At 43.7% G+C, this 144,179-nt stretch overlaps 1 protein-coding gene across 5 annotated transcripts; it reads left to right on the forward strand.

Annotated features, from left to right (window-relative positions):
* The first annotated feature begins 910 nt into the window (after positions 1-910).
* SUSD1 (sushi domain containing 1) lies at positions 911-116,516 on the forward strand. 5 transcript variants are annotated; one of them, XM_066256508.1, is made up of 17 exons: positions 911-1,194; positions 14,425-14,538; positions 17,576-17,731; positions 27,577-27,729; positions 28,375-28,554; positions 42,966-43,145; positions 49,850-49,947; positions 50,707-50,893; positions 58,864-58,973; positions 65,345-65,537; positions 87,464-87,555; positions 88,502-88,688; positions 99,510-99,606; positions 102,735-102,993; positions 107,985-108,024; positions 112,877-112,970; positions 113,314-116,516. In XM_066256508.1, coding segments are annotated over exons 1-17 (2,247 nt in total). In that variant the 5' UTR covers positions 911-1,088; the 3' UTR covers positions 113,315-116,516. The 5 variants fall into 5 exon arrangements, 4 of the variants coding, with proteins under 4 accessions (XP_066112605.1, XP_066112607.1, XP_066112606.1 ...); XR_010729045.1 differs by lacking the exon at positions 102,735-102,993; XM_066256510.1 differs by lacking the exon at positions 42,966-43,145.
* The last annotated feature ends 27,663 nt before the right edge of the window (positions 116,517-144,179 follow it).

Consider the following 144,179-nt stretch of genomic DNA (forward strand, 5'->3'; position numbering starts at 1 on the left):
TAACAAGTCTCTTTGGGCCTCTGAGTGGCTCCCACCAACAACAACCCAGTTGCCCAAACCAGACATTTAGGTGACCCAATACTACTCTCGTTTGCTGTTTCTCTCCATACTCATTGCCAATGCTCTGCCCCTAGACTAGTCCTCTCCTGCCTGAATTCCTGTGGCAGTTCCGAGCTGCTCTCCCTGCCTGCCCGTCCTAATCCCAACCCTACAGAGCAGACTCTTTGAGACTTTCCCTGATGAAGTCACACAGTTTAAGCCTCCGTTACAGCTTCTCGGCAACGCCCTCTACTCTGTTTATGAGGTCTACTTTATCTCTGCATCTTAACGCCTCTTTCCAGCCATCTGGAGTCCACTCTCTTGTCACCTTCTGTCTGCATATGCCTTTCTCACCTGATTTGTCTCCTCCCATGTTTTTCATCCCCGGGTTTAGTTTACTTCCTCGGAAGGAGCAGCAGGAACTCCTGCCAGCCTCTGCCCCACCACAACTCTGTCGCCATTTAAGATCTTGTCACCTGGTCAAGACTGTCGCCCCTGGGTGGCCTGGGCCGGCGGCTTCTCGGCCTCATCTGGCCCTTGGAGCTCCAGCCACCTCACCCCAGGTCTCTTCCACCTCCTGGAAGATTCTCTCTCCTTCTGCCTCTCACCACACTTCCTTTGCCATTCAGGGGTGCCTGTCCGAGCCCCCGACCGGCTTGGACGCCACGTTCGTTTCACGCGCTTAGGAAACGGTGGACGTTTCCTCCTAGCACAGTCTAGGATCCTCTGTACAGCTGTGTCACTATCTTCCGGGTGACTGTCCCCATTTTTGGAACGTATGCGCCTTGTGGGACGGACCCCGTCCCTTGGCCCGCCGTGTGTCCCCAGGGCCACCGCGCGCCTGGCAGGTGCACCGTGAGTGCAGGACCGAGTGAATGAAGTAGCGTCTGCGGGGCGCGCCCCCACCCTGTTCCCCGCAGTGCCCTCCGCTCCCCAGCGCGGAGCCGGAAGCGGCGGGCGGCCCCCTCCCCGCGGCGCGGTGGCCTTATCTCCCCGCCTTTGAGCCCCAGACGGAGAAGCGGGCGCGCCGGGAGGGACGCGGCGGCGGCATGGGCCCGGCGCCCCGGCACGCGGGCCGCCCGCCTCACCGCCTGCTGCCGCTCTTGCTGTTGTTCGGCCTGGCCCGCGGCGCGGCGGGAGCGCAGGGCGCCGACGGTGAGTGCAGGCGAGACGGGGCGCGGCTCCAGGGCCCCGCGGGTTCCCAGCGGGGCCCCGGCGGGACTTGGCGCGCCCGGGACGCTTCCCCGCCCCTGCGCCGGAGCCGCGCGGGGCCTGGGCGTGGAGCGCAGGTGGGCGCCTCCGGCCGTCGCGGATCGGGAGGGCGGGGCTCGAAGAAGAAGCAGGAGGGGCTCCCGTCCAGGCTTCCTTGTCCCCGCCCTTGGGCCGCGGGGGAGACCTGTTTCGAGGTGGCCTAGCCGGCGCCCCCGAGGGACTTGAGGCGAGGTGGGGGCGGGGGCCAGCGGTGCCTGGGAGAGCCGCGCCCCTCGTGAAAGGGCGTTCCGATTGCACTGGCATGCTTGTGGCCCTGCTGTGGCTTTTGCACGACAAATTCTAGACCCGAATTTCTCCTTTTTATTTTTATTTTTTTACGTTGATGAAGAACTAGATGCTAATATGGTGAGAAATAAAGTGTAAGGAAGAAAGTATGTATTAATTCGTTCAACATATGGTCTTTGTTTTCCTGTGCAGAATGTGATGAGGTCTTGATGCTGGACCTCACTGAGTTCATATTCTGAAGGACACAGGCAAGCAAATAATCCATTTCCAGGCAATTGGAGTAGTCCCCCCCCCATCACCATATTCAAACACAGTGTTGAATGTAGTAGTATTCAGATATGTAGGGGAGGTGGCATTTACCTAAATTACTTTAAGAGAAGGCAGAATACCATATGTTCTTTGAGAAGGTGTGAGTAGTCAGCGGAGGGAAAGATTACTTCTAGCTGGGGGAATCTGGTGGCGTCAAGGATGAGGTGATCCTTTAACCAGATCATCAAGGATTTGGACATGGGAAGATGAGGAAGAGGCATAGCTGAGGGCGCAGTGAGCTCTCCACAACTATGTGTAGAATGAATGGATTCCAGATGGCGGGCAGGGACAGGAAGCACACTGGGGCAGGAAAGCAGAAGGTCGCAGTTCGGACTGACTTGTATGTAGGAGAGAGTGGAGAAACAAGAGTGGACAAGCAGGTTAGATTTAACCAGAAGGTAGAGTGCCTTAACTGGCAGACCAAGACGTTTAGACTTAGTTGTCCCTGCACATCAGGAAGCCATTGGAAGTCATTGCAGGTTTTTGTACAGAGAGTGATACAAAAATTGGCTGTAGCTGCCCTGTGGTGGCTCAGTGGATAAAGCATCGACCTGGAAATGCTGAGGTTGCCGGTTCAAAATCCTGGGCTTGCCTGGTCAAGGCACATATGGGAGTTGATGCTTCCAGCTCCTCCCCCCTTCTCTCTCTCTCTGTCTCTCCCTCTCCTCCCTAAAAATGAATAATAATAATAATAAATTGGCTGTAGCTGCCCTGTGGTGGCTCAGTGGATAAAGTGTCGGCCTGGAACACTGAGGTCGCCAGTTCAAATCCCTGGGCTTGCCTGGTGAAGGCACATACAGGAAGCAACTACTACTTGTAGATGCTTCCTGCTTCTCCCCCATCTTTCTCACTCTCCTCTCTCTCTGTCTCTCTCTCTCTCCCTCCTCTGTCCAAAAATCAATAAATAAAATCTTTTTTAAAAAATTGGCTGTAAGGAAACCCTCAGACTTCCTTAATCAAACTAAACACAGATTCTGAAGTGGAAGGAAAAGTTGGGGGTAATTTGCAGCTCAGACTGTTGTCCCCCCCAAATTTTCTTCATCTTGGGGCTTTTACCATCACTGATAGGTGTTTTCCTTGATGGCTCAACCTTCTGAAGTAGCCATTTTTGTACATCAGATGCTCTGCTAGGCTTTCTAACTTCTTTCTGTAACTTGGTCTTCCATGGCAGAAAAAGCTTATAGATGCTTGGAGACTATTTCAGAATCTTTTCTTTCTTTCTTTCTTTCTTTCTTTCTTTCTTTCTTTCTTTCTTTCTTTCTTTCTTTCTTTCTAATGCTCTGCTCTTTCTTTTTTTTTAACATATAATTTTTAATTGAATTTATTGGGGTGACATTTGTTAATAAAATTGTATAGGCTTAAAGTCTATAATACACCATCTGTATATTGTATAGTATGTTCAACCCAAATCAAGTCTTCTTTCATCATCCTTTATTTCCCCCTTTACCCTCTTCTAGCTCCCTCCTTCCAAATCTTTGTGTAGTTTCCTGGCCTAGGAAACTGTCTGATGCAGTCTCATTAGATTGTTGGGCTAAGATAGTTGAACAGAGTAACTCCCTCACGTCACATCTGCAACTACCTAACAGCTGTGGGATGAATTTTAGGACATGGAAGTCAGGGTTGCCTGGTTGAGCCTTCCTCCTTATGTAGGCATTCTTCATTTACAACCTTGGAGACCCCAATGATTATTAGGGGCATGTTTCCTTACAGTGGACCAGGTGGAGGAATGACTGGAGGCTTAGAGCTATTGAGGAAGTTGTTGCAACAGCTGGTGGAGAATTTCTGAGGACTGGCTCCCTAGTATGACAGCAGGAGAAGAGGACCAAATGCAAATGATAAGGAAGACGTGATACTGGAAGGACTTAATACCAGATGTGAAGGTGCCAGGGAACAGAAGATGAAAGATGGCAGTAAGGGTTGGAGACCAGGGGACCTGGATCTCTGGTTCTGTAGGAGGAGCAAAAAGATTTGAGAAGAAAGATGACTAGTTGTTTGAGCTCTCCTGAATTGGAGGTGATGTTAGGGCTTTTGGATGAACTCAGTAGGGAGTTAAGACTGTGGGTAGTAGATATGTGCCAATGATGTAGACTTGGAACCTATGGTTAGTCAGACAGTAAGAGGACCCAAAACAGATTCTTGGGGAAGATCAAGTTCAGATGGTAGATGCGGGTAGAGGAGAAAGAGCAGCAGCCACAAAGGTAGGAAGGAGACTGGGTTGGCAGAATGTGAAGGAAACCAAGGGAGGAGAAGCTGAGGGGGTGGAGACAGAAGGCTTTGGGTTTGGTGACTCAGGTCAGTGTGAACCAGCACCAGCCAAGCAGGTAGGGTGAGACTCAGATGCAGGGGGATCTAGACAGAACAGAGATTTGGAGGGTAGAGTAGATGCTCTTTAAAGAAATTATTAATAGAAGGAAATGGAAGGTAGCATTCAGTTGGGCTGGTCAGGTCAGCACAAGAATTTTTTTGTGGGGTGGGGTTAGAGGTGGGGCAAAGCAGACTTAGAATATTTTAGAATCAGTAGAAACAGAGAAAATAAAGATGCAAAAATAAATGAGGCCCTGGCCAGTGGCTAAGTGGATGGAGCAGCTGCCCGGTGTATATACATCCAGGGTTTGATTCCTATTCAGGGCACACAGGAGAAGTGACCATCTGCTTCTCCCCTCCTCCTTTTCTCCCTCTTTCCCTCCTGCAGCCAGTGGATCGATTGGTTGGAGTGTGGCCCCAGGCTCCATTGGAGCTTGTTAGCCTCAGGTGCTAAAAATTGCTTAGTACTTGAGCATTTGCCCCAGATGGGGTTGCCGGGTGGATCCTGGTCAGGGTACATGCGGGAGTCTGCCTCACTATCTCCACTCTTCTCACCTAAAAAAAAAAAAGATGATAATAATAATGATGATGATAATAACAAGTGAGGTATCTCATGGAGCAGGTCAAAAGACAAAGTTGGTCTACTAGTGGGAAAGCTTAGATGGAAGGAGGGGAATGGAGAGCTGCTCTTCCCTTTGCCCACAGCTGTCTCCTTAGTGAGATACTCATATTTCCAAGCCAGCCCAGTTGTCCTCCCTCCCTGGAAGCCCCGCGGAGTTCTCTCTTCCCTTTGGCAGCACCAGCAATACCGTGCCGTGCCCTCTTAACATATTTGTGTGGGACACTTACACACTTACTATTTATATACACATTTCTATGGTAACTCTATACACTTATGCCAGTGGAATTGCAAACTGGACTCAGAGCTTCAACGTGAGTAGGGACTGTGGCTTGTATTAGGGATCTGGTAGGGGAATAAATGAAGACCACAGAAATGAGAACAGGCACAATGATTTATTCAGAGTTTACTATAGCAAGGCAGTCAGCCAGCCACCATCACTTATACGTCAGAGATGCAAAGATAGGCAGGGAGTGCAAAAGCTGTATAAGGTAACAAAGGGGAAAGCCCCAAGTGTGCCCTACTTGGAGGATGTTGGCAAGGGGAAGCTGGAGGCAGTCCTGTATGATTGGTTAGGGGAGCATATTTGGCTTTCTCTGATTGGTTCTAAATTGGAATGCTGGGGTGGGGTGAGGGAGCAAGAATTAGGGAAGCTGGCTGTTAGTAAAGTCCTGACCATTTGGGACCCATTGCCACAGAGGTTGTGGTTTGACTTCCTGGACCCATTGCTATAGATTGTGGGTCAGAGTTTATTTTTATATATGGCCTGGCCAGCGTCCATTTGTGTGTTCAGTCTCTTACATTTAATTGTTATCAAAGACGTTTCAGGGAGGAGAGAGTGGGAGAGCCACAGTCAGATGGCCTGAGAGTGAGGAAAGTGAGAGCACAGTTGGTTGAGCAGGAAGGTGTTGGTGGGTGGGTGGGGTGTCCAGCCGGAGGGGAATAGATAGGTTAGGAATGGGAAGGAGGGGTAAAACCCGTCAGTCCTGTTTCTTAGCCTTTGCCTGGCATTGCTCTCAGTGTGGGTGTGGCAGGGGGACTTGTTGGCTCAGGCCTGGCTGGGGTTTGGAAGGGCCAGAGGGAGGATGGTCAAAGGCCTTGAAACTCTTGGGGAGTAATGGTGGAGCCTGTTGGGGAAGATGGTCTGTGTAAAGTGCACCTGATTTGACTAATCCTGCATTTCATCGGCTTGGTCTCACTCTGTTATCACGAATCCCAGCAGCATAGTCACTCTTTAGAGCGGGGAGGAGGAGGAACAATGGAGGGACTGGATTGATTTTGGAGGGACTTAACAGTTGATCAAAGTAAGAGAGCAGGATTAGGACCCAGGAAGGTTGCCACTGTGGCCTGTCTTGCACCTCCAGGGACTCGGTCCTGGGCAGATACTCAGTGTTCCGATCAAATCCGAAAATGGGTGCCTGAGGCCTCCGCAGCTTGATAGAGCAAGTGACCTCAGCTCTGCAGAAGAGACAGAGGGAATGAGTTTCCAGATTAAAAAAAAAAAGTAGATGGCCTCACCTGTGGATAAAGTGTTGACCTGGAACGCTGAGGTCACCAGTTCAAAACCCTGGGCTTACCCGGTCAAGGCACATATGGGAGTTGATGCTTCCTGCTCCTAACCCCCCCTTTTCTCTCTCTCTCTCTCTCTCTTCTCTAAGATGAATAAATAAACTATTTAAAATATTTAAAAAGTGGACAGCCTGCTCAAGAGTGGGACAGCTTTGTTAGTGGGTGACATGTGGGACAAGAACCGAGGGTGTGGCCTAAATATAGGGCTGCTTAACTCAAAACCCAAAAGCATTGACATGGGGGCATTTAGTCAGGGGTTGGTTCCTGGTCTGGTGGTCAGGGTTGGGGGCCCTGTTACGGGACTAAAGGTATCCATTTGCCTCATGCATCAAGCCCAGTCAAATGTGAACAGGAATTTGCAGCCAAGAAAGTAAGGGTTTATTAGTTTGAAAACAGCAGCAAGCCCAGAGTCATGGGGAAGCTGGGGCTCAAACACCTGGCTCCCTGAAGAGTTATATAGTGGAAAAATCATTAATCACTGTGGCTGAAGGAATTGGGGTCGTAGTCTCTACTCATTGGTTGGGGCCAGGGTAGTGAGTTGTTATTTGATCATTGTATCAGGTCCTATGTCAGCCATGGCGTTGTTCTCTCTGGTTTCATGAGGGTGTGGCCCGCTTCGTGGGCCTGGGGTCTGAAACACCACTGAAGTCAAGATAGTATCTTTAATTTGACAGAGCTCTGTTTTCTGTGGTTAACAGACTTGAGGCTTTGTTATTAAGACATTTTGATACCTGAGTCTGACGTCCTACATCCTACGGGCTTAATGAGTAAGAAAGGGTGTGGATGGACAGAAAGGAGAAAGGATCGTGTTAAAGAATAGAGTTGCTGTGCAGTTACAGCCCCGCTGCCAGTTGACCTTGGTCAAATGGGAAAGTAGACAGAGCAAGAAGGCAAAGGAAGCTGAGGGCTCTATAAATGTTTTATGGGAGGAAAGGTTATGGGTTCCTGATAGGCGACATCAGTCCTGGGTTGGGCTGGGAAGGGAAATACAGTGTGAGTCACAGTGCTCTACAAGGATTCCATTGCTAGGAAGAGGAGAGTGCTGTCTATCTTGGAGGATTTTAAAGCAGAGGCTGTGTTTTTGTTTCTTTCTATTAGGGACGCTGGAGAGGAGGGTCTATGAGGTTTCTTGCGTTCCTTTCCTCTCTGGGATCTGACGAAGTCTCTTAAGAACAATGCAATTTTACACCACGTTGTAGAACACCGGAGATGCTTTCTCCTCCTGAGTTTGGTGCCCCCTTAGCGTATTTCCTCGGGTCATTTCATCTGTTTTCACATGTCTCCAGCAGTTGGAGGTTCGGGATCTCGTGAAGGTTGTGCTAAGTGTGGATTTGTTGGTCTAACTGTGAATGGCTGGGGATTAGATTAAGATTCAAATTCAAGCACTCCATTTGTGCTTTTAAACTACTTCCTTCCCTTGGCAATGGACAAAGTTCCTTCACTGCATTGTCAAAGTCCACCTGCTGTTCTCTCAGAAATGCCTTTAAGTTGTTGCTTGGTATGGACATGCGGAGCGAGAGGAGCTTGCTCAGGCTGGCGGGTGCCATCCCAGCCGTGGTGTGGGTTTACTTGGTGGGTGGTGGAGAGGGCCAAGGGGGGAGCAGTGCAGAAAACCAGAGGAAGCTGAGCTTCCAACTTCTAAGTATTACCCAGGAGGCTGGAGGATATTGGGAAGGCAGGGAGTGATTATATAAAATAAGATATTATGATTCATAGGGTATCAGCCTCATGAACAGGTAGGCATCTGTTCACACAAAAATGTTGCTATTTGGCATTTTTGCATCAATGCAACTTTAAAAACATTTTTCCCCATTGATTTGAGAGAGAAGCACCAACTTATTGTTCTACTTAGTTATTCCATTTCAGTTTGCACCCATTCGTTGCTTTTCCTATCTGCCCTCACTGGGGATTAAACCTGCGACCTTGGTGTGCTGGACAATGCTATATCCACTGGGCCACGCGGCCAAGGGTTCAATGTAGTTCCTTATCACTCTCTTCATTAGTATAATTGGCTAGCTGTCATTTATTCATTAATAAAGAGTTGTTGAGTGGTTGTTCTAATAATGTCTAACATGTTATATATGCTTTACGTGTATTAACTCATTTACTCTGATTCTCACGACAACCACGTGAAGTAGGTTTGTTATTATCCTCATCTTACAAATTTATAGGAAACTGAGGCATGGGGATTATCAACGATTATACAGCTAGCAAGTAGCAGGGCTACAACTGTAGCCCAAGGAATCTCTTAACCCTGCTCTTAACCACCATGACCAACACCAGGCACTGCCTCTTGCATGACTTGTTTCTAACCATAATAACAGTATCTGCAGAAAGAGATATAAATATTCATGCAAATGACCTCAGTTGAGGGCGTTAGAGCTCATATAGCATTTATATTTCTCATTTAAGTCTCACAACACGATCTCCATCTCAGACTAAACTGGAGGGCTGACAGTTTAAGATCACAGAACCAGGGAAGAAGAGAGCAGATGCCAACCTAGTCCTCATCTTTTCTTTGTTGGTTGTGGCTAAAACTGGCCTGGTCCCTGCAGAGTGGAGCGGGGGAGTGAATCTAGGCGGATAGCCCCAGCTGGGGATAATAACAATAAAATACTCAGCAGGCCCTTCCTTCTAGATTTTGGAATCCCCACTCTCCTGTCTCTCTTCCAGGCATCTGCGAGGTGGGGGGCCATTCCCTCGGCACTAGTTCCTGGGGGCCCTCCCCTCTGTAGTAGTCCCCCCACTTACACATGGTAGCCACCCCCTGCTTTCCTGAGCAGAGTCTGCTGGTGACAGAACTAAAGTTGTCCTTGACGTGAATGTGAAACAGTCAGGACACAAGTCCCCTCGAGTTATAGCAAATGTATAGTGATCTTTCTGTTGGTCCGGAGAGTTCCTGTCCCTGAGGGATTCTTGCTGCCGTATTGGTCCCAGTGCTATGCTTTTGCATCAGTCTAGACTTGGTGAAAGCCTCCCTTGGTATTGCTTTTTCTTCTGTAGGATTCTGACCCAAGTCCTGAGGCTGAGCTAGACTTGCAGCATGACTCATAGTGGGGTCCACCTGGGAGCTTGTTAGAAATGAGATTCTCAGACCCCGCCCGCCACTGAATCAGAATCTCTGGGGATTGGTTCTGTTTTAACAAGTTCTCCAGGTAGAGTGACCGACTGTCTTGATTTGCACCAAATTGAGGGGTTTCCCGGGACACAGGGCTTTTAGAATTAAAACTGAGATGGATTGGTCACCCTATCTCCAGGTGATTCTTAACTGAGCTGTGGGCTGTTGAACAATGGACACTGTGTGTGGTCAGCAGCACCCCCCACCCCCACCCCCACCCCCATCATCTATCTTTGGATTGGGATTGTGCTCCCTGCCCTTTTCTTTAGGACAAGATTTTCCCCAAGAGGCTACTTGGTCTTTCAAGCATTTAGAACTGAGAGGGCCACCTGACAAGGCCCTGCAGACTACGCTCATTAGGGTTGAATGGGAAGCTTCAGCCGGGGCGCCTCTTCCTCTGGAAACCACTTTCTCTTCTGCAGGTGGTCTGAGAAGTCTCTGGTAGCTTGGTATACATCTTGTCATTTTTGCTGGTATGGGGAACACACTTTTATTGAGCCAAACATGCCAGGTACTGTCCCTGGGGTTACACTTCTGCTAAATTATCCTTAATGAGTCAATAAAACAGGTACCCTAAGGATGAAATGTCAGAACATTAGAGCGAGAGGACTTCAGGGGCCATTTAACCTGGCTACTCAAATGTGGTCCAGTTGGAAGCTTGGCAGAAACGCACTATGTAGGGCTCCACCCCAGACCCATGGAATCAGAGCCTGCAGTTTAACCAGATCTTGCATTTTAAAATCTGAGAAGCCCCAAGCCCTTGTTTTACAGATGAAAAAACTGAGACCCAGGGTGATGAAGTGATTTACTAAAGGTCACACATGAATTGGACTCAGCTAGATTGAGGACCCAGTTCTGACTCTCAAGTCCAGCGCTTTCCTCTGTCCCAGGCGGCCCGCCTTCCTACAGGGCCATATTTTCTTTGTCTGGTTCTATCTCTTGAATGAACTTGAACTTAACTAAATTTATTTTTAAAAAAAAAACCCTTTATATTCTGTCCTTCACTAATTCAAATGGGACTTTCTTTAATTATCTGAGTGGGTGGTAATACTGCACTTTGCTTCTTAATATCTTGGGTGTGTTTGTTAGATTTACTCAAAGGTTATACGAAGCAATCATTTTCCACATCATACAAGTTTCTGGAACTTGATCTATATAAATGCTGCCATCTTGACCTGGAACCCATTATTTTAAAGGTATTTCCAGCTCTGGCTGGATAGCTTGGTTAGTTAGAGCATTGTCTCAATACACAAAGGTTGTGGATTCAATCCTTGGTCAGGGCACATATAGGAATACATAGATGTTTCTGTCTTTCTCTCTCTCTCTTTGTCTATTTCTAATAAATAAATAAATAAATAAAATTTAAAAACAAACAAAAAAATAAAAGTACTTCCAGAACTTTGGCGGAATGTGATAATGAATTTACAGCGTCCCCATGGAACTATTTTGAAATATTATGTGTTAAAATGTCAAAATGGTTTCAGCCTGACCAGGTGGTGGCGCAGTGGATAGAGTGGACTGGGATGTGGAGGACCCTGGTTTGAGACCCCAAGGTCGCCAGCTTGAGCGTGGGCTCATCTGGTTGGAGCAGGGCTCACCAGCTTGAGCCCAAGGTCGCTGGCTGGAGCAAGGGGTCTCTCGGTCTGCTGTGCTACCCCCCTCCCCCCCCCCCCCAATTAAGGTACATATGAGAAATCAATCAATGAACAGCTGGGGAACTACAACAAAGAATTGATGTTTCTCATCTCTCTCCCTTCCTGTCTGCCTGTCCCTATCTGTCCCTCTCTCTGACTCTCTGTCTCTGACACACACACACACACAAAGTCAAAATGATTTCGTATAGTTAACCCATGTTGCTGGACATTTGGGTGGAAGCTCTTCTCACTTCAGCTTTGTCTGTTGTCCCTACTAACAGGAGCTTTTCTGGTCCATTTTCTCCATGTTGTAAAACTCCATCGTATGCTGGGGTTAGTGAGGGGATCCGGGCATCGAACTACCTCTTAGACATATTTTGAAGCAGATCCTTGAACTTTCAGGCCTACCCCTTATGCTTGGCTTCTGAGGTACTCAGTGACCCCAGTTTCTGAGTTTTTCAGGGTTGGCTTTTCGTTCTTCCTCTGTCTCAGGCAATTCCCACATGTCCATTTCTTCCACCTTCTGAACTATTGTTCACATCTTTTCTCTGCTATTTTCTTCCTCCCCAAGTTTATACATTTCTAGTTCTTGGTGGCGTGGGGTTGAGAGTATATTAAATCTGTAGTATTTAAGCCTTGGCCGGTTGACTCAGTGGTAGAGTGTTGGCCTGGCAGATGAGCACACATAAGAAGTGGCCATCTGCTTCTCTTCCCCATCCTCTCCCCCTTCTCTCTCTCTCTCTCCTCCCACAGCCAGTGGCTTGATTGGTTCGAGTGTCGGCCCCGGGCATTGAGGATAGCTTGGTTGATTTGAGCATGGGCCTCAGATGGGGGTTACCGGGTGGATTCCGGTCAGGGCACATGCAGGAGTCCATCTCTCTAGCTCCCTTCCTCTCGCTTAAAAACAAGCAAACAAACAAAAACCTGTGATATTGAACTGGAAGTCTTTTTTTTTTTTTAATTTATTTTTTACAGAGACAGAGAGTGAGTCAGAGAGAGGGATAGACAGGGACAGACAGACAGGAATGGAGAGAGATGAGAAGCATCGATCATTAGTTTTTCATTGCGCGTTGCAACACCTTAGTTGTTCATTGATTGCTTTCTCATATGTGCCTTGACCGCAGGCCTTCAGAAGACCGAGTAACCCCTTGCTGGAGCCAGCGACCTTGGGATCAAGCTGGTGGAATTTTGCTCAAACCAGATGAGCCCGTGCTCAAGCTGGCGACCTCAGGGTCTCGAACCTGGGTCCTCTGCATCCCAGTCCGACGCTCTATCCACTGTGCCACTGCCTGGTCAGGCTGGAAGTCTTCCATTTGTAATTTAAAAAAATGTTTTATATATTTTTGGTTATAAGCTCTTTCTTACTCCTAAGTTTGTACTGCTCTTTTTTTTACCCCCTCACCAGTCTTACTTGAATTTTAACTATTTTACTGCTCTTTATGATGTACTGACTTTGGGGAAAGTTTTTTTTTTTAATAATTTGAATATATTTTCTGATTTTTAACAACTTTTTTATTTTTTCTAATTCCTGATCTCCCCTATACCTCTACTTTATTTTTTTATTTTAATTTTTAAAGATTCTTGCATTACATTTCTAGGTGTTTCCCACCCCCAACCCCACCCCCGGCTGCCTGCTTTTCTTTCTCTCTTTTAAAGCATAAAGATATGTAAAACTCAAAATTTCTAGAGTAGATATGTTTTTATATCTGGTAATAAACATTTCAACTCTGATATCCTCTTTGTCCCAAGAATAATTTGGGAAAGTGTTCTATAGTTTCAAGTAGGTTTTCCTTTGGGGGTGCTGTTCTTATGTTTTATTTTGTAGTTTTATTACATGGTGACCAGAGAGTATGGCTCCTACAATTTCTACTTTAAAAGATTTGTTGTATTTTTGTTTTTGGTATGGGTATAATAAATATTTTAAATATTCCATGGTTAATTTGGTGTTAGTAATAAGTAGTGGTTTGTCTCATTTCTGTTTTATTTTTTTTAAAAAGTGAGCATGCCTAAGAGTATTTAGAACTCTCCCCGTCTCAGTTGGTCTTATGCCTGGAGCAGTCTGAGGGCTAAGCCTTTATTACCAGGGGAGAAATGGGGCCAAGTCTGAGATGAAATTTCATGCCAAAAGGTTCTATTTACTGGGCCACTCCTGAAATTACAGACTCGGACAGAGCAACACAATATCTCACTAGCCTCCGGCAGAAACACTTGTTTGATCTTGGGCCGCGTATCACTACTTGGTAGATCTGGATGTTTCAGGAGATTTAGTTTTAAACATTTTTGCTGCTTATCTAAGTAACTGGGATCTGGTCATCCTGCTGGGATCTGGCTGTTATCTCACTGATTGTAAACACATTACTTTTTCCCTAAAAGGAAAATGGTTCAAGTAATAGAGAAGTTTTTTCTCCCTTCCATTTGTAGTAAGTAGAATTACAGGTTCTTTTAACCATTTGGTCAATAGAAGTAGATTGAATGTTTGCATTGTATAAATAATGACATAGCCTGACCTGCGGTGGCACAGTGGGCAAAGTGCCTACCTGGAACATGAGGTGGCTAGTTCAAAGCCCTGGGCTTGCCCAGTCAAGGCTATCTGAGAAGCAACTACTATGAGTTGATGCTTCCTGCCCCTCCCCCATTCCTTCTCTTACTCTCTATCTCCTTTTTCTAAAATCAATAAATAAAACCTTAGGAAAAATGATGACATATAGGCAAATGACATAATCCCGGTCCTTAAGAAGTTCATAGTTCATTCCTAATACCAAGCTGGGAATACAGAGCTGGAATTGAATATAATGACAAATTAACATGGTTGATAGGGGAATATACAGGTGTTAGGGGAGCACAGAGAAAGATGCATTTAATTTTCTTCAGGAATGAAGGAATGAGGAAGATGTCAGGGAGAATATGATGTTTAAGTTGGGTCTTAAAATAGGAATAGTTGCTAGCTGGACAGAGATGGAGGGATAAGCATTCTAATTAAAGGGAACATCATGACTATGGCAGGGAGTATGAGTAGATAGCCTGTAGGGAAAGACTAGTTGGCCTCCTGCCCAGAGAATACCATGTTTGGTTAGGGTTTTGGAAGAGTGAAGCTGGAGGAGTCAACCTAGAGTCAGACTGTTAAGAACCTTGATTGGTAGGTAGAGGAATTTGCACTTTACTCTCTGGGCAATGAGCTGTCCTTGTAGTTTTTTAAGGATGGAATCAGATCCTTTTTTAAAGTTTGGTATTCAAATTTTGGTTCTTCATTATAACTGTTTACTACCCAAAATAAGATTCGTCTAGAGTAGATGGTGGAATTTTTCTTTATCTGAAATATACGATTTATGATTCAGGTTTAGACATCTGTGCCACTTGCCATGAACATGCCACCTGCAAACAAAGAGAAGGAAAGAAGATGTGCATTTGTAAATATGGATTTGTGGGCAATGGGAGGACTCAATGTGTTGGTAAGTTTGGTATCCTGCGTTGAGTTAAAAAGTTGAACGAATGAAGAACCAAGGTTCTATAATGTGAAAGAGTTAATGTTCTCAGGGGGAAAACATTGTTATTTTTTCTCACTGTTTTTATTACAACAATTTTGTCAACTGTATAATAAGTCTTTGTTTTAGTGTTTGGATATATCCTGTCTCTAGTGTTTCCAAGGATGTATCCTTCATGTTAGAGATCACTGAACTTGAATCTCTGAAAACTCTCTGGCCTAACACAAATTTGAAATCTGTTTCAAGTCTTGAGTTTAACTTAGCAACTCAAGTCGACATTGAGTTTCTTTATTTCTCTGGTTGTTTTGATATAAAACTACTTATATTGGTATCGTGGGGAAAAACCAAACATAATTTCCTGTTAGACTTTTTGGCTAATTGATGAAAGAAATACTGTTGCTTTGAGTCTTATGTCTACCAGACTCCATCCTCCTCATTTTTTGTGGTTATGACCTTTTGGCGTCTTGGGTGAATTAAAAGAATATAAAGACCTTTAGGCTAGAAGCATCTGAGATTCTTTTTTGCCATGAAAGTCAGACAATATCCAGGTTCAAGCCCAATTCAGAGAGAGGGCGGGTTTCACAGCAACTTGATAATAGTGAATGTTACTATAATCATAGTTTCTTCACAGCAACTTTGTTACATGCAGTAAAAAGGTTGATAGTTTTATTTATTTATTTTTTTTGAGGCTGTGGACTGACAGTGTACACAACTTTGTTGTGATTATTTTTGTGTGCTTTTTTTTCTTACTAAAAAAACACAACAACTCAGTTTTGAGTTCAAAAAGTTACAATCCTACTTCACAGATACAAGCTTCCACCATCGCACACCATTGCCGATGCTCGCGGGCTGGAGTGGTGCCTTGTTTGACTCCCTGTCTCTAGGATTCTGCCCACAGGAAGTGTGCTGCCCTGCAGTCCACGGTTCCCGAGGGAATTTGCATCACCCTTCTCCCCCTCACCAATTGCTTGCAGGGGCTTGGCAATGAAGTTGGAGTTGAGGACCATGGATAATCCTTAATCCTTTTCTGCTCCCTCCCCTAATGAGGGCCTCCTCCCAGGAAAGCTCTTACTACTCTTTGACTTCTGAAGAATACAGATTTCTCTAGATAGAAGGAGGGGGCTTTATTAATTTATTTGCTACTTACTCCTAAACACCAAACACTGCATGCACCAACACTTGGCCTGCTGAGACCACCACCCCACAGGTTACAAGTGAGGTTATACCTGTGCCAGAGGTGCTATAACATGGTGTAACATGGTTATGCCACAAGACCTAAAAATCCCAGAAGGACCTACAAACCCAGATGTCCCTTCTGGTGAAGTCTGTAGGGGAGAGACATGCCTCAAAGACAATGGCAGAAACGTTGAAGAACAGGAATGTCCCATTTTATGGTGGCTGGACTTGGGTCTGAAACCCCAAGCAGTACGTGGTCAGCCGGGCTGGATGCGGCTGGGCTCTAGCTGGTGGGCCCTCTGTGTCTGTCTGTATGTGCTCTTGCACATCTTACCACAGACAGTCTAACAGTGAGTCATGTGCCAGCTTCAATTACATTTTAACAACGGTAATACAAAAAAGAAAAAAATAAAAGGATATAAAAACCAACACCAGATTTTGGGAAGGGGACTTTTTTTTTTTTTTGTATTTTTCTGAAGTAAAAAGCAGGGAGGCAGAGACAGACTCCCGCATGCACCCGACCGGGATCCACCCGGCATGCCCTCTAAGGAGCAATGCTCTGCCCATCTGAGGTGTTGTTCCATTGCAACCAGAGCCATTCCAGTGCCTGAGGCAGAGGCCATGGAGCCATCCTCAGCGCCTGGCCCAACTTTGCTCCAATGGAGCCTTGGCTGTGGGAGGGGAAGAGAGAGACAGAGAGGAAGGAGAGGGGGAGGGGTGGAGAAGCAGATGGGCGCTTGGGAGGGGGACTTTTGAATTAGCAGGAATTGAGTGCTATTGTGAGAGGCAGTGGAACTACTTTGAGGGAACCAATGCTGTCATAAATCATCATTAAAGAACAAACAAAAACTGCAGTTCCAACCTTCTCCCTCCAACCCCCTCCCCCAAATATCTTCAAACCATCAGCTGGATAGATCAGCTCTAAGAAGATACATAAGAAATTGATCACAGGAGCTTCCCCTGATGTCGAGGTGAGGGCAGAGTTGGCAGCTATGGCCTGAGGGCCACTTTTGGCCACTGCCTGTTTTTGTAAGTAGGGTTTTATTAGAACACAACTTGCTCATATTTTTACTATTGCCCATGGCTGTTTCCAGACTCACAGAGCATGCTGAGCAGTTGTAACCACAGACTTGGATTGGCCCTTTGCAGTCAAGTTTGCTGATTCCTGGGCTGGAGGGCAGAGACAGAGGGAGATCAACATCCATTTTGTGTCTGCGGCATATCATTGAATTAAACATGCTCAGAGCAGGCTTCTGCAGACTCACTGAGCATCCCCTATCCCGGCTCCACCTCACTGGGTGACTAATATTATCCACTTGGGTCACTGACAATTAGCAGGAGCTGTTCCTGCCACAATATTAGCCCTGCTTCCCGGATGAGGCTTAAGCACTGATGCCATTGTGTTTCCTGGGTACTCAGAAGTAACAACTGTTCCAGTTAATCATTGCATGTAAAATCCTCCTCCCCTGGCTTTCATGAAAAAACAAACCAACAAACAACCCAAGAAGAATGGCTAAGCTAGGAGTCTGTTGGATATGTTCCCCCGGGCCTATGGCAAGATCTTTTCAAGAGTGGAAAAGTTTAAAAAAACAAAAAAAATCCCCTCCTCCTCAACCTCCAGGTCAGATGGATTTCCAGATGGAGATGTTGGATTCCCTTGTGGTTTCATACACACCCAGTGCGTGCCTCCGAGGGGCCCGTGTCCTATTGTCTGAGGAGTCTGGGGAAATACGTCAGAGAATGTGGACGTAGGGCAGGAGAACAGCGGGGTGTCGAGCATGGTGTGGACTGATAGCCTTTCCTGGGTGTTGTCTCAATGTATCAACAGATAAAGACGAATGCCAGTTTGGGGCCACTGTGGTCTGCGGGAACCACACATCTTGCCACAACATGCTCGGAGGCTTTTACTGCGTTTGCCTGGAAGGATACCGGGCTACAAACAACAACAAAACGTTCATTCCCAACGACGGCACCTTCTGCACAGGTACTCAAGGAGGGCTTGCAGGAATGGCAACTCGCTGACGGCAGGGCAGGGTCAGGGGTGCGGAGGAGGGAGAGGGCAGGGCCCAGACACGGTGTGATTTAAGGGAGGGACGTGCCCAGAATAATATCTGAGGGAGATTTGGACTTGGCCTGAGTATTAATTAATATTAGAGAATTATTGTTAATTGTGTCAGATGGGATAACAGTACTGTGTCATTTAGGATAATATTCTTTTTTTTTTTTGTATTTTTCCGAAGCTGGAAACGGGGAGGCAGTCAGACAGACTCCCGCATGCGCCCGACCGGGATCCACCCGGCACGCCCACCAGGGGGCGACGCTCTGCCCACCAGGGGGCGATGCTCTGCCGCAATCAGAGCCATTCTAGCGCCTGAGGCAGAGGCCACAGAACCATCCTCAGCACCCGGGCAAACTTTGCTCCAGTGGAGCCTCAGCTGCGGGAGGGGAAGAGAGAGACAGAGAGGAAGGAGAGGGGGAGGGGTGGAGAAGCAGATGGGCGCCTCTCCTGTGTGCCCTGGCCGGGAATCGAACCCGGGACTCCTACACGCCAGGCCGACACTCTACCACTGAGCCAACCGGCCAGGGCCTACGATAATATTCTTGTTTTGGGAGATGCATGCTGAAGTAACTAGGGGTGTTATGATGGCATATCTAGTGTTATTTTGTCTGTAAAGTACTATAAATGCCAATATGTGTGCAGTCACGGAAGCTTGGAGGTATGGGACTGTGGGAATTCACTGGAGTATTCTTTTTCTTGTTTGAACATTTTTATAACAACAAGGAGGGGCTGTCAGAGATGGTATGCCATCTGCAGGTTCCTGTGACTCCAAGTGGGGTGTTTGTTCTTGGGGTGACTCTGGCACTCACCAGCTCTATGGTGGTGGTATTGGCTCCAGGGGCTGGGCACTGTGGTGTTGGCTCCTGGGAGGTCAGAGTGCTGCCCCTGCAAGAGAAGGGGGCCCACCTCCCCCAGGAACAAGCTGAGCGAGGAGTGTAACTTTTCGGACCTCAGTAGCTTTGATAGTCAGGTTTCTGGGCATGCGCTGATCGAAGACAAGGAGAGCGGCAGAACCCTCCTCATTTTCAGTGGCCCCTGTGTTATCTGAGCTCTACTTATAGCATGTCATAATATCGTTCTTTGGTTTTCTTAGAAAATCTTTGAACATTAATGAAGAGGGAAGGCAGGAAGAGACTGCTGGTTCTCAGATGGGCTTGTGCAGACTTAATGACTTTGCTTAAAAGCTTTGCTGCATTTAAAGGTTTTCAGGGAAAAGAAAGGGAGAGGAGAACATGGTTTACTTTCTTACCCACCAAGAACCACGGGTTCTGATGCTGATTCATTCCCCCTCTTGACCTGTATACCAAGTAAAGCGCCCTCGGAGGCTCCATGTGATTTATTCTTGGCAAGAATGAGAACATGCCTTCAGAGAAGACATTTTATAATACCCTGTTGTTTTAGGTAACAAATTATTTACCACATGATTGCAGAAGTACAGTGTTGCAGGATTAAATTAGATGAATTTTAAAAAGAGGGTACCAATTTAAAAAAAAGCCTGACAAGATGATGGCCTGGTATTCAGCTCACTCAGTACCCATTTCTCCTGCTCTTCGGTGTGCCAAGGCTGTGCTAGGGGAAGGGGACACAGACTGACTTCAGACTGGAGTGTTCATGATAAGCAAGCTAAGGGTGCTCCCTGGAATCCAGAATCCACAGGGGCACTCATTTTGGAGGTGGGGAAGGGATTGGGGGAACTTTCTGGAGGATGTGATACCTGAAATTATCTTTTCAAGTTTGTGGGAGTTTGCCAGGAAAGACTTCTATAACTATGTCACTATAGTTTTCAAGGACGCATTCTACTTTTATAAAACTTAGAAGAACAAAAAAAATTTTATGCAAGGGTTAAATCGTTGTCAGCCTGAAAAGAAAAGAATCAATCTCCCTGGAATAAATTCCTGATCTGGACCCCGCTTCTATTTATTCCACTTCTTATAATTTTTTAGTAAGCTTTTCTTTAAAAAAAAAAGATATTATTGACATACCATAAAATTCACTCTTTTGAAATATATAGTTCAGTAGTTTTTAGTCTATTCACAAAGTTGTGCAATAATCACCATTATCACATTTTTTAAAATTTATTTATTCATTTTTAGAGAGGAGAGAGAGAGAGAGGGAGAGACAGAGACAGAGAGAGAGAGAAGGGAAGAGGAGCTGGAAGCATCAACTCTCATATGTGCCTTGACCAGGCAAGCCCAGGGTTTTGAACCGGCAACCTCAGCATTTCCAGGTCGACACTTTATCCACTGCGCCACCACAGGTCAGGCCATTATCACATTTTATAGCATCTCCATCTCCCCCTCAAAAAATAAAAAGAAGCCCCAGACCCATTGGCAATCATTCATTCACATGACTTTCCTCTTGAGAGCTGATGGATCAGTCTTCTCAATGATACTGAATTTCTTTCACAGTCATGGTTCCACAGAAACATCAGTGGCCTTTAGCTGGGGCAGAGGCTTAGCAAGTTTTGGGGTATCAGCAGTTAGCCAGTGTTTGCCTGGAACCACAGGATGTGATTCATAGTTCTTGAATTTCGAGGAATCCTGTGACCAGATGTTTCTCATACTTTGCAGAGTTCAAGTCAAGTTCAGGTTGCAGGTTGTCCCCTTGGGATGCCCCTAAGGATAGATGGGGAGTGACAGCAGGGGTCCTAGGGTAGGGGTTCCCGGTCTGGAGAACCTGCAGGTGTTCTGGCCCCCAGGGATGCCCCGAGTGAGTCCTGGCGATCACTGAAACTTTGCTATGTGCCACAACCCAGAGGAAGAAGCTCTGTGCCATTTCCAGGGTGAGGCCAAGAGTAAGTGCAGAGAAATGAGACTTTTCTGGAAAAAAGGCATGTGGCTGTCATCTCTCAATCAGCAGGGCTTTGGGAAAGAATCTGGGATGTCCATATCTTGGTGCTTGAGTAAGTAAGCAGCCATAGAAAAGTGTGGGGGATTTTAGCCTGCAGGACGACTCAGGGACACCCCTCTCACTCCCAAAGATGGGTAATGGTGCCTTAGTCAAGGCCTCTGACATTTTGGGGGTGCAGCTTTGGTAGCCATTTTTTGATTTAACATTCATGACCTGATGATCATTTCGGACCAGTACATTGTATTGCATGAAAATTATAAATCTCTTAAAACATAATATAGGTAGATATATAATACCTTTCAAATTAACTATGCAGACTTTATTATATCAATATATCTATATTGTGCTACTTAACTGACTTTTTCCCTTATCGTGTTTTTTTGCTATTGTAAGAAATGCTATAACATGCACCCTTGTACTTATATCCCTACAAATAATTATCTCCTTATTGTATATAAGGAAAATGGTTTCTGTGTCAAAGGAACACATTTTACAGTTTGATACATAGTACCAGACTGCCTTCCACAAGGTTCATAGCAATACTCTCTCTGACTATTCACTTCATGAAGGTGCTCAATTCTTCACATCCTTGCCATCTCTGGATAGTATTAATAAATGATGTAAATTCATCAGTCCTGATTTTAAATGAGTGTGTGTTTTTCTCTAATATGGCCTCATACAATCTAGACTTCTTAGCTGATTTGGGCATCTGAGGAGGGAAGGTGGCAGGAAAAAAAATAGTAAATTTACTTAACAAACTGTGAGGCAATAATTTTGGTCTCATCTTACTTTGTGGCATTAGGAGGATCTGGTTCTTAGGTGGCAATATGGAGAAAAGTTGGTGTTGAGGGCATTTTCATGAACGTGGAAGTTCCTGAATGCATTTTTCTTGTTGGGTTTATTCTTGGTCTTCACATTTTAAAGGCTTCTCAAGACAAGGGCCTATGTTTAATGGGGTATTCCATAGTAGCTTCTTTTTAAACTTTTGCCTCTTGGGACCTCTTGTTCCAGCTAAGGGTCCTCCAGATGGGTTGTTGCTTCTGTCTTGGAGCAGTCAAATCCAGTGGAACAAGCCATGTGGCCACTCTCAGGCCCCAGGGAGCATTGCTCAAGGTCTCAGTCGGGCTCAGATAGGAAGGAGTGGCTCGTGCTCCAGGGAGGTCTGAGTCAGCAGAGCAGCAAGACTCACTCCTGTGTTAGCTACCGTGCCTTGGGGACCTCCGGTCTGCCAGGCCCCGTGCTAACTGCTTTCCGTACAGTTTATTCAGTCCCCACAAAAAACTGCTATCATTAGCTTCATTTTGCAGAAGTGGTTTAGAAAGGATGAGGAACAGACATCAGTATATCTAGTAAGTAGTAGAATCAGTTCTCAGACCTGAGTCTTTTTGACTTTTAAACCCATGCTCTTAGTTGAAAGGGCTGAATACAGAACACTAGGGCCCTGGGACCAGGTCACAGGGTCCTGCTCAGTTTTGTTGCTGTCTAGTGCAACATTGTTTTGACTGCAGATAAAGTTAAATAATCCCATATATTGAATAGGACACAGGGAATTTCCCCCTTCATTAATTATGTTAATCAGGTTGCTTATGTTTTTTCTTCACAACCAAATATATATAACTTAGGAGACCCCCTGGAATTTACTAGTATGTGGAGAAGTTGTTCTGATGACCTTAGCAGGTGTGTCCAACCAAGATTCTAGAATGGGTTAAAAAAGGGATGGTTTGTGAACTTAAGATGTAACAGGGGGTTAAAAGTCAAAATCAAGTCATAACCATCTCAGTGACACCTAGTAGATATATCTACGCTTCATTAAGGCAACTGATGATATCTTTGACAGTCTCTGTGGACGGGAATTATTGATTGGATATTTATACAATTAGATTGTAATAGGAGAGACAGTGTGCCATAGTGGTTAGGCATATGGTCTCTGGAGCCAGATACCCAGCTTCCAATCCTGGCTTTCCACTACTTACCTTTGTGACTTCCGTCCAGTTAGTTACTCAGCCACTCCATGTTTCAGTTGCTTTATCTGTAAAATGTGGGTAATAATAGCATCTGCCTCATGGGGTTATTTTGAGAACTTAAATAAGATGGAAATAATCGTAATAAATAACGAGTGTTTAGAACAGTGCCTGGTATGTGCGAGGTGACGTGTAGGAATCGTTATCAACAATCCTTATTACAATGATTGTTATTGGGTAGTTGAATACACAGAGCAAACTGATTAATGACTGTGGTGACTCATACAGAGCTGGTCAGTATCTAGAAAGTCCACGTCTTTTCCATACCACCGCTGCTTAGCCACATTTTTGCCCTATCGTTATTTATGCTGCTTATTTTTAGAACGTTACTGAAAAAAACAAGCAAACCACTGACTACCCACTACCTTTTGAGGAGTCTGGAGCAGGTGGACAGGGTAGAAGATGATTTCTGTATCAAAGCTATACCTACACAGTTTACAAATTCCTCAATGGAGTAAAAAAAGTCTCAATAAGCTAAAATGATGGATCAAATCTACGGTGTTGAAATCATTTCTAAAGTCTGTCCTAGCTTGAGATTGAATTTATTTTGTTATTTTTATTCTAAGAATCCTTTCTTAACAATTGCCAACAGCATCACAATTTTATTATCAACAATTGTTTAACTCCAGGTCTCACCGGTTTCATTTCTCAACATTCTTTGTTGGGTTTTATTATGTCTTCCTCTGCCTTGACATTATTTAGTCTGATGTTTTTCACTGGCTTTGGTATTTTCTCGAAATCTTTTTCAGAAAAGAAATGTCAGTGGTATGATTTCTGAAATCATTCATGTTCTAAAAGGTCATTTCTTTGTTTAAATATAGCACGATGTTTTTCTCCATTTTCCTTAGAACTCTAAGTATTACTCCATTGCTGTCTAGCATTGAGTGTTTCAGACAAGAAGTCCTAGGTCATATGGGTTCTCTTATTTTATTTTTATTTTTTGGCAGAGACAGAGAGAGTCAGAGAGAGGGACAGATAGGGACAGAAAGACAGGAAGGGAGAGAGATGGGAAACATCAATTCTTCATTGCGGCTCCTTAGTTGTTCATTGATTGATTTCTCATATGTGCCTTGATGGGGGGGGGGGCAACAGCAGAGCGAGTGACCCCTTGCTCGAGCCAGTGACCTTGGGCTCAAGCTGGTGAGCCTTGCTCAAACCAGATGAGCGCGCACTCAAGCTGGTGACCTCGGGGTCTTGAACCTGGGTCCTTTACATCCCAGTCCAACGCTCTATCCACTGCGCCACCGCCTGGTCAGGCTCAGATGGATTCTCTAAGATTACCATTTTTCATAGATGAGTTCTCATAGATTACCATTTCTTTCTCCTGGGAGGTTTATACATTCAGAATGGGTTTCATTTTTCAATATTCATGTCTACCAGTTATAAAGGCTGTTTGGATTTGAACATATAAGCTGAGTTTTTAAAAAATATTAATTCTTATGCATTTACTCCATTCTTTTCTGCAATTCCTCTTAAACTAATACTGATGGTTGTCAAGTGGAGTGGAGGGGAGGGGATGGGATGGGAAAAAAGAATACAGAATAGTATAAAAAATATAATCTAAAAAATTAAATGGATATTACATATTTTGAATTGGTCCTCATATCATTTTTAATCTTATGTTCTATTTCATGTAATTTTTTCTATGTATTTTTGAAAATTTTGGCCCTGGCCGGTTGGCTCAGCAGTAGAGCATTGGCCTGGCGTGCGGGGGACCTGGGTTCGATTCCCAGCCAGGGCACATAGGAGAAGCGCCCATTTGCTTCTCTATGCCCCCCCTCCTTCCTCTCTGTCTCTCTCTTCCCCTCCCGCAGCCAAGGCTCCATTGGAGCAAAAGATGGCCCAGGCTCTGGGGATGGCTCCTTGGCCTCTGCCCCAGGCGCTAGAGTGGCTCTGGGCGCGGCAGAGCGACGCCCCAGAGGGGCAGAGCATCGCCCCCTGGTGGGCAGAGCGTCGCCCCTGGTGGGCGTGCTGGGTGGATCCTGGTTGGGCGCATGCGGGAGTCTGTCTGACTGTCTCTCCCCATTTCCAGCTTCAGAAAAATACAAAAAAAAACAAAAGAAAAAAAGAAAATTTTCTCAAGTTAGAATTTGCACACTTATTTTTTAGCATTGATCGACCTATTATTCAGTTCCTCTATTGATTGAGTTTTATTTTTGGCATTCATATTCTGTTTTTAATTTCTAAGATCTCACTGTTCTTCTTTTTTTTTTTCTTGATAGTTTCTTCTTAATCTTGTTGGGACTTCCAGGTCTCTTCATATGTCAAGAGTGTCTAAATGATCTATTACTATGTAACTCTACTTCCTCCCCCCAGAATTTAGTGGCTTAAGACAACGGTTTATTATTTCTCACAATTTCATGGAGAAGTAATTTTGTCACTTGTGTAGAACCACTCAGCTGGTAGCTGGGCTGTGCTGGTGGGTAAGAGAAGGCCTCTCTCATGTCAAGGCCATCAGCGGGGGCACTGTTTCTCCCCTCTGTGTTATCTCTCATCACGTGGTATCTGGATTCTGAGAGAGGGAAAGAGGAAACTGCCAGGTGTCTTCAAAGTTAGGTCCCGAGCAGGCACAGTGTTACTTCTCTCGCACTTTGTTGGCCAAAGGCGGTCCCAAAGCCAGCCCAAGGGGAGTGGAAATGGATTCCACTCTTGATGGGAGGAGTGGCATGTAAGAAAGGGAGAAGAAGGCCTATTGCCAGTCCCTTCTGAAGACAGTCTCCCACAGGGAGTTCTCAAAACTAGCTGCACTACAAGTGTAGGTTGGTCAGAGTTGATAGCTTGTGTGGGCTCCTTCAGCAGTTGCATGAATTACTGGTTCCCAAAGTACGATCAGTGAGTGATGAGGTATTCATTGGTCCAGACCAAAAAAAAAAAGAAAGAAAGAAAAAAAAAAACAAAGAAGAAGGAGAACATAGTCAATTTCAATAAAAATTTTTTTTTTATTAAGTGAGAGAAGGGGAGGCAGAGACAGACTCCTGCATGCACCTGGTCCAGGATCCACCTGGCAAGCCCACTAGGGGGCAATACTCTGCCTGTCTGGTCTGAGCAATGGAGCCATTTTTTTTAGCGCCTGAGGGGAGGCCATGGAACCATCCTCAGTGCCCCTGGGCCAACTTTTGCTGGAATCATTCAGCCATGGCTGTGGGGGTACAGCTGGGGGGGGGGAGTGGAGAAGCAGATGGTCGCCTCTCCTGTGTGCCCTAACTGGCACTCGAACCCGGGATTTCCACATGCTGGCCTGACGCTCTACCACTGAGCCACCCGGCCAGGCCCTAAAAAGATTCTGAGATTATTTCCCTCACTCTCTTATGAAAGTATGGTGTTAGTAGTTATTTTGGGGGGAAAAAGTTTTTATCTGGCAAAATAGAGCATTAGCTACCTTTTACCAGTTCTTCCAAATTAACTGGTCTTTGAAATCCCAACTCTGAAAGCAACCAGACTTTCTTCTGTCATTCTCTCCTCCATCCCCCACCCCCTCCCCCGCCATGGCTCCTGCACAAGTCCTGGGAAACATCCCACTTCACTTATGGTACTTTTTTCCTCCAAGTGAAATTGGTGTGTGTGGCTCTGATGGAATTTCGAAAGTTTGCAGTTTTGTTCTCTAAGCCAGTTTGGGGCGGCTAAGTGGCAGAGAGAATATTTTTGCGAACCCTGAATTATGTGTGTTTTCTTTTGTATCTGCTCTTGTATTTCCCCATTTATAAAATGCACCTTTTTTCGAAGAATTTGGGGTCTAAAAACTGGGTGGGTCTTCTACTACAGTGGTTGGAGATTTTTATTTTTATTTTTTATAGAAACAGAGAGTCAGAGAGAGGGATAGATAGGGACAGACAGGAACAGAGAGAGATGAGAAGCATCAATCATTAGTTTTTTCATTGTGACACCTTAGTTGTTCATTGATTGCTTTCTCATATGCCTTGACCATGGGGCTACAGCAGACTGAGTGACCCCTTGCCCGAGCCAGCGACCTTGGGTCCAAGCTGGTGAGCTTTGCTCAAACCAGATGAGCCCGCGCTCAAATTGGCGACTTTGGGGTCTCGAACCTGGGTCCTCTACATCCCAGCCTGATGCTCTATCTACTGCGCCATCGCCTGGTCAGGCTGGTTGTAGATTTTTTTTAGTTGCATTTCCCACTTTTTCTCGCTTGTTTTTGTGTTCATCGTTGAAGACAGTTGACTTGTCATTAGACACAGATGAAGACAAGCTAATGGATGGGAGTTTTGACAGTGATGAGGAGTTGCATGAATTTTATGATGAATAAAACTTGAGTTTAATAACTTTATGCAATACTTTTTTTCAAATTTCGGGCCCCAAAATTAAGGTGCGTCTTATACATGGGAGCATCTTATACATGAGGAAATATGGTACTTCTCATAATCCTCAGTCCAGGGTAAAAGTCTGCCAAGAAACATGTCTTTTCCTTCTTGAAGCCAGTGTTAAGCCCTTGTTATCTTGGTAAAATTAGTGAGACCCTTCTGAATGATCCTCTTACTACCTGTCTTACTAGCCTATGTTCATTTTTGAAAATATTTTCTTACTCTTGTCTAAATTGTTTTGTGAGTTCTTCAGGTATTTTTAGTATGAGGTTGAGGCTATCAGTCTATTTTATAGTAATTGAATTTATTTTTTTGGTTCATTGTATTTGGTGTCCAAGAGTTGGTGATAGTTATTGGTTTTTATAAATTCCTAGAAAAAGGTCACAAGTACTTACTGAGGACCTCTTAGTGAAGGATATATGGGAAGACCCCTTAAGGACTAAAATAAATACAATTATAAACAAATGCATTTGTTTGTAAGTGCAGACTGAGAAGATGAAAAATGGTTGTCACAATGTTGCCGCCCACCTTTTCCTCTTTTTTTCCCTTTTGTCTCCCTCTTGTATTTGGGATGGATCTCAAGACATAGATGAGTGTGAGGATTCTGGCCTGTGTGGGCAAGGAGGACGGTGTGTGAACACTCACGGGAGCTTTGAGTGCTACTGTATGGATGGACACATGCCAAAGAGTGGGCCCGAGCCTTTCCACCCGACCAGAGATGCTACGTCATGCACAGGTGGGTTCCTGCCGAAGACGCAGCGTCGGAAAGTGAGTTTCTGTTGGTGGTAACCTTCCCCGGTTCTGAGCCCGAGTCTGTGGGTCTGTGTTGGGGATGTAGGGGGAGATTATCCATTCCTTTGCATATTTCTACAATCTGTGTATAAGCAAATAACAACATAATCAAGATAGAAGGGGTTATATTAAAAAGATAAAATTAGTGAACTTTGAGGATTTCTAACAGTTAATAGACATTCTAATGTTAACCATTATGTTAGCTTGTAAATACACCTGATCTGGTAAGGACCAGCATCTCAAAAGTGCCTTTGAAAATTATAAAGGCATATATATCTTAAGGTATTTTGAAGTTCGAATTTTTCACTCCATTGGACTAGGCTTCATATAGTATAAGTTAGTGAGGATGGATTGCCAAATTCTTTCAGCTTTGTGTATATATAGATGCTGTTACCTATGGAAGGTCAGAAGATGGACTAGAAATAATCATTGGATATGTGCCCAAAAGTCATGTGGAAATGAACCAGCTTATTTAAAATACAGCTGGCATCTTCATGTAAAGGGAAGGGGAATGAGGTAGAGATAGAGATTATGAATTTTGAAAATTCATTTTCTCATAGTAATGCATTTGACATTCATTTATTTTCAGAAATAGACTGTGGCACCCCTCCTGAAGTCCCAGATGCCTATGTCATGGGAAACTATACCTCCAGGCTTGGCAGCCAGGTTCGTTATGCATGCAAAGAAGGATTTTTCAGTGGCCCAGAAGATACAGTTTCAAGTTGCACAACCTTGGGCACATGGGAGTCCCCAAAATTCAGTTGTCAAGGTGAGTTTTCATAAGGTTCTGGTTCACAGCTTATCCCGTGTTGAGATTTTCATATTTCCCTCTTAAATTTCTCTTTGATGTGGTACATGAATTAAATAAACCCAATAAAACCCCATATTTTTTCTTACAGGTTTCAGTTGATTCTTTTGGGGTTTTTTTTAGGAATAACACTGTAGCCTCTGCAAATAATGATAATTCCATCTTTAATTCTTCTACATTTATAAAAGTTATTCTTTCTCTCGATTGACAACTTGGCTAGTGTTTGCAGAACAATATTTTATTTTATTTTAAGACAAAATTTTACACAGCAGTGGCCCTGGCTCAGCGGTAGAGCGTCGGCCTGGCGTGCAGGGGACCCGGGTTTGATTCTGGCCAGGGCACATAGGAGAAGTGCCCATTTGCTTCTCCACCCCCACCCCCTCCTTCCTCTCTGTCTCTCTCTTCCCCTCCTGCAGCCAAGGCTCCATTGGAGCAAAGATGGCCCGGGCGCTGGGGATGGCTCCTTGGCCTCTGCCCCAGGCGCTAGAGTGGCTCTGGGCGCGGCAGAGCGACGCCCTGGAGGGGCAGAGCATCGCCCCCTGGTGGGCAGAGTGTTGCCCCTGGTGGGCGTGCCTGGTGGATCCCGGTTGGGCGCATGCGGGAGTCTGTCTGACTGTCTCTCCCCGTTTCCAGCTTCAGAGAAAAAAAAAAAAATTTACACAGCAGTGTGGACTTTGAATAGTCTTTTCTTATCCCTGACTCTCATGGTGATAGGTTCAGTGTTTTATTATTCATTCATGATCTTGGCTTTTGATGTGTTATGTTTCTACTCTATTCTTATGTTCACTGAAATAGCCCTGGGTGCCAGGGGCTGTTCTAAGCACTTTATCTACATATTGACTTATTCAGTCCTTACAGTATTCTCATGAGTATGTCCTATTATCACAATTTTACAGATGAGAGACCTGAGGCACACAGAAGTTAAGTTGTTCAGGTCATACAAATAGCGGTTCAGGTGAAATTTGAAACCAGGAAGTATATAGGTTCCAAGTGTATTTTTTTATGATACATGATCTTTATTACATTGCATGCCTACCACCCAAAGTCAGATCATCTTCTGTTACCATAGATTTGGTCCCCTTTGCCCTTTGCTACTGGTCCCTTCCCTCTGGTACCCACCATACTGTTGTCTGTGCTTATGAATTTCAATTTTATATCCCACATATGCATGAAATCATATGGTTCTTAGTTTTTTCTGACTGATTTGTTATGCTTAGGATAATATTCTCCAGATCCATTCACACTGTGGCGAATGGCAGTATTTCATCTTTTATAGCTGAGTAGTATTCCACTGCATATATGTACCACATCCTCTTTATCCAGTCCTCCATTGAAGGACATTTTGGATGTCTCCATGTCTTGGCCATTTGGTTTGTTTTCTACTTTCATCTTTCACTTCATCTGTTACCATATTTACTAGTTTTTGGCTATATACACATAAACTTAAGGACGCAGCCTATTTTACTAGGATTTTTTAAAATCAGAAATGTTAATTTTTTACGTGTCTTTTAGGCATGTACTAAGATGATTCCATGTATTTTTTTCTCCTTTTAACCAGTCATATGGTGGGTTATATTATTAGATTTCTTGATAATGATCAAGAATAACTTCTGGAATGGATTTTTCTGTTTTTTGGGGGAGGGTGTTTTTTTTTTAATGCAGATTATATTTGCTAAATTTTACTTAGAATTTTCGCATTAATATTTATCCTTTTTTTAAAAAAATTATTTATTTATTTTGTGACAGAGACAGAGTGGAAGGGAGAGAGATAAGAAGCATCAATTCTTTGTTGTGGCACCTTAGTTTCTCAGTGATCACTTCCTCATATGTGCCTTGACTGGGGGGCTACAGCAGACCGAGTGACCCATTGCTCAAGCGGGGGGGGGGGGCTATAGCAGACCGAGTGACCCCTTGCTCAAGCGGGGGGGGGGGCTATAGCAGACCGAGTGACCCCTTGCTCAAGCCAGCAACCTTGGGTTCAAGCTGGTGAGCCTTGCTCAAATCAGATGAGCCCGCACTCAAACTGGCAACATCGGGGTCTTGAACCAGGATCCTCTGCATCCCAGTCCAATGCTCTATCCACTGCACTACCGCCTGGTCAGGCCGCATTGATATTTATAAACGAGTTTGGTTTATTTTATTTTCTTTGCCATTTTTATGGGCTTGGTATCAGTGTTATTCTGAATTAAAAAAAAAGAATGTTAAAGAATTTATTTCTCTCTTTTTTTTGGAATACTGTAAATAGAATTTTAAAAGGTTTGAGAGATTTCATCTGGAAAACTACTTGGATGTGGCACTTTTGGAGATGTAGCCAAATTTTTTTCTAATTGAAAAAATTTATACTTATGGTCTATTCAAGTTTTTTTAATCCTTTTTGGTATCCATTTTGACAATTTACATATTCCTAGAAAATCATCTATTTTATCCAAATTTCCAAATTTATTAGAAGTATAAAGCATTCATGCTTTTAAGTTCTCTGTAGTTATATTTGTTTATAATTGTTTATAATAGGGAAATATTGACAATACCAGATGCCTATCAATAGATTATTAGTTAAATAAATCATGGCATTTACATAAAATAGAATAGTATATCACCAATGAAAATTATGTTGGAAAAGAATATTTATCGACATAGGTAAGTATTAATAGTATATTGCTCAGTTGCAGACTGTATGAATAGTGTCATTTTTTTGAAAGAGTTCATATATGCTTATGAAAAAGTTTAAAAGGCTATACAGCGAAAGGTTAACAATAGTCATTGCCACTGGGGTGATGATTTTTATGTTTTATATACTTCTGTATTGAAGGAATTTTTAACATATAACAAACCTGTTTCCATTTTGAAAAAAGGAAAAAAAAAAGCTCAGTTTTCTTTGACTTCATCACGTAACTAAGGAGCCTCCGTGCTGTGCTTGGCTGAGTTAATCCGTTTGCTATTCTGATTGGTGATTTCAGGCTCTAAACACATTTTAATAATTATCATCCTGGGGGATAAGAAATTCTAAAAGTGTATTTTAGTTCTAACAATGGATCAATTAAAATGCAGAAATTATATTAAATTCTATCATAATGCATATCAAAGAACTCCCTAAGGATTTATATAGGAAATCCTATATAAAACAATTTATATTACTTTGAAAATTGGATTTCCATCTGGATTATTGGACTGAGAATGGAGAAGGTTAGAGAATGCCTGTTACATTCCCGAGAGAACTGTTATTTAGAAGACTTACTTCTTTTTCCCCTCCTCTAATAACTGCTCTCTGCCTGCTGGTACCCTCCTCCTCCTCCCCGTGCCACCACATGGCCACTGCTTCTGAGGGCTGTGCTCGCTCCTTTCTGAGCACACCCCTTCTTACTTATCCTGCAGTCTTCTTTGGGCCTCCACAATCTGGGCCCTGTGCCAGCCCGCACTGTATTTTTAGCTCAGAGCTATAAAGCCACAGGAACTGGGGATTCCACTAAGAAGGCGAGCAGACTGAAGGCAGAAGCCGTGGAGAAGTGGGTACTTATGAAGGGCCTGGCTGTGAGTTTCAGATGGCAGCTTTAGTGTCTGAGAATGAATTTCCCCATCAGAGCAGCGGGTGGATCTGTTGTTCGTGTTCTTCCAATTCCTGTGTCCCTGGTGGCTCTGCTGCCTTGGCAGGGGGGCCTGTGACATGGGTCCTTCATCCAGGTGGGCCTCAAAGCTGGAAGGGATGTAAGACCCCACTTCTGATATAGGTCGGACTTTATAGAAATGTCAATCACCCATTTCCATCAACCCTCTGGAAAAGATGTATCTCTACCTTATATCTCCTATTATTTTGTTATTGTTGCATTTGTTTAAATTTTCAAAAAAGATGGCCCTGGCTGGTTTGCTCAGTGGTAGCGTTGGCCCAGTGTGTGGATGTCACGGGTTCAATTCCCAGTCAGGGAACACAGGGGAAGCGACCATCTGCTTCTCTCCCCCTCCCCCCCTCTCTTCTCTTTCTCTTCCACTCTTCCCCTCCCCTTCTGTAGCCATGGCTCGATTCGAGTGAGTTGGCCCTGGACGCTGAGGATGGCTCTATGGCCTCCAACTCAGGAGCTAAGAAAAGCTCAGTGGTGAGCAACAGAGCAATGTCCCAGATGGATTGAGCATCTTCCCCAAGTGGGCTTGCTGGGTGGATCCTGGTCTGAGCTCATGTGGGAGTCTGTCTCTCTGCCTCCCTTCCTCTCACTGAATAACAACAAAATTTATTTTCAGAAAAGATGTACAATTCAGTGGCATTAAGTATATTACTAGTGCTGTACAACCATCACCAGTATGCATTTCCAGAATGGTTTCGCCATCCTCAACAGAAACTCTGTGCCCGTTAAGTAATAACTCACAATTCCTGCCTCTCTCTGGCCCCTGGTAACTTCTATTCTACTTCCTGTCTCCATGAATTGGTATTCTCGGTATCTCATATAAGTGGGCTCATATAATATATGTCTTTTCTATGTCTGGTTTATTTGACTTAACATAATGTCTTCAAGGTTCATCCATGGTGTAGCATGTGTCAGAACTTCATTCCTTTTTAAGGCTGAATAATATCCTATTATGTGTATAGACCACAGTCTCCCTACTCTTGGTGTCCTTCTCATCTTTCAGTTTTCAGCTTAAATGTCACCTCTGGCCTGACCAGGTGTGACACCTTTATCCTGCACCAGGTGCAGTGGATAAAGCGTCGTACTGGGATGCAGAGGACCCAGCTTCGAAACCCGGATGTCGCCAGCTTGAGCACAGGCTCATCTGATTTGAGCACAACTCACCAGCTTAAACCCAAGGTTGCTGGCTTGAGCAAGGGGTCCCTCAGTCTGCTGTAGCCCCCTGGTTAAGGCACATATGAGAAAGCAATCAATGAACAACTAAGGTGCAGCAACGAAGAACTGATGCTTCTCATCTCTCTCCTTTTTCTTTTAAAAAAAATTAATTTTAATGGGGTGACATTAACAAATCAGGGTACATATGTTCAAAGAAAACATCTCCAAGTTATTTTGTCATTTAATTATGTTGCATACTCATCTCCCTTCCTTTCTGTCTGTCCCCATCTATCCCTCTCTCTGTCTCTGTGTCACACACACACACACACACACACACACACACACACACACACACACAAATGCCACCTCTGACATTATTCTCTTTCTTAGTACCCGATATGTAAGTATATTATAATTGTTTTTGTGGTTTATATCAGTCTCCCGTGCGGGACTGCACATCTGGGAGCTCAGTGACCATGCAGTCCTTCCAGCATGATCTGTCCAGCCTGACACAGAGCCTGGCACACCTAAGGCCTGTGGATGCGTCCTGCCCCCCTGCCCCAAGATGATGCAGATAGAGGCACACATTGTGGTATTGGCTCTTGAAACGCTGCGCATGAGCTACTGCCCCAGCTTATCCCGTGGTTGAGCTTGCTGAAACCCTGGCCCCTCTTTTGTTTCATGTCTCAGGTTTCGTGTCTTTTGTGATTCCACACCTTACTTTGTCCCTGAACCTTCATGCTTGCGTCTCACTTGGCATTGACAAACCTTGAACAGAGCCTTGGGGCTGACCCCTGGTTTCCCCCACATTTATGCCTGTGGCCCTCCCTGGGGAGGCAGAGTCCCTCCTTCGATCTAGTGAGCAAGAGTGGGACATGGTTTCTAAGACCACTCCTAGCACAGCCTGATTCTCCAGAGGTGTCCAGCACTTTAATGTTTATAAGATTTTCATAAATATTGTCTCATTTGACCTTTAGAAATGCCTCCTGAGCTAGTTAATAGGTTTGTATTATTTCCTGTTTCACAAATATTCTGTTTACAACTAATAATGAATATTATTTCCCATTAAGAACCAGGGTAAGGATGTGACTTACCTTATGTCACTAGTTTGGGTATCAAGATGAGAACCCAAAGCACTTTCCTGGAAGGCAAACTGCATGTGGAAGCAGCCCCGGTGAGCCCTGGAGATGGAGGCAATGATGAAAGCTGGAGGGCCTGGGAGGAGGGGGCCGATGTGGCTTCCTGCACCGTGTGCTCTGGGCCCTCCCAGAAAGGTGTTTGCCACAACAGAGTCAACTCTTCGTTTTCAGATTTTCTTACTGGAGCCCAGTGTCATCTCTACAAAGTTGAGAAGAGTTTTAAAAAATTTTGACACAATTTGGAACACAAATTAGTGCATTCGGGGGAGCGGCGGCAGGTTGGTTCCTTGCACTGCTCTCTCCAAGTGTAGTGAGGTGGAGAGGATTCTGAGACCGTGTCTGGGCTGCGGCCCACTCACGATGCCCACCGTGGGTGAGGCCCGACGGAGTGGCGGCGCACTGATCTTAGGTTTTACTTATCTGGGGTTTTTCTTCTGTGTTCCAAGTACAGTAATGGGAAGTTTTCCTCATTTGAAATACACTGCTCACAAAAATTAGGGGATTATTTTGAAATTACTATAAAGCGATAAAAATATTCCCTAATTTTTGTGAGCAGTATAGATTTTCCTGGCACCGTACTATATCGCGATCTTTTAAAACAAAACAAAAAACCCCCCACAAATCTGTATTGATTTACTTGTTATATGCAACAAGTCTCGTGGGTTACACTTTTGCCAAGTAAATGCCATTAAAATATGTCATTTGCAAATGGTTAGAGTCACTTGAATGTACAAAATGAACGATGATGTTGGTTATAAGACGATGAGAAAGACTTGCGTGAATTTGGGCTGAGCCAGTTACTAGTTATGTACCTACCTCTAAACTTCTCTAAACTCCAGCTTCCTTTTGCAGAAGGGGGTAAAATTGTTTTCATCTCACGAAGGTTTATATGCACGGCACCTATGTTGCCTGATGCCAAGCAGTTGCTGAATTAGTGCTTGCTATCATAGTAAGGGGTCCTCATCAAGCGGGGAGTGGCAGGCAGGTCCTGTTTCTATCAAAAATTTAAGATCTTTCTGAAATTTCCTCCCATAAAGGGGGAAGGTAAAAAATTCTTCAACTTTCACTTTTCCTAATATATTGAGTTTTGGTTTAAATATTCTATTTACAACTAGAAGATGAAAATGAAGAATTTTAATGCTTTTACTATTTTTTAAAAAAAGGAGATTTGTATGCAGCTCACATGTCAAAACTCATTATCACCTCTAAGATGCAAGATCCTCACAAGCTATGTGCTGATAAGCTTTTTTTTTTTCTTTCTAGCACTTATGTGGTTTTTTTTTTACCTACCCTATCACCTTCTTAGCGGTTACTGAACTGTTTCATTCTAGTTGTTTCCATACTAGATACTATTTGTTGACAATAAATGTTATGTGTAATGAAAATTTTTCTTTTTTCTCCAAAGAGCTTTCTCTATCTGAAGGAAATGTCCTGTTAGTTGAGGTTGGAACCTGTGGCAGAGTTTAGAATACAAAGTACATCGAAAAATACTTTTTTTCCTTTCACTGCCTAAGGCAAGTGGACTTTTAGACACTAATGAGCTCATTAGCTTAGTTTCAGCAGTTAATAAGCTACTCTTGAGGATGTGCTGTGTGACATACTAAAGTCTCTCCATTTTCCTTTGATGGTTATGATAATATTTTCTAAATTCAAGTTGCCACAGATTGAGATGTGAGATTCCAGCCCCCAACATTGATGGTAATGATGATGTAATTCAGTGCCCAAGTGATCCCGGAACGAAGGTCAAACTATATTCAACTAAATTTGGAACATGCCATAAAATGCATGAGACTTTGTCATAAAGTCACATTTGGACACTGTTCCTTAGGCCATATTTTTGCATATAGACATCACAAAGGTTCATAATAATATTAATTACTCACATGATTACGGGGGATATTTAAAAAATATCAGATACAGACACAGCCTACACAGAGTTTACCATTAAGGGGGAATAGAACATTTTTACAAATGAAATGAAGGAAGCAAGTATAAGTGTAATTGTGAATTATCTGATCCAGAAGACAAGTCTAGTATAGATCCTGGTGTTAATTGGCCTAGACTATCTGGGCTCTCACAACCTGACGCTAATTTACAGGTGATGCATCAAGCTTCTGATTTGAGAAGGTTAGAGACTTTTTTCTATTATTGTCGGGTAAAGATGAACACTGACTTGAATGTGATTTTCTTCAGTTTTTCATACTTGTTTCTGTTCTTTTTTTTTTTTTTTTTTTTGTATTTTTCTGAAGTTGGAAACGGGGAGGCAGTCAGACAGACTTCCGCATGCGCCTGACCGGGATCTACCCAGCATGCCCACCAGGGGGCAATGCTCTGCCCATCCGGGGCGTTGCTCTGTTGCAACCAGAGCCATTCTAGCACCTGAGACAGAGGCCACAGAGCCATCTTCAGCACCCTGGCTTTGCTCCAATGGAGCCTTGGCTGCAGGAGGGGAAGAGAGAGACAGAGAGGAAGGAGAGGGGGAGGGGTGGAGAAGCAGATGGGCACTTCTCCTGTGTGCTGTGGCCGGGGATCGAACCTAGGACTCCTGTACACCAGGCCGACGCTCTACCACTGAGCCAACCGGCCGGGGCCTGTTTCTGTTCTTTTGCCAGAGATTTTCATCCAGCAGTTTATTTTTCTAGGAAGGATTTTGTTTTGGTTTTGGTTAATATCAATATGTGGAGTAGCCCTATCATTCATTCCCCCTGCAGTGGGCAAAGTTTCTGCTGCGATTTATTTATCTGATCGGCTTTTTTTTTTTTCTTTTTCTTTCTCGGCTTGGTGTTTATTGGTCTCTAAGGCAGCCTTAGTATTACTACGTTAGTTCTGTCATCAATCACGTTGTTGTGCTGATGTTTATGATAAGTAGCAGCCAACATGAATGACATTGAGGACACACAGTGGATTGTTGGTTAGATGCCATACATTTCAACCAGCCGATTTCCTTTTCGGATATTTTTTTGGGTAGAATAGCAAAGCTAGCAGGTGGATAAACATTTTTATCTTCAAGATATGAAATAGCCTGACCAGGCAGTGGCGCAGTGGATAGAGCGTTGGACTGGGATGCGGAAGACCCAGGTTCGAGACCCCAAGGTCACCAGCTTGAGCGTGGGCTCATCTGATTTGAGCAAAGCTCACCATCTTGGACCCAAGGTCGCTGGCTCAAGCAAGGGGTTACTCGGTCTGCTGAAGGCCCATGGTCAAGGCACATATAAGAAAGTAATCAATGAACAACTAAGGTGTCACAACAAAAAACTAATGATTGATGCTTCTCATCTCTCTTTGTTCCTGTCTGTCTGTCCCTATCTATCCCTTTCTCTGACTCTCTCTCTGTCTCTGTAAAAAAAAAAAAAAAAAAAAGATATGAAATAAAGTTACAATATAAATGTGGTTCTTGAAGCTGCCGGCACAGCCCCCCCCCCCCCGTCCCGGGAGACCTGTTTTGAAGTTGATTACTTGAATAAAATCATAGATAATAGGATAGTAAGGAAAAATTCCCAGCCATGTTCATAATTAGCGGACTGTATTCCTGATGCAGATCCAAACGTTGTTACTTAATAATATAATTAGCCAGAGAAACGTGTGCTTTAATGAACACTCCTATGCATGTGCAGTACAAAATTTGTGCTGCCTAGTTTTGTTTTCTTCTTTCCTGTGGATAGAAACTTTTTAAATGGTCTATTTCCTTGTGGTAGTGAGAGCTTTGGGTTTTCTAGTAGAACTATACTTTCATTTCCTATTGCAACCTCTGTTGGGTTGATTTTTGAGTATTTCTTACTAGGGGCCACCTGCTTTCTTTGATCTGAGTAGAAGTGGCAGTGTCTGCCATCACTCTTTAGGGTGGCAGTATCGATTCCAGGGCAGACGGAGGCCGCACCCCCACGTTATGGGGTTAGACATCAGTACCAAGGAAGCTTTGGGGGGTCACACACTGCAAGGGGAAGTCTAGTATGAGCAGCTCTCTTGCTCTGGGCAAGTTCTTAGAGACAAGATTAGGCAGAGAGAGTTGTCATAGAACCCTTCCAGATGATTCGAATGTTCCTTCATGCAACGTTTTCTCCCAAGATATCAGCTCGGCTGTAAGGTCAGTCCCAGTCAGGGCCGAGAGTGGGCCCCTTCATTAAGCATCTGCCCAGATGTGGACTTTGGGGTCATGTGAACCCTGGTTTGGATACTGGCTCTGTCTTTTATTAGTGGTGTCACTTTTGAATATGCTGTAAGCTCTTAGGATCTTTTTTTCATCTCTATAAACTACATGGAAGAAAACAAAACAAAAACCCATCTACCTTGCAGGGGTTTCTGTGAGTAGTAAATAAGGTCGTGTATATCTAATAAAGTACCTTTGATTAGTAGGATTCCAATGAATGCTACTATGCTTTAAATTATTGAGGTTTGAATAACTTTTTCAAAAGTCCCTGGTATAAGACGGGTATTAGTTTTTGTGGGATTTTTTGTTTGTCTATTTTTTTAGTTTTGATGTACTTGGTGTTCGATCGGTGTGAGTTACCTCTGTTGGATAACAAATATAGAGGTAATAATGTATTTGTGTCTTGTTTATTATACTTACAAATTACTGATGTCCGTTTTATTCCTCGGTGGCTGGATGCTGTCATGTCAAAGAAACATTTATTGCATTTTGAACAATGATAAACTAGCAGCAAGCTGTCAATGAACATCTATTTATTGAGTATTTACTATATAAAATACCATTTTAGATAGGCATTATGGGCTGCAAGAGGTTATAAATCTTTTTTCTAAAATTTATATATATTGATTTTAGTGAAAGAGGAAAGGAAAGAGAGAGAGAGAGAGAGAGAGAGGAACAGGTACATCGAGCTGTTCCTGTATGTGCCCTGATCGGGAGTCGAACCTACAACCTCTGTGCTTCAGGACCATGTTCGAATCAACCGAGCTAACTAGCCAGGGCAAGAGGTTATAAGCTATACAGTTCTGTCCTTTACAAACTGTCCATATATCTGGGAAAACATAATTATTTATAAAAAGACACTAAATCCTCAAGCAGGAAATAAAGGTCAGATGAATAGGATGGGTAATTATTCTTGATTCTCCCTCATCTCCCGCCCTCACATCCGGTCCATCACCAGGAACGCTGTGCTGCTTCTAGACCAGCCTCTTTCCATCTCCACCGTCACTCTCAAGTCCGCCCCAGGCCCCATCCTCTCTCTGTTGGACTACTGCTGCAGCCCCTCACTGCTCTCTCTCCTTCTAGCCCTTCTAGCCCATCAGTCAAAGTGGCCTTTTTAAAACCTACATCAGATTATTTTATTCCCTTGCTTAAAACCATCCAAGGGCATTCAAGGATTTTAAAATAAAACCCAAGTTCTTTGGTAATGCTCACAAGTCCACGTGGGATCTGGCTCCACTCTCCTCCCCACCCTCATCCTGCTGTAGCCTGCAGGTCGCCCTTCCCTTTCCAGAGCACGGCGAGAGCCTTCTCACCCAGGGGGCTTTGCGCTGCCTGTTTCATTTGCTTGAGATGTTTTTCCTTTGCCCCTAAACATGACTGGCTCGTTCTCATCCTTCAGGTCCTTAGTTCAGATGTTACCTCCTCAGAGACATCAGACCATTCTTGACCACCCTATTTAAAAGGTCTTTCCCATCTGCTTATATATCATTTACCACAATCTATAATTATCCTGATTTTATTTATATCAATTTATTCTCTCCCTAAGTTGTATGAGGGCCATGATCATGTCCATCTCCTTCATTGCAGTCATGACTAGCGTACTGTCTGACATGTACTAGGTGCGCAATAAATGCATGAATAAATGAACAAATGAATGTAGGCCACAAAGAAGTTCGGAGAAAGAAGGCACCCCTCTGTTAGTCGTAAAGCAGATTAGTCATTGGGAAGGGTTTTGTTGGGTATGAGGAGAAAGAGGGTGAGTGAGGCAGAGGGGAGCGAGCTGAGGTGAGAGGGGCAGATACTGCGGGATTTCAAAGATAGAGCAGCTCTTTACAGGCCGTGGGTGTAGAAGGGAATCTGACAGATGTGGATTCAATTCCTGGCCATCACATAACTGCCAAAGTGATGTTGGATGTGTTATTGAGCCACATTGAACCATTTCACCTGTGAAATGGGGACAGTTTTCCCCAGCATGGAGGGTTACTGTGATTATACTTAGGGCCCCATTGGAATGTATGCAATGAGAAATAGTAGTCATTCATCCCGGTATTTCATTATGATTCTCAAAGGTGGGGTTTTGTAGAATGTGAATGCTAAGAACTTAACTCAGTACCACTGATTCAGAAGTTGTGTATGTGTGTGTGTGTGTGTGTGTGTGTGGAGGGGGGGGACTGGGTCTCCAGCGTGTGTTTCTAAAACCTCCCCAGGTGATTCAGATGCACAGTGATTGTTAGAACCACGTGGTTAATCCAAGCCATACTGGAATCCTCTCTAAATCTACCCTGCCAAGGGACTGTCCAATTTGAAAAGGTCTCTGATAAAACTTACAGAGTCACTGGTCCAGGTTGCTTCCCACTGGGCATCTAATTGAGTCTCTGAACTTTAGTCTTCAGAGATCAGACTATTGATCTCTTGTCAACTCCCAACTTAAGATTGCTGGTATTAATTCAAAAATCTTGTAGTCCAAACTAAAGCCACCCTGGCTTCCATTACTCTTGGTCATGGCCAAGATAGAAGTCAAATTAGTTATCTCCTGCACTCTTATCCCTTTAGTATATGTGCTTCTACTTTAATCCAATTGCCACCAAGTCCCCCCACCCCAAACATCTTCAGTGTGCTGTTCAGAACTCCAGCTTCAAGGTCCGTAAATGTGCTTAAACCTATACCCTCATTCTTTTCACGGATGCTCCATCTACTTCCTGCTGAAACTGAACCCTGGCTTACACTAGAAGATGTGTTAGGTGTCAACAATGACTGGGCAGTCTTATGAAACATTAACCACCTGTTCTATTGGTTGCTCATTTACACACAAATATGCTCATGTATTAGAATATTTTGAGCCAGTACATGTCTAAAGGTTTAATGCTGGGACAACATGATAAGAGCCACGGGGTCCTGGTGTTTGGTAAACATCTATGAAAAGGAAACAAATCCCTGTGAGCAGACAGGGGACTTGACAGGCAGACAGGGTTGGAGAATTTATGAAATGACTACCTCATGCTGGTGCCATAACGCCTGATGATTTCAATCTTCACTGACCAGAGATTCTTTTTTAAAAATCTCAGAGCCAAGCAACAGGGCAGGTGGGTTGAGCTGTTGTATTGAGGGTCTTACGCTAACTCCAATGACAATAGATGAAACCCTGCTTGGGGAGGCCTCCCTCAGGGGAATAACCCTGGGGTTCTGCAACAGACCGAGCATCCAGACGGGATGGAGGAGAGTGCAGTTCCATTGCGTACACCAGTTCTGTAGCAGAAGCTCATTTAAGGAAGCCACGGATTTCTGGGGGTATGAGTGGTTGCTGAGGAGTTGGAAACATCATATAGTTCCCTCTGTTTCGAATGCTTTATTTCAATAAATGGACTTACATTTTAAAAACCTACCTGTTAGCAGTGCTACATTTTCATGGCTTTCCACAGATGGGGGAGAAAACTAAAAATCAGATTGATTTCTGTATTTAGGTGTAACTGGGACCTTTGGAATTATTAAGACCATCTTATTTTGTATTTTATATTTATTATACTTTCTTAGTATATGTGCTGCCAAGATGAGCGCTTTATTATGCTTTCTTGAATAAACTTGTATCTATGAGCTGCCCACTACTGCATGAGAAATAGAAGATGGTTTATTTCTTCCCTCTACCTCACTGCCCAGATTTTGTTGAAATACTTTGGAATTTTATTTTCAAATTTTATTATTTTTTCATTGTTAGCTTTGAATTTTTTTTTTCCAGAAAACATACACATTGATTTTTTTTTCCATTGTAAAATATCTGAAAATGACTTTTTTTTTACTTATATGTTAGGTCACATGTGGCTGGGTCTAAAATGGTAATGTCCTTTTCCTGTAAATACTTTCCCTATTAATTTGCTTTGAAAGGTTCAGAGATTTTTGTATGTATATCATTGAATATTCATTTTTCAATCAAACGCCTACAACTGCTTATTGTCTACTCAGGAGTTAATGATCTGAATGTGCGTGGCAAAAGGTACCAGAAGCTCTTAATATTTAAAAGAAACATGAGATGGATTATTTCATTGACCAGGGAATTCTTTATGACATAAATAATCTCATCCTTGGAATTTTTTTCTGTATGTGTGTTTATGAATCTCATTCAAGTCAGACATACCTGTTTTCCCTACTTCTGAACTATAAATCTTACTTTATATACCTGCACTTGGATTATTTAATGAGATTAGTATTTTCTCTGTTTCCGTATGAGTGGCCTCTACCTTTAGCCAATGTTTATCTCCACAATATGAATTATAGGGGTAGAACTCAGGTTCCTAACAAGTGCTGGGCTACCTCCCATTGCAGAGATCAACTGTGGCCGCCCTCTGGAAGTGCAGCATGCGTTCCTGGTGGGGAATCCCAGCTCCAGACTGGGCAGTGTGGCTCACTACGTCTGTCAAGAGGGCTTTGAGAGCCCTGGAGGAAAGATCACTTCCGTCTGCACAGAGAAAGGCACCTGGACAGAAAGTACTTTGACATGCACAGGTAGAGATTTTATTCTGCAGGGCTCCTGTTTTCTAGAAGCAGATGACCAGCGGGAGCGTGGGACCTAATGCTATTCAATTGCTGCCTCACTCTGTGCACCGTGCCTGGCTGTGCCACTTGCCTGGGTGGGCACCTGGCTTTAAGTTTCTCTACTGAATCCTGAGAAATTTAGAGGGTGGACTGGGAAAATAAATTGGATAGATAATTTTATGCTGCTATTTTTTTTGAAGCTCAGCTTAAATCAAGTGCTTCCTGTCTCTTCTGCTTGGCTGGTTGAGGAGTTTTTCCTCTGTGAACCATTTTCTCAGGAAGCCATACTTACAAGTCCTAACTTAGCACCTGTTGATAGCTTTTCCGAGAAAAGGTGGCATAATGAAACATAGGTGTTTTAATGTTTATTTTTTTTAATTGTGGTAAAGTACAACATAATGTACCATTCAAACCATTTTTAAGTGTTAAGTATATTCACATTATTATGCAACCAGTCTCCAGAATTTTTTCATCTTCCCAAACTGAAACTCTGCACGACAGTAACTCCCCACGTCCCCCTCCCACAGCCCCTGGCACTGCTGTTCTACTTTCTCTTGCTCTGAGTTCCACTCATTTAGTTACCTCCTATAAGTGGGACCAGGTAATCTTTGTTCTGTTGTGACTGGCTTATTTCACTTAGCGTAATGTACTCCAAGTTTGTCTGTGTTGTTTTAAATGGTGGGACTTCCTTCTTTTTAAAGGCCGAATAATATTCCATCTATGTACATACAACATTGTGTTTATCCATTCAACTGATGGACACTTGTGTTGCTTCCACCTCTTCGCTATTGTAGATAATGCTGCTATGCCCATGGGTGTGCAGATATCTCTTTGAGACCCTTCTTTCAATCCTTTTGGATATATACCCCCAAATAGAATTACTGGTGACAAGGAGTTTTGAGACTTCAGTTCAAATTCTAGCAGTGCCATGTAGTAAGTGCTGTGTGTCATGTGATAAGGCATTATTTTCTCTAAATGTCAGTTTTCTCATCTTTACAAGTGGGAAAATAAAGTCTGCTTTTCCTGCCTTAAAGAGTTACTGAGAGGAGATTCAGTGAGATGATCGATGGAGAGCATTTTGAAACGTGAAAGCATAGTGTACATGCTGGGTCTTAATGGAATTATGTGCCTTGCTTAAAGACAATCTCATGCGTGAGAAATGTGCATTTCCACGTGCTTTGTTTCCTAGCCGTGCCTCCAAGAAACAAGGTGAGGAAAGGCAAAGATTTTTAACATTTGTGATGACGGGTCTGAGGGTGTGAAAAACGGTTGATTGGCTCTGCGAATGTATTTTTAGATGTTGACATTCTTGGCTCCAAAGACAGAGCTCTAAAAGTGAAATATCAGGGTAGCTTTTGTCTAGGTCTCTGGTTTGACTTGCAGCAGAATTAGGCTATTTGTCCATAGAGCAATGATTCATGACTATTTGGGGGATACAAATTTGATGAAATCTATCAGTTCATTCCGTAGATATCTATGTAGCATACACTCTCTAGGAGGTACTTTGCTAGACGTGACCTTCTTGGAATTTACAGGGTGGTTGGGTAAACAGGCTTTTCTCCGAAGAAACGTACATACACATGTGCATATAATGCTTTACAAAGTCAAGGTGTTCACAGATCTCTGGAAGTCCTTGGGTAAGGCAGCCCTGGTGTAGATGGAGAACTCAGCTCCACTGCTGAGGTCCAGGCTGGGGCAGGCAGTTCTCCCATTCAGTCATCCCTACCACAAATACAAGAGGATGGGGGCTAGAGACTGCCACCATAGAAACCACAAGCGGCAGACATGGATACTAACTAACCCAGAGATCTCCAGAGAGGGGTCATTGACGTGCCCAACCTGCGCAGAAAAGCAAAGACAAACCTGTAACTAACGATGAGGACGCCAGGTTCCCAGTCTTTTTTTTTTAATTTTTAATTCCTATTTATTGATTTCAGTGAGAGGGGAAGGGAGAGAAAGAGACAGGAACATCAATCTGTTCCTCTATGTGCCCTCACCGGGAATTGAACCAGCAACCTCTACACTTTGAGATGATGCTCTAACCAACCGAGATATCTGGCCAGGGCTTGCAGTCTTAATAATTGCGGGAATTGAGAAAAACTAATGTCATATTGGACCAGACCGATGGTCATTCCAACCTATTATTGCATCTCTAACAGTACCTTTAACTCTTATTTTATTTTTAAAAAGATTTTGTTGATTTATTTTAGAGAGAAGAGAGAGGGGGGGGGGAGAGGAGCAGGAACCATCAATTCCCATATGTGCCTTGACCAGGCAAGCCCAGGGTTTTGAACTGGTGACCTCAGCGTTCCAGGTCAACTCTTTATCTACTGCGCCACCACAGGTCAGGCTCTAACAGTACCTCTAAGAGCTACTTGGAGGAAGGGAGGCAGCTGCCTCGCAGGATGCACAGTTCTACATGGGGTGGGGTGGGGGGAAGGGACGCGCTCCTGGCCCAGAGCGTTCTGTGGAGTCACTTGGGTAAGAGAGCCGGGCAGACCTCCTTGCCTCAGCCATTTGCTTTATTGCCCAAGCTGCTCTGCCTCCACCATTCAGAATTCAGTGGGGGCACAAAGATTAGTCACTACACGAAAAACCAGTGGATCCGCATGGGGCATCCTAAGCTATTAATTAGCTGATGCTTGTAGAGCACTTTGAAGAACAAACATGTTATGTAACTGCTAATTATAATTACCGTCCTCAGCCTGCCACCTTTCACAGAGTCCTTGGCTCCAGCGGCAGCGATTTGCATGGGTTTCTGCAGGCTTTGATTTAAGGAGAGAAAAGACGTTCTCCCTGAGAGCTGTTATCTTTCTGTGAGGAGGCCTGGACGCCTTCAATCAAGATTGGCAGCCAAATTCAATTTCCGCAGATAAAGGGGGGGGGGGGGGGTGATTTACATGCTGATTAATTCGCAGTGCCCTGCTCCTGAGCGCCGGGTGGGCAGGTGGGAGAGGCTTCTGGAAACCCCGTAGGGACAGATGCCGATTACGGGGCTCTTGCTCAGCTGCCCCCATTTCTTTTTTCTTTTTTCTTACTTCTCACCCACTTCTTCGCACCTTCCGGCCTGTCCCTTTTGTGCCTAACCTCTGGGTGTTGACTCCTCTTTTTATACGTGAATTAGTTCCAAATTGGGTGGAAGAATAGATCTTCATTTTAACCTAGGTTGTTTTTCGTCGAAAATATCTTGGAGCCCCTATGCCTCTGGCTTAGTGGCCTGCATCTGTATCTGTTTTTAATGGAGTGTGAACCCCAGCAAGGTGGTGGGACTTTTTTTTTTTTTTCTTTCAAAGGCCGGTTTGGACTGGAAACTCCAGACGGCTGCAAATTAGGTAACTACGTTAGTGTCTGGAAAAACCCCAGGTGGAAGCTTGATGTTCAGTGAGTTGGTTTACCTCAAGATCAAAGAGGTTGATTTATTCTTGATAAGACTGTGTCCCTGGCTTTTCATTCTGCACAGGTCATTTGGCTTTTTATGTTTAGAGTCGGTCGAAGTTAATAATTATAAGGTTGATGCTCACTCCTTCCCTGCTCTCAGAAGGGGAATATCTCGATTGGAACACAGCCTGTTGATCTCCTGGGATCCTGGCTGAGCCCCCTAACCTGACACCAGGTCCAACCACCTCCAGGCTTCCTGCTAGGCGCCCCCCCCTCCTTGATTTTTTTTTTGGCGACCCTCCTCTTCAACCCAGGATTGCCCACCCACAGCTCTACACATTTCAGATGGAAAAGAAAGGTCACCTGGGATAAATGGACTCATTTATACAGGTAGCCGCACGGCTGGCATTTGTTTGAACACATGCGTAGTGTTTGGACCATTGAGCATGATAGCCACCATTGATTGCACAGCGACTTACCAGCCCAGAGCTCTGCTAGAGGCCTTACTGCTTGATTTCATTTTGTCCACAGAAAAACCCTGTTAACTATTGTTATTTTCATTTCCTAGGTGAGTAATCTGAGACTCATGGAAGTTAAGCTGCTTTCCTAGGGTCATTCAGTAACTAACAGATGGCAGGGTTAGGATTGGAACTCAGGTCTCTTAGCCTCGAAAGCCCATGGTCTCTCTCCTGTGCTGGTGTTTCCCAAGCTTTGATTGTTTCTTTACCACCCGGACAGTGTTTGCTGTAACAGAAGTTTTATTTGTTTAGTAATTTTCTTAAAATAATTTATATTTAAAACAAACTTGTAATTTAAATTTGTTGGTCAAGGACACTGTAAAGCCTCTCTTATCATCAGTCTGAGCTAGGTGTATTTTTTTTTCTAATATACACAAAAATTAATACAAAGCAAGCATAAGAATTTATTTAAGTACAACCAAAAGTCATCCTAAAGTATATAATGCATTTTAGGAACTAACTACTCCAAGCTGTGAGACTTGTGGTGGGAAAGAAGGGAGATGACTTTCAAGGAAACACATATACCCTTTTTAAAAATTGATTTTTTGAGGGGGGCGAGAGAAAGAGACAGAGAGATCTGACCAAGGATCAAACTGGCCATGTCTGCGCATCAGGGCGATGGTCTAACCAACCAAGCCATCCAGTCAGGGCAACACACACTTCTCTGAATCTTCTCTTTCCTTGACTTCCTAGCTGCCGTGCTCTCAGCCAGCCTCTTACCTCTCTTCCGCACTGTTCTTTCTCCTCCGGTTTCCATTTGCTTTCGGTGTTTCCTGGTGCTCTGTTATTGGGCTACATTATGTCCTACCTGGATTTCTCATTTGTACCTGGGGCTGCAGTTGCTGCCTGTACAGTTTACATTCAGTGTTATTTTGTATTAGTTTCAGGTGTACAGCATAGTGAGATGGAGAATTATCTTTCTCACTCTTCTTGATGGGAGTCTTTCCTTGGGTTTCCCAGAAAAGAGAGCTGGAGGCAGAGGGCTTCTATTTATATGTTATACAATAGGGAAGGATGTCTCAAGAAGCAGGTGATGAGAAGGGAAAGAGAGCAGGGACGGAAGAAGAGCCAAGATAAGGCTGCCTTGTTGCATTGGGTTCATGCAGTGCAAGTGATCTTTCCGCTTGTGCACCAGTGCCCCGAGAGGTCTTTCTTTGTAGGACTGCTCTTCAGAGAAAAGAAAGACAAGGGAAGATTTACTCACTGTCTGCTGTCCCTATAGGGCGTTAATTCCCCTGCCCTTCCAAGTTGCACAGGCTTGGGTGTGGGTGGCCCAGCAGGGAAGCCCCTGAGTGGTCAGACAAGAGACAGCCATATTGTCAAAGCCCATGTAGGGCTGGACCAGGAAACAGGTGAGGCTGGGAGATTCTGATGACTCCGTAAAGGATATCCGATTCAGTGGGAAAGCCTGAATTTGGGCTGTGGAATGTTATTGTCTGGATAAATGAGGATTTACCCCCTTCAGGGATGATAGTATGGGAGCTTCTATCTTTAGGGGATTTTATTCTTTTTGATGCTATTGTAAATAAAATTGTTTTCTTGATGTAATTTTTTTTTCAAAATTAATTTTATTTATTTATTCATTTTAGAGGGGGGAGAGAGAGAGAGAGAAAGAGAGAGAGAGAGAAGGGGGGGAGGAGCAGGAAGCTTCAACTCCCATATGTGCCTTGCCTGGGCAAGTGCAGGGTTTTGAACCGGCGACCTCAGCATTCCAGGCAGGTCGACACTTTATCCACTGCGCCACCACAGGTCAGGCTCTTGATTTAATTTTTAAATTGTTCCTTGCTTGTGTACAGAGATACAATTGAGTTTTATACATTGACCTTGAATCTTGCAACCTTACTGAATTCCTTTCTTAGCTCTGGTTCTGTTTGTATGTGAATACCTTAGGATTATTATATCAATATATATAATATCATTATAATATATTATATATATTATAATATATATATATACAAGATCATGTCATCTACTAATAGAGGTAGTTTTACTTATTTGCAGGGAATTTGGTTTTAAATAGGTAAAAAGCTAAATCCTTGCCCTCTTCCCATCTGAACAACTTCCTTCATGATTAACTGTCCTTTGGAAACGGTGTTACCTCAGGGAACAAAGACCCTAATACAGTTTCCCACGCTGCCAAGCTCACTACATGGAATACATACAGAATACAGAATATTTTAAAAAGCAGAGCAATGTGAAGAAATCTAGTGGCTTCCTGGATAGATCAGGATTAAATAGCTCCAGTTCAAGGAGTCCCACAAGTATCCAGGGACCTTGTGAGAATTCATTTTAGTTTACCCCAACCTGCTCCTGAGGGATGGTCCTGAGTGGTCATACATATCATTTCCCTCTTGGGAACAGCAGTGCCCTGAAAATAAGAGTGCTCCATCAGCCGGTGGCACCTGCGCAGCTGGTTCAGGGCTCAGCTCTGGGCCTCTCTCCACCCCGCACGAGCAGAACACCAGTGGCATCCAGTGGCCTGCCAGACCAACCACAGGTTGGAATTTTTCCTCATACTTACCCAAGCAGGAATACTTCCTTTTCCTCCAAGTCAGGTAGCGGGGCCAGGCTCATTCATGATGAAGATAAATGGGGTGATTGGCCTGGGATATTTGAGTTGCCTGATTTGGTTTCTGAATGAGAGCATGAATGGTGAGCAGCAGAGAGATTGGCTGGGCAGATACACTAAGTCATGCCCTCCCATGTGGTCGCTGTTTAAGATTTTTTCAGACCTCACTGATGCATGTTGTGAGTGGATTATCTCTTTTTCTGTTTTAGAAATAATTACAGAAATTAATGAGGTATCGGTATTTAATAACACCTGTGTGAGGTGGCAGACAAACCCAAGAAGAGTCAACTCCAGGACTGAATATGTGGTAAGTAAAGCGATCAACTTTTTCCTGCTAGAGCAGAAATGTAACGAGGGACTTGCTTCTGGAAGAGCCTCTCAATCTAGGTTTTTGCTAATCTCATTATCCTTTAAAAAAACTGAACCGAATTTTAAAGCTGTCTGGATTATTTTTTTTTTAATTTTTTATATTCATTTTAGAGAGGAGAGAGAGAGAGAGAGAGAGAGAGAGAGAAGGGGGGGAGGAGCTGGAAGCATCAACTCCCATATGTGCCTTGACCAGGCAAGCCCAGGGTTTCGAACCGGCGACCTCAGCATTAAAGCTGTCTGGATTATTTTATTGTACATTTTGTGTTTCATATATTTGTCATTGGACAGGGTGTCTGCGGGGCTGTATTTATATGTGGTATCAAAGCTTGTTTCCAAGCACTTGCGTGCCACGCCCCCAGAGTCAGCCTGGAAGCATCTGCTGACTTGGTAACAGGAAGCAGTGAGTGGGTCTCAGGCTGTGACTGTCTCCATTGATCGATGGTCATTTGTGCACAGGGTAGCACTCCCTAGATGGATTCCTCATTTTATATCACTTCTTAGGGTTTATTGATCATTGGGCTGATCAGATGTCATCATTCGATACCTGATAGCAAGGTTTACCTTGTTTATCTCCCCCAGGTGAGCAGTGCAGGGTAAAAGGGAATAATAGGAGAAAAGGACCCAGTACCACAAAGTCTTTCTTGGTTGTTTGAACTGGTGTCATGGTGGATAATCTTTGTCTTTTCCCCTCGCAAAGATACACATAAAAGGACACCGGGTGGAGCCTGTGGATTCAGTTCATGAGGAAACAGTCAACCTGACCACAGACAGCAGGACCCCAGAAGTGTGCCTGGACCTGTACCAAGGCACCAACTACACCGTGAGCATTTCCACTGCCCCTCCCAGACGCTCTGTGCCAGCCATCATTTGGTTCCAGACAGCAGGTAGGTAGAAGCAAAGTCCTGTTTCCTCCTTGAAAATGCTAAGTGCAGGATGTGGGGAAAATGGGCTTCAGAATCTACAGGGCAGGAGAGTTCATGGTTGCTTTATGAGCTCTATAGCCAGGAGACTTTCTAGTAGAAAGGAGTCCTGTCTTATTGATGCCAGGCTGAGTGGGTTGTTGCTCATCCGGGGTGTCTGTTGAAGTGGACAGTAATTAGAAGGCATTTAAAAAGAGGACAACATTAAGAGGTGATGCAGTCAATTCTCAATTATCTGAGGCAATAGAGGGTAGCCACAGGGCTTATTTTTGATAGGAAATGCAAAAGCCATTTCTTACCGTTGCCTGTGAGAGGAGGAGCCAGGGACACTGACCCAGTGGCTTTACCTCTAGAGTGGGGGAGGGAACTGCCCACAGGTCTGATCTGGGCTGGGTAATAAAGTGACTGTGTGAGCTGGGCGAGTGCATAGGGATGGGCAGTCCCTAGATGCAGGAGGGTAAAGGTCAGGTGAATAGAGAAACTGGCAGAAGGAGCTTGGAGAAGTAGTAATAAACCTCATTGTACATAGCTACCACATGGATTTTTGTAATCACATTGTAACAATTATAACAAGTTTCTAAAAATTTTGGTTATAGGGTGTTAGGACTAATTAAATACTTTATAAACAAACCTTATGAATTCATTGGGGTCATCTTTTATTTGGGGGGAGTTGAGATAGTTCTGATTTGAGAAAATGTACCTCAACCTTCAATTATTGCTGCCACTAGGAACAGGAAGGGACACAAATTTGGTAGAAATAATAAAAAAGACTGAAAATCTTAATATAAAGCCAACTATGAAATTATACAAATTAGGTCCCCGGGTACTTGTCTATGAATAAAACAAAATGATTTTTTCTAAGTAAATAATATGCCAGAAAAGATATTATAAAATTAACATGGTAACTAACTAGAGAAGCTTGAATAAAAATGATAATGAACTGGTATGGATTTATTAGGAATATGTCTTTTTGAAAAGATCATCCCAGGACTTCAAAGTCATCTTTCATTGTTTGGTCAGAATGACAGTTAGCTATTCAGGGTCAGCTCTTTTTTTTTATTCTTTTAAATTTTTAGAAGATTTTATTATTAGAAGAGAGAGAGAGAAAAGGTGGGGGAGGAACAGGAAGCATCACCTCCCATATGTGCCTGAACCAGGCAAACCCAGGGTTTCCAACTGGCGACCTCAGCATTCTAGGTTGATGTTTTATCCACTGCGCCAGCACAGCTCTGGCCAGGGTCAGCTCTTTTTACCAATGTCTCATTACTTCAAGTTCATTTCCACTCGGAAAGCATGGTCTCTGGGGTCAGATAGACTTGGTTTTGCATCTTACCTCTGCCGTGAAAAGTTGGGTGACCATGGCTGAGATGTTTAATGTCTCCAGACTGTGTTCCTCTGTCTGATATTTTAAGTAGAATTGGATTAAATTTGCAAATTAATCTAGAGAGGGTTGAGGTTTAAACTGCATGATCCCTAATGGGAAACAAGGTACATTTCCACATTTACTCAATATATACTTAGGTTTTGTCTTCCCTGTTTATTTACATATTTTTGTAAAGATGTATCATTTTCTTCCTCTCCTGCATATTTAATTTAATTTAATTTTCAGGGTTCTGCTAGTTCTCATAAAGTAAATTTGGATGTTTTCTTTAATTTTTATGCTCTGGAAAAGTTTATATAAATCTTAAATTATTCCCTTCCTTTCAATTGGACACATTTGCTCATGAGATCATCAAAGTCCCACCCCTTTTGGGAGACAATTCTTTGATAAGTTTGTCAATTTCTTCTATGATTAATTTTGGTCTGTTTATGTTTCTTACATTTTCTTGAGTCAATTTTTATAATTTATGTTTTCCTTAAAAAGTGTCTATTTTGTTGAGATAAAAAATATATCAGCCGATTGTCATATGGAATATTTGTTTACAACTCCTCTGGGGTTATAGGTTATATAACCACAGGTTATTCTTACTCCTAATGTTGTTCTCTCTCTCTTTTAAAATTGATTAATTTAGTGTGGCTTGTCTATTTTATTATTGTTCTTTTCCCCAAAGAATAAACTCTTGGGTTTTAAATTATTTTTCTTTTTTCCATCTCATTAATATCTCCCTTATTTTTATTTTATTCTTCTTGGTGGTTATATTGTTTTATTACTAAGTTCTTGAGTAAATGCATAATTCAACTTATTTCCATTCTTTTTCTGTTCGATGATAAAAGTCTTGAATACTTCTTTCTCCCTTCTGTTCTGAATTTGAGCTGGGCCCAAATTTCTTAGGCATGATGGATACCTGTTCTCTTTATTCTTACTTTTAATTGCTGTTCTTATTTTCCCTTTGATTGAGGAATTATTTACGAGTGTGTTAATATATGTTCTCTTTATCTTTACTTTCAAAGCATTATAAAATTGCTATTTTGATTTCCCCTTTGTTTGAAGAGTTAATTATATGTTATACAAGCAATGTTTTTTGACATTTACACTTTATTGTTATTTCTAGTTTAGTTACATTTTGGTATTCTTTCGGTAGATTTATTGACATTTTGAGGGACTTATTCTTGGCCATTTTTTGTAATTTTGTGGTTGGTGCTGGATAGTTTTTGTAGGCAGAGTAGATCTAGTCTTCAGTTAACTCTATTAATAAGATTATTAATAAAATTTTGCTGGACTTCTGGTTTTTAAGTTTATTTCTTGTTGTTCTTTGCTTACTTGGATTGCCATTTTTCTCAATTTCTTTTAGAAATTCTAACTATTTTGTTTCACACGTTTTGATGCCATAATATTTATGTCCATGACTGATATCTCTTTTTTTTTTTTCATGACTGATATCTTAATTGTAGATTCTAACTTTTACCAGGAACAACACATGGCTCTTTTGCCTTAAATTACACTTCGATTAGTAATATTGCTTTGCTTGTTTTCTTTTGTTTGTACAATATGCCTTCACCCACTTTTTAAAAAAAATATTTTTATGAAGTTAGAAGCGAGGAGGCAGTCAGACAGACTCCTGCATGTGCCAGAACGGGATCCACCCGGCATGCCCACCAGAGGGCGATGCTCTGCCCATCTGGGGCATTGCTTCGTTTCCACTGGAGCCATTCTAGTGTCTGAGATTCTAGGAGCCATTCTAGGAGGCATCCTCAGCACCCGGGCCAACTTTGCGCCAATAGAGCCTTGGCTGGGGTGGGGCTGTGGGAGGGGAAGAGAGAGATAGAGAGAAAGGGGAGGGGGAAGGGTGGAGAAGCAGATGGGCACTTCTCCTGTGTGCCCTGCCTGGGAATTGAACCCGGGACTTCCATACGCCGAGCCAACGCTCTGCCGCTGAGCCAGCCAGCCAGGGCACCTTCACCCACTTTTGTTCTTCTTAAAAGCTCCCTGGGTACCATTGTTAGAGATGTACACTAGGGGACTGTATATATTGAGAAACGTATTTGAGAAAAATGTTACTGTTTTGCAGGTAAGTTAAGCAATTTACATTAGTGGTTTGTGATACAGTTCTTTCTTGTCATTGTATTTTCTTTTACTCTTTTTTATGCTACTTTGTTATATCCATTGTTTTCTTTTTGCTTCACAGTTTCTTTTTCTATTCTACAATCCATATTAAAAAAATAAAAAGAATCCTATCTGAATATGTATTTCCCTGATTACCAGGGTTAAGTCTGAATTAATGTTACCTTCTCCTTGAAAAAGATGTGGAAGTTAGTATTCTTTACTTCCTTTTGTTTCTTCTCCTCTTGCTTCCCTTTTGTTATTGTTTTAACACGACATTTTATTGCCAGCTCATTTCTAGTTACTTTTAGCATGTATTACATACTTAGATTTCTATTTTATATTAATTTATAGCAATATTTATAACAAGTGAATAAGACAGAAATCCCTTCTGTTGTGAAACTTCAGAGTTGGCTGATATAAATGTTAATTTTATTATTATTATTTTTTCACTAAGTCTTCTTAGTGTCCTGTGAATTTTTGGATCTTTAGAATTTGGTCTATCTAAATATCTTTTTCCATTAAATCTCTGACTTTTTTTTTTTTTAATTTGCTCTTTTGGTTCTGCAGGTGCTCCCCTGTGGAATTGGTCTTTCATTTTCTCTCATTTTCTATCCATGTCTTTCCCCTCTGTCTACTATGAGGATGTAGCATGTTTGTTCTCGGTATGCGTTCATGCATCTGTGCAGTGACATTTCTGATCTGTCATTTCCAATGCACTTTAAATTCTGTTCTTGCACTTTTGTTTCTTTATCTCATCGAGTTCCCTTTTTATTTCTGTCTCTTTCAACCAGTGTCCTCTCTGCTATTTCATTTCCTTTATTTTTTTTTTTAAAGATTTTGTTTATTGATGTTAGAGAGAGTAGAGAGAGGGAGAGAAAGGGCAGGGAGGAGCAGGAAGCATCCACTTATAGTGGTTGTTTCCCCTGTGTGCCTTGACTGGGGAAATCCGGGGTTTTGAACTGGCGACCTCAGCATTCCAGGGCAACATGCTCTATCCACTGCTCCACCACAGGTCAGGCAGTTATTGCATTCTCTCATTATCTCATCCTTTATCTATTTGAATCCATTTAAAAAAATGTTTTTACGGAAAGTTTATAACACATGTTATAACTTTATTCTTTAAAGTTTAATTTTGCTCTTATTTTGTTCATATTTTCCCCCAAAAGTATGTTCCCTCTTTGCCTCCTAAGCACAGTTTCCCTCTTGTTCTTTGCAGGATATTTTATAGGCTCCTCCCCCCTTCTAGATTATTTACTCTTAGAAAATAAAGTTCTATTTAGGTATGATTTTTTAAAAATAATACAATAGATGCCATTACCTTTGATCTCACTTTTTATTGGATAATATTAGTATGCTGGTCTCAGACCTCATCTTGAAGGATTTACTGTATGTTGGATATTCTACCAGGGGCCTCAAACTCAACTCAGCATGTGGGCCTCAGAGCAAGATCACAGCCGTTCTGCGGGCCGCACTAGGTCTACAAAAGGCAACTGTTACGCAACACTTTTCAGTGTCACAAAACGACCAGAAACTGTAGTTCGTGGATTAGTCTGCGGGCCGCACAAAATTGTTCGGCGGGCCGCATGCGGCCCGTGGGCCGCGAGTTTGAGACCCATGTTCTAATCTAGTGTCCTTTGGGGGACAGCTGTGAGAAAGCCCACTGCCCTGCGCTTTATTTCTGAGCACTTTGCTATCTTGATTGGTGACATTGTCACCCTTGGGCCTGCTCCGCATTGCTCGGCCTCATTACGGTGTTATCGCCTGTGAAGGCGGGAAAGAACCAAATCTCTCCTTTTGCCAATCCAGGCTGATGGGACCTCTTGGTCCCTAGGCCTCCCCTTAGAAGATTTCCAGTGTGCTAACGAGTATTAGTAATAATGGTAGTACATATACTTTTTACCCTGATGACATATTAGATTGCTTGGTGAGTTAAAAAAAAAATACAGATGTCCAAGCGTTACTTTAGATCTGCTGTGTCTGGGTGGTTCTGATGTGCGGTTGGGATTGGGAATTACTGGGATAAAGGGCTACTGATGGGGTGTTCATCACTTTATTGTTCTGTGGCCTGTCTTTGCCTCTGCCCCCACCTCTGGGGACACCAGTCCTCCTTCAGTTCCACCCTTTGCGACTTTGAGACCGTGCTCCTTTGCTTGGAAAGTAGGCTGCACAGCAGTTGTCGAAGTCCGTCTTTCTCTCCTGCTGCCTTCCACACTGTGCTGAGCTGAAACGGCTTCATGTTTCTGCCTTGTGTGTGGCAACCGGCCCTTCTTTCCAACCCAGATGCAAATTTTGACCCATTTTCACTATTTCCAGTCACTTCTTTCTGGATTGGGGGTGGGAAGTGGGAATCAGATGCCTTTCTGCGCATGGCTGTCAATCCCCTGAATTCGGATCATATGGGCTGTATGTGAAAAATCATACGGAGATGGAACTATGCAGACAGTAGTTCTGCTTCATGTTCCTTGTGCGTACGTGCACCATGTGTGGCATTTCTTATACGTATATTTGACGTGCCTCAAAACCATTTGCATACATGTGGCAAATTTTGTTGCTGTTAGCCTTATGAAATTTTTTTTTTTTTTTAACAGAGGCAGAGATAGACAGGGACAGACAGACAGGAACAGAGAGAGATGAGAAGCATCAATCATCAGTTTCTCGTTGCGCGTTGTGACTTCTTTCTCACATGTGCCTTGACCGCGGGTCTTCAGCAGACCAAGTAACCCCCTGCTGGAGCCAGCGACCTTGGGTCTAAGCTGGTGAGCTCTTTGCTCAAACCAGATGAGCCCGTGCTCAAGCTGGCGACCTCGGGTTCTCGAACCTGGGTCCTTCCGCATCCCAGTCCGACGCTCTATCCACTGCGCCACCACCTGGTCAGGTAGCCTTATGAAATCTTTAAAATAAAAGTGTGGAGCCTGACTAGGTGGTGCACAGTGGACAGAGTGTCAGACTGGGACATGGAGGGCCCAGGTTTGAAACCTCGAGGTCGCTGGCTTGAGCGTGGGAAAATAAACATGACTCCATGGTCACTGGCTTGAGCTCAAAGATCACTGGCTTAAAGCCCAAGGTGGCTGGCTTGAGCCTAAGATCACTGGCTTGAGCAAGGGGTCACTTGCTCTGCTCCAGTCCCTGGAGCAAGGCACATATGAGAAATCAATCAATGAACAACTAAGGAGACTAAGGAGCCGCAATGAAGAACTGATGCTTCTCATCTCCTTTCCTGTCTGCTGTCCCTATCTGTCCCTCTCTCTATTCTGTCTCTGTCTCTGTCACACACAAAAAATTGTTGTGGAGATGAAGGAGAGTACACGTGATCGGCCTTCAGATTCTCTCTCAAAGCCATATTTTTACATTTCCATTTATAGCCAAGAATATTTTCTCCCTGCTAATTGCCTTGTGCTGCATATGTCAACGATAGTGACAATTCTGTGGACAGTTCTGATTTTGAATAGAATAATTTATTGTTATCATTATTACTTCTCTAGTAGCAGAGACTCCTGTGGGAGAAATATTACATAAAAGGTAGTTATAACAGGCTTCCCTCTGATAGGCATTTAAACTTCCTCAGTTGTGCAGAGCACACAGGCCTGTCTGTTAGGAAGTCTGCTTTTCCTTGAACATCAGCCACAGCACTCCTGGGCCCTCTGTGAGTTCTTTGTTCGCTACCAACAAACCTCTACTTTTTGATTACCAGAAAATGGAACATTGATGGAATGAATTAGACTACAGGAGGCATGAAATTACTTTTTTCTATACAGTGGTTGAAATAAGCCTGTTTCTGATGATTTTACTGCCATAGTTCTCATTTGAGTAGCTCTCTTGAAATACCGTCTGCTGTGAGGCCAAACATTCTGCCTGGTCACCTACTTTCTGGTCATCTTCCAGGTTGGAAATACTCCGAGAGATCTGTTCTGTGGCCTTGGCCTATTTGCCTTTTTCCTATTATCTGATTTTTCTGGTTATTTATATGCTTAGGACTTGGCATTTTACTTATGGACTATCCAACTGATAGGATTACCGTTCTAAAAATACCACAGCTTTATTAGTTTATAGCAATTTTTAAATAGGCATTGTTTCATTTGATACTCTCAACAGCCTATGATGTAAGGAAAGCAAACTGGATGACTCGGTTTCCCAAAGTAGGACACAGGTTCAGAGTGTTGAGTGACTGAGCTAAGGCCATGCAATTAAGAAGTTGTAGACTGGTCAAGGCACATATGGGAGTTGATGCTTCCTGCTCCTCCCCCCTTCTCTCTCTTTCCCTCTCTCTCTCCTTTCTAAAAATGAATAAAAAAAAAAAAAAAAAAAAAAGAAGAAGAAGAAGAAGTTGTAGAGCCAGGGCTTGAAGCCAAAGGTAATGCTCTTGCTGTTACACACCCTATTGTAATTAGCCATGAATGTTTCACTGAGATGATGCAGCCCTTCCTTCCATGTGTTCTCTCTTATCTTTTAGAAGATGATCTCTTAGAAGATGATGGAATTTTCAATATCTCGATATTTAATGAAGCTTGTTTGAAACTGAACAGGCATTCTAGGAAAGTTGGAGCAGAACAAATGTACCAAGTAAGATGATCTCTTATGTTATTTGTTAAAGAATTGTGCCACTTAAAAGTTTGGGTGTTCTCCAAGCAAGGAATCAAAGTATCTAAAAACACTCATGAAATGGACCTCTATCAGGGGTCTCCAATCTTTTTACACAGGGGGCCAGTTCACTGTCCCTCAGACCATTGGAGGGCTGCCAAATACAGTGGTCCTCTCACTGACCACCAATGAAAGAGGTGCCCCTTCCAGAAGTGCAGTGGGGGCCGGATAAATGGCCTCAGGGGGCTGCATTGCGGCCCGCGGGCCGTAGTTTGGGGACGCCTGATGGTTTGATTTTTGTTTCTAGAGATGGATATGAAATGTGAGATGGATGCAAGTGAGGGACTAAACTTAAGGAAGATACTATATTTGGTGACTTGTTGTCATTTTTGCTGCCTGATATTTTACATGTATTATAACTTAGTGCATTCAATAATTGCCGCTTGCCTGACCAGGCAGTGGCGCAGTGGATAGAGCATCGGACTGGGATGCAAGGACCCAGGTTCGAGACCCCAAGGTCGCCAGCTTGAGTGCGGGCTCATCTGGTTTGAGCAAAGCTCACCAGCTTGGACCCAAGGTCGCTGGCTTGAGCAAGGGGTTACTCGGTCTGCTGTAGCCCCTCAGTCAAGGCACATATGAGAAAGCAATTAATGAACAACTAAGGTGTAGCAACAAAAAACTGATGATTGATGCTTCTCATCTCTCTCCGTTCCTGTCTGTCTGTCCCTATATATCCCTCTCTCTGTCCCTGTAAAAAAATAAATTAAAAAAAATTGCCACTTTTTTATTATCAAATTCACAGTTGGGTGTGGGTTTTTGAGAAACTTGCTGAATGGCTATTGGTTCTCATTTGACTTGATTTTCTAAGTATCACAAATCTCAAGTAAAATTATGAGTACGTTCAGGTAGGAAGTGAGATTTAGTTTTGTGTCGTATTTCCAGTGCCTAACAAATCGTCTGGCAGAGAGTAGACTGTATATTAAATTAAAATTAAGTAGTTAATAAGTTCCAATTCAAAATAATATAATTCTACAATTAAACAGACAGTTGCTGTATAATATGATATAGTGAGAGCTTTTAGAACAAGTCAATCAATAGAATGGGATATTGTGTGTATGTGTGCATGTCCAGGTGCAATGTTTTTCTCAAACAAGAAGTAAAGATGGAGTTGAATCATAGAGAATGAGTAGGAATCAACTAGAAAGAAGAGGTGGGTGAAGGTGAAGAAGGGCTCAGTGGGCAGGTAGAGTTGCAAATTGAGTAACAGAGCCTGTGGCTCTCGGGGAAGGGTATAAGGGGAAGTAGGGAGAGATGGGGCAAAAATCTAAGCCGTGGCCAGATCTTGAAAAACCCTGTGTCCTGTGCTTTAGAGTTTTGATCTTACTTTGATGTCTATGTGGAGGCACCGAAGGACTTTATTTTACTTTTTATTTTTTATTTATTTTTTTGTATTTTTCTGAAGCCAGAAATGGGAAGGCAGTCAGACTCCCGTATGCACCTGACTGGGGTCCACCCGGCACGCCCACTAGGGGGCGAGCTCTGTTGCAACCAGAGCTACTCTAGTGCCTGAGGCAGAGGCCACAGAGCCATCCCCAGCGCCCGGGCCAACTTTGTTCCAATGGAGCCTCAGCTGTGGGAGGGGAAGAGAGAGAGAGGAAGGAGAGGGGGAGGGTTGGAGAAGCAGATGGGCGCTTCTCCTGTGTGCCCTGGCCAGGAATCGAACCCGGGACTCCTGCACGCCAGGCTGACGCTCTACCACTGAGCCAACCAGCCAGGGCCGACACTGAAGGACTTTAAGCAGGTGAATGAACTGTTCAGTTTTTCATATTAGAGAGAACACTGAGCCTAGAAACATATTCAAGCACTCTAATAATTTAATATATGATAAAATATGATTTTTCAAATGAGTGCAGAAATAAATAGTTCTGAAACAATTGGTTGACTACTTGGTTACAACAATAAATTATTTAAGTAGAAGTAGAAGTTGTATATACTCTAAGACACAGCAATTCTACTTTTTTAGTATATATGCTAGAGAAATTTTTGCCCTAGTATTTAAGGAGTTATATAATTGGATTTTCATTACATCATTACTTACATAATAAAAATATTAAAATAACTTTAATGTTCATCAGTTGGAAAATAGATAATTGTGATATTTGGTTAGACCACATGAAATTGCTGCTATTCTGCCATTTTGATATGGTTCAACCTGATAAATCTACAAAACTGTATATTATGTAGGAGCTTAACATAAACGAACTAGATCAAAATAATTCACCATGAATAAGTCTCAAAAAACAAAATAGTGAGTGAAAGACCCATGCTGTTATCTATATTATGAACACAAACATATTCAGGGAAAAATCAGCTCCTTTAAGATAGAGCATCTATACATGACAATAACTAAAAAGGTTTTAAATTTAGAACATTTTTAAAGATGACAGAAGTATTTGTTGGGAACCACATGCTTTCATGCTCAAACTGGAAGTGGTGGTTTCCCAAAAGGAAACTGTGGTGCTCTGAGAACAGGCGGCTGGACCCTGGGCTGCCGACAGTTACAACGTCCACTTCACCGTCTCAGTTCCTTACTTTTATTTCAATTCATTTCTTCCTTACTAGGTGACCCATTACTGGCTATTAATCCCAAGAGAAGACAGTAAATACTTTTATGCAGAACAATAAAGCCCCAGAGCCAGAACAGAAGATAGATGTTATTAACTGAAAATTTTATTCCAACATTCTCTAGTTATTTCTTTAAATTCCCCTGTATATAATATGAGTATTAAATTCATCTTAAGTAAAAAAAAGGAAGAAAATGAATGATATTTCATGCATACACTAAAATGATTAAAGAGTTAAATTGAAAAATTGCTTTTGTATCACAATCAATAAAGCATTATAAAGAAAACATTGCTTTGATTGATATTATAGATAAAGAATAATTTAAATAACGTGTGAAACTCTCTTAACAAATCCAGAAAAAACTGAACGTTCAAAGGCAGTTTGCAAAAGGGAATTTACCTATTGCTACAATATATGTGAACACGTTAAGTCTCACTAGTTTGAAAAAAAAAAATGTAAACCATGAGATACCATGACTCTTTTATAAACTTGGAGAGAGTAATGTTACACACAGCTGTTGGGCACTTGAATTGGCATAACTTCTCTGGCACAGTTATTTGTTATTGTTAGGATCTATCTATAAACATTTTGAAGTGTACCGTAATGAATTGTTCGTTCATGTACAGAAAAATTAAGCTGTTCTCTGAGTCATTGTTTATAATAGAGGAAATTGGAAACAAATGTTCTTCATCAATAGGAATTGGGTTAAGTAAATAATCATACCTTCATCTGATAGGACACTACGCAGATGTGAAATAATGGTCTGCTTCACACTGGACAGCATTTGCTGCTGTTGCCCAGTACTCCTCTCTTCTTCTCTTGTTGGTTTGACTCCGCTCCATCTGCTTCATAAGATCCCTTTCTTCTGCCTGTCCCTTAAATCTAATTTCCCTCAGGTTGTGCTTTGCTTGTTCTCTTTACATCCTATACACCTCTTTGGGCATCTAACCCCAATCTCTTGATTTCCTTAACTGTCTCCACACTGAGACGCCTAATCTGTTTCTTCAGGCCTCATCTATTCTGTAATCTCTGGGCTCCCTGATAAACTACTTGCACTCTCTTTCACATGTGTCTTCACCTCTGTGACCCTCCTTCCTGCAATTCTCGACCCTCCCTCCCAGACCCCACCTGGCTAGCTCCTGCCCACCCCAGGGCCATTCCAGGACAATCCCGCAGAGAATTACCAGCAATGCTCATGTGATTGGGTGCCTTCTGGCATCTTCATTGTGGGACATAAAAATGTGCACGTCTTTTTAGAAATAAAGCAATTTTAGGAATAAAGGTGCTCAAAAGGCTTATTATTAATGTACTGAAAATCATTCTATTTCATCCCCTAAAAAAGAGAAAAAGTCTTTGTGTGTGTGTGTGTATACTTGTCATATGCTTCACAACCCAAAGCCAAATAGTAAGAGTTGACATGAAGCCAAAGGAAAAAAAAAAAAAGAAGGCTGTTTCTGCTATCCGAATAGTTTTTCCTACTCTTACCTTTTTCATCCACAACCCTCCAGGTTAATGCTAATTTCTCCTTCAGTCTGCAATTAAGATGGAGAATTCTTCCCCGATCCCTGAAGAGGAGGGTGAGGTATCCCTTTGGGATGCTCCTCACGTAATATCACACTTCTCTCTGGGTGTTTCATTTGCCTATGTACTTATTTGTGAGTTTCTTAAGTTAGGACCTTATTTGACATTTTATACCCACCACTGTATACTCTGGCTGGCAAGTAACAGGAGCTCTACTTGTAGAACGAATTGATGACTATATTGTAAAATAGGGCACACAGTGTGATTCAAAGTGTATAACTAGAAAGCATTTTTGTTGTTGTTGTTTATAGACTAAACTACATGAAGTTCAGGATGAGACTGACTGTAGTAACACAGCCTACATCGTGGTGAGATTTTCTCCAGCAGGTGCCAGCGGCCTGAATGTAGAAGTGGGGAAGTCAACCATTTGGCTTGACCCAGTGTTCTGAGTTTTGTTAGACTAAGTGGAATCGAGAACAAAGGGTCAAGGGCATTGAGGGTATTGTAGAAGAGAATGGTTGATGTCATAGAAAATGGTATCTGAGGATGGAGGCGGGAGAATATTGGTAGAAAATCTTGAGTGAGGAAATCTTGAGGAGTTTCTTTCTTTTTTTTTCTTTTTTGTATTTTTCTGTAGTGAGAAGTGGTGAGGCACAGAGACAGACTCCGGTTTGTGCTGGACCAGGATCCACCCAGCATGCCCACCAGGGGGCGGTGCTCTGCCCATCTGGGGCGTTGCTCTGTTGCAGCCTGATCCATTCTAGCACCTGAGGTGGAGGTCATGGAGCCATCCTCAGTGCCCGGGCCAACTTTGCTCCAACGGAGCTTTGGCTGCAGGAGGGGGAGAGAGAGAGAGAGAGAGAGAGAGAGAGAGAGAGAGAGAGAGAAAAGAGAGGGGAAAGGGTGGAGAAGGAGATGGGCACTTCTCCCGTGTGCCCTGGCTGGGAATCGAACCCTGGACTTCCATGTGCCAGGCCGACACTCCACCACTGAGCCAGCCAGGGCCTTTTGGGGGGTTTCTTGAGAGTGATCGTATCTATCTGGAGTGAGCAGTTTAGAAAAATAGGGGATTGCGAGATCTTGGTGGAGCAACTCTGAGGTTGACACAGTCTAGGATGTGGCTGTGGATCTGAGTCACTATGGTTAAGTGGAAGAACTTCATAGCATTGAGCTGTAGGTACTGAGGCCAGGCTTTGATGGCTTGTGTCTAAGGACCTTTACATTACCCAAGAGAATGCTAGGAATTGAGGGAGATAGGAATCTCCCAGCGAGTCCTGTGTCAGGGTCTTCGATGACTGGAATAATGGCAGTGATGAAGAGAGATAGGGGGTGGGATAGCCAATGACATGAGCATCAAAAGAAACAGTAAACACATGGACATCCAGGTAAGCACACTGATCGATCAAGGGCTGATCATATGGCTTCTAGGACCTTCACATCTATTTCCCCATATAAATCCCTATCTCATATCTGTAACAGGCATTGGCAGTGGATAGAGCGTGACTGAGTTAACAGGGAATGTGATGAACTCCACAGACTGAAAGCTCTGTAGCAGTGCTCACCTAGAAAAGAATTAGTGAGGTGCCATCGCACGGTTGCTTGCTTTGAATGCATAATTTGGAGTAATTCTCATAAAGTTTTGTTTTTAATTTATTCCTTTTTAGAGAAGGGAGTGAGAGGTAGGGGGAGGAGCAGGAAGCATCAACTCCAATATGTGCCTTGACCAGGCAAGCCCAGGGTTTCGAACCAGTGACCTCAGTGTTCCAGGTCAACGCTTTATCCACTGCGCCACCACAGGTCAGGCAATTCTCATAAAGTTAAAAACACTTCTATGAAGCTTATCTGTGGATTCCTTAGAAATGACAATAATTTAAAGTAAGTTTTCCCAGTAGCTCCAGTATAATCTCCTTCCCTGGGTGGGCATTGAGGGATTACCTTAGAATCGCCCAACATTTTGTTCATCTGAGATGAAGTTCTGCCTGGGAAGCTTAGTCTGCAGCTGTTTGAGGAGGAAGTTGCAGGGAGTAAGTAGGCTAGCTTGGTCAAGTCCTTCCCCGGTGTAGCTTGCTATTGTATTAAACATAATTCTAAGTAGGTGAGGACAAATTGGAGGACCCTTCTTGCCTTCACTGTATTTTGCTTATAGTCTAGATATCTTTAAGCCCACAGAAAATTTAATATAACACTTTCTTTTGATCTCATGACAGTTTAAAATTCTGGGTCGAAGGTGGTATCAGACGGATTTTTACCATGCAGTATCATTTAACTTTACAACGGGGCAACGAGCTTCGGTAGTGTGCTTAGACCTGCACCCGGCTACTGATTACACAGTGAACATCACCCTGCTGGGATGTCGTGAGCAGTGCTCCGTGCAAATCATGATAACAACTGCACCGGCAGGTGGGTGTGCATGCCGTTCTGTTTTGTATCTCAGGACCGTGAGTGAAATGTGAGAACTGTACAATGTGGGGGCATAAAGAATGCTAGTCTGGGAGTCAAGAGACGTGAGTTCTAGTTCTAACTTTGACTGGAGTTCAGGGTGCCTGAAACTTACCACCTCTCTCCTTTTCCACGGGGGGTCCTGGCTCATAAAGATGCAGACCGAGAACGGACTGCTTTACTCAGAGGCCTCAGTAGAGATGGATTAAGAGAACTGTCAAGCCTCTTATCTCTCACCCCAAACTTAAGACAGCTGAGCCCTCGGGGTGGTCTTTATGGACAACGGGGACCTACTTCCAGGCAATCAGAAATGTGAGTGCGTTGTGTCAGCACCGGTAGGATGGAGAGCCCACTGGGCAGACCACGTGTGAGCACATTAACCCGACAGAGTGCAGAGGCCCCATGAAGCTCGGGTTCCTTAGAAAGGCCCTGTGGCCTTGCGAGGAAGACACGGAGAGGCCAGCTCTATCCACTCCACAGCCCGCCCTAGTGGGAAGGGACACAGACGTCTCTACAGTTTCTTTAGTTCTTTAATCCAGTGGATTCCATGGGTCAATTTGTAGCCAAGCAGATGGAGAAGCTGCTCCCTTGGAAGGCAAACAGCAGAAGAGGGCGGGCCCTGCTCCTGCCTTCCTGCGGCCTCTCTCTCTCCTCACCGTTGCTCTCAGAAGAAAAAGCAGAATCATGTGGTGCTTGCTCAACACCGTCAATGTCCTGAATGTAACTGCCTCGCACAGGGCGGGGAGGAAGTCGGCTTACTGTTGTCAGAACACAAAACACAGAGTTTAGTCTTATGCTATTTATTAATCATTATATTATGTTCCATACAAACAACTGTATACCTACTTTTGCCTCACCCTGTACACTTGAAAGTGTAAATTTCACCTCAATTTTTAGAAACAGCCAATGGATTACATATGTCCTTGCTCCTGGGCCTCAGTTAGCTTCTGATTAGTCATTCCATGCCATAATACAAGTGAAACATTTAGAACAGTTCCCAGCACGTAACAGTGACAATGACAATCACAGCTATGTTTATTGAGAACTAAATAGTGCCAGGCCCTTTTCAAAGTGCAGTCCTTGGGTCTGTTCAAATCTACCAAACCTGCCGGAGGCCTTGCCACTCCTGTCATTTTACAGAGCAGGATCATGAGGCTCAGAGAAGTTAAGCAACCAGCCCGGGGTCACATGCTTAGTGAGATGTGCAAGTAGGATTTGAACACAGGCAGTCTGGCTCCAAGGCCCTCCGTCTTTCTCTTTCTCTCTTTTTCTTTCTTTCTTTCTTTCTTTCTTTCTTTCTTTCTTTCTTTCTTTCTTTCTTTCTTTTTCTTTCTTTCAATTGACTCCTGAGACAGAAGAAGGGAGAGAGAAAGAGAAACATTGATTTGTTATTCCACCTAGTCATGCATTCATTGGTTGATTCTTCTATGTGCCCTGACTGGGGACCGAACCCACAACCTTGACATACGGAGACAACACTCTAACTAGCTGAGCTACCCGGGCAGGGCCCAGGGCCTTCATTCTTAATCAGCACATCTATTGCTTCTCCCTAAATATTCAGTTATTAAAAAGAAAAGTCAAAATTGTCTCCAGAACCTAGTGCATAGTCAGTCCAGACCCGCCTTGCTTTTGTCAACCTTGGACCATGAGCAAAAACTTCAAATGCCACAGATATATAAATGTGTTCATTTAATAAGCGTTTATTTCTTGCCTACTGTGTGTCAGGCAAGTTCTAAGAGCTCCCAGTGGAGCAGCACTAAAAGGGTCCCAGCTATCATGGGGTTGCAGTCAGGGGGTCCGGGAAGAGATACACGCGTAAGGAAATACAGGTTCAGTGGGACTTAGAGTTAAGATGAATTGCAAAACACGGCAAAGGGAATGACAGTTGATGGTCAGGAAAGACCTCTATAATAAAGTGAATTTAAGCATAGGTCTGAAGGAAGTGAGAGAGTAGGCCTCGTACAGGGGTTCGGGGACTCGCCAAGCAACAAGGTCTGGGGACAGGCATGTCCTGGGCCTGTTTTAGGAACACCAGTGAAGCCAGTGTGGCTGGAGCAGATGGAGCTGGGAAGAGTGGTAGGAGATGAGGTCTAAACTCTAGCTTGAGTATAACCAGGGGCCCATGGTATCAAGTTCAGAAAGTAAGTCCATTGTTACCTTCACCTTTGCCCTGTGGACCCCAAATTACCAGTAGTGAGGGTAACAATGTAGCATTGTGGTATTTCAGTCTCTGTAAGTTACCAGCCCACCACCTGTGAATTTAAACCCCAGTCAGGAAATAATCTCTTCTAGTGAGGCTTTTTGGATTCAGTCTGACGCTTGACTTCCCATATATTTTGGGAGGAGGGAAATTCACTTCCCTTGGAAATTTTTGAACTTTGCAAGGGTGGCCCCAGATCTTTCTTGGTGCCCATCCGAAGTCTTTAGAACCTTTTCATTTTCTTTTCTCCTTTGAGCCCTGTTTCTACTCACCCTCTGCCATTGCTAAAGACTCTATCTCTTTAAGTGACAGAACCTCCTTTCTCTGTGGGCAGGGTACCCACAATATAGCAGCAGCAATAGTGGGAAGCTCTTCACGGGACATGGGTCATCTCACATGCTCCTGTCACAATCCCAGCTTTCCGCTCTTTCCTCTGAGTTTCTTTATTCCCAGAAGGATCCCGGGGATTATTCTAGCTCTGAACAGACGTCTTGGGCTCCTGTCATTGACTGTCTTGCCTCTGAGTCCTGCTTCCTGGTTAGGAGGTTTCATGTTTGTCTCCCCTGGAGAATTACTCTCAGCTGATCCTTGAGCTGCTGTTAAGTTTCACTGGTCTAATGAGGTCCAGGAAGTGTCCTAGGTTAGTGGTTTCTTTCACCCAAGCCCCACCTTTCCTTAGAACTGCATTTCTAAGACTTGAAGCGCCCCTGCTTCTTGATGGGAACTGGAGCATCCCTTCCTGCCACTGTTTCCTTTTCTGCTCAGAGAGATAAGACACCCTCGGTGCACTTCCTTCGAGTGTTCCTGCTGATCCGGTGGGCCCAGCTGAGCTTGCAGCTTGCAAAGTCCGTCCCCTTTGTTTCTGTTTTTCCTCTATTCCCAGGTCTGGCTCATACCTTTTGCTAGATCTTAGTCCTTTCCTTCCCTAGCTTTGCTTTTCGTTTTTACACTTAGATTTTTGTTCTCTTAACATATTACTTTGAATTCTGCTGGTGAGCTCTCCAGAGGGAAAGGATGATGCCAGAGAGTTCTCAACCTGCCACCGCCATCCAGTGTTCAGATAAATCCTGCCCACTTTCACTCTTGTTAGGAGAGATTTATTTCTATTCCACTCAACCTATAACCCACACCTGGGCTGGATCAATTGTTATATTCCCCGGATCCTCCTTCATATGCCATATTTCCCCGTGTATAAGATGCACCCTTTGTTTTCTTTTTCTTTTAAAGATTTTATTTATTCATCTTAGAGAGGAAGGAGAGAGAGAAAGGAGGAAGGAGCAGGAAGCATCAACTCCCTTATGTGCCTTGACCAGGCAAGCCCGAGATTTCAAACCAGTGACCTCAGCATTCTAGGTCAACACTTCGTCCACTACATCGCCACAGGTCACTCTGTCATGTTTTCTTGATCTGGGCCAATATGCTATTTTCCCATAAAATGATAAATATAACTATTCTGTGGTGGAAGAGTTGTGTCTGAAATCTGCCTGCTTCTCTTACAAGTCATTAGCTTGCTGCATTTTCTGTGCCTCTCTATCTGATGTCTTTTCATTGCTGTTTTATTAATTAATTTATTGATTTATTGGCATGTTTACATATATATTTTTCTAATGATTACCTTTGTACCTTTTTTAAGTGCCCTGTCTCCTGTTTTCTTTTATAACTTTTCACCGCCTGGGTTGTCAGTTTTCAAAGGCATAGTTTACCTTCCATTTACAGTATTGACTATATAACAGTCAAATTGGTCTATTCTGTTTTCCTTTTTTTTCTATCCCTTCCCCTCCCATTTTTTAGTTGCTTTATTTTTATTTTATTAGAACACATGCCGTTTATATTTTTTTATTCTAACTTGCCCTACCTTTATTTTAGTGTTAAATTTATGATTTACTATATCAGATAGTTACTGCTTGGTTCCCTTGTTAGCTCTTGGATAAAGGTCATCTTCCAATATACTCCTTAAGGGTCCAGTGTTCCTTGAGCTCTTGCATGTTTAAAACTCCTCTGTGGCCTTGAAACTTGAAAGATGGCTGGGCCCAGTATAAAAATCTTGGTTCATACTGTTGTTTTTTTTACATTTTTTTTATTATTAATTTTAATACAGTGACATTGATAAATCAGGGTACATATGTTCAGAGAAGACATCTCCAGATTATTTTGACATTTGATTATGTTGATACCCCTCACCCAAGGTCAAATTGTCTTCCGTCACCTTCTATCTGGTTTTCTTTGGGCCCCTCCCCTCCCCCAACCCCGTTCATACTATCTTGATTTGAGTTTCCTTAAAATTCATTTCTATTATTACCTTGCTTTTACTTAGCTTTTGAGAAGTCTGATGTAGCCTAATTTTTTTTTTCACCTTTGGCTCTTATTTATTCGAGTAGAGATGCTGAGGATTTTTCTTTATCTTTAAAGTCTAATATTTTTATTTGGATTAATTATTCTGGTGAGCTTCCTCAAGTGTCTGACTAGGCCTTCTCAGTATTTATATTTCTAGTTCTTGTAAAGTTATCTTGGATAGCCCCTCACCAGTTGGCTTCACATAGAGCAGGGGCCGTCAGCCTTTCTATCCCTACCGCCCACTTCTGTATCTCTGTTAGTAGTAACATTTTCTAACTGCCCACCGGTTCCCCAGTAATGGTGGTTTATAAAAGTAGGGAAGTAACTTTACTTTATAAAATTTATAAAGCAGAGTTACAGCAAGTTAAAGCATATAATAATAATCACTTACCAAGTACTTTATGTTGGATTTTTGCTAAGTTTGGCAGAATAAATCTTTATAAAACAACTTACTATAGTTAAATCCAGCTTTTTATTTATACTTTGGTTGCTCTGCTACCGCCCACCGTGAAAGCTAGAATGCCCACTAGTGGGCGGTAGGGACCAGGTTGACTACCACTGGCATAGAGCATCGGCCTGGTGTGTGGAAGTCCTGAGTTCAATTCCCGGTCAGGGCACACAGGAGAAGTGACCATCTGCTTCTCCGCTCCTCCCCCTCTTCCTTCTCTCTCTCTCTCTTTCTCTCTCTGTCTCTCGTCCCCTCCTGCAGCCATGGCTCAAATGGTTCAAGCGAGTTGGCCTCGGATACTGAGGATGGCACCATGGCCTTGCCTCAGGTGCAAAAATAGCTCGGTTGCTGAGCAACAGAGCAGCAGCCCCACATGGGCAGCATCACCTGTTAGGGAGCTTGCCAGATGGATCCTGGTCAGGGCGCATGTGGGAGTCTTTCTCTCTGTCTCCCCACCTCTCACTTAATAATAATAATTTTTTAAAAAGCTATCTTGGGTTATAGGTTTAAATGTTAACTGTTTCAATGCTTTTCTTCTTTGGAGACTTAAATTACACACATTAAATTTTTGTCTACATTTCATTTCAACTACTATTTAATTTTTTTGTTTTTACTACTTCTTAGTCTCATTTTAATTCTTTTTTGGTTGTTTTTCTGTATTTCTTCAGTGCCTTTATTATGTTTTCATTCTAATCTGTCCTTCTTTGGGCACCATGACATTTTTACTTTATTTCTGATAGGAATTTACCTTTTCCTTTTGTTTCTTTCTTGAATTCAATCACTTTTTTTTTCCTTCCTGATTTTTTGTCCATTTCTGTTCTTAGTTATTGAGTTTCTGACTCAAGGTGTTTTTTTTCATACCTCCAATGCTTTTGGGGGGATATTTACTTTTGATTTATTGGGTTACACATTTTTCTAGTTTGTGGGTTTTTTTCCTTAAACAATGTGGAGTTTCTCACAAGCTGAAATGTTTTGATTATAATTTTTTCTTTTAATGTTTATTAATTTCATAGACAGAATTGGTAATTTAGGAGGATTCATAAGATTTCTAGATTAACAGACAACAGTGTGGTGAGAGCCAGAGGGAACAGGGTGGGGGAGGGGTAGTGGAATGGGCAGAGGGGGATGGGGACAGACAGAGACTTTGCTTGGGGTGCTGGGTGCACAGTGCAGTGTGCAGATGATGTTTTGTTGAGTTGCACACTTGAAACTCTTAACCCAGTCAATTCAATAAATAAATAAAGATTTTTAGGTGAAGAGTGCCCTCTTCTGTCGTTGAATGAAGTGCAGTTTCTTTAGAGAATATTTTTGTTTTTTGGTGAGGGTGGGGATGAATTGTGTGTTCTTCTATTTGGGGGTTCTCTTTTGCCTTGTTGGATCTTGCACTCCCCCCTTGCTCCTTTTTTCTGTCACCACTGAGTCTCCCAAAGAAGCCAAGTCCTTCCTTTTAGCCCTCTTTCCCAGAAGCAGCATCTTTGTCACACCGCCACCTGGAGCCCCGTGGACTTTGCCTCCTTTACTTGTCATCAGCACTCTGATAGACCAGGTCTCTTTCAGTCCTTCAACAGTGAGGGCAGAATTTCTCTCTGGGAGCGAAGCGTCCAGTTCACTCCGGCTCCTTTGTTTCTCTCCTCTCTTCTGCACGGCTCTTCTAGAACCCTCTTGCTCTCTAGAATGAGTGAGGGAGAGCTGTACTGGAATTTAGTGTATTTTACTAACAAAAAGTAATTTAAAGTTTGTCATATTCTTTGTCTTCCATTTATGATGACAGCATTGTGTTTTGTTTTTTTTTGTTTTTGTGTGACAGAGAGAGAGACAGATAGGGACAGACAGATAGGAAGAGAGAGATGAGAAGCATCAATTCTTCATTGTAGCTCCTTAATTGTTCATCGATTGCTTTCTCATATGTGCCTTGACTGGGGGGGCTACAGCAGAATGAGTGACCCCTTGCTCAAGGCAGCAACCATGGGGTTATGTTTATGATCCCACACTCAAGCCAGGGACCTCATTTTGGGGTTTTGAACCTGGGTCCTCTGCATCCCAGTGCGATGCTCTATTCACTGTGCCACCGCCTGGTCAGGTGATGACAGCATTGGTTTTATGTTGTTTTATTTGCTCTCCTTGTGGATCTGAAGAATATGTCAGAGATTCTGTGGAGAGATTTGGATTTAAGGGTCCACCATTATTCTAAAAAAATTAGAACTCTATAATAAATTCTTAAGTGCTAACTTCACCACCTCCGTATTTTTGCTCATGCTACTTATTCCACTTGGAGTCCCTTCTCTTTTCTGCAGTTTCTATATTTTCTTTGTCTCTTCCTGCACAGTCTCCCCAGCTAAAAGTAACTTTCTATTTGAGTTCCCGTATTCTATTTCAGGAGAAAGTACAGATAGTTTGGCATACTTAACTTGGAATCAGGGTTATCTAAATTCAAATCTCAGATCTGTATGTGCTTTCTCGGTGCCTTTGGCAAGTTAGTTCCTGTGTTATAAATTGCCTTAACTGGAAAAGTGGGAATTACAACACCTACATTATGGGGTTTGTTGGGAGACTAAACAGGTTATGGAGGACTAGCACAATACTTAGCACACAATAAGCGTCTATTAAATGTTAACTATGACCTAAATTCACCTTACGGCATTTGTTATGTACTCTCTTGTATTTTTGTTATCCTGACACAGGGTGTAAGTCCTGTCCTAGATTAAATACATATTAAGAGCAGAAACCATGTCTTACTCAGAGCACATGTACTCTGTTGAGTTAATATGATATCCATTGCTTAGCCTTCCCCTCATTGCTAATTGTTTACATTTAAGTGACCAGGAATGCTGTGCTTGCCACTGTCCTGGACTCTAGGAGTACAAAGATGAAGATCTACTGTCTCCCCTCAAGGAGCTCTCAGTTCAGTGGGGTGTTAGACCAGGACCAACAGTAATACAATGTGTACAAGGTAATTGAGGTAGTTTCAGGGCACGAGGGAGCACAGAGGCAGTAATGGCTGACTTCCCGGGACTGGCTCGTCCACATTCATGAAGCAGAAATCAAGTTTCAAAGAATTTGATGCACGAAGAGCCTCATTTTCTCTTCTGTGAGGCATTCTTGCAGGTCTATTTTTGCAACTCCAGGATTCTGGATTAGATTGGCCTTCTGGGTGGAGAAAGAAGAGACAGAGAAGGCAGAGTGACCATCAGGAATGAACCAGAGAAGAAATATGTGTATAAGAGACTGGGCATGGACTTTCTGTAACAAAGGATCAGAGAGCAGGGCAGGGAGAGACTCAGGATGAGCTGTCCTTTGTTGGGACCCTTTTCTCCCCAGTGAACTCATTCACTGTGCTTGTGGTTCAAACTGTAAGCCCCTTGAATGGATACAAGGGGACCTAGTGTGAGAGTCAGTGTCTGACCGAAGTGAATATAACCAGTGAGCAGAAGGAATTGCAGACCCACCACTACTGTAATGTTATGTGTGCATACATGACACCATGTAGGAGTCTAATATTAGCTTATCTCTATGGAGAACTATTTCCTGATGCAATTTATTTTCCACTGATTTGAAATTTCACTGTGTAAAAATTTCCATGCGTAGATGGATTGATTCTGGTTCTACTCTGTTTCATCCATCTATTTATTTTGTTTATTCCTTTTGCTAGTTTCAAACTGTTTAATTACTCTAGCATTCTTCATGAGGGGTGATAGTATTCCTAGGGTGGCAAAAATGACCCCCAAGGGGGCAAATATTTGTTGAGGGGCAAAAAAATGGTATTATTCTTTTTAGATGTGAAACACAGCGTACACATAATACATAAGAAACATAATTTTCAGACATCTTTGCCCCCTAATTTTTATCCTTTATAAAATTTTAATACCACAGAAAGGCTGTTTAAAAAAGACTCCTCGTGGGGCTATAATGAAAAAAGTTGAGAAACACCATGTAGCTTTAGACATAGGTACTGATACCTGGTTTTGTCCTCCTCCAATGTTTTAATTTTAATTTTTTCCCCTTGCTGCTCTCTTGTATTGTCCCAAAGGAATTTAGCAGTAATGGCTTTTGAATGTGCTGAGCTGATTCCAGCTTCAGGGACTTTGACCTTGGAGCCTTCTGTGTGGCCCTTCCTTTTCCATTCATGGCGGCTCGCTCACTCACTTACTCACCTGCTTCAGGTCTCTGCTCACCTATCACCTCCACAAAGGGCCTTCCCTGGCCTTTCTTCCCATCCTAGTATGGTGCTTTTCTTCCTAGTCTTTCCCAGCACACAAGATGATATATTTATTTATTTTTGTTTACTTTCTGCCTTTCTCACTAGAATGAATTCGATTAGGTACAGGGACTTTGTTCACCACATTATTCTTAGCCCCTAAAGCATGCCTGGTACATGGTTAAGAACTTTCTAAAGAGTCATCAAATAAATGTGTAAACTTACCACATTTCAAGAAGGTTCATTGGAAGTACCTTCCATTTGTAGATTAATTGGGGAGAATTGATGTCTTTACTTGTGAGTCTTCTCATTCATGGGTGTGGCGTTTCTCTATTGTTCTCTTTTATAAATATATCCTTCAGGGGGAAAAAAATGTTTTTTAAATCTTCATGTAGCCTGACCAAGTGATGATACAGCAGATAGAGCATCGGCCTGGGATGCTGGGGAAAAACCTTGAGGTCACCTGCTTGAGTGTGGGCTCATCAGGCTTGAGCGCAGGCTCACCAGCTTGAGCACTGGGTTGCTGGCTTGAGTGTGGGATCGTAGACATGACCCCATGGTCGCTGGCTTGAGCAAGGGGTCATTTGCTTGGCTGGACCCCCCGCCCCTCAGTCAAGGCACATATGAGAAAGCAATCTATGGACAAGACAACTAAAATGCCACAACTACGAGTTGATGCTTCTCATCTCTTTCTCTTCCTGTCTCTCAGTCTCTTTCTCTCAAAAAATAAAATAAAAATAAAAAATCTTCATGTAAGTTGTGGACATTCCTAGTTAGATTTATTTCTAGGTATTGGACATTTGTTCATGGTGTCTTCTCTTGTGAATAGAAATCTTACAATTTTTCTATTGCCTTTTACTTGGTGTTTTACTTTCTGATTGCTGGTATGACAGATTACTGCAAATGTAGTGGCTTAAAACAACATGAATTTACTATCTGATAGTTCTGGAGGTCAGAAGCCTGAGTCAGTTTTCCTGGGTTAAAATCAAGGTGTCAGCGGGTCTGTGTTCCTTCTGGGAATTTGAGGGGAGAGCCTGTTCCTTCCCCCTTTCCAGTTTCTAGAGCCTGCCTACATTTCTTGGCTGGTGGTCCCATTCTCCACCTTCAAAGCTCATTAGTTTAACCTCTTTTTTTTTTTTTGTCCTTATATCTCTCTCTAACCTTGATTTTCTTGTCTTCCTCTTATAAGGGTGCTTGTCACTACATGGGGCTCATCTGGCTAATCCAGGATAATCTACCTATCTTAATCACAGTTACAAAGCCCTTTTGCCATGTGATGTAGTGTGGTCACAGATTCCAGGGACAAGGCTGTGGGGAGGGGCCCTTGTTCAGCCTACCAGCCTTGTTCTTGCAGCTATGCAGACCATTACTGTTTCTCTCTGTTCTTGTGTATGGGTGCACTTTGCCAAACTCCTATATTACTTGTATTCGTTTTTCTATTTTCAAGCAATTTTATACTTGTTTTTCAGTTGATCCTCTTAGATTTACTGGCAGTTGCATCATTTGTTCTTCTTGTTGGTATTTATAGCTCATTTCTTCCCTTGCCTCTTTCTGATTGTCTAGGATCTTCTGACTAATGCTAAGTAATAGCTAGGAGACCATGCATCCTTGTATTGTTCTTCACTTTACTAGAAATTGTTCCATTGTTTTACCGAGTATGTTTTATGAGCATGGTGGTTTCTAATAAACACTCCCTTAAATTAAGGAGTTTCTATCAAATTAAATCCTAGTGTACTGAGATTTTTTTTAAGTCAGGAATGTCCATTAAATATATTAATCATTGTTGTCTGACCTGTGGTGACGCAGTGGATAGGGCGTCGACCTGGAATGCTGAGGTTACCGGTTTAAGACCCCAGGCTTGCTCAGTCAAGGCACATAGGAGTTGATGCTTCCTGCTCCTCCCTTCCTCCTGCCTTTCTCTCTCTCGCCTCTCTCTAAAATCAATAAATATTTAATATACAGTGTGTCCGTAGAGTCATGGTGCACTTTTGACCTGTCACAGGAAAGCAACAAAGGATGATAGAAATATGAAATCTGCACCAAATAGAAGGCCAATCTAATCCTCCCAGTTTCATACCTATTCAGTGCAGTTCGATGTGGGCTCACGCACAGATTTTTTAGGGCTCCTTAGGTAGCTATCCCGTATAACATCTACAGACTCGTCACTGACTCATGGCCTACCAGAACAGGGTTTCTCCACCAAATTGCCAGTTTCCTTCAACTGCTTATCCTACCAAGTAATGTTATTCCTATGTGGTAGTGCTTCGTTATAAACGCGCCGATATTCACGGTGCACTTCGGTCACGGATTCAAATTTAGTGAGCCACAGAACACACTGAACTTGCCTCTGTACCGTCCACATCTTGACTGGCATGGCCGTGGGCTGCTCCGCTGTATACACGGTATTACATCATCATCTGCACATGCGCACATGCTGCCACATCATCCTACAGAAACTGGGAGGGTTTTCCTTTTATTTGGTGCAGATTTCACATTTCTATCATCTTTTGTTGCTTTCCTGTGACTGGTCAAAAGTGCACCATGACTTTATGGACACACTGTATATATTAATCACGTAAAATAAAAATAACTATATATTGTTCTCTTTTAATCCATTAATAGCTTTACCAATAATGATCATCTCTGTATTTCTGGAATAAATATCACTTGATCAAAATGTATTGTTCTTTGAATGTACTACTGACTTCTATTTGCTGACATTTTACTTTGGAATTTTGTATTTATATTGTAAGTGAGTTTGGCATAGTGTGTTTAGTGATTGGTTGTGCTATCCCTGTACAGTTTGGGCATGTAATTAGCTAGTCGGATTAAATGGACTGGGAAACTTCCTACCTCTTTGTATGGTCTGAAACTATTTAAATAGTATTGAAGTCATTTCACTCCTGAAAGTTTCATCCATACCCGTGTGAGGTTTCCTTGGACCACTACCACTTATCTCTAAAACCATCTTCTATACCCAGAAGTGAAGTTATGTTATCTTGAATCATCTAGACCAGTGGTTGGCAAATCGCAGCTTGCAAGCCACATGCGGCTCTTTGGCCCCTTGAGTGAGGCTCTTCCACAAAATACCACATGCGGGCGCAAAGGCTAGCTTAGGAGTACCCTAATTAAATTAATAACAATGTACCTACCTATATAGTTTAAGTTTAAAAAATTTGGCTCTCAAAAGAAATTTCAGTCGTTGTACTGTTGATATTTGGCTGTGTTGACTAATGAGTTTGCCGACCTGAAACCTAGACGTTCATCCTTACTCTGTCTTACAACATCGGGAGTATAGCCTGACCTGTGAAGCAGGTTCCCTCTGGGCAGAGCCTCCAGAGCTGTAAAGAATTCTCACGTAGACTTCATTCCTAGAAACCTGTCAGGCCCTGGGCCGACACAAGAAAGGCTTGGCTTCCAGGAGACTGTCTTTTTTTTTGCAGATGCTTTGGGAGTTGCCTTTACTATTTTTTTTTTTTTTTCTGAAGCTGGAAACGGGGAGAGACAGTCAGACAGACTCCCGCACGCGCCTGACCGGGATCCACCCGGCACGCCCACCAGGGGCGAAGCTCTGCCCCTCCGGGGGGTCGCTCTTTTGTGACCAGAGCCACTCTAGCGCCTGGGGCAGAGGCCAAGGAGCCATCCCCAGCGCCCGGGCCATCTTTGCTCCAATGGAGCCTTGGCTGTGGGAGGGGAAGAGAGAGACAGAGAGGAAGGAGGGGGGGTGGAGAAGCAAATGGGCGCTTCTCCTATGTGCTCTGGCCAGGAATCGAACCCGGGTCCCCCGCACGCCAGGCCGACGCTCTACTGCTGAGCCAACCGGCCAGGGCCTGCCTTTACTATTTATTAATCATCACAGCGTTTCTCTGAAACTTCTTAGCAAATCTGCTCTATTTTTTCCAGGGATAATTGTTGAAGGCAGTAAACCTCTCTCATATCAGAGTTTTGAAAAGTAGTCTTTATTTTAAAAGGCGGGGAGAGGGTATGCCTCTATATTACACTGTACTGATCTGAACTGACTTTTGGGTTGATTACCATGTAGGGGGCAGAGGCCAAAAAGTGCTTTGATCATAAGAGATGAGAAAGCCCAGATGAAGAGCTACCCCTCCCCCCTTTCCAGCATGAAAAGCCCAACTGTTTGAGACAGGGAGGTCCCGTTTCTCATGGAGTGGTTCTCAATCATGTGCTGAAATGTTTCCTTCAGCTCAGGATTTCAAACTGATGCTTAATTGTGTTAGCATCAAGGTTGGTACAATGAATTGCTGTTTTAACATAGTAAACCAAGGGAGTTTGCAGTAAATAAATTTAAATCATTTTTAAGAGGGACCCTCGGACGTCACGGAAATGGCACCGTGAGAAGCGCGTCCGACAGCTCTCCCCTAAATCACAACAAATTTATCAACTAGAAACAGAAAAAATTTATCCTCGGAGCATTCCGGAGTTCCACACAAACTGAAAGCAAAAGGACTGTTATCACTTGAATCTGAGAGACGAGGGTGTGGAGGAAGCTACCGCAGCAGCGAAGCTCATTCAAGCCGCGAGGGAGTGCACCTGCGGTGAGTCAGCCCATATACTTGGGAACCGCGAGCCGCTGTGAGCGGCCGACGCAAGCCGCTACCGCGAGCCCCCGCAAGCCGCCGCCGCGGAGAGCGGCCGCCGCGAACTGCCACCGCGAGCGGCCGCCACGAGCCGCCGCGCGCGCGCCCGGTCGGGTTGAGCACCGCTGACGTTCCCAGCGGCCCGCACACTGCGAGTGGGGGTCGCCGGCCACCGGTGCCCGGAGCGCCCCATTCGCGCGCGTGCCTTGGGCATTCCACGCGCCCAGGGCGCCCTGCTGGCCCGCACACCCAGGGGGCTCCATTATCCTGCGCCTGGTGCGGTCCAGCCGCCAGCGGCGAGCGGAAGAGGCTTGGGAGATTCTCTCCGTGGGCGGGGCACCTCACCCAGCCATTCAAGCTAACAATCAAGCGTTGGGGGAGGGGCGCGCGCAGGCAGCCTAAAATACCTTCGGAAGCACAGCTGCGACCCAATCACTGAAATTAGCTTAACCCATAAAATCTGCGCACCCTCGGTTCTAATTGATAAGATCTCTCTCAGTTCAGCGATCCAAGACAAGAGGCGTGATATTTTTTAGTGCCTCTCGCTAAAGGGGCGGGGGCAACTTCTGATTGATGGAGCCTCCATATTAAGGGATAAACGCTAACAAGAAGGACTTGGCAGATAATAAGGTCTATACTACACTAGTCATAAGCAGAGACTAGTGCCTCTTCTTCCCTGCAAAAACAGGCTACAAAGTGTGGAAAGCCTGGGTTGAGAGGTCCAACTAAATGATAGGCGCTGAACAGTCACCTTGACAACAATTGACTCCCACCCCCGCCTGATTACACTGGAGGCCCTGACTCTCAGAGCCTTTCCCAAAGCCTTGCACTGAGTGGAGATAGAGTGGGGATTTCCCAGCTCTTTGAGCCTCTTACTCCCCAGGCAGAAGCAGTTGCAGCCTTATAGCTGGATCACCAGGCTGCTAATTCAGAAAGGGGGGACTAGGAGAGAGAATCCAGGAAAGCAAACTCTCTCATCGTTGGACCCTGCAAACGCCAACAAGCCTTTACTTCCAGCAAGACTAAAGCCAATTATATGACATTGCCATAGAATCCCATCAACTGCAAATCCCTACCTAAGAGTGACACAGGGGCAGAGCCTGGGGTACAGAGTCACCGACTAGGAAGAGGGAGAGAAAAGAAAAAGGAAGAAGTTAACCTCTCAAAATCAAGAAAAACCCACAGACTTTACAACTTGATCCACTAATTTTTTTGTTGTTGTTGTTGTTGTTTGTTTCTTCTATCTTTTTGCCTTTATTTCCTCCACCTCGGTCCTTCTATTCTCTGCCCATCTTATTCACCATCCTTTAAGGTTATACTCCAAAACACTTAACTCTCACTCTCTCCTCTTTTGTTGTTTTTTTTTTGTCTTGCTTTATTTTGTTTTTTTCTCCTCCTATTTTATTTCTTCCTTCGTTTTTCTCTTTTTCTTATTTTTTCCTTTCTATTCGTTTTTTCTTTTCTCATTTTACTTTCCTCCCATATAATCCTCAATCACAAACAAATTAGTCAATTTGGGACTCAAGGCTTTTTTTTGGCTTTATTTCTCTTTTTTTGCTTTTGTTTTTATTTTTTTTTCTCTTGTTTGTTTATTTTTGTGACATTTTGGGTCCTCCCAACCCAAGGTCTCCATTGTATTTAGTCTTCACTCCACTTAATACAACAGATTTTTACTTATTATTTTTATTTTTTCTTCTTTATTATTCTTTTTTGGTCCTTTTTTCTGATTCCCTCTTATCCCTCTCATTATATCTCTTAGTTGACCATCACTTACAAGCAAATCATCTTATGCTTGTCTAAGATTTTCTTCCTTTTTTTTTTTTTTTTGCATTTAGTAGGTCCCTACTCCCTTTTTTTTGCCCCTTGAACTCTTCACCCCAAATCAGGCCCTCCATTATAGGCACGATATTTCCCTGAGGAGGGGAGAGGAGGGAAAGAGAAGAGAGAAAAAAAGGGGGAAATAATAAATTATTACTGTTTTTTTTTGTGGGGTGTTTTACCCTTTTCTTTTTACTCTTTATTAATTCTAATTAGTGCTATCAATAAGACCACCCTCAGATGCCGATAAGAAAGAGGAAATCGAATATTATGGATACAAAAGAAAGAGAGGTGCCCTGGCCGGTTGGCTCAGCGGTAGAGCATCGACCTAGCGTGCGGAGGACCCGGGTTCGATTCCCGGCCAGGGCACATAGGAGAAGTGCCCATTTGCTTCTCCACCCCTCCGCCGCGCTTTCCTCTCTGTCTCTCTCTTCCCCTCCCGCAGCCAAGGCTCCATTGGAGCAAAGATGGCCCGGGCGCTGGGCATGGCTCTGTGGCCTCTGCCTCAGGCGCTAGAGTGGCTCTGGTTGCAATATGGCGATGCCCAGGATGGGCAGAGCATCGCCCCCTGGGGGGCAGAGCACCGCCCCTGGTGGGCGTGCCGGGTGGATCCCGGTCGGGCGCATGCGGGAGTCTGTCTGACTGTCTCTCCCTGTTTCCAGCTTCAGAAAAAAATAAAAAAAAAAAAAAAAAAAAAAAAAAAAGAAAGAGAGGTAACACAAATAGATGTGGAAAAATCTATGGAGAAAAGACTTAACATATTGGAAGCCTTGGAGCTAAATGACAGAGAATTTAAACTAGAAATCTTAAAAATACTCAGAGATATACAAGAAAACACAGAAAGGCAATATAGGGAGATCAGAAAACAACTCAAAGAATATATTACCAAGGAAATTGAAACTATAAAAACAAATCAAACAGAAATGAAAAACTCAATTCACGAGCTGAAAAACGAGGTAACAAGCTTAGCTAACAGAACAGCCCAGATTGAAGATAGGATTAGTGAAATAGAAGACAAACAACTTGAGGCACAACAGAGAGAAGAAGAAAGAGACTCAAAAATAATAAAAAATGAGAAAGCCCTACAGGAATTGTCTGACTCCATCAGAAAGAATAACATAAGAATAATAGGTATATCAGAGGGAGAAGAGAAAGAAAATGGAATGGAGAATATAAACAAATAATAGACGAGAACTTCCCAAGCCTGTGGAAGGAACTAAAGCCTCAAATTCAAGAAGCAAACAGAACACCAAGTTTTCTTAACCCCAACAAACCCACTCCAAGGCACATCATAATAAAGATGACACAAACCAATGACAAAGAAAAAATTCTCAAGGCAGCCAAGGAAAAGAAGAGTACAACATATAAAGGAAGGCCTATTAGATTATCATCAGATTTCTCAGCAGAAACTCTACAAGCTAGAAGAGAGTGGACCCCAATATTTAAAGCCCTGAAAGAGAGGAACTTTCAGCCAAGAATACTATACCCATCAAAGCTATCCTTCAAGTATGAAGGAGATATAAAAACATTCACAAATACAGAAAAGATGAGAGAATTTATCAACAGAAAGCCCCCACTCCAGGAAATACTAAGGGGGGTTTTCCAACCAGATTCAAAGAACAAAAGAAAACAACACCACAAGTAACAGCTCCACCAAGAACACAATAAAACCAAACTTAAACTGTGACAACAAAGGAAAAAAAGGGGGGAGAGGATGGAGATTAACAGTAGCAAAGGATGATGAAGTGCAGAAATACTTATAAGATAGGGTACTACAATGAATATGGTAGGTACCCTTTTCATTACTTAATGGTAACCACCCTTAAAAAAACCACCACAAAAACACTTGACTTAAAAAAGGTAGCAACAGAGGAAAGAAGTATGGAACACAAACAAACAAAAACAAATGATAGAAAAACAAAAGAGAAGAATCAAACTAGATACAAAACTAACAGAAAGCAATTTATAAAATGGCAGTAGGGAACCCACAAGTGTCAATAATTACACTAAATGTAAATGGATTAAACTTACCAATAAAAAGACACAGAGTAGCAGAATGGATTAAAAAAGAAAATCCAACTATATGCTGCCTACAAGAAACACATCTAAGCAACAAGGATAAAAACAAATTCAAAGTGAAAGGCTGGAAAACAATACTCCAAGCAAACAACACCCAAAAAAAAGCAGGTGTAGCAATACTCATATCTAATAATGCTGACTACAAGACAGAAAAAGTACTCAGAGACAAAAATGGTCATTTCATAATGATTAAGGGGAAGTTGAATCAAGAAGACATAACAATCCTTAATATATATGCACCAAACCAAGGAGCACCAAAATATATAAGACAGCTACTTATTGACCTTAAAACAAAAACTAACAAAAATACAATCATACTTGGAGACCGCAATACACCGCTGACGGCTCTAGATCGGTCATCCAAACAGAGAATCAATAAAGATATAGTGGCCTTAAACGAAATACTAGAACACCTGGATATGATAGACATCTACAGGACACTCCATCCCAAAGCGACAGAGTATACATTTTTCTCTAGTGTACATGGAACATTCTCAAGAATTGACCATATGTTGGGCCACAAAGACAATATCAGCAAATTTAGAAAAATTGAAATTGTACCAAGCATATTTTCTGATCATAAAGCCTTGAAACTAGAATTCAACTGCAAAAAAGAGGGGGAAAAACCCACAAAAATGTGGAAACTAAACAACATACTTCTAAAAAATGAATGGGTCAAAGAAGAAATAAGTGCAGAGATCAAAAGATATATACAGACAAATGAAAATGAAAATACGACATATCAGAATCTCTGGGATGCAGCAAAAGCAGTAATAAGAGGAAAGTTCATATCACTTCAGGCCTATATGAACAAACAAGAGAGAGCCGAAGTAAACCACTTAACTTCACACCTTAAGGAACTAGAAAAAGAAGAACAAAGACAACCCAAAACCAGCCGAAGAAAGGAGATAATAAAAATCAGAGCAGAAATAAATGAAATAGAGAACAGAAAAACTATAGAAAAAATCAATAAAACAAGGAGCTGGTTCTTTGAAAAGATCAACAAAATTGACAAACCCTTGGCAAGACTCACCAAGGAAAAAAGACACAGGACTCAAATAAATAAAATCCAAAATGAAAGAGGAGAGATCACCACAGACATCATAGAAATACAAAGAATTATTGTAGAATACTATGAAAAATTATATGCCACCAAATACAACCATCTAGAAGAAATGGATAAATTCCTAATCAATACAACCTTCCTAGACTGAGTCATGAAAAAGCAGGAAGCCTAAACTCACCAATTAGCAGGGAGGAAATAGAAATAAATTATTAAAAACCTCCCCAAAAATAAAAGTCCAGGCCCAGACGGTTATACTAGTGAATTCTATCAAACATTCAAAGAAGACTTGGTTCCTATTCTACTCAAAGTCTTCCAAAAAATTGAAGAAGAAGCAATACTTCCAAACACATTTTATTAGGCCAACATAACCCTCATACCAAAACCTGGCAAGGATGGCACAAAGAAAGAAAACTACAGACCAATATCTCTAATGAATACAGATGCTAAAATACTAAACAAAATACTGGCAAACCGAATACAACAACATATTAAAAAAATAATACATCATGATCAAGTGGGATTCATCCCAGAATCTCAAGGATGGTTCAACATACGCAAAACGGTTAACGTAATACACCATATCAACAAAACAAAGAACAAAAACCACATGATCTTATCAATAGATGCAGAAAAGGCTTTTGATAAAATACAAAACAATTTTATGTTTAAGACTCTCAACAAAATGGGTATAGAAGGAAAATATCTCAACATGATAAAGGCCATATATGATAAACCATCAGCCAACATCCTATTAAACGGCATAAAACTGAGGACTTTCTACCTTAAAGCAGGAACAAGACAGGGTTGTCCACTCTCTCCACTCTTATTCAACGTGGTGCTAGAAGTTCTGGCCAGAGCAATCAGACAAGACAAAGAAATAAAAGGCATCCATATCGGAAAAGAAGAAGTAAAGCTATCACTTTTTGCTGATGATATGATCCTATACATCGAAAACCCGAAGGACTCCACAAAAAGATTATTAGAAACAATAAACCAATACAGTAAGGTCGCAGGATACAAAATTAACATACAAAAGTCCATAGCCTTTCTATATGCCAACAATGAAATATTAGAAAACGAACTCAAACAAATAATCCCCTTCACGATTGCAACAAAAAAAATAAAATACCTAGGAATAAACATAACAAAGAACGTAAAGGACCTATATAATGAAAATTACAAAGCATTGTTAAGGGAAATCGAAAAAGATACAATGAGATGGAAAAATATTCCCTGTTCTTGGATAGGAAGAATAAATATAATCAAAATGGCCATATTACCCAAAGCAATATACAAATTTAATGCAATTCCCATCAAAATCCCTATGAGATTTTTTAAAGAAATGGAACAAAAAATCATCAGATTTATATGGAACTATAAAAAACCCCGAATAGCCAAAACAATCCTAAGGAAAAAGAATGAAGCTGGGGGCATTACAATACCTGACTTTAAACTATATTATAGGGCCACGATAATCAAAACAGCATGGTATTGGCAAAAAAATAGACACTCAGACCAATGGAACAGAATAGAAAGCCCAGAAATAAAACCACATATATATGGTCAAATAATCTTTGATAAAGGGGCCAACAACACACAATGGAGAAAAGAAAGCCTCTTCAACAAATGGTGTTGGGAAAACTGGAAAGCCACATGCAAAAGAATGAAACTCGACTACAGCCTGTCCCCGTGTACTAAAATTAATTCAAAATGGATCAAAGACCTAAATATAAGACCTGAAACAATAAAGTACATAGAAGAAGACATAGGTACTAAAATCATGGACCTGGGTTTTAAAGAACATTTTATGAACTTGACTCCAATGGCAAGAGAAGTGAAGGCAAAGATAAATGAATGGGACTACATCAGAATTAAAAGTTTTTGCTCAGCAAGAGAAACTGATATCAAAATAAACAGACAGCCAACTATATGGGAACTGATATTTTCAAACGACAGCTCAGATAAGGGCCTAATATCCAAAATTTACAAAGAACTCATAAAACTCAACAACAAACAAACAAACAATCCAATAAAAAAATGGGAAGAGGACATGAACAGACACTTCTCCCAGGAAGAGATACAAATGGCCAACAGATATATGAAAAGATGCTCAGCTTCATTAGTTATTAGAGAATGCAAATCAAAACTACAATGAGATACCACCTCACTCCTGTTAGATTAGCTATTATCAACAAGACGGGTAATAGCAAATGTTGGAGAGGCTGTGGAGAAAAAGGAACCCTCATTCACTGTTGTTGGGACTGTAAAGTAGTACAACCATTATGGAGGAAAGTATGGTGGTTCCTCAAAAAACTGCAAATAGAACTACCTTATGACCCAGCAATCCCTCTACTGGGTATATACCCCAAAACCTCAGAAACATTGATACGTGAAGACACATGTAGCCCCATGTTCATTGCAGCACTGTTCACAGTGGCCAAGACATGGAAACAACCAAAAAGCCCTTCAATAGAAGACTGGATAAAGAAGATGTGGCACATATACACTATGGAATACTACTCAGCCATAAGAAATGATGACATCAGATCATTTACAGCAAAATGGTGGGATCTTGATAACATTATAAGGAGTGAAATAAGCAAATCAGAAAAAAACAAGAACTACATGATTCCATACATTGGTGGAACATAAAAATGAGACTAAGAGACATGGACAAGAGTGTGGTGGTTACCATGGGTGGGGGGGGAGGGAGGACATGGGAGGGAGGGAGGAAGAGAGTTAGGGGGAGGGGGAGGGGCACAGAGAACTAGATAGAGGGTGACGGAGGACAATCTGACTTTGGGCGAGGGGTTTGCAACATAATTTGATGACAAAATAACCTAGACATGTTTTCTTTGAATATATGTACCCTGATTTATTAATGTCATCCCATTCCCATTACCATTAATAAAAATTTATTAAAAAAAAAAAAAAAAAGAGGGACCCTCTGATTGAGTATCTTATAATCTTAAATCTATCATTAGAACTGAGTTTACAGAAACTTGACAGTGTAGCACGACCACTAATTTGTAAATTAAAATACTGCTGAAATCACCCCAAGTAAATGTTTCCACCCTTGGAAAATGTTTCAATGAAAAGGTAGTATTTTTGTAGAGGGTATCAACAGACTTATTCTTTTTTCCCTGCAGTTAAACAGACCATCAGTAACATTTCAATATTTAATGAAACCTGCTTGAGATGGAAGACTCTGAAGAGAACTGGTATAGAGGAAATGTATTTTGTAAGTTATTGAAAGTTACTCTATTTATGGGTGTTTGTGTTGTGTGAAAGGTTTAAGAAGTATCAACACCTAAAAATCTAATCTGGTATAGCTGCCATTATCGATAGAAGAATTATAGTGACAGTTACAATCCGAAGCAATAAAACGGGCACTTCTGCATTTTTGACGACTGAGACCTTGGAGACTGATGAGAAAGGCAGCGGAGTTGTGTGCACACAGCCTGGTACAGACTGATGTTCAGGCAGGATCCATGGAAGAATCCAAAGGTGGCATGGCGTGTGTGTGTCTCTCCACGTCCACCCCGGGGTCCCTGACAAGGCCCTGCGTGTGTTGCCTGGAGTGTCCAGGAGAACTTGTGAAGTTAGATGTGGATTGTCAGTCAGAAAGGGAAAGACCAGGGGCTTAGCTGTAAGTAGAGGCATTAAGTAGGAAGAAGCATGTGTCTATGGGCCCAGGTACTGGGTTGTTACAGGAAAGTGGGGAGAACGTCAGGAGCGGGCGGGCAGAGGACAAATACCCTCTCCAGGTTTCACCAGACCAGCTGAGAGCATCCTAATTCATGCCCGGCTTTGGAGAAACCTGACTTCAGATTCCCAGTTTTCTTTCTAGGAAGCTGTTCTTATGCCTTGCTCCTAAAGTTTCGCCAATGGACTTGTACATTGGGCCTGTGCATTGTATGTGTGAGAATGAGAAAGAGGAAGTTGCCCGTATTGGGCCCTTGACCTTTTGTGCATTTTAATATAAAAATACATTTATCAGACAGACTGATAATATCATAACTACAATGTTTATGGTATTACAACTCTAATCTTTACTTTCTCTTGTATGTCACTTTTGAAGGAACTTAAGAGTGGAGACCAGGAGAGTTCATGAGAAAGGGTAAGGATCTGGGCATTCAGAACTTTTCCAGCTAGTGATTCACCCGGGGAACTTTTCTCTGTTTAAGCTCCACATTCAGGGCCAGAGATGGTATCAGAAGGAATTTGCCCAGGAAATCATCTTTAATGTTACTACCAGCAGCCAGGCTCCTGAGATGTGCTTGGACCTGCGTCCGGGTACCAACTACAGCGTCAGTGTTCGGGCCTCGTCTTCCGCACTTCCTGTGGTCATCTCCCTGACAACCCAGATAACAGGTAAATCTCAAACAAAGGCGTTTGGGTGAACAAAGTCACCACGGAGCCGCATAGACATAGAGAGCAACACTATTCCTTTGGATCATTGTGTAGTGAACTTTAAGAGAGAGAAAGAAGGACATGGAATTGGAGAGGGTTGCTAAAGGGCTTGCAGCGGTGACTGTTTTATCTCTTACAAAGATACCCGAAACAAAACGCTACCATTGGTTACATCTTGGGTAGTGCGTACCTGGGTGTTGGTTCAATTCCTCTGGATATTGGAAATATTTAAAATATTTCACACTTAAAAGTAATTTTTGCTATCGCTGTTTCTTTCTCAGCAACATATTTAATTGTGATTCTCTTGCAAGTACCTTAAGAATAGGTTTATCTTGGGGAAAAATGATTGGCAGTCCCAGTCCGGTCCCTAGCAGATTCACGTTCCACTCCTTTTCTTGACTCTCCTCAAACCTGTGACACCCCTCCCCCCACACATGCTGAGCTAACCGTCAGAACATTAGCCTCTTATTTTTTATTTCACTGAGAAATCAGAAAGAGATGGTGAGGACTTGTCCCCGCCAGGTCTCCCGTCATTCCCGGCATGCAGAACTGTGTACTGTCTTCCCTCTTGTCCCCACTCCTCAGGCGGCACCCCACCCCAGGAGGGTGCACTGGAGCTCACCCTTTCTTGCCGAATCATCACCTTGCCCAGTCTAGAATTATTCTCAGCATTGCCCAGGCATGGTGTAATATCTCCTGTTTTTTTTAATTTTTTATTTTTCTGAAGCTGGAAACAGGGAGGCAGTCAGACTCCCGCATGCGCCCAACCGGGATCGACCCGGCACGCCCACCAGGGGGCGACACTCTGCCCCTCTGGGGCGTCGCTCCGTTGCATCCAGAGCCATTCAATATCTCCTGTTTTAATGAAAACCAAATAAATAAATAAATAAACACACTTCCTTTGATCCCATGTTCTTTCTAGTTACTTGGTCTTCCCTCAGCCCTGCTTTCCAGAGAGAAATGTCTGTTGTGCAAGCTCCACAGCCTGATTTCCTCTTCCTTTAAATGGTTATAGTCTGGAAGCTCTGCTTTACTGAAAGGCTTGTAAAATCCACTGGCCAGCTATTTATTTATTTACTTATTTATTTAGAGACAGTCAGGAAGAGAGAGAGATGAGAAGCATCAACTCATAGTTGCAGCACCTTAGTTGTTCATTGATTGCTTTCTCATACGTGCCTTGACCAGGGGGGCTTTAGCTGATCCAGTGTCCCCTTGCTCAAGCCAGCGACCTTGAGATCATTTCGATGACCTCCATGCTCAAGCTGGCTAACCTGCGCTCAATCTGGTGAGCTTATGCCGGCAACCTCAGGGTTTTGAACCTGGGAACTTGGATCCCAAGTCGACACTCTATCCACTATGCCACCACCAGTCAGGCCAAGTTCGTTCTTATCTGACTTATTTGTACAGTGTTTGACATTCCTTCCTTCTTAGAACACCTTTTATCTCGGCTTTTGATCCCTCCTACCTTTCTGGCTATTCTTCTTCTCAGTCTTCTTTGCTAGCTCCATCTACTTAAAAATTTTTAAACATTACATTTATTGGAGTGACAGTGGTTAATAAAATTATATAGGGTTTTCAAGTGTTCAATTCTATAATATATCATTTGTATAGTATATTGTGTATTTACCACCCAAAGTCAAAATTCCTTCAGTTCATGTATTTGGCCCTCTTTACTCCTTACTACCTCCCCCACCCCCTTTCCCTCTGGTCACCACCATCCTATTGTCCGTGTCTATGAGTTTTTGTTTGTTTGTCTAGTTTGTTCATATATTGTTTTCAGTTTTATATCCCACATATGAGTGAAACCATAGTTCTTAACTTTTTCCATTGGATTTGTTTGCTTAGCATGATATTCTCAAGATCTATCTGTGAGGATAGCTCTGTTGGAATGCATCAGCCTCAGGTACTAAAAATAGCTTGGTACTCGAGCATCAGCTCCCATTGCTGAGTGAGTTCTGGTCGGGGCACATGTGGGAGTCTGTCTCACTGTCTCTCTTACTCTCACCTAAAAAAGAAAAAAGGTACATAGAGGCAAATGAGAATGACCATACAACATAGCAAAACTCTTGGGATGCAGCAAAAGCTGAAATAAGAGGGAAGTTTATATCATCACAGGCTTATCTCAGGAAACAAGAAAAATCCGAAGTAAATGACCTATTATTGCATTTTAAAGAACTAGGAGAAGATCAGTGTAGTCCAATGTCAGCAGAAGGAAGGAAATAGCTCCATCTACTGTATTGGTGTACCTCTTCATACCCCCACCCTCCTGCTCTGCAACCCTCAGCTTCCTCTCTTCCTTTTTCTTCATTATCTACGCTTTTTGCCTAGGTGATCTCGACCAGTTTCATGGCTGTAACTATTACTTATATGCCAGGGATTCTCAAATCTGTATCCTAGTCCTTATCTGTCCTCTGAGTTCCCGAATCGTATACCCATGCCTCTCTTAAACATGTCCTATAGAGCATCTAATAGGCAAATCCAACAGAACTTTTGATTGCTCACTTCTTTTCTCTTCTCCAGATCGATTTTCTACCTAGGATTCTCTGTCTTAGTTATTGGCATTCTTACTCACCAGTTGCTTGGGCCAAAGCAGTCATGATTGATTCTGTCCCTCCCATTAATTTCTTTCTTTGTTTTTCCTGTATTTTTCTGAAGCCGGAAACGGGGAGAGACAGTCAGACAGACTCCCACATGTGCCCGACCAGGATCCACCCGGCACGCCCACCAGGGGGCGACGCTCTGCCCACCAGGGGGCGATGCTCTGCCCCTCCGGGGCGTCGCTCTGCAGCGACCAGAGCCACTCTAGCGCCTGGGGCAGAGGCCAAGGAGCCATCCCCAGCGCCCGGACCATCTTTGCTCCAGTGGAGCCTTGGCTGCGGGAGGGGAAGAGAGAGGCAGAGAGGAAGGAGAGGGGGAGGGGTGGAGAAGCAGATGGGTGTTTCTCCTGTGTGCCCTGGCCGGGAATCAAACCCGGGACTTCTGCACGCCAGGCCGACGCTCTACCACTGAGCCAACCGGCCAGGGCCCCTCCCATTAATTTCTAACTCAGCAGCAAGCCCCAGTGGTTTGTTTCCAAAATGTATTCTGAATCCAACCACTTCTCACTTTTGCCTTCACCACTAGCAACCTAATGCAAGCCAGCAACCCCTTGCTTGGACTGCTGCAGTAGCTTTCTAGCTGGTCTCTCTGCTTTCACAGTTGCCTGTTGCTGCCCACCCCCAGTCTTAAACTTCACCATAGTCAGAGCGATCTTTTTAAAATGTGTATGAGAACACCTCATTGGACAGTTCAAAACTATCCAGTGAGTTTCTGTTAGTACAGAATAGAATCCAAGTCTGCTTACCCTTCCTGGACACTTTCTTTTTCTTTTCCTTCCTGGACACTTTCTATACATGGCTTCTTTAAATGATGATCATTCAGATCTCTGCTAAAATGCTGTAACCTTAGAAAGGCTCCCTGCCCATCCTTTCATAAATAACCTCCCCATTTCCATGCCATCACTTGATCCATTTACTCTGCTTGAATTTCTTCATAGAATGTGTTTTCAGAAATTGCGTTTTTAAAATATGCTTGTTTATCTTCTTCATCCCCTGCTAAAATAGGAGCTCTTCAAACCAGAGGTTTTTGTCCGTGTGTGTTCTACATCGAATCCTCAATACACAAGGGCAGTGCTAGCACATAGCACAGCAAGGAGATATTTCTGTAGTGAATGAATGAGGGCCAATCCAAAAGTAGTGGCCAGCAAGTATTGGTCCTGAGGAGATGCATGGTTAGTTAAGAAATGTTTTAGACCAAAAAAAAAAAAAGTTCACATTTTGGGCTTGGAAAGAAAAGTTATGTTCAAGTTGGGCATTTCTTCCCATGTGACTTATTAAAATGATTAGCTATGCAGTGTCCTACTCTTTGGTCCTTGTCATGTTTGGATACTTTTCATTGCTGACTCAAATGAGCGTTTCATATTTTTTGAGTTGGAGGGAGAGAGCTTCTTCTCCGTGAGACACTTGTCGTCTTTGTTTTGTAGGTTAAATATGTATAGCCCTGCTAGTTGAAGCATTGTGTCTGTGCTTATGGACACCAGGGGGCACTGTTGAGCTGCCTGAATTCGTTGTGACCGAGAGAGCATATTCTACAATTCTACCCTACTTGAATTTGCAATTTTTAAAAAGTGTAAACATTCAAATTGTTAAGATCTCATGAAAAGATTTCTTTAAAACCCTCCCTTTTATAAAAGGAGAAAAGGGAACCTTATATGTTGACATGACGAGGTACGCCTAGCTGCCGAGGGTGTGGCTTTATCTTAGTAAAATAGTAAACTTTTGAACTGTAACCAGAAATGTGAGGCAAGGCGTTTGGGCTGGGAAAAGGCAGCAGCTGATTTCCCAGAAAAAGAGTGAATGGCTTTTTCTTCCGAGTGTCTTACATTAAACTAAATTACTGGTGGGATGAAAACAAGCACTTTAAACATTATAGTGCAGGCTTCCCAGGAGACTGGAAGTTCTAGGAACATTGAAGGAGGGAGGCAAGTGTTGTGTGCGTGAAACCGGAAGAGGGTGCTGGTGAGCCGGGCGGGTCAGATGGAAGTCGGTCCGTGGCTTTTACAACGCCTGATCGGGCGGGCCGTTTCTTTACGTCGGCGGAATGTATGTTGTGAATAGGTACACCTGGTTGTCTAAGAAGTGGCTTTGTTCCGGAAAAATCGTGAACGTATGAATTTTATTAGACATGTTAGGCGAGGGAGGGGTTTGGCCCTGGGAAATGTGGCAGCTGGTTTCCCAGAAGAAAAGTGAGTGGAATTTTCCTTCCGAGTATCTCACATTGAACTAAATCTTACTGACGGGAACTCTTGGAACCCAGAACCAGGGTTTCTGTGTGGCATAGGTGTGGGGGAGGGGCACGTACAACTCAGTAGTTTAATTCAGCAAATATGTATTGATTGGTTGTGTACAGAGAGAGTGCCAGGTTTAGTGCTGACAGAGGTATAAAGATGAAAAGAAGATTATCCCCCCACCAACCCTGGAGGCCACATCTCATAACTTTGTTGACAGGGAAAATGTAGCTAGCCTGTGATAGTTGTTGACTTATGGTGTAAGTGACCAGTTTTTCTATTGCCTTCAATTTCAGTTGGTTCTGCTCTGATCTGGGATGGTGCCCAGGATTAGAAAAGAACCATCATGGTGTCTTTATTTATGTGTATTAATGCCTTACATTTACTTGAAGTCTGTAGTATGAAGTTGGGACTTTTGTTTGATTTTGATGCAAATTTTTCTTTCAGTTCATTTTGTCAGGTTTAAGAGGAATTGTAACACATTGGCACTTAACATCACCTCCCTTCTCTTACTGATTTTAATAGGTTGCCTACATTAATGATATTAATCATCTGTTCTACTGACCACACCCCAGGTTATTTACACGTTCATTTTCTTTTCAATATCCTTTTTGAGATTTAGACATTCAAAATTCTCATGTAATCACGTCCGTTGATTCTTTTATGGTTTGTGCCTCTGGTCATGCCAAGGAAAGCCTCCCTGCTCTGAAGTGAGATAGATTCTTATTTTCTTATTTTCTAATGCTTCTTCATTGTTTTGCTTTTCGCATTTAAACTTAGATCCATTTGTAATTTGTTTGGATGTATGGTCTAAGGCTCAATTTACACAGTAAAAATATTTTCCCCCAAATGATAAGCCAGTCTTCTGTCACCTTGGGGAAGACTATTCATGTCACACAATGTTTTCATTCATTTATTTGGACCTCTTTATTTTTCATTTAATAGAACTTTTTTCAATGATTTTGGTCTCTTTCTAGACTATCCTAGCGCCTTCCATTCCTTTGCATGTGCTGTGCTTATACTTTACTATTTCAATTATTGTGATTTCAGAATATATTTAACATTTTTTGGGACAAGTTGTTTTTTCGTCTGTTGCTTTTCTCCACACTCTATAAAGTTTTCTCAAATGGCAGCTCCCATATTTTGCTTTGCTTCTAGGAGAGGATGGATGTTGTCAACGCCTAGAGATGGTATTGAGGGTCTCCCTTCTGGGTCCTCCCATTGTACATATCCAGGATGAAAGAATCATATCCAGCAGACATGACCCATTTCTTGCCTTGAATCTGATCTATTTTTTTGTTTGTTTGTTTGTTTGTTTTTTTTGCATTTTTCTGATGCTGGAAACAGGGAGAGACAGTCAGACAGACTCCCGCATGCGCCCGACCGGGATCCACCCGGCACGCCCACCATGGGGCGATGCTCTGCCCACCAGGGGACGATGCTCTGCCCATCCTGGGCGTCGCCATGTTGCGACCAGAGCCACTCTAGCGCCTGAGGCAGAGGCCACAGAGCCATCCCCAGCGCCCGGGCCATCTTTGCTCCAATGGAGCCTTGGCTGCGGGAGGGGAAGAGAGAGACAGAGAGGAAAGCGCAGCGGAGGGGTTTCCCGCAAATGGGCGCTTCTCCTGTGTGCCCTGGCCGGGAATCGAACCCGGGTCCTCCGCACGCTAGGCCGAAGCTCTACTGCTGAGCCAACTGGCCAGGGCCAAATCTGATCTATTTTAAATCAGTCATGAGGCTGGTGGAGAGGAGAACAGGCCTGCCAAGGACTGCAGTTTGGGGGATGAGAAAATATGGCTAGAAGTTGAGGTTATTTAACCTCGAAATGTGGCTAAGAACAAGACTAATGAAGTTTTTGCTTTTACATTAGAGAGATAAAGTAGACTCTTTAAAATCTAAGGTGGGGAAGGCTTTGATCAGGCAGAGCTGAATACAGTGTAGAGGCCACATGGTGATTGATGGATGGTAGTGGCACTTTCAGAACTAAAGAGAAAGGGCCACACAGCATGGACCGAGCAGCGATGGCTTCCTGCTCTGACTGTGGGTCTGCCTTCCTTCCAGGAGCTGAGTGAGCGCTTAGTTCTGGTGTTACCCAGGGCAAGGGCGGTGAGAAATGCAATGGTTTTAAAAGGTTAACCAAGAGAACAGAGGAACTAGAGGTGTTAATCTCAGAGAAGAGGAAACAGGGAAATACCGTATTTTCCCATGTATAAGACTCTCCCGTGTATAAGATGCACCTTAATTTTGGGGTCCAAAATTTGAAAAAAAAAGTATTACATAAAGTTATTATTATTTTTTTTTGTATTTTTTTTTTTTGTATTTTTCTGAAGCTGGAAATGGGGAGAGACAGCCAGACAGACTCCCGCATGCGCCCGACCGGGATCCACCCGGTACGCTCACCAGGGGGCGATGCTCTGCCCCTCCGGGGCGTTGCTCTGCCACGACCAGAGCCACTCTAGCGCCTGGGGCAGAGGCCAAGGAGCCATCCCCAGCGCCCAGGCCATCCCTGCTCCAATGGAGCCCTGGCTGCGGGAGGGGAAGAGAGAGACAGAGAGGAAGGAGTGGGGGGGGGGGGAGTGGAGAAGCAAATGGGCGCCTCTTCTGTGTGCCCTGGCCGGGAATCGAACCCGGGTCCCCCGCACGCCAGGCCGACGCTCCACCACTGAGCCAACCGTCCAGGGCCTACATAAAGTTATTGAACTCAAGTTTTATTCATCACAAAATTCATACAACTCGTCATCACTGTCAAAACTCCCATACATTAGCTTGTCCTCATCTGTGTCCGATGATGATCACTGTCTTCATTTATTGCCTTGTCCTCAGTTCCATCTATGGCATTTGAAATGCCACAACCACTGTATAAGACACACCCAGTTTTAGACCCCAAATTTTTTTGAGAAACTGTGCATCTTATACATGAGGGAAAACGGTAATTTAAAAGAGCCTGATGGTTCTCACACAGAAAAGAGTGAACAGTTAATCTCCCTCTGTGCTGAAAACAGGAAATGTGGGATAAAACCACCTACTTTACTGTGGCAACAAAATGCCACAAAGGAAAGGGCATTGCAGTGATGGCATGAAGGGCAGGGGCCCAAATTCTCAAGCAGGAAGGAGCACCTTCCTGTGGGGTGTGGAGTAGGGGCTTTCCAAACTACCTGCCCTCTCCTCGTCGTTACTGCAGCAACCTAACCATGGTCTTCCTTGGGTGTGCCCATTGTGGACTCTTTCTGGACACCTCTTGGAAATTGTGTGAGGCTTTGCTATAAGTGGGGGCTGTTCCTGGTGACCTCGTAAAGTCCCTGGCAATCCTACAGGATTTTTTTTTTTTTTTTAGCAAGAGAGAGTGGTGGGGACAGACAGACAGGAAGGGAGATGAGATTCTCTAACAACCTTAGTTGTTCATTGATTGCTTTCTCATATATGCCTTGATGGGGAGAGGAGCCCCAGCTGAGCCAGTAACCCCTTGCTCAGGCCAGCAACCTTGGGCTTCAAGCCAGTGACCATGGGGTCATATCTATGATCCCACACTTAAGCTGGTGAGCCCACGCTCAAGCCAGCAACCTTGGGGTTTTGAACCGGGATCTTCAACATCCCAGGTTGATGCTCTATCCAATGTGCCACCGTCTGGTCAGACATATCCTACAGGTTTAATACATAATCTGTGTGACCATACCCAGGTGACTTTGGAAGAAATTCCAGATTTAGCACATATAATAAAAGCTACAGGGAGCTCTCACTTGGTCTTTTTTGTTTTTAATTGATTTGATAGAGTGAGGGAGAGAGAGATCGAGATCAGTTTGTTCCATTTTTTATGCATTCACTGGTTGATTCTTGTACATACCCTGACTGGGGAGCAAACCGGCAACCTCTGTGTATTGGGATGACTCTCTAACCAACCGAGCTACCTGGCCAGCACTCTCCCTCTTGGCCTTAGATGCCCGATTGCTCAGTGGTTGGCTCTGGGCCCTTGTCTTTTCTTAGCTGCATTTATCCTATCCCCCTGAGTAACCATAGCCTGTCCTACTGAAGACTGTCTCCATGTTACCACCACAGTGTGCTCATAAGCTCTAGCCCTGTATTTCTTCACTTGATCATAGTAAAAAACTGAGAAGCGGTCTCGTCTATTTCCAAAGGCCTGCTGGACAATTCCACGAGCGCTTCAAACTTTCCATGTCTAGGAATGAGCTGCTTCTGAACTTTCCCCTGAGACCTCGAGGAAAGGCATGACCACTGACTCAGCTGCCGAAACCCAAGGCCAGACTCCTTCCCCTCCCTTCTCTCCCGCCACATCCTGCTGCACCTCTGCCCCGAGGGCCTCTCCCACCTGCCCCTCTTCTCCTTTCTCAGTGCACCCCTTGCCTCAGATCTCAGATGCTTCTCACCTGGTTCTGGATGGCATGTACTCATGCTCTTTTCCAATTCAAATTCCAGTGGGCTGTCGAAATTGTATTTCTAAAATACACCTCTGTTAAGCATCTTTAAATGACTTCTCTTCATTTCTACTAAGCAATAACTCCGCAGTCCTCAGATCTGACCTCTGTGCACGCCTTTCCCTTGATGGCTGGCCGCTACCCGGCTGGACTCACCTTCCTGCCACACTGACCTCCTGCCCGCTCTCTCACCTCCTGCCCTGCTCATCTCTCTCTGTGTGTTTGATAGGCTCGCCCTCCTGCCCGCCGTCGGGGGTTCTTCCTGCGCACGCCCACAGCAACTGTATAACTGTATCATAGAGCTAAGCATCGCATGTTTACAAAGCTGTCAGCACTCTAGACTCTGAGCTCCTGGAAAGCAGAAAGCAGGCCTTCCATAGCTGTTTCTCACAACCTCGCACAGTGCCTGGTGCACGGAGGTGGCTAGTTAGTGCGTATTGAATGGCGATGTATAAATAACTTATTCAATAGAGCTTTAAAACTTTTTTAAACTATCTAGGAAGGTCCACGTTTTTATTTATTCAAATTTGGACTGAGAATTTCTACCTCAAGGCTATATTCTAATTGGGTAAATAGAATCTCTTTTGGCCTCCTCATCCTTGATATCACCGTGGCAGGGTTCAGGGCCAGAATGGGGCGATGTTCATATTCCTTCACCTTCTCTCTTTCTCTGTCTGTAAATCTCATCTACTTGATAGCATTGTTGAGAAGATTAAATGAGATTAAGCAGATACAGGACACATCGAGTACATTTGGTTAGTGCCCAGTACTTCTTAGCTGTGTCGCTCATAAGGCAAACAGCAGCTTGGTGCGTGAACGTAACTTGCGGTTAGATGCTAGAATGTCGGTGTCCGACAATTAGTGTATTCTCCTCCCAGCGGAAAAATCTATCTGGGGAATCTGATTGCTGGGGAGAGCAAAATAAGGACCGAGAGCTGTGTGATTATAAAGATCTAGAAGGCTAATGTGCTGGTCTTCCCCACCAAGTGGGAACCTCACGACCAAGTTAACCATAATGCCCCCAGCACCCACCCTCTGTCAGTGCTGGGGCGTCACTTCCTTTTTTTCTTCTAGTGAAATATATCTAATATAAAATGTACCATTTTAACCATTGTTCAGGACACAATTTATTGGCATTAGGTACATTTACAATGTGAGTACCATTATCTATTTCTAAGATGTCTTCATCACTCCCATCAGAAACTCTGCTGACCATGAAGCAGTAACTCCACATTCTGTACCTATCCCCTCCATCCTTGGCGAGCTCTACTCTACTTTCTGTCTCTATGCATTTGCCTGGTATAGATTTTTTCATATAAGTGGAATCATACACTGTTTGTCCTTTTGTGTCTGGCTTAATTCGCTGAGCATAGTGTTTTCAAGATCCATCCGTGTTGTAGCCTGTATCGGAACACGCTCCTCACTTCTTACATGAGACCTTTCCTTTGGATGGCCCCTGGGGACCACTCCCTTTGTGCTTCTCCTTATTCTGATCATACGCCTTTCTTCTTTTCAACATGTGTTCAGAGCCTCCCCTGCCGGAAGTAGATTTTTTCACAGTGCGTGGAGGGCCTCTCCCACGCCTGAAGCTGAGGAAAGCCGCGGAGAAGAATGGACCGATCAGGTCAGTAGTTGCCCAGTCATCCTCAGGGAGAGTTTTGGAATCTTTGGGTGGCAGCACTTGAATAATTAGGCACAGACTGGACCCTTAATTTCAACCAACACCCTTCCAAACAAACAGAGAGACTTCTAGAGGATGAGGACCAGCATTGGGGCAGCTTAGCTGAAGAAATTAAGTCCGTTCCTTTGATCATTAGACAAGCATTGGGTGGGTGTCTGCGACATGCCGGGCATTATCCTTTGTGCTCGCATCTCCGAGTATACCTGTTAGTGATGGTGGGTCAGGACCATCGTTCCGTTTACCAGAAGCAGACTCTGTTTCCTTCATTTAATCATGAGTGGCTTCTGAAAGGGTCGTTTGGATTATTCCTTTAATTCACTCATGTATGGAGTTATGGGCAAAGTACCACATAGTTAACAGCTGCTTCTGGGATCCCAGGTAGTAGCAGGTTAGAATTAATTTACCTCAGGCGGAGGACTATGTTGTGCTCAATTACGCACTTTATTTACAAAGGTCATGGCAGGATTCCGGAAGCAGAATTATTCCTTTGTTTTAGAGAGGAAGGTAGAGATGTGCCTGGAGAGATGAGCAGCTTGCTCACAGGACTAAGTCAGAGCGAGAGCAACAAGCTCGCCATCCTTGACCTAATTTCTCGATCGAGTCAGTCTACTGACCCTTCAGTACAATCCAGATAGAGTGGAGTGTGAGGCACTATAACGAAAGAACATCCGGAGATAAAACTGTGTGTCCATTCACAATGAAACTTTGGCTTTATCTGTCTTTCCATTAGTTCAAGTTCAGTAAATGCTGAAAGGTCTTTCCAGGGATGGGCATTGCCTCACTTGTTCTGTTTCTCAACTCCTGACAAGTGTCTGGAATGCACTACGATTCTGTTGCTATAAAGGGAACAGGAGCTGTGATAGCATTGCCTGACAGAGCTTGTAAGAGCGAATGGGATTTTTGGGCCAAATAATTGCATAATGCAAAAAGAAAGGCCAAATGACAGTCTACCCTTGTGGCTTGTGCAGGCCAGTGCCTCCAAAACAGGAAGTGATGATCTGTGAGTCATTCAAGGGGCGGGGGCGGGGGGGGGCGCAGTAATGAGAAAGAGGGGGAAGGTCCTCACAGAACAGTCATGTTCCAAACAGCCACAACTACTTTCCTAACATCATCAAGGCTAATTACCAGCAGGCAAGGGGGTAGCTTCCTGGGCCTGACTACTGGATCTGATTTGAGCTGGGGGGCAGCAGCTTTGCCCATGTGTGAGCCAGGCGTGAGTCTGCTCTGTGTACTGTTGATAAGGGGCAGTGGTTCGGGGCACGTGGTGGAGCAGGGGCTCCGAGAGCGTGGTGATCTTGGGTGGATGCCACAGCCTGTTTCTGGGCTTTCTTGGTAGTGATGTCTCTCACACGCCCCAGATTTCAGGACTCTCCCAGGCTACTGTGTCAGCAAGGCAAATTCTGAGTCAACTGCCGGAGGTTTGGATTCAGTAAGGTCTGGGACAGGGGCTAGAGATTCATATAATTATCAAGGAGCTCAGGTGACTATGATCATGCTAACTGGGGAGACTGCTTTCTGACATGTGAAAAGTGCCTTTAAATAGGCAGTGTTCAGAATCATAGTTCAAGTAAGCCTTGACTTTGCACTTGAACCAGCTGCATGGACAGAAGAGGGATTTGAAGACACACTTATGGACAGGGTGGAGCTGCTGCAGCATTCACTTCCTTCCCTGCAGCCGTGATTCGTAGGATATCTTCAAGTCCCCAGGAAAGCATGTTGTTACAGGTGTTCCCCTGTGGGCCGTGGGTGCTTAGGAAATGTTTACTGGAGGTGACAGTGACAATTCACTGCCCTGCAGGCTTTACTCTGTCCCTTTCATAGGAAACACTTTGCTGAAAGTGAACCCAGACTTTGTGGAAATCAGGGCCCTGAGGACACCTGTGATGTTTGGAATGCAGACCTTCCTAATCCAGCACCTTCTGTAGGGGAGGGCACCCTATTTTGTAACCTAGTGACTCACAGGCCTTTGGAAGCAGGAGATGGGGCACTAGGAATGTGGAGCAGGAAGTGAAGTGTGCATTTACTGGTGAACAGAATTATGTGGCTTGGTGAGTTTTGGAAATTACACTAGTCATATCCAATGCATATTTTTCCTTTTTACTGAAAATTTAACTCAGGAAACATTAGCGGGGAGTCAATCACAGCCAAAGACCTGTGTAAGGACTTGCAAAGATACAAGAGTAAATCGTTCAAATCCCTGCGACCAAGCCTGATAGAGAAATCAGATGTTCAAGCAATTACTGTACCAGAGGCAGGGGATATGTATTAAGTCAGATGGTAACAAAAAGGAAGGCATGATTCATTCTCAGTGAATTTTTATTCTTAGACTTCCTTTCACTGACAGGTTTTCTATTTGGTGGCAATAAATAAGAAAACACATGACAAAATGACACCTGATTTGCTAATGTGTTTCTGTATCACAGTGAGGAAATAGTTTCACAATACACATGTGACATTTTGCCATTCTGACTGTGTCAGGATATTGTCAGAGTAGATTAAGCCATGATGACTTTGCACTCCCTGCTTCTCATTGATTTCACATGAACTCTGGTATCAGCGTGTGAACGGCAGGGAAGGCAAATCACATGGGTTCCTCCTTGGGTTGCCATATGACCTCCTGGAGTCTTTTTGTAGACTTAGTACATTAATGCTTGTGGGCAGTCAGCCTCCATGTGACTGCTAAGCCCTTTCCATAACTAGGCTTTACTCACCCGCATGCAAATTACTGATTAGATCTACTTTATGGCATGTATGCCCCGGGCAGCAATGCATACAACAGCTTCTCTCAGCTCAAGAGAATGCCTTTGGCATTGACGGGCAGCCAGAACTAGAAGATATCCCTCTTCTAGCGTCATCTAGCAGTAACACTGTGGGTTAAACCTGGAGTTCTTGACTGTTGACTCTGTGAGACAATCCAGCGGGGGGCAAGGGCTTTTTTTAGGGGGTCCAGTGTTGTGTCTCCAGTGCTTAGAAAAGTGCTTATCTTATTGCAACTGCTTAATGGATATGAATAAATGAATGAATGAATCCCCCAAGCAAGAGTCTGATGGACATTTTCTTTTTCCTTCCAGTTCATATCAGGTGTTAGTGGTTCCCCTGGTCCTCCAGAGCGCATTCTCTTGTGATTCTGAAGGGGCTGCCTTATTCTTTAGCAATGCTTCTGACGCTGATGGATATGTGGCTGCAGAACTGCTGGCCAGCGATGTTCCAGATGATGCCATGGAGATATCTGTCGGAGACAGGCTGTATTACGGGAAATACTATAACGCACCCTTGAAAATAGGGAATGATTATTGCATTATATTACGAATCACAAGTGAATGGAATAAGGTATATTTCTTTCAAAGCTCTTATGAACTCTGTTTTCTTCTTCATATGAATTTTGAATGTTTGAATTTGTTGTTCTTCCAGTATTTGAGATGGACCCTGCATGTAATAACCCTAAGAATGTGTTGACTACTTTGCCTTTATAAAGGATGGGCAGGTGAAACCTTTATGGAGGGTGACAGTCTGAGCTTCTGGGGGGACCTGGTTGGATCTGCATTTGGACTGACCTGGTTTTGGTTCTTAAAATTCACAGATGCCCCTCATTCTACTGCATCAAGGAAGCTCGAGGTGGAGAGGAGTTTCTAGATCTCTCTGTCATTTCCCTGTGCTCCTTCTTTCCAGGCTGCTGCCCTCCTCATTCTCCCAGAAGCAGGAGGGTAGCAGATTCAGCTCAGTACTGGCCTGTTTTTCATCACTTCTGTGGCTACTGCATGGTCCCCACCCTCCTCTCCCCTGTCCTTAGAAAGGTACTAGTTCTTTCATGAGACAAAGGACTGAATATTCATCACATAAAAAATAAACATAACGAGCTGGACAAACAGAATAGCAAGAGCTGGATCAGTTGGTCAGGGAAGGAAGATCTTCTGCAATAAACATTTTGATGGTTGCCCTTGGAGAACTCGATACATTTTGTGTAAATTTGTGTGGGTTGGTCATTGAAACTGAAAGTCATAGTAATAGGAACATTTTTTTTAAATTTTTTTTAATTTTATTTTTATTTATTCATTTTAGAGAGGAGAGAGACAGAGACAGAGAGGAGAGAGAGAGACAGGGGGGAGGAGCTGGAAGCATCAACTCCCATATGTGCCTTGACCAGGCAAGCCCAGGGTTTCGAACCGGCGACCTCAGCATTTCCAGGTCGACGCTTTATCCACTGCGCCACCACAGGTCAGGCAATAGGAACATCTCTTGATTGATGAATTTGAGCCCTTTTGAGTGTAAGTTTTATCACATTTAAAACTGAGACACTCTTTTTTTTTTGGTTTGTTTGTTTTTGGCTTCATCCAGTTTTTATTCTGAAAGTAAAGCTCTTTTTCATTAAAGCATAGTTGACATACAATATTGTATTAGTTTCAGGTGTATAGCACAGTGAGATTTCACATTTATTCGCCTTACACAGCGATCACCAAAAAAGTCCATTACCCATCTATCATCATACAAAGTTACCGTGGAATTATTGACTGTGTTCCCAATGCGGCACTCGACATCCCTTTGATTTATTTGTAACTATAAGTTTGTACCTCTTAATCCTCTTCACCCTGTTGCTCCTGAGGGTGCTAATCCCATCACAGGGACCCCACCCTCATGCCCTGATCTAAGTTTAATTATTTCTCAAAGGCCCTGCCCCCAAATATCATCACATTGGGGTTGGGGTTCCACATACGAATTTAGGGGGACATAAACATGCAGTCTGTGACAGAGGGAATACAGTGGGAAGCTATGATAAAAATTGTAGTTTTGGGGAAACTTCCCTGTGGGGTCATTGTTGCCTCTTTTTCGTGCAGCTGAGTAAAACGTGTGTTTGTTTTTTGGGATGCAAAGGAGAGGACGGGGCTTGGAAAAAATGTACATATATGTGGACTGGCACGTGTGAATTGCAAGCCTTCCCCCATGGGTTTCAAATACATTAGTGTTACAGTCATGTTACAATCAGTAGTGATTTATTTATTTTTCTTTTTTAAACAGCTTTATTGAGATACAATTCATGTCCCATATAATGTTCCCATTTGAAGTATACTATCTTGTGGTTTTTAGTGTATTCACAGGTTTTGCAACCACTACCACCATCTAATTCCAGAACATTGTAGTAGTGGTTTATGTTTAATATTTATAATTGTGGCACATGCAAATCACCATCTTAATAAAATTTATGGGTACAGTATAGTAGTATTAAGGTACATTTACATTGCTAAGCAACCAATCTCCAGGACTCTCTTTATCTTGCAAAACGGAAACTCTACAGCCTTTAAAAAACAACCTCCTCTCACCAACAACACCTAGCAATTACCCCTCTGTTGACTTCTCTAGGTGCCTCATAGAAGTGGACTCCTACAGGATTTGTCCTTTTGTGATTGTTATATTTCACTTAGCATAATGTCCTCAAGGTTCGTCCATGTTGTAGCATGCGTCAGAATTCCCCTCCGATTTAAGGTTGAATAATATTTCATCATATGTGTACACCACATTTTGTTTGTTCATTCATCTGCGGATGGATGCTTGGGCTGCTCCCATTTTTGGCTCTGACAAATAATGCTGCTATGAACAGGGGTGTACAAATAGCTCTTTGAGCTCCTGCTTTCAAAATATTGTGGTATAAACCCACAAGCGGAATGATTGCCTCATGTGATAATCCCATTTTTAATTTTTTTTTTTTTAAGAACTGCCATGCTGTGTACCGGAACAGCTGCATCATTTTACGGTCCAGGCATTCACAGGGCTTTCATTTCCTCCACATCCTCTCTAACACTTGCTGTGTTCTGTTTTGGTTCTGGCCACCCTAATGGATGCGAGGTGGTTCCTCGCTGTGGCTTTGGTTTGCGTTTCCCTAATGATTAGTGATGTTAAGCATCTTTAAATGTGCTTTTCACAATGTGTATGTCTTCTTTGGAACAATGGTTTTTTAAGTCCTTTGCCTGTTTTTTAATTAAGTTACTAATTGTTGTTGAATTTAGGAGTTCTATTCTGGATATGAATCCCTTATGAGATACATGACTTGCAGACATTTTTCTTCTATTCTGTAGATTGGATTATTTCTGTGTTAATAGTGTCTCTTGGTACACAGAAATTCTTAATTTTGATGAAGTACAATTTGTCTGTTTTTTTCTTTTGTTGTCTGTGGCTTTGGTGTCATAGCCAAGAAATCACAGCCAAATTCAATTTCATAAAGTTTTTCTTCTGTGTTTTCTTCTGGCAAAATCCCAATGTTTTGATTACTGTAGCTTTATAAGTAAAATTTGAAATTAGGAAGTGTGAGTTTGCCAATTCGTTTATTCCCCCCCTCCCCCCCGCCCTGCATATCTATCCCAATAAATAGTATCATCATGTTCCTAGTTGCTAGGACAGAAATCTGGGAATAATTCTTGTCTTCTTCCTTTTTCTTCTTGTCCAGTCCATCATCAAATTAGATCAAGTCTAGCACCTTAATACTGTTTAAAATTATCCTTTCCTTTCTTTTTTTTTATTTTTATTTTTATTTTTTTCAAACAGAGAGAGGGAAAGATAGAGACAGACAGACAGGAAAGGAGAGAGATGAGAAACATCAATTCTTCGTTGCGGTTCCTTAGTTCATTGATTGATTTCTCATATGTGCCTTGACCAGAGGGCGATACAGCAGACTGAGTGACCCCTTGCTCAAGCCAGTGACCTTGGGCTCAAGCTGGTGAGCCTTGCCCAAACCCAATGAGCCCATGCTCAAGCTGGCGAACTCGGGTCTCGAACCTGAGTCCTTCCGCATCCCAGTCCGACGCTCTATCCGCTGTGCCACCGCCTGGTCAGGCTTTCCTTTCTTCATTAGCATTGTTTAGCCTTCGACATCTCTTACCTGAAACCAGTTTCCCATCTCATCTTCCTGTGTCGGATTCTGCCTGTCTCCTTTCTCCACCCTACTGCCAGAATGAGTTTTATAAAATAAAACTTCATTTTATTTTATCAAGGCACTTCATTTTAATGAGCTCCCTTCTTCACCTGGCCCTGCCAATTTCTCTTTTAATACACTCAGTTCCTTAGTAACTGCCTTGCTACTTGCAATCTTTTTTAATTCTCCAGTGTTTTGAAATATGTCCTTCACTGGTTATCTTGCATGCTATCTTTCATGAGCTGGACTTAGCATCAGGCAACATTTAGTCACGTTCAAAACCTTACGGCCATTTGAAGCTTTTCCCAGAATTTTTCAATGTAAATATTTTTTTTTGTCAATTTTTAATAAAATAAAAACCAGAATGCCCAAGGTTGTCTCTTGAAAGAGAATCTCCAATGAAGTCGGAGGGATCTTTCTCTAACCCAGGGGTCCCCAAACTTTTTACACAGGGGGCCAGTTCACTGTCCCTCAGACCATTGGAGGGCCGGACTATAAAAAAAACTATGAACAAATCCCTATGCACACTGCACATATCTTATTTTAAAGTAAAAAAACAAAACGGGAACAAATATAACATTTAAAATAAAGAACAAGTAAATTTAAATCAACAAACTGACCAGTATTTCAATGGGAACTATGCTCCTCTCACTGACCACCAATGAAAGAGGTGCCCCTTCCGAAAGTGCGGTGGGGGCCGGATAAATGGCCTCAGGGGGCCGCATGTGGCCCGCAGGCCGTAGTTTGGGGACCCCTGCTCTAATCCCTGCTGTTGCGTTTCCTCTGGGGATTCTTTTCCTGAGTTTTATTATAGATAGTAATGTCAGCATTCCTAACAGACAAATATGCATAAGATAACATTGGGGGAGAGGAGAAGGTATTTCATTCCAATTAGTGTGTGGGTTCCTTCTACTGTGAACGAGCTGTTATCCATGTTCCTTTTGCTTTCTTCCTGGTTCTTGGTTACATTTTGGGTAGACGTGGTTGCCAGATAAGTGTCATCTGATAGGAGACGTATTATTATACGCCAGGAGTTCCCATAGCTTGGCCTATCATGTGCGTCAGAACTTCTCGCTGAACCTGGATGTGACCTCAGAATCTTTCAACATCGCTCCTCAGGCAGCCAAGGCCAGGTGTTCAGAGCTGGCACGGGAAGTGAAACTCATGGCCATGCCTGTTGTTTACCCACAGTGTGTGCTTTCTGAGATCTCTGGAAAGCTATAGAAGTGATCCCTGGGTCACTTGATCTTGATCGTCCACTGAACACTTGGTGATCGTATGGCTAAGCTGCCATATGCTAGAGGTAGCTGGGACTTCAGAGATGGCGTAGTCCAAATGAAGAGCTAACGCCCTGAAACGTGGAGGGCTAAAGGGAACATGTGCCGTCTAGTTAAACACGTTGCTGTGTTTTCCTTTCCAGGTGCGAAGATGCTCCTGTGCAGTTTGGGCTCAGGTGAAAGGTAAAACCATTTTCTGCCTAAAGTGCTGTCCTCATTTCTATGTGCAGTCAGCAGCGTCAAGTGTATGCTAATGAGATTTCGTTTGAAATTGTTGCAAGTGACAGAAACCCATCTCATGTCACTTAAGCAACAAGCCATAGCTAAAAAGGATGGGGTTTAGGGACTGGCAGCTTATGGAATTCCAACAAGAGCAGCATCCCCAGCACCAGGGGGGGATCCAGGTCCAGGGACTTGGGACTGGACCTCATGAATGGGATTCTCCCTTTCTGTCTCTTGCCTCTGCTCTGTTTCTAAATGTGAGTTGGCCTCACGCTCTTTGACTAGAAGCCGTGCGGTGAGGAGGAATGGGCACCAGCTGCCCTGGCTTAGCAACTTCAGTAGGAGCAGAAAGTTTGTCAGTTCAGGGAGAGTCTCTCCTCCCAAGTTCTGTGACTATCTGTTGGATTAGTCACTGTTAATAGGAGATGGGGTACTCTGATAAGCCTACCTTGGGTTTGGGGCTTCCTCATGTGGCTGGTTGGGGGCAGATCAATGTGTGTGGTAGCCCCACCGGGGTTGCAGAGCGAGGGACATGATCTCCATCAGGAAAAAGAGGCACAGAAAATTCTGTTGGCCAACCAAAACAAAAGGCTGCAACAGTCCTCTGCTTTCAGCCATTTGGCTGCTTAGCATGCACACATACAACCACATACACTACTAAGAAAGACACCCTCTAGTAAGGAAATGCGATATCCTCCAAATAATGCTGGTGGAAGATAACCCAAAGGTAGGTCTGTTACTGCATCCAGCTCCCGACCAAGATTCCTGGGCGGTCCATTCCTCTTGATCAAATCCAGATGTGCCTTCTCATGATCCATTTAGCAATCTGTGACTAAATGGCAAGTTCAACCCTTTTCAAACCACAGTATTTAATAGGAAAGGAAAAAAAAAACCAATAAGTACTTTTACTTAGAAAGGAGGGAAAGGTAAGGTACTGTGCAGTGGTCAGGGGGCCCATGGCAATGGCCTCCTCATGCTGGACAGGAAAATCAAGCCATCCCTGCCCTGGCAGCAGAGTGGGTCACTTGATCAGTCAGTTGGGCCGCCACAGTCTTTTCCTGGGTCTGTCAGCCTGATGGGAGAGTAGCCTCGTCCAGTTCCTCCAAAGCCATCCCTAAGAGATGCAGCTCGCTGGGAAGATCTCCTCTGTGTGCTCACCAGTTTAAACCTTCTGCTTCCCACGCGCAGCTCTCCGGGAGGGGAATTGCCTTGGGGATTGAGCAATGACAGGTCATTGTTTGCCAGGCTGGGATTTCCCTGGCAGTACATTCCTTCAAACCAACAGGCAGCCAGCCAGTGGATTTGCTTCCCGTTAGTTTATAGCTAATACCAGAAATCTTGTCAAGTTTATGACCGTTGAATCTGGACCTTTTCCTTGTGGTTTAGGAGTCCTGGCAACAGCCTGAGGAATTCTGCCCTTAGCCCTCAGTATCATTTTAACCCTTACATCCTGTTCCTTACCCCAGAGCAGCATAAGACAGTGGGCTGGGAGGCGAGGAAGAGCTGCTAGCACCTCACTTCCCAGGAGGATTCCGGTGGATGGCTCTTTACAACTTGGGGTGGGGGGTACATTACCCTGTCAGTAGAGAGTACGTAGCAGGAAATGTTTGAGAGGGACCTGGGGACTCAGTCTTCCTTCATCTGTCTGCTTATCCCCTAATCTCACTTCCCTTCTTTTAATCCCTACTTAACCCTATTTCAACAAGGGGAGAGGGCTTGGTTTTTCAGTTGGGAAGACATAGGACCTGACCATCAGCCATCTTGGAGTATGGATTGTTAGAGAATGAGGGCTTCTCTCCTCTCTCTCTCATCTCCAGTTTTATTGAGCTAGAACTGGCATATAATTGGCATGACATTGTATAAGTTTAAGGTATATTAATGTGATTATTTTATACACACACACACACATTATTATCCTAGTAAGGTTACTTAACACTTGCATTATCTCATATTTATTTATATATATTTGTGTGTGTGTGTGTGAGAGAGAGAAAACATTTAAGATCTACTGCCCTAGCAACTTTCTAGTTTATAACACTATGTTACTAGCTGTAGTCACCAGGCTATTCATTAGATCCAAAGAACTTTCTCGTCTTTTAACTGTAAATTTGTACCCTTACATCGACATTTCTCCCCTTCCCCCACCCCCTGGCAACTACCATTCTATTCTCTATTTTGATGAGTTCAGCTTTGTTAGATCTGGCATATAAGTGAAATCATACAGTATTTCTTTTTTTTTTTTTTTGTCTGACTTATTTCATGCCGCATAGTAAGGGAGGGCCTCTCTTAACAAAGATGTGTGCTGTTACATTGCTATGTGCAGGGAGGCTAAGCTCACTTTCCTGGAGTTTAAATCAAGGTCACAAGAAACAACCACACATTCCAACACTGGGAAATTTCTCTCCAGTCCACTCCCAAAAGCTCTAAAAGGCGGGAATGGAGTTGCCCCAAGGCAAGGAGGTGCTTTTTTTATTTTATTTTTTCAGAAGAATGGAGATGTGCGAGTACCCCAGATGGACACAGAAACCATAGCTTCCCGCTCCCACTGCTTTCAGCCTTTGTTTGGTAGACTGGCAGACACTCAAACTGGGTGGAAGAAATGGCCAGAGAGCTGGCTGACTTCTACCATATTAATTTGAACAGGAAGGATTTTGCTTTGGAAACTTCTAAGTGGTATTTGGCACTGCCTTTCCCCGCCACTCTCAAATTCAGAACCAACATCGAGAGCGAGTGTGAGCCTTTGCATTCAAATTACTGGAAAGCTCTGGAGGAAATAGAACACCCGTGGTTATGTTGAAATTCTGAAGGGCATGCTAGCATATATTTTTCGGTATACATAATTAACCTGTGTTGTGCACTAACCTCTGGCAGTCTCTTTTGTGAAAAGGAGAACTTGTTCTACTTCCTCATGCCAAGCAACATCCCCATTCTTGCCTTTGCCCGGTCATGAATTTTGATATTTATCTTTTGCAAATTGCCTGTAAAAGGGCTTTGTGATGACTACCAGGGAACCAGCAGCTGGGTTGATGGGGACTGCAAAGGCCTGGGCTTTCTTGCCTGAGATCTGCTACTAATCAGCTGAGTGTCTTTGAAACCATATTTAACTTGGCTGATTTGCCATGGCCTCTTTCCGAGATCTCTGAGATCCCGTCCAGACACAAAGTACGAGTCTGATTTCTTGAGCCACAAAGCGAGGTCATTTGATATATGTGAAATGATAATAAACTGTGATCTGGGAACATTCTTTGGTTATAGGCAAAAACCTCTGAGTCAGTGACTTCTCCTCTTTCTTCTCGAGCCCACATTGTGCACTGTGGGAATGCCTCTGATTTTCACTTGTGTCTGGGTCCTGAGCACAGGCCCGGCTGTTTGTAGCGCGAATGACTGCAGAGCCTCCCGTCTAATTTCCCGTCCCCAGCGTTCAGGGTTTTCCTCTTCACTCCGGCCTGCATGCCACCACCCGACTCACATTTTGAGACTGCGGCGCCGGTTTTATTATTTCCCCTGCAAGTTTCCCGGAACTCTCCATTACTTTGAAGTCTTCTTTCCAAGGCCTCAGTGTGACACCAACACACCTTCTCATTGCATCTCTCATTCTTCTCCATGCAAACTTACCGTACATACCAGCTCTTCGCAGGTGTGGCCCCTGCCCTCTCTCCTCAACGTCTTAGCTCAGACGATTACATGCTCACGCCACCTGGGTCACCCTATCTCCTTCCAGCAATCTCTGCTTGTTACAATCCCACCTGTTCTTCAAGATTAAAATCAAGCACCACCTCCTTCCTGAAGCCTTTTTTAATTTGCTGGACGGGACAGGATGTCTGTCTCTTCCTCTCGTTAGCTATTGTGCCATACTTGAGAGCAACTAGTGCACTCGTCTTTTCTTAGTGGGTCTCGTACCCTGGAGGGACGGCATTTGAAGAGCTGGAGCAGTGCCTGCCTGGCGCCTGTCAGGTGCTGAATCGCAGTTTATGGAATCAGGCTGAACCAGGGAGCCAGAAGTACAGTTTGATGAAAGATGAAGCATATAGGTGCATACTTACCAAATTAAATAATTCAGAGAAGATTTACATCAAGGTTTAAACCTATTGTGTGCGTATATGTGTGTGTGCTATGCGTATGTGTGTACACACACACACACATACACACACACACATTTAAAGCCTTCACAATTGTGGTAGGTAGAGTTCTAAGATGTCCTCACACATTCCTGGCCCCTGGTGTACACCTACCTTCCCTCATTTATTCAAAAGCTATTCTAGGTGTTGCTGTGAACAAATTTGAAGATGTAATTAAGGTCCCAAATAGGGAAGTTATGACAGGTGGACCTGTCCTAATCTCACAAGCCTCTTAAATGAGTCTAGAGGTCAGAGATAGGGGAAACTACTAGAGCTAACTATCATTTTTCAAGCAAAAACTCCCAAGTGATGTCAGGATGACTTCTTCCTCAATGCAAAGGAAAATTGCCCATAAAAGTCTAGCAAGTATAGTTGACTTGAGAGAGGACCAACAAAAGCAGCAAGTACGCTGCATTTGTATGCTCAGCAAGATCAGTACTTCCATCCCTTGTAACTGCAATGTGGCCCGGTTATATGATCCCTTTCTAGAAATATCCTGGAACCGTGTTTTCCTGAGGCCCCTACATCTTCGGGGTCAAGCCAGGGGGCATGAGGCACTCTGGGCATCTTGGGGAATAGTTTGTTCAGTGGATCCAAACTCTAGGTTAAAACGGCATGAGCACAGGTGGGTGTGCGCCCCCAGGGAGGGCTGGGATCTCGTTACTGTGAGCTCAGCGTGTGGTTTGCTCCCGCAGGCTCGTCGCTCGCGTGGCAGCACGTGGTCGGCGTTGGGCTGGGCTCCATGGTTGTGGTGATTGTCCTGGCGTTCCTGTCCTTCTTAGCAGTGTGGTATGTGAGACTGCCTTGGAGAAATTAGTGGAGCTGAAGGAGGGTGGGTTTGGAGTCCTGAAGGGGCTGGGATTGAGGAGGGTCAAGGACATGTGGATGGAGGTCGTCCCGGGCTCAGCAAGACACTGAGCAGGCAAAAGGCTTGAGTAACTCTGCCCCTTCGGGAAAGGGGATGCCTTCCTGTCTCAGAAGAGCAAGGTCAGTGATGCTGCCCTGGCCACTCGCAGAGGGATGGCCGATCTCCCATGCAGCGACTCATGACTGTGCGTGCACTGCTCACAGGGATGCACTGTGGGAAAACCAATGTGTGTCAACGGCCTCTCTTTTCCTCCTCCATGTCTAGATTGCAGATGAGCGCTGCGTGGGGAGACGGCACTGCTGCTGGGGCAGATATTATGACAGCTTCTCAGGTGCCTGCACAGGGCACCTTTCATCCAGGTGTGTGGCTTCTTTCCAGGTGTGCAGGGGAGCCTGCAGCCTTTCTCCATTCCCAGCCTGGCCCTGTTCCTGGATTCAAGATGGTGACTATCTCTGTGGAACCCCTCCCCAAAGGAGGAAACTCAGGAATTGCTGATGTCTTCCCTGCTACACAACCAGTTCTGTGTCTATGAACTTGGGACCTTTGATATACAATGGAATATTGACCACAGATCACGTGGGCTGGGCCTGCGTCTTCCTCTGAGTGATGCCTGGGAGACATCTTCTCTAGACATTGAATGCAAGAAGGTCTCTGCGTTTTCTTGTGTATCATCTCTGTTAATTATTTCGGCATCCATTCTTTTACAATAAGCAATGAGATGGACTTAAGTTTGGGTTAAAATTTAACTTTATGAAGGAGGTCATTGAAAAGGATGGAGATCATTGACATAGGCAAATTTGTCAAACACTTTAGTTTTTTATGGTTAATTGACTTCTAATTAGGAAGTATGCTAGCCTGGCCACTCCGATAAGTTCCATACAGTTCCATCAGTCTTCTGTATTCAAAAGCCCTAAGTGTTCTTTCCGGCAACAATACTCTGTGAATTTAGACAGTTCTTCTCTTGCATATGAATGTTTATAGCACCCTTGATTAGTTTTCTTTTTTAATTAACGAGGGTCTTGTGACAGCACTCAGTGTCTCCCTTCAGCTGCATTGGCTGGGTAGTAACATGGGGTTGAAACAGTGTCACGACCAGAATCCATGTGTTACAGGGAAGGGGGTACACTGTGGGTGACATGATCATCCCTTTTATCTATGACCTCAGTAACTGTGACTGCTACTCTCTCTTATGAACCGTGACACATTAGATGTAAGCAGTCCTGGGACGGTGTGTAGAGGTGAGCACCAAGATCCAGTCTTGAGTTCCCTTCTAGGCTAGGAATCCAAATTGGGGGGTTGCTCAGATACAGAGCAGATTGTGTGTGTGAGTGTGTGCACCCATAGTTTTTACTTATCTCCACCATAGTTTTTGTTTGTATGTGTTCTTTTATTTCATTCTGAACAACAGTTCTGTGTGGTGGGAATGTTAGGGGTTATTTTAGAATTGAGAAACTAGTTCAGATAGACACATGACTTGAATTGTGGGGCCACGTCTTCTGATTGCAAGTCTAGTTTTTATTTCTGGAATTTGATGGGCCTTGAGCTAATCTTTGGACTGCCTTTTGGGGAGATATCCAAACTATCTGCCTGTCTATCAATCTAACTAATTTAACTAGTTCCTTTATTAAACCACATGTGTCTTTTCTGGGGGGTGAGGGAGAGCGATGAGAAGCATCAGCTTGTAGCTGCTTCACTTTTAGTTGTCTATTGATTGCTTCTCATATGTGCCTGACTGGGGTGGGGGTCAGGGATGGCTCAAGCCGAGTCAGTGACCCCTTGCTCAAGCCAGTGACCTTGGGTTTATGGCAGCAACCTTGGGCTTTAAGCCAGTGACCTTGGGCTTAAGCCAACAACTTTTGGGCTTTAAGCCTGCGACCTTGGACTCAAGCCAGGGACCTTTGGGCTTAAGCCAGCGATCTTGGGATCATGCCGATGGTCCTGCACCAAAGCTGGCTACCCCGCGCTAAAACCAGCTACCCTGTGCTCAAGCTGGCAAGGCTGTGCTCAAGCCAGTGAGCCCTCGCTCTAGCCAGTGACTTCCGGGTTTCAAATGGGGCCCCTCAACATCCTGGACCGACGCTCAATCCACTGCACCACCACTAGTCAGGCACATGTGTCTTTTTATACCTATCTTTTTCACTATAAGGTACTCCCTGCCCATCACTTCTAGAAGAAGCCACAAACAACCCAACAAATACATGGAGGTTAATTAGGGGAAATAGGTAATAGTCCACCTCTGACTCAAGACCTGATCTTATGGCTAGGCACTTGATAAGGCCAGAGGACAAGCGATTATCTTGAAATTCCACATTAGCTCGGAATAAAGTTAATTTTAAAGAAAGTAAATAAGAATTCTCAGCTCTCTCTTTTTACTGCTGAGCTCACATTCTGATTTTCTAAACCTTCTGTTTTTCCATTCTGTTCATCTGATAGGAAACCAGTGGTAGTAGTAGGCAATCAAGTAATGTTTTAAGGACCCTTTGCCAAGCCCAACCCTTGTTGGTGAAACTGAAGTGCCTGATTTTGAAGGAGTGAGGGTTTGGCTTTTCCTGTGCGCAAGTCTGTGGGCTGGTGGTACAGTGAAACAAGTCAGTTTAAAAAGGAGTGTATGCTCATTGATTCAGAGAGAAAGAATGAATCAGTTTGGTGACGTGCCTGAATGTGCCAGTGCATCCTGTCTCTGCTTCTTTGGTGCACCTTTTATCTTTTATTCCTTTCTTTGTTGCCTTCTTTCTTTCTTTCCTTTTTTTTTCTTTTTTACCAAAATGGAGTCAAACTATACATGTAATTTTGTAATATGTTTCTTTCATTCATCAACATATCCTGGACACATTTTTCATGTTAACAATGATTGCATTAAAAATTTGTACCATAATATTTATTTAACTAGCATTCTATTGTACATTTAGGGTGTTCCCAGATCACTGTCCTTATACAAATCTGCATAGTTGTATGCAATTATTACTCAGGTTAAATTCTTAGAAGTAAAATTGTACTGAAAACCATTATTTCCATTTTATATTTACAACATGTTGTCAGAGGAGTCTCACAGGAAGTTTATACAGGTTTATGCTCTCACCTGCACACAACTGGGTATTACTGACATCTTTGATCTTCATTAATCTGATAGGTGACAAATGATGCTTCAGTGTCTTATTTACATTTCTCTGACTAGTTTGCAAATTGATTGGTTAGTTCTAATTCTGCCTTGGCGAATTGCCTTTTTTTCTCAGTATTTGGTGTGTTTGTCTTTTTTATTTTTTCTTCTTTTTTTCCAAGTGAGAGGAGGGGAGACAGAGAGACAGACTCTCTCATGAACCTCAACTGGGATCCACCTGGCAACCCCGTCTGGGGCCAATGCTTTGCCCATCTGGGGCCATGTATGGAACTAAACTATTTTTAGCATCTGAGGTGGAAGCTCCAAGGAGCCATCCTCAGTGCCCAGAGCCTATGCACTCGAACCATTTGAGCCATGGCTGTGGGAGGGGAAGAGAGAGAGAGAAAGTGGAGGAGGAAGAGTGGAGAAGCAGATGGGTGCTTCTCCTGTGTGCCCTGATTGGGAATTGAACCTGGGACATCCACACCCTGGGACGACGCTCTACCACTGAGCCAACCGGCCATGGCCACATTTGTCTTTTATTGGTTTAAAAAGTTTTTTTGGTTTTTTTTACAGAGACAGAGTCAGAGAGAAGGATAGACAGGGACAGACAGACAGGAACGGAGAGAGACGAGAAGCATCAATCATTAGTTTTTTGTTGCAATACCCTAGTTGTTCACTGACTGCTCCCTCACATGTGCCTTAACCGTGGGCCCTCAGCAGACCGAGCAACCCCCTGGTCAAGCCAACGACCTTGGGTCCAAGATGGCAAGCTTTGCTCAAACCAGATGAGCCTGCGCTCAAGCTGGCGACCTCAGGGTCTCGAACCTGGGTCCTCCGCATCCCAGTCCGACGCTCTATCCACTGTGCCACCACCTGGTCAGGCAAGGCTCTTTTTAACATAGTAATTTTTACTCATAGCTGTCATGTATTTTGTAAACAAATTTCCTAGGTTATCATTCCCCTTGACCTTGTTTGTGTCATACCTTGCCACATAAAAATTTTTAATTTGTACAGTCAAGTTTACCAGTCTTTTTTTCTGATGTATTTTGCCTTTGGTGCCTGCTCAGAACTTCTAATCTCAAGATAAGAAATACAGTGCAGCAACTTTTTAAAAAAAATTTTAAATCTTTAATCTGCCTGAAACTTATTTTAATATATGGAGTAAAGTTGGGGGGAATTTTTATTTTTATTTTTCTGCTAAATGGGTGGGCCAGTTATCCTATTAATATTCATTGTCTGTTCGTTTTTCCCCTAGTGATTTGAATCATATGCTGAATTATATACTAAAATCTGTTTCTGAACTTCCTTTTTTGTTCTGCTGGTCTATTTCTGTGCCAGTACCACCTGCTGTAACTGCGAAACAGGTTTCTTATACCAAGTAGAAGTAAGTTACGACTTTTTTTTCCTGTTAATTCCCAGAGTGTTCTCCGCTTTTATTATGTATTTATTCGTGTCTACATATTTATTATACATACACCAAACAATTACTTAGTCAAGTTCTCCTCAAAAATCTTAATATTTTTATTGGGGAGGTGTAAAATACAGTGTTCCTATCCAAAAACATGACATGTGTCCCCATTTAATTTTTGTGTGTGTGTGTATGTGTCTAGAGTATTCTGGTCTTCAACTTACAAAGTAATTTATGCTGACTTTTTGTTGTGCATGTGTAGATATTTTGTAGTTCGTTATATATATTTTGTTATCTTGAGTCCCTTCCTTGGCTACCGCCCCTGGAAGGGGCAGCATCCTGGTGCTGCCTTTACTGGCGTTTTCTTCCAAGATGGCCGTTTGTGGGGAGAGGTCACATCTAGACGGCTCCTCTAGCCGTATTACTTTCCAGGGTATCCACCTGACCCACGGAGACGCCCAGATCCTTGCTGTGCCAGACAGAGGGTTGCTCCGCGGACAGCGCCAGCCACCAGCTAGTTTTCTTCCCCTTCGTCCTTCTGCTAGCGGAAGTGTGGTTTGCTGCCATGTTGTGCCTACTTTTTGTTGGCCTGATGGCGTCTGCTTCTTGACCACTTGAGTTTCTTTTCCTTGAATTCAGATACCAGGCCGCTGTGTGTCTGAAGCTGTAGGGGACACAAGTCAAATTCTCTGGGCGGAGTCCCTTTGGAACTCCTTTTTCCAGGACTGCACTGAAAAAGACCCCTAACTCTTACCATCATGGTGGATGGGGAGAAAAGAAATGGTCCTCAAGCCTATAGCTTTTCTCTAAAGAACTTCTTCTTTTGACCTTTTCGGTTTAAATTTTATATCTTGGGTATTGGGTTAAGGGTCTGTCATTTTAGAATATGGAAGTATTTTTAACCAATTATTATCAGTTTTTGATAATTGTGGTCAAAACAAAAGAAGTCTAATTTGGGGTGAAAGGATATAAAAATATAGTTCACAGAAAAAGTGCAGATGGCTCTTCAACATACAGATGCTTGACCTCACTTTTAAGAAAAATGCAAATTCCACACCTGTCAATTTGGGGGAAATCCAGAAGTTGAACAACACAACCCTTTCTGGGGAGGGTGCGGACGAACACTGGAGCATTGTTAGTGAGAGCCTGGAACGGTCCAGTCTCTGAGGAAGGGAATCTGGCAATGTGTACATTACCTTTGTTTGGATGCCTTTGTCCTGCAAACCAGCAGTCCCACTTCTGGGGCCTGTTCTATGGATTCCCCTGCACCTGTTCAAAATGACTGGTAAACAGGGTTATTCTTGTGACATAGTTTACAATAGCAAAAGCTTTGACACAACTCAAATGCCTCTCAGGAAGAAACTAGTTAAACAAACCCTGATACTTCCATGTACACCATGCAATACCACGCAGTTGTAACAAAGGAATGAGGAAGGACTGCACCGATACACAGTGTTCTCTGGGATGTACTGTGTTGGTGAGAGAAGGAAGGTGGAGAATAGCGCATGTGCTGTGCTGTCTTTCGTGTAAGGCAGAGAGAGGGGGAAGGAAAACATTCAACTTTACATAAAGAAACTCTGGAGTACAAACAATGAATTAATGAGAATGGTTACAGATTGAGCAAGGGAGGGAAGGATGGAGGTGGCCAGGGTGAGAGTGAGTCTTTTGAGTGTTTATCTTCTTATTTTGTTTTTAATTTAAATATGTGAGTATATTTGTATCAAAAAACATAGAAATAGGACAAAAAAGAAAAAGCTCCTGTGTGCCCAGACAACAGTGTGGTGATTGGGGGTGGGGGTGGAGGAGAGTAGGGGGCATAAGTGGTGATGATCAAGATGGCTTGGAGGGTGAACACAATACAATGTACAGAGATGTGTTGTAGAATTGGACATTTGAAACTTGTATAGTAATGTTAACCAGTGTCGCCCCAATAAATGCAATAAATAAATAGATATGTTTTTAAAAACCCATAACAATAGAATTTTATAAGAAAAAGAAAGTGTTGCCCTGGCTGGTTAGCTCAGTTGGTTAAGGGCACCATCCCAAAACAAGGTTGCGTGTTCGATCCCCAGTTAGGGCACACAGAGGAAGCAACCAATGAATGCACGACTGAGTGGAACAACAAATAAATGCGTCTTTTCCCCCTCCACTTCCCCTCTCTCTCTTTTCCTCTCTCTGTCCCTCTAAAAATTAATAAATAAAACCCTGTTCAGTTGGCTGGAGCGTCATCCCAGTGGAGAGGATGCTGGTTCGATTCCCCGGTCAGGGCACATATAGGAGCAGCTTGATGTTGTTCCTGTCTCTCCCAGCCTCAGTCTCTCTCTCAAAAAAAAAAAAAGGAGAGAGAGAAAGAAAGTGTTCCTTTGAAAACCCTATTACACATGTCAAAATCTGGTGGGTACCGAGTAACTTCCTTCTCAATCTAAACCCAAGACCAGGGGTCCCCAAACTTTTTACACAGGGGGCCAGTTCACTGTCCCTCAGACCGTTGGAGGGCCACCACATACAGTGCTCCTCTCACTGATCACCAATGAAAGAGGTGCCCCTTCCGGAAGTGCGGCGGGGGAGGGGGGGTGGATAAATGGCCTCAGGGGGCCGCATGCGGCCCCCTGGCAGTAGTTTGGGGACGCCTGACCAAGACAGTCAAAATTCAGATAGGATTGGTTTAACTCTCCATTCCAAAACTAACAAAGCCGCCAGTGCTGTCTTTTACAATTTCGGAAAATCCCAGGGCGAGTAGAGGTGGATGTGTTGCATTCCCATGATCAGCGTTAGGGCCTCGTTTCTGCTTCCTCTGTGTTGGTTCGGTCTTGTGTGGGTTGTGTTCCACCGCACTGACCCCCTCTAGAACTCAGCTCCTTTCCACGATTTCCACTAAAGGTCTGACTAAGGACTTGGGACATTTAGATAATGTGACTGGAAAGTGTATTAGTTTCCTATCAATGCTGTAACACATTGCCACAAACTTGGTGGCTCACAACCACACACATTTATTATTTTATTTTTATTCTTTTTTTATTTTTTATTTTTTTGAGAGAGGCAGGGAGAGAGAGAGAGAGAGAGAGGCAGGGACATCAAGCTGCTCCTGTATGTGCCCTGACCAGGAAATCGAACCAGCAAACCTCTGTGCCAGGCCAACCCTCCAGCCAACCAAGCTATTTGGCCTGGGTTTTATCTATTGATTGATTTTTAGGGAGCCAGAGAGAGGAAGGCGGGGGTGGGGGGTGGGAGGGAAGCATTCATTTGTTCCACTTAGTCGTTCATACATTGGTTGCTTCCCCTGTGTGCCCTGACTGGGGATCGAACCTGCAACCTTGTTGTTTTGGGATGACACTCTTAACCAACTGAGCTCACTGGCCAGTGCCAACTTTATTTTTATTGTTTTCACATGTATTATTTTAGAGTTCTGGAAGTCAGAAGTCTATCAGGAGTCTCACCGGGCTCAGGTCAAGGTATTGGCAGAGGTAGGTTCCTTGAAAAGTTCTAGGGGGAATCCATATCTTTGTGATTTACCAGCTTCTAGAGGCTGTCTACATTGCTTCGCTGTGGCCTTTCCTTCTTTTCAAAGCCAATAGTGCGGTATCTCCAAATCTTTCTCTGTCTCTGACTCGCCTCACCCTGTTCCTTTCACGTGTAAGGACCCTTGTAATTACATTGGGCCTACCTGGATTATCCAGGATAATCTGTCTCAAAACTCTTAACTTCATCACAGCCACAAAGTTCCTTTAGCCATAGAGGGTAACATATTCTCAGGCACCGGGATTAGTGTATGGCCATCTTGGATGACCATTATTCTGCCTGCTAAAGAGAGTTTTATATCTAAATATGCAAACAATTAATTGTGCATATAGGTTGTCCCTGTTCTTCAAAGTTCTTTTTTCCTCCCATCCCTTCCCATCTTCATTCCTTTTTCTTTTTAGCGAGAGAGAGAGAGAAAGAGAGAGAGACTGACAGGAAGGGAGAGAAATGAGAAGCATCAATTCTTTGTTGCGGCATTTTAGTTGCTCGTTGGTTGCTTTCTCATATGTGTCTTAACCAGGGGGCTCCAACTGAACCAGTGACCCTTTGCTTAAGCCAGCAATCTTGGGCTTCAAGCCAGAGTCCATGGGGTCATGTGTATGATCCCACGCTGAAGCCTGCGACCCCATGCTCAAGCTGGTGAGCCTGCGCTCAAGAGGGATGAGCCCATGTTCAAGCTGGCGACCTCCAGGTTTCAAACTTGGGTCCTCAGTGTCCCAGGCTGATGCTCTATTCACTATACCACCACCTGGTTAGGCCCCATCTTCATTCTTTATCAAATCCCCTAAATTCCTGAAATGCAGACTAATTTAGCTGTTTCTCTGTCTCTCTCTCTCTCCCTCTCTCTCTTTCCTCCCATATATATTTATTGATTTAGAGAGAGAGAATGGAAGGGTGAGAAGGCAGATAGAGAGATTGACTAGTTCCACGTCAATCATGCACTCATTGGTTGCTTCTTGTATGTGGCTTGACTGGAGATTGGACTCACTTACCTTTGTGTATCTGGATGATGCTTTAACCATTTGAGCTCTCTAGCCAAGGGCCTCACTATATCCTCATTTATTATTTTGCTGATCTATGTCCTCAGTATCCACATTGACCCAAATAATTTATCAAAGTATTTTTAAAACAAAAATAGATTCCTCCTTAAGAACTCTTTTGTTGTTATTTTAAAATAAACTGGCTAATTTTTTTGTGTGTCTGTGTTTACAGTATTCTAGTTTTCCACTTGCAAGGTAACTCATGCTTACTTTTTGTTGTGCATATGTAGCTTTTTTTCTTTTCTTTTTTTTCCTATACTTTGTCTATTTCAGAACTTTTTCTTTTGTTCTGCTGCTCTATTTCTGTGCCAATACCACTTGCTGTAACTGTAAAATAGGTTTTTTTATATACCAAGTAAAAGTTACACCTTTTCCCCATTAATTCTCTGAGTGTTCTTAGCTTTAATTATATATTTATTAGTGTATATGTTTTTATTATACATAAATCAAAGAATTATTTGGTCAGATTCTCTTCAAAATCTTAATATTTTTCTTGGGGCTGTGCTCACCCGTGTTCCAAGAACACGCGGTTCATATCATCTCTAGTCCGCTGTTGTGCAGCAGCCTTCATTTTTGCAAACTCTGATAAAGTTTCCTAACTGACTTACCTTTTTTGCTACATGATTTCTGTTTTGCATAATTACTTGCTTGGTCAAACATCCTGCTACATTCTGGTAAACTGAGAGGAAAATAAATTGTTTGATTTGAACAACAGGAAAAAGAACATATTTTGAGCATATACTTTTTCTTTTTTTTTTTTAGTGAGAGAGAGAAATAGACATGAAGAGAGAGAGATGAGAAGCATCAACTTATAGTTGAGTTGTGGCACATTTAGTTGTTCATTGATTGCTTCTCATACGTACCTTGAGGGGTTGGGGGTGGGAGTCTAGCAGAGCCAGCGACCTTTGGGCTCAAGCCAGTGACCATGGGGTCATGCCTATGATCCCAAGCTCAAGCCAGCGAGCCCATGCTCAAGCTGGCAAGCTCAGGCCTTTGAACCTGGGTCCTCAGCATCCTAGATTGACTCTCTCTCTCCAGTGTGCCACCACTGGTCAGGCAAGCAGGTACTTGAAAGTGAAACAAGAGCTTGAGAATCGAGTCCAAAGGAAAGGATGCCCAGCTGTACGGAATTTTCAAGCATTTCAACTGAGAGGCTCCATGATTCTCGAATCTCAATGAATGCCCTTCTAATTCTGAGGCAGCTTTTCAGGAACCCCATTTGGAGGGTGGTGGTAGGTCACAGAGTCATTTACATCTATTTTTAAAAGATTTAGAGTGATGGTTGATCGCTTCTCGGCCTTTGGGCTAAGATCAAGTGGATGGTTGAGGTCTATCCTGCTGGGGCTTTTAACTTTTTATAAAAACCGCCCATTTTTGCAGTGCTGGTCAACCTGATCCCTACCGTGCAACCAAACAGTGCTGCGATTGGCTCACCATGAAAGCTGGACCGCCCACTAGTGGGCGGTAGGGACCAGGTTGACCAGCACTGCAAAAGTGGGCGGTTTTTATAAAAGTTTGACGACCCCATGCCTCATTGAGTAAATACGTTGCTTGCTTTATCCGCAGAGCTGTGTGTTAGATCTGTGGGAAGGAACTACAAGACAGAGCTGCTAAAACTATGAAGGACCTAATCAACTTCTTTTTGTCTTAGATATTTGTATATCCTAAAGGTTTGTACTATTCAAGGAGCGACAGTTTAGGAATGCAGATGATTTGAATTTACTCATGTTTAGAGGGTGTTTGTAACTGAGAAACCAGGCAGACCCGTGTACCCTTGACTCTAATCATGGCCCGCAAGTAAATTGCTTAAGAGACTGGGCTGCAATGATTATAGGTGGGGGATTTTTGAACTCTGCCCATATGCAAGTGGAGATAAAGAAACTCAACTAAGAGAATTGTGGACTGACTGAGACGAGGACAGCTGGATTGAACAGCAAAAGGGATCAAGACAAACTCGGGAGCAACTGCAAGGAAGGACTCACAACATGTGAAATTCCTTAAATAAAATGTGTTAAGGCCCTGGCCGGTTGGCTCAGTGGTAGAGCATTGGCCTGGCGTGCAAGGGGTCCTGGGTTCGATTCCCTGCCAGGGCACACAGGAGAAGCGTCCATCTGCTTCTCCACCCCTCCCCCTCTCCTTCCTCTCTGTCTCTCTTTTCCCCTCCCGCAGCGAGGCTCCATTGGAGCAAAGATGGCCCGGGCGCTGGGGATGGCTCCTTGGCCTCTGCCCCAGGCGCTGGAGTGGCTCTGGTCGCAACAGAGCGATGCCCGGGAGGGGCAGAGCATCGCCCCCTGGTGGGCGTGCCAGGTGGATCCCTGTTGGGCGCATGCGAGAGTCTGTCTGACTGTCTCTCCCCGTTTCCAGCTTCGGAAAAATACAAAAAAAAAAAAAAAAAAATGTGTTAACTTTAAATCATTGTACCTATGTTAACACATAACAACAACAACAACAAAAAAAAACCTTCACATTTTTTGTAAGGAAAAAAAAGATTTAGAGTGAGCGTTTATAGTGAAAAAGCAGCTTTTTTATTTATTTTTAAACCATCTATAGTACAAAGGGATGGGCTTTGATGCACAATAAAAGAAAATCATAGCTTAAGTGACTCTGGGTTCTCTTGTATTTTGGAACTACTCCAAACTCAATACCTATGTCACAAACTCAAAGTCCAAAGTGTGTAGATTATTAGTTTAATTATTTCCAGGAAAAGTCTTGATGAATCACCACCACAGCTCGTTTGCTTGATTTTGTTTTTTCTTTTTTAAACTACTAGTTCCCTGAATGTTATTGTCCAGTTGGCTTGCAGTGGCTCCGGGCCCACCCTTGGTCCCATCTTTGGAGCCTGTTTGTGGTTTGGGGAAGCGCATGAACGGTGGTCTTGCCTGCTAAGTACACTGCTCACAAAAATTAGGGGATTAGGGAGCGTGCAGAAACTCCAGTACTTTCAGCCTTCTTCTGTACAGTGCATTTTCACCAATGGAATAAAAGTTGGTTTTGTATCTCATTTGCATAATCAAACAACTTTCTTTGACTTGTCATTTGCTTTTCTGATGTTCTTGTTTAATAAAAAAATCAAATGCTTCTTTTTTTTTTATCGCTTCATGTTCATTTTGAAATATCCCCTAACTTTTGTGAGCAGTATATAAAGCCTTGGTGGCCATTTCAAATGAGTGGAGATAATGGATTATTAGGGAAGTGTGGGAATAACTATCAACCATCTGGAGGAAAAAAAAAAAACTTGTTTGCAATAAATATGGTTGACAGAGAGTTAATAGAACGTTTACTACATAGAAGTTGTACACATAAAATAGAAAACCTGTGCAATCCTCCTGCAAGGGGGGGAAAATGACCAGACGAGTCACAACAGTCTGCTGGTACCTTTCTCTATGGTCATACCTGTATTTGCATTTTCTCACACCAGCAAAAATGGAGCAGCGAATGTTCCCTGGGGGAGCCTCAGAGCAGGAAGCCAGGTGGACATCAAACAGCTGACGACTATTTTCCCTTATCAAAGGGCTGGGGGTGATTTCCGTCCCAGCTCACACAGGTGTGCCTTCAACCTTTCTACTCTCAGCACTTTTTTTTATTCACTTGCTTAATACAACTCATGTCTTATGGATGGCTTCCAATTGATCATTTCTCTCTGAGTCATATTTTTTTTAAACCAAGGAGACCGTGATGTGGGCCCTCTACTTTGAGTGTCTCCAGAAAGCTTCCCAACACATTTTCAGAGGAACGAGACGGGAAGTGTCAAGTTCCATCCCATCTGTCGTTCATGTAGCATTCCTTCTTATGAGCAATTTGAACCCTTGCCCGACTGAAATGAACTGATGTCATTTGCTTTCATTTTGACCCTGAACGTCCCCTGTGGTTGAAAAATTAGTCCAGCCTTCATTGCACAACACCCAGCAAATAACTTACTGAATGCCTTTGGTGACAGGATTTTTACACTGCACAGTGATTCAGAGTGACAAGCAGGGTGACAGAGCAGCAGGGCCAGAGGCCAGCAAAGGCTCCTCGGGGTGGGTTTGAGTTGGACCATGAAGGACCGGCACGATTTTGTCAGGCGGGAAACTACGAGGGAAATTCCAGTGATGGGGCCGGGGGGATGTAAGAATGTGAACCAAGGCATGAAATTCCAAAAGGAGAGACATTTAAGACCCCAGTAGAGAGACTGGAGAAAAAGGAGCAATGTGAAGGACAATACCAAAGTAAAAATGGAGAAGCTGATGGTGCAGTGGATTGGGAGGGGTATTGGAAGGGCACAGGAGGTAGGGAGGGAAAGATCTGCCTGTTCAGCTTTCAGAATAACATATAGAAAGATGAAAACAGCTGCTGCACAATTTGTGACTCTAATGAGACCATTTCCCCGCCCCCCCCAAAACATACCAGATATTCACCTGAATTATATTTGTCCTTCTAAGTAGTTACTTTGAAAGGCTGACCATGTATTTCAGTGACGTTATTAGTTTTGTTTATTTATTTATTTATTTATTTATTTATTTATTACAGAGACAGTGAGTCAGAGAGAGGGATAGACAGGGACAGACAAACAGAAACAGAGAGAGACAAGAAGCATCAATCAGTTTTTCTTTGCACGTTGCAACACCTTAGTTGTTCATTGATTGCTTTCTCATATGTGCCTTGATCGCAGGCCTTCAGCAGACCTAGTAACCTCTTGCTGGAGCCAGCGACCTTGAATTCAAGCTGGTGGGCTTTTTTGCTCAAACCAGATGTGCCTGCGCTCAAGCTGGTGACCTCGGGGTCTCGAGCCTGGGTCCTCTGCATCCCAGTCCGACGCTCTATCCACTGCACCACCACCACCTGGCAGGCATGTTATTAGTTTTAAAAAAATCTTTTAAACTCTCCTTCAGGGATTTCCTTCCAAATGTGTTTATGAGCTACAAAAGACCATCAATTAGTCTTATTAACTCACAGTTTCCTCTGTCTTTGTCTGACAGTGTATGGTGAACACATTATATGTGTACGTAAAATATATATCATTAAAACCTAGCCAGTTGGACTTTTTTTAATTAATTACTTTTTAGAGAGAGAGGAAGGGGGAGAGAGAGAGAGAGAGAGAAACATCAATTAATTGTTCCACTCTAATGCATTCACTGGTTGATTCCTATATGTGTGTACCCTGACTGGGGATTGAGCCCACAACCCTGGCATATTGGGATGACACTCCAACCAACCAAGGTACCTGGCTAGGGTTGTACTTTTCTTTCATAAACTGGAGCTTGTGACAAATGGCTTTTAACTATTTCCAAAAATTGAATACAATCTGAAAAGGATTTCACTTATGGACTCAGAATACCAGAAATAATGTGTTGTAGGTTCTGATGGCGATAAGAAGGATTCCAACCATTTTTTCTTGAGAGAGAGAGAGAGGGTCCGCCTGGGACAGAAAGAGAGGAAGGGAGAGAGGTGAGAAGCATCAACTCATAGTTGCAGCACGTTAGTTGCTCATTGATTGCTTCTCATATGTGCATTTACTGAGGGGGCTCCAGCCAAGCCAGTGACCGTTTGCTCAAGCCAGCAACCTTGGGCTTCGAGCCAGCAATCTTTGGGCTGAATCCAGCAAGCTTGGGTCATATCTATGATCCCATGCTCAAGCTGGTGAGCCCTTGCTCAAGCCAGTAAGCTCGGGATTTAAAACCTGAGTCCTCAGCATCCCAGGTTGACACACTATCCAGTGTGCCACTACTTGGTCAGGCTCAACAATATTTGGAGTTGCCCCAGCACTGGAGTCAGTGTTGGCCTCTGAAAGGGACTGTTGACACAGGGATCATGCTTCACGATTATGTATGTTCTGGAGACTTTTTGTCATAATGGTTGGACAAGGTGTTATATGACAGTTTATGGTCCACAGTGGCCTCCAATGTAGTCAGTCATAATTAGAACCTCTCCCTAAATCACCCATGAAGACCCAGACAAAATTGGGGAGGGAAGAAGATTTTCCCAGTGGCAGATTCTAGGAAGGATTGCACTTTAGTTCATCGCACACTCTGGCTTTATTTCACAAAAACAGAGCTAGCCATTTTGCAAAGGGAGGAAAGGCTTTTCTCATGGCCTGAACCAGAAAATAGGCAGCCAAAATTCTCGATGCAAGAGAGGCTCTGCCTCCAGACACTGTCCTGATGTGCTAAGAAACAGTGACAGAGAAGAAACAGTGGGCTTGGCAAGGCTGTATCTCTTGCAACACGTCATCCCTTAGCAATCAAGGATGGGTCAACGGGCTCCCGGGGGAGTGTTTCGTATTCTTCCAGCTATTTGCCCATGGCCGCAGAACTCCTACTGGTGGAACCCTTTGCAATTTCCTCCACGTATGACCTGCCACACTGCACTGTGCTCATGAGCTAGAGATTGGTGTTGGGTCATGGGACTCTCTTAATTTGTTCCAAATGGCATTATACCCGGCTGCATTCTTCAGAGTGTTTTCTGTAATGCCACTTTCAGAATGACAGCATACCCGAGGTACTTTCCCCTCTTTTCTGTTCTTTTTCATTCCTATTTTTGTTGATGATGAAAGGGTTTGGGGGTTAACATTCATTTCCGCCATCCTTTTCCTTACAAATTCTCACAGACTGTTTCACTTCAGAAAAGTCCATTGAGCAAATAATTTTAAAAAACATTTGGGAGAGTAAGTGAGTATGGAAAGCCTAGATAAATTTAAAAAGAAAAGGTTGTCCCCTACCAGATTTTAAACTGTACCATAAAACTGCAGTAAGTCAATTAAATGACGATCCAGAAACATATGGTGTTAGCATTGTTACGTAGGCCTAAGTGTTGGCCCATTGATTCCACTCATTATTAGAGCATTCTCTGAGCGATCAACTCCTCCTGTTCTCCAGGTAAGAGAAAATGACTGACCCCAGGGAATAAAATCAAAACCCACATGAATATTTCTGTTTGCTCCTCCAAAGTCAGGGTGACACCTTCCTACTCTTTTTTTCAAATTTCAGTATGTCTCACTTTGTTCCCTGGTACATACATTTTCAGTGCCACAGACTTTGATTTGGGCTGGGTGTGAATATGTGTTTGTGCTCGGTGCCTGTATGTCGAAACAATCTGTAGTCAAGTTTCACAGTGTCTCTTGGGAGTTGGGTTTAAACAGCATTCAATGAGCTCACCTCCTGGGAAACTACTAAGAGAACGACTCCTTTCTTGCTTTTAGTAATTAAATTGTCACATTCAATTCCATGTTAGAAGTAACTTCTCTTTGATTTCCTGCAATAAACATTTTCTGCTCTGCAGTAACCAAAGCACCCCATTATGTGAACACTGTTATACCTTTCTGATTCTTGCCCACATTAGAAACAGCTTGGAAAATATCCCAAATCTGGGTGTCAATAGCATTTTTAAATAAAGATTGCCTAAGTCAGTCAGCCTACAGAGAATACACTCTGTCGCACGGGGTCTTGGTCATCTGTCTCTAATATTTCTTCACACTCGACTTGGCCAGGGCTCAGACATCCCAGTCTCAGAAGACAGTCTTACATTGTCAGCTGATTCAGAAGCCCAGACCTCTGCTGCACACTGAAATCATCTGGGAAACTTTAAAAAATACTGATACTGGCCCTGGCCAGTTGACTCAGTGGTAGATTGTTGGCCCGGTGTGTGGATGCCCTGGGTTCAATTCCCAGACAGGGCACACAGGAGAAGCACCCATCTGCTTCTCCACTCTTCTCCCTTCTCTCTCTCTCTCTCTCTCTCTCTCACTTCTGCTCCCGCAGCCATGGCTCAGTTGGTTCAAGTGCATTGGCCCTGGGTGCTTAGGATAGCTCTATGTACTTCCGCCTCACATGCTAAAAATAGCTCGCTTGCAAGCATGGCCCCAGATGGTCAGAGTATTGGCCCCGGATGGAGGTTGCCGGATGGATCTTGGTCGAGGTGCATGCAGGAGTCTGTATTTCTCCCTTCCTTTCACTTGGGAAAAAATTATTGATGCTCAGTTCTCATGTGACTCTGATTTAATTGGTCACCTGGGCATTGAGATTAAAAAAAAAACCAACTCCTTAGGAAATTCTAATGTGCAGCCTAGTTTGCAAACTGCAGTCCCAGAGCCCCGGGTACAGTTTAGCCTCTCTCCTCTTTGGAGTAGAATAAAAGGAGAGGGGCAAATGCCGGGTAAAACCATTGCTGCTACCTTGCTACCCAGGAAGCAGGGGCCCTGTGATGCCGCGGAGTCCAGTGCCTTCTGCCACTTTCCTCCATCAGTGTCTGTCCTTGGCATTGTACTCAACAGAGAAAAACTAACTTCGTCATTGTTTCCATCAACAGGGAGAAAGTAGTTAATTTTATTTATCCTTTTAATATAGTGCTTATTTTTCTATTGTTTTAATTTTACTGATTTATTTAAGTGGGGGGAAGAGAGAGAGATCAACTTGTTGTTCCACTTATTTATGCATTCATTGGTTGATTCCTGTATGTGCCCTGACCAGGGATCGAACCTGCAACCTCAGTACATCAGGACAATGCTTTACCTCTATAATATTTTCATGTTTTAAAAGTTTGGGATATCACAGATCACATTTTAAATTCTACTTATGGTTTCCTCTGAGCTTTTTTAAAGCGCTTTTTAAGCGAGTGTTCTCCGTTTGTTAGTGATGGGATTTAAGTAGGGTAATTGGCTTTCCTTATTGAACAGGAGGAATCTGGAAGGCAGCTCCGCTAACCACAATGCCACCGACGCCATTGAACAGGAGGAATCTGGGAAATAGCTGCTCCTTCCTGTTCTTGACAAAACACTTGAAACACTGGAACTCTGAGTGTGTCCTGGTTGCAGCAGCCGTTTTCCTGTCTACACGATGCAGGTGTTTCTTATTAACCTGTGAGATGGAAAGAGGCAGGAAATGAGGATATTTAGCCTCGTGCCCTCACTCAGGGAGCACCACCTCTCCTGCTGTTGGGGTCAGGCTAGCACTGCCAGCGGTCAGTCTGGTCCAGCTGGGGCTCTGCCAGAGGGGGCAGGACAGGGTAAGGGCTCGAAGCATGAGCTCTGGGCCCTCTCCAGCACGGTGTGCTTCCGGACTCTGTTGCATACTAGTTTGCTGGCCTTGGATGGTTAATTCAGCACATCCGGGAAAAAGGGGGTGGCTAGAGTAGAATTCCAAAGGGGGTGGTTTTGAGGATTAAATTACATTTGAGGACTGAATCCATACTCCTGACGTATACTAAATGTTCCTTCAATGATAGCTGCTATTATTATTTTTATCATCATCATCATCATCATCCAGGAACGGAGACTGATGAACTCTCAGGATCATTTTGGCCAGGGTCCCACAAAGGGGCATGACAGGGATTGCCCACTCCTCCCCTAGAACTTTCTGCTCACAATTTTCCCACGGACCAAACCCATGCTGGCCCATAATGGGATCATCACAGAGTTATTAATGAAGATTAAGTTTACTATCAAAGAGCAGAAACTGAGATTTAATTCAGTTGACTCATTCCTCTTACATAATGTAAGGGGCAAGTCCTTACCACCCCCAGAAAGGAAGTCTTTCACGCAGAGCCCTCTTTTCCTTAAAGAATTCCTCTTCCCACTTCCTTCTAGAGCCTTCTCTCTGTAGACCCCACAGTTCCTATCTCACACTTCAGTCTTTTTGGAAAACTCTCCCATGTTACAGGAGAGGGAGAAGCTGTAGCCTGCAGGATTTTCAAAGTGCAATCTCAACATCACCTGGGTGCTAGTGCGAGCATGTTCTGCTCAGGGCAATCTGTGTTTGGTCGATGGTGAGTTCTCCTCTTCCGGGTTAATTTTCCCTCCAATAACAGCCATGGCTGATTCAGTCTCACAAGTTCCCCAAGAAGCAAGAATACTTCATCATTAAGCCCAGGAGTCAGCAAATTTTTTTAATTTTAAAGAACCATATACTGAGTTGTTAAACACACTAGGATGTTTCTAGGCTAACTCTTGTTTTCTCTGTACCACTGTCAAATCATATGTGTACCCATCTGGTTTTATTCCTGTAGTTTTATAATATATTTTAGTAGAAAACAGATCTAGTTTCCTCTTCAGTGCTTTTGTTTTTCAAAAATGCGTAGCTATTTGTGGCAGAATTTCAGTTTGGCTCCTTCTATACCCATCCAAATCCTCCTCCTCCTCATCATCAAAGGCTGAGGAAGATGAATGCTCAAGTTTCCAACCTCCTTTATTGCCCTAGCAGCTGTGCTGTTTGGTTGCTCTGCTACCACCCATCATGAAAGCTGGAACGCCCACTAGTGGGCAGGAGGGACCAGGTTGACCAGCACTGCAAAAGTGGGCGGTTTTTATAAAAAGGTTCACCATCACGGCCCTAGAGGAAACAGCTCTAGTTGATTTGGCTGGACTGAGGTCTACTGGGGGTGTTTCTGGGGACACTTTTCCTTTGCTGATAAAGGGTGTAACTGGAGCTGTTGCCTCTCTTTCCTCCTTCTCCCTGTCTGGAAAAAAGATGGGTAGCAACTATCTTGAATTTAAGAACCATTTTGTCACGTTTAAGAAAAATCAAGTTAAGTCAGTGGGCTTAATACAGCTCTGTGAAATGATAACGCTATTTTACAAAACATATTTTCTCTAGAGCTGTGGGGAAATTTTGGCAAATACTGCCTACATTCCTGCAAGTGCATTTCATTTATCCGTATGACAAAGCTTCACTGAGTCTTTCCTGTATGATGCATGTGGGCATGAAAAAATGGTCTTGTCATCAGAGGTTGATGAGTGCACAGAAAAGGAGCAAGAAATCAACCTGGACAATGGCTGCCGCGGACCAGCACAGCTTCCAACTAACGGTGCGGAATTAAGGAAACACACTTTGTCAGAACAAAACCGATGGGACCGGGAGGACTCCTCAAACTGCCTGGCAGCATCTGAGTGCCTCACAGCCCCAGTTCGCTTTATTATATGGACCTATGCAAATCAAGGACCCTGATACAAAGTTGCACATCAAAGGCTAAGACAGGAACTCTCCCAAGGCAAAAACAGGATACATTAGTGAAATTTACAAACATCTGAAACAAACAGAGTCAGAGGAAGGGTATGTATATTGCTTCCTGCAACCCAAGGAAGGAAGTGGAGTGGGTGCAAACACTTAGCATCAAAGCCAAATATGGAGATGGAGGGGGGAGAACTTAGCCTTTTGCTAAGCCTTGAATCTATAATGGCTTTTTGCCATTAACGGTCCACAACAAATGGCTTCTGTTTTCCACTTGAAAGAATAACATTCAAGTCTGGTCAGTAGACGCGTGCCTCCCGTGGACTCTACAAGAGCAATACCTCAGCACAAGTGCATTTCCTAGGCTCGTGTGTCTGCCCAATCCCTACACTCTGAAGATGACTTCTCCTGTCTCAAATTTCCTTGCGTAGCGAACATTCTCTTCCAGGAAGCCTGGTTATCCTGCTAGGGAGCAGGTGGCTGCAGGAACTGTGCTTTTGAAGCCAGTGCTATTACCACAGATGCTTGGCATCAGCCAAGGGTACAATGACATGAAAAACAGGTTGAGTGTGTGCTTGGAAGTCAGATGGAGAAGGCGTCTTGGGGCTGAGGGATTGGAGACAGTGTCTCATGAATGAAGTGATCTCGCATTCTTGTAACGGTGCCTAAAGGTTCGGAAAACTTAAGCGATTCACCCAAAGCAGGAGTAAAACAGGTTTTTGTGTGGAAAGTGAAAATTGGCTGGCAGATGGTCTTTTTTACCACAGCTATGCTGGGACTCTTCCTGGAGCGGCAGCTGCTAGGGACCAGTGGTTGGTCAAAATGATTAGCAAAGTTGCGGATACGGCAAGAGAGTGAGTCACCCTAGCAGAGCTCGGTGTAGGCTGAACTGCGTACTTCCCCTCTTTTTTGCCAGAACCCTGACTTCCCTTCAGAGTTGTCTGAGGACACCCAACACAGCACCCACTGAGGTGTAGAGCAGGGGTCCCCAAACTTTTTACACAGGAGGCCAGTTCACTGTCCCTCAGGCCATTGGAGGGCTGGACTATAAAATAAACTATGAACAAATCCCTATGCACACTGCACATATCTTATTTTAAAGTAAAAAAAAACAAAACGGGAACAAATACAATTTTAAAATAAAGAACAAGTAAATTTAAATCAACAAACTAACCAGTATTTCAATGGGAACTATGGGCCTGCTTTTGGACGTCTTCCATTGTGCAGCCACATAATCCTTTGCGCAGTACCTCGTTCTCGTTCAGTTACTCTCAGAACACTGACCACCAATGAAAGAGGTGCCCCTTCTGGAAGTGCAGTGGGGCCGAATAAATGGCCTCAGGGGGCCGCATGCAGCCCGCGGGCCGTAGTTTGGGGACCCCTGGTGTAGAGGGACAGCCTGATTCCTGAAGCTTGAAGTGCGGAGGCCTGGGCTTGCTCCTGGGCTAGGAGCTCTGGTCCTAGGTCAGATAGTTTAGTGAGATATTTGTCTTTGTTTACTGTATACATTACTCAGCATCCCAGCAGGTAGCCACGTCCACGGTCCCTTGCTGCAGGGCCGAAAGAAGGCACAGTCTGCAGGCCACCTCCTGTCCTGATTTTGTCCTGAGGGATTTGAACATGCAATTCTAGGGAAGGGAGCTTTAGGAAGGCTTTGAGGGGTAGAGTGACCAGTAGTAAAAAAGCAAAGATTTTTCACCAAAAGAGGGAATGAATGTTCACAGTTTTCATAAGTAACAGGACTCGGTGGCCCATCCTCCATGGAACCTCAGGAAAATGACAAATTATCTAGAAGTGACAAGTCCATCTTCACTATCGGAAAGCTTTCTTAGACTCTGGATACTGGGGCTCTCAGCTCTAGCAAAGATTTCCATGGGACAACAGTGCCACCTCATTTCAAGGATCTATGTAGGCTTGGCCTACAGGCATCTGGGCAGGAACCCTACAGATGAGATGGCCCAGAAGTCAGACCGGCCTGCCATCAGTTTTTGTATGACCTGTGAACCAAGAATGGTTGTGAGATTTAAAAATATTTGAAAACAGTCTTGAGGAGAACACTGTTTTAGGACATGTGAAAAATAATATCAAATTCAAGTTTCAGTATCTGTGAATAGAGTCTTATTGGAACACAAGCAAGCTCACTGGTTTATCTGTTGTCTATGACTATTTAACAGCAACAATGGCAGAGTCTATTGTGACGGAGACCCCTCTGGGCTGCGCAGCCTGAAATATTTACCGTTTGGTCCTTTACAGAAAAAATTTGCTGGCCCAATGCTCACCAAAGGCCGAAGATCTCCTGAATGTTTTGCTTCACATTACAACTTCTGACTGTGAACTCTAGTGATGGGGGTCGGAATGGGAGGGGGCAAGAGGAGAGACCTTTCCAATCTCTGAAATTAACATTTCCACCCGCTGACTGGACTGGGAACTCAGGGACATACCTTTATTTTACATAAACCAAAGAAAAGAGCAACGTGTTCTTTTCTTGCACATTCGGGCGTGCTACAAATTCATTCCTATCATACTTGACCTCATAGTCGTCCTGATAAGGACCCTCTGTTGGACAGCCGTGGCCTTTGTTTTTCTGATCCTGTTTTGGAAGTAACACCCATAAGTCTCCTCCCAAATCCAGGTACCCAAATCCTACCATCAGGTCCCAGCTTAAATGTTCATCCTCCTCTCCACCCCTGGAAGACCATCTTTGGCTGTTCAACTTGCAAACCCACCTAACAAAGATTTTTCAGAACAAACTTGCTTTCAAATATCCTGAGTGGTCTTCCCCAGCCAATTAAACCATTTCTCCCAAATTAAAAAGTTTAGATGTCAGTGGTAGAGCATTGGCCTGGCATACAGGAGTCCCGGGTTCGATTCCTGGCCGGGGCACATAGGAGAAGCGCCCATCTGCTTCTCACCCCTCCCCCTCTCCTTCCTCTCTGTCTCTCTCTTCCCCTCCCGAAGTCGAGGCTCCATTGGAGCAAAAGATGGCCTGGGCGCTGGGGATGGCTTCTTGGCCTCTGCCCCAGGCGCTGGAGTGGCTCTGGTCGCGACAGAGCGACGCCCTGGATGGGCAGAGCATCGCCCCCTGGTGGGCGTGCCGGGTGGATCCCGGTCGGGCGCATGCGGGAGTCTGTCTGACTGCCTCCCTGTTTCCAGCTTCAGAAAAAAGAAAAAAAAAAGTTTAGATGTGATTTCTCCATTCTCTACATCCCCACTGGACTGTCATACACAGGATGACGTGATGGTAATGTGCGTATATTTTTCATCAGTTTGTTGAGTGCAGGCAGCTAAGCCATACCGGACAAGAATCAACATGATCCGGGTTGAAATTCTGACTCCTCTATGGACACATTAACAGTTTTCAGCCTCAGTTTCATCATCTGAAAAATTCCGCTAGTATTCTTTGTATCCCAGAAATGTGAGGATTCAGCGAGATAGTGATTTTTAGCAATCAGTCACCAGAGGCTGGAGTGCAGGAGACACACAAAGTCACTGAAACTCACACTTGTGGCAATCCCCCGGGGGGCGAGATAAAGCTCTGGCTTTGCAAGCACTTTGCCCCCACGTTTTCTCATTCTTCTGAGGTTGTGACTAGTCCTGAGAACTAGTAGCACTCCCTTGACCCACACCTCGGTCCTCACGGCCACATCACAGTCACATGGCCAGGGCTGTGGTGGGAATACCCCAGAGGAGAGGAGGGGAGAGTTTGAACTGAATCAGGCTAGACTGTAGATGCCAGGGCCAGTGGGGGACGGGCAGAGCTCATGAATGCTTCTGCTGATGCGGTAGACTGCCAAGCAGCCCACCCCTCATACCCTTCTGAGGGCTCCGGGCTGGGGTGCCTGGTCACCAGGGCCATGGCTAATACTGTGACTTTGCAGGAGGAGGTGTGACAATTTCCTCTCTGCTGTGCTTGGCCTTGACTTCTGTTGCAGTCTCATTGGCAATGGATCTAGCTATCCTGGGAGGTCAATCAGATCTCAGCAGTACCTCCTGCAGAGACAGGGTAATTCATGAACCCTGCCCCTCCCCGCTTACTTATTTTATCTTTCTAAAAATGTATTTATTTATTTATTTATTTATTTATTTATTCATTTTAGAGAGGAGAGAGAGAGAGAGAGAGAGAGAGAGAGAGAGGAGGAGCAGGAAGTATCAACATACATATGTGCCTTGACCAGACAAGTGCAAGGTTTCAAAAAGGCGACCTCAGTGTTCCAGGCGGACGCTTTATCCACTGCGCCACCCCGGGTCAGGCCCTGACTTACTTATTTTAAATAGCCCAGAGAGTCTTTGTTCTTCCTGTGGAACACTCTGTGTACTTACTGCAGTTGCTTCCTTTGTCTGCACAGTGGGTCCATGTCTTGGCACCTGCTCCTTCTGAGCGATGTTGCTCTGTTAGGAGGGGTAGGAATCAGAGTTTGGGAGGCAGAAATCCTGTTTCCTGGCTCTTGCTCTAATCCATCTTTTTCACTCATGACTGTCCCTTCACACCACTCTCAACTGGAGGGTTTGTCTATCTCTAGGACAGCTGTGAGACTGTCCCTGAGGGATGTATGTTGGCAGGAGCCAGGCGGGCTCTGCACCAATTCCTTGCCTAAGACCACTTCTGGGCAGTCATTTTGATGTGAGGACAGGCCAGTCGGGGAGGAGCCTTCCACCTGCGCCCACTGTCACTGCCAGGGTTCCCCCGGCTTCCAGATACCTTTGACAGATGGCGAGCCTGGTGGTTTCCCCCAGACTCTCAGGCTGGGGCAGACCCACCCTCAGAGGGTCCTGGTCCTGCCTCCACCCTCGCCTTCTCAGGCACCGCAGTCTGCAGTTGTCCCCTTTCATGCACGTGAAATCTCTCCACCACCTGACCCTCTCTCCTGCACAGCCAGACTCAAGGAGAGTATTAATCCCCCACTGCCTCCACTCCCTCGCCTCCATTTCCCCTCCCTTCCCACCCGCAGCAGTGGGGTCTCCCACTTGGGAGTCTCACGACTGGAACTGCTCTTGTGAAGTGTTCCTATTCAGTCCTCAGCTGACTCCATGTCGGGCGACCCCTCTCTTTTCCTGGGAACATGCTTTCCTTGAGACTCTGTGACACCTCACAGTCCCAGGTTTTTCTATTATGTCTTTAACCACTTTTTCTTCGTCTCTTTTCTTGGCGCGGCCTCTATCCGGCCCCTTCTGTTGCAGTTCCTCCAGGCTCCGTCCCAGGCCCTCTTCCCGTTCTATACTCATTTTTCCAGAAGCTGCATCTACTCCTTCGGCTGTTGATGCCCTCAGAGAGCTTAATCCTTACAGCGGAAGGACCCGTCCACAGTATTGGAGCTGTAGGCTTTGCCGTGTGAGGCCAAGCTGGGTCGGAATAGGCCTAAGGAAGAGGGAGATGGAGATTGCAACCTATAGAATCACTGAAGAAGCAGCCTAATCAAATATCTTTCCTCAGCTGAGAAAGCCACCCATTGGGGTTAGTCCAGGGGTCTAGACTGTGATGAGGCCAGTGAGCCTGGGGAGTCTGAATCGGCCTGGAGCTCCCAGGCCAGAGCCTCTCAGCCAGAAGGGTTAGCCTTAGCTCTTAAGGATGCACTCTCTCTCTGATTCCATTTATATAAAATATCGAGAATAGGCAAATTCATTGTTACAGACAGCAGATTAGTGGCTGCCGGGATCTAGAAGGAAGAGGAAACAGGAAGTGACTGCTTAATGGCTATCAGGTTTTCTTTTGGAGTGATAAAAATATTCTGCAAATAGATGAGCGGTGATGGTTGCACAACACTGTAACATATTGTCACCAACGGTAGAAAAAAAATATTATGTTTCTTGGGTTTACCCCAGAAGAAGAAGCACTCTTACTGAACCAAACCAAATAGACCAAAGATGCAGTCAAGGTCAGCGGTGACAAGACGAGGAACTCTAAACGAGAAATGACTCTTTATACTAAAATAACTGAAACCACACCTTCCCCTAAGGTAGTGCAGAGAATGTGCTATTCCACAAGCTAACTAGATGACAAGCTAACTAGAGGATTTCTTAACCATTTTAAGTAACAGTACATTATAGATGTATGGTGTGGCTGCAGAATACAGGTTTAAAGTTGAAGGATACGCTTATTTTTTTCTTTCAAATCTATATGTCTGAGATGATGGTGAAATCAGATTGGAACATTCTGGTAGCCTGAACTGAGGCTGAGGAAGAAGGCTGATTTGGATTATTTAAGGCCTGGACCTGGCAGGACCCTGTAACCACGTGGAGAAGACTAGAATTCCTCTGACAAGTAAAGTGAGTGCACACGCCCCTGTGTTGGCCCTTTCGGTTGTCTTCCTGTGCGTATTTCTCACAACCACTCTGAGGGGACACAGTGGAATCAGGATTTAAACCAAATATGTCTACCTCCAAAGTCTGCTAAATAACTAATGACTCTGTGAGCCTGTGTGAGCTCTCTGATCAGAAAGGGGGCAGGGTTGGCCCGGGAAGGGAGCTGCTGGGGCGTCAGTTTCTGCTCCTGTTGCTGAGCCAGCATCCACGACTGTATTTCCTGACTGTGCCTGCCTTCTCGTGTGGCCCTCCCATCCACGTGGTCTGCGCACTCATCTTGGCTGCAGCCTTGACATGGTCTCTATCCAGCTGATAGCACCATGTGAGAGAACCATACCACTGAGTGAGACTTCTAGTTCGCTTGTTTGTCAATTTCCCCCTCACTCTTCCTCTCCACTTCATTTCCTGAGTTGTAAACAGAAGGTGAGAGTGCTGACCCACAGTATGATAACCAGAGAACAGTGGTCGCACTCAGCATATCCTGTTATTGTGAACCTCAAGTCCTGCTTTGACATCTACTGTCCTAAATGCCCTCCTTGTTTTTGGTTAAGGGAGTGATTGGATTAATGGAGATCGCCGTTTGTTTTTACCCTAAGAGTCTATGTCGTGTACTCGGAAAGTTATGAGCCTGGGAACCAGCCCGGGATTCAAATTCCAGTTCTAATACGGAACTTCAGTTTCCTGTTTCACCTGAAAATAAAGAAAATAAAACTGAGTCATGTCTCAGGGCTGCACAAGATAATGGAAAAAGACCCAGCTCTTTTCCTGACCTTTAGTAGGCACTCAAGAAATTATATTTCTTTTCTTTCCAAGCTGCCACTTGACCCATCCCCACTTCCAAGGGTTTCATTTTAAGCACTAAATCCAGACTAAGCACTTGACCATGGGACAATCTCCATATGTTGTGGTGCTCAGAGTGGAGGTGGGGGCATAATTGTGGCATGTCATTAAGACTGTGGGATTCAGACAGAAAGTGGGAGGAGGGGGAGGCAGCCCCTGTCTACCCCTCACTCAGGGAAGCATGCTGGTGGAAGGACCCTGAAGGGCATTCTCCATTCACCCTCCTCCTTTCTTCAGCTCACACCTGGCCCACCACCCTCAGCCTGTGTCCCCCTTACCACCAGTTACTTCACAGGTGTTTCCCTCGTGTTGCTCTCCCCCTGAGTTGAGATTGAGGGTAGATGGGGCCCAGACCTGTGAGAAATGATAAAATATATGGCCTGTGTTCCTGGCCGGTTGGCTCAGTTGTAGAGTGTTGACCTGGTGTGTGGATGTCCCGGGTTCAATTCCTGGTCAGAGTACACAGTAGAAGCGACCATTTGCTTCTCTCCCCCACGCCCGCAGCTATGGCTTGATTGGTTTGAGCACATCGGCCCAGGCACTGAGAATGGTTCTGGGAGCCTCTGCCTCAGGTGCTAAAAATAGCTTGGTTGCAAGCATGGCCCCAGATGGACAGAGCATCAGCCCTAGATGGGATTGGGTTGCTGGGTGGATCCTGGGTGGGGCACATGTAGGAGTCTGTCTATCTCCCCTCCTCTCGCTTAAAAAAATAAAAATTAAAAAATATATATATGGTTTGTCCCTGGGGCAACTAATGTTCTGAATAGGGCCCTTTCTTTCCTTTGGGTTAGCTGTCTTTGCAATCCTCATTCTCTCCATGTTCCCCTCCACACATACATATCTGCTTTCAAACCTCAGCTTTCAGAAAGTTCAGGGGCCAGGCCAGGTCCTGCTGGGCGCAGCCTCAGTCCTGCCACAGAACGTTAGGACATGGCTGACCAAGAAATGCACAGCAGAGCCAACAGCAAGGGAGTGAGTCAATGTACAGTTCTGGGCCTTCACTTTTTAACATGAATAAAGAAAGTCAGGTCAGGGCCTGACCAGGCGGTGGCACAGTGGATAGAGTGTCAAACTGGGACACAGAGGACCCAGGTTCAAAACCCCGAGGTTGCCAGCTTGAGCTTGAGCATGGGCTCACCAGCTTTAGCGCAGGGTTGCTGGCTTGAGCCTAAGGTCACTGGCTTGAGCAAGGGGTCACCTGCTCTGCTGTAACTCCTCCCCATCAAGGCACATATGAGAAAGCAATCAATGAACAACTAAGGTGCCGCAATAAAGAATTGATGCTTCTCATCTTCTCTCTCCTTTCCTATCTGTCTGTCTCTATATGTCCCTCTCTCTGACTCTCTCCATCTCTGTCAAAAAAAGAAAGATTGGTATTTGGATTATAATATTGCTCAATTTCTTCTTTCCTTCCTCCTATATCAGCCACTCGAACAAGAACACCTAGAATAATAACATCAGCTAGCATCTATTAAGTGATGTTTTCAGAACTGTTCCAAGTTTATGTGTTAATTCATTAGCAACAACTCTATGAATTAGGAACAATTATTATTCCCTTTATACAAGTAAAGAGACAGAGGACTAGAAAGGTTAAGTCACTAATCCAAGATCCTACAATGAGTGGTAAACCAAGAGTCAAATCCAGGAAATTTAACTCCGTGTCCTGGGCTTTTCATGTCATTCTAATGCAGAATAGGGAATAACATGACTTTAAGTATTAAATCTGAATTTTGGGTCATAAGTTAGGGGTCTGTAGTTACTGGGATGAAGTCAGTATCTTGACTGAAAATTGTTTGCACATTTCTATAATCAGAGCATGTGGGTTGGGATAGATACTGATACAGCCATCTTCAGAAAATATAATTTGCTCCAACACATTTGAAGCTGTTATACAAATTAGGAACTTTATATAAAATGTTAAAGTCAATTCTACTCATAAAAAGAAAGTAAAATTTGGCCCTGGCCGTTTGGCTCAGTGGTAGAGCGTCGGCCTGGTGTGCGGGAGTCCCGGGTTCGATTCCTGGCCAGGGCACACAGGAGAAGCGCTCATCTGCTTCTCCACCCTTCCCCCTCTCTTTCCTCTCTGTCTCTCTCTTCCCCTCCTGCAGCCGCGGCTCCATTGGAGCAAGGATGGCCCGGGCGCTGGGGATGGTTCCTTGGCCTCTGCCCCAGGCGCTGGAGTGGCTCTGGTGGCTACAGAGCGAGGCCCCGGAGGGGCAGAGCATCGCCCCCTGGTGGGCAGAGCGTCACCCCCTGGTGGGCGTGCCAGGTGGATCCCAGTCAGGCGCATGCAGGAGTCTGTCTGACTGCTGTCTCTCCCCGTTTCCAGCTTCAGAAAAATACAAAAAGAAAAAAGAAAAAAAAAAGAAAGGAAAATTTACTCACAGTGTTTTTTTTTTATTCTGGGTTCCACTTAACACCTTGAAAGCCACACCTATCTAGAGGGTGGGTTGACCCCAAAGCCACAGTTCTTAGAGACAAAGAAATTAGATCGCAGAAAATGTTATTGCTTTCAAATTCACACATTCTCCCAGGTACAGGATGCGTTTCAGTCCTTTGGCTGATACTTAAAAACCCGGCGAAGGGGAAATTAGTTTCAATCTTAATATTTAGAGAGAGAACCCAAATCCTTTCAGGTCTCCCTGTACAGGTGAGGTAGCCGCAGTAAATGAGAGTGACTGGGTTGTTGTCCCCACCCGTCTCAGATTCTGCAGGACTGGGCCAGTAGTCCCTGAATATAGCTGTCACCTTCTTCCAGCTCATGCTGCCTGGAAGCCTGCCAGGGGCATTTCTGATGACATTCCTGTGCAACCTACAAACTCTTTTCAGAGCACAGGCTGTTATGACACGGACATAGTTATTCCTCCCCAATGCGGTGAGTAGGACTGACTGTATATCTGGCCCTGTTTACTGGAGAAACAGATGGATTAACTGGCAGGAATATTAGAATACGAAACGACTGTATCATTAGAAGGAAGTCAGTTCTAACCAAACCGCAAAGAGAGTGAAATGAATTTGAAAGCATAATGCCGTGTGGTTGAAAGACGATGAGATTAATATTAGTCAGTGATTATCGAGCACCTGCACGGTATATTTCATTCAATTTTCACAATCCGCCCTATGAACTAGGAGTTCAGTTTTCCCCCTGTGTATGGATGGGGTAGCTGGGACTGAGAAGGTTGAAATAACTTGCCCACAGTCACGCAGATGGTCAGGGTGGAGCTGGAATTCAAACCAGGCAGTCTAATGGTCACACTCTTAACCACAAAGCCGTGCTTTGGGGCACACCACACCTGCTGATCCTCTGCTGAAACCCAGCTGAGTTCATGGTATCACCTCCCAATCTGTCCCCCGAACTCGGGAGCCATCCTTCCCTCGGCCATCTCCGTGCCCCTCCCATCCACCATGTAACATGGTTATTGAGGCTGCGCCACGTGCCAGGTCGTGTGGTTATAACGGGAAACAAGGCAGTCGGTTTTTGCCCTCGCTAAACCAGTTCTCTCTGGGTTTTTTAACTATGGAACCAGAGAGAGTATGCAGCAGCCTCCTTCCTGTAGAGAAATCAGGAGGCGCAGTGCTGGGGAGCCTCCTGCAGCCTGTTCCCTGTTGCAGGGAAAACCAGAGAGAACCGGACGTGAGAGTGTCCGAGGGTCCTGGCAGAGTGCCCGAGATTCTGTTTCTCACTGGTTCTGAGGCCGGTTGCGCCCTGATGTCACTGCGCTTGTTAGCCTCTTGAGAGTGTCCACTTTCTGTTTAAGATGGTTAAAAAGTGTCTCTGTCACTTGCAACTAAACCATTCTCAAATGATACAAATAAACAAAAAGGCATCCACCACCTCACCCTTAGAGCACGCCCATTCTCACATTGCGCATACACTCTTACGGTAGCAGCTCTTGGAGCACCTGCCCAGCTTGCAAAGAGCCTCTCTTTCTGGCCACGGCCCCTGAGGCACAGGGAAAGACCTCCAGTTGCCATGCCAGTACCACTTGGCTCTACCCACTTAG

This window comes from Saccopteryx bilineata, chromosome 2, assembly GCF_036850765.1.
Source record: "Saccopteryx bilineata isolate mSacBil1 chromosome 2, mSacBil1_pri_phased_curated, whole genome shotgun sequence".
Taxonomy (NCBI): domain Eukaryota; kingdom Metazoa; phylum Chordata; class Mammalia; order Chiroptera; family Emballonuridae; genus Saccopteryx; species Saccopteryx bilineata.

Bases quoted from the DNA above. Each gene is read 5' to 3' on its own strand.
- SUSD1 (XM_066256508.1), top strand. From the start codon at position 1,089: ATGGGCCCGGCGCCCCGGCACGCGGGCCGCCCGCCTCACCGCCTGCTG. The intron at 27,730-28,374 runs GTGGGTTCCTGC...ATTTATTTTCAG, and splicing joins AGATGCTACGTCATGCACAG to AAATAGACTGTGGCACCCCT. The intron at 58,974-65,344 runs GTAAGATGATCT...ATCTCATGACAG, and splicing joins GAGCAGAACAAATGTACCAA to TTTAAAATTCTGGGTCGAAG.